General features: G+C 43.3%; 4 protein-coding genes across 7 annotated transcripts in view; 2 read left to right on the top strand and 2 right to left on the bottom strand.

Moving 5' to 3' along the window:
• LOC115604459 (high affinity choline transporter 1-like) overlaps positions 1-6286 on the bottom strand; it is a 7491-nt gene extending 1205 nt beyond the window's left edge. Inside the window, exons 1-6 of the mRNA XM_030477583.1 lie at positions 6109-6286; positions 4928-5041; positions 3238-3393; positions 2616-2764; positions 1976-2119; positions 839-992 (exon numbers count right to left, since the gene is read on the bottom strand). Of these exons, the coding sequence (XP_030333443.1) occupies positions 839-992; positions 1976-2119; positions 2616-2764; positions 3238-3393; positions 4928-5041; positions 6109-6286 (895 nt within the window). The remainder of the gene's footprint in view (positions 1-838; positions 993-1975; positions 2120-2615; positions 2765-3237; positions 3394-4927; positions 5042-6108) is intronic.
• A 5808-nt stretch (positions 6287-12094) lies between these two features.
• Positions 12095-26906, bottom strand: LOC115604183 (transmembrane 4 L6 family member 1-like). 2 transcript variants are annotated; one of them, XM_030477043.1, is made up of 6 exons: positions 26770-26906; positions 23075-23257; positions 19553-19618; positions 13927-14072; positions 12962-13148; positions 12095-12452 (listed from the first exon to the last, which is right to left on the bottom strand). In XM_030477043.1, exons 2-6 carry the CDS (start codon positions 23243-23245, stop codon positions 12432-12434), a joined length of 591 nt encoding a protein of 196 aa, XP_030332903.1. In that variant the 5' UTR covers positions 23246-23257; positions 26770-26906; the 3' UTR covers positions 12095-12431. The 2 variants fall into 2 exon arrangements, with proteins under 2 accessions (XP_030332903.1, XP_030332904.1); XM_030477044.1 differs by having other exon boundaries at positions 23075-23254.
• A 13986-nt stretch (positions 26907-40892) lies between these two features.
• Positions 40893-75078, top strand: HEPHL1 (hephaestin like 1). Its single transcript, XM_030476319.1, has 20 exons — positions 40893-41062; positions 51194-51438; positions 52222-52434; positions 54236-54415; positions 55400-55654; positions 56706-56874; positions 57603-57739; positions 57910-58041; positions 60710-60921; positions 61359-61509; positions 62848-63060; positions 64682-64895; positions 66541-66680; positions 67506-67646; positions 70740-70846; positions 71283-71505; positions 72255-72394; positions 73189-73348; positions 74662-74739; positions 74819-75078. The coding sequence occupies exons 1-20, from the start codon at positions 40893-40895 to the stop codon at positions 75019-75021; spliced, it is 3483 nt and encodes a 1160-aa protein (XP_030332179.1). The 3' UTR covers positions 75022-75078.
• Positions 75079-78584: 3506 nt separating this feature from the next.
• Positions 78585-106210, top strand: PANX1 (pannexin 1). 3 transcript variants are annotated; one of them, XM_030476983.1, is made up of 5 exons: positions 78585-79026; positions 89928-90067; positions 100119-100342; positions 101349-102019; positions 103911-106210. In XM_030476983.1, exons 1-5 carry the CDS (start codon positions 78846-78848, stop codon positions 103994-103996), a joined length of 1302 nt encoding a protein of 433 aa, XP_030332843.1. In that variant the 5' UTR covers positions 78585-78845; the 3' UTR covers positions 103997-106210. The 3 variants fall into 3 exon arrangements, with proteins under 3 accessions (XP_030332843.1, XP_030332842.1, XP_030332845.1); XM_030476982.1 differs by lacking the exon at positions 103911-106210 and having other exon boundaries at positions 101349-103904; XM_030476985.1 differs by lacking the exons at positions 101349-102019; positions 103911-106210 and adding an exon at positions 100852-101098 and having other exon boundaries at positions 78673-79026.
• Positions 106211-122745: the final 16535 nt, after the last annotated feature.

Below are 122745 nucleotides of genomic sequence, written 5' to 3'. Positions count from 1 at the left end.
GACATTTCTGCTGCCTTTCCACAGGGACCAGTCACTGCAGGGCTAAGGACTGAGACCCACTTGGTATTTTTAGGACTTGGATCAATTTTTTGGATTTTCTTATGATCTCCTGTGATTCCCCTTAGCATGCTGCAGCTCTCATTAGATCAAAGATTTTCTTTTTCCCCAGTAGCATCTATACAAATAGCTATGCTTCGTGTATTTCCAGAACTGGGACAGTTAAAGGTCAACCTGCTAGATCGTGCTCATGAGGAGAAGGGAGTTTCGCTCTAATGCCCTAAGTGATCGTGCGTTAATGAGTTCAACTGATTTCTTTACATATTCAGTGACCTGGCTGCTCTTTAACCCTTGCTCCCAGCTAACACAGGACTGATTCCCTGGGTGAAGGCTGTGGATTCACAGGACTGAACTTCTTGATTCCTTCAAACAGGTTTTCTTCAGAACCTTACTAACAGTCTGTAGTAATAATGCTGGATCTTACATCCAGAAGGAATTAACAGAAGCAAGCATAAGATTTCTCGGAAAATAGGATTATACAGGGATTTACAGGGTCTGCTTTCATCTTTCCTCAACTCAAGGTCCATGAAAAGCCATTTCATCATAATGAAATAGCTTTAAACAGGTCTTGAGGCTTTTTAAATGTCTCTAAGCAGTTGTGCACTGAACCTCAGAGGGCTCCACATTCCTGGTACAGATCATCTAGCTTGGTGGCCAGGGCTACGCTTTTAGGTACACAAGACTAGTCAATTTGAAGTCTAAATCAAGACTTCTTTGGATCCTGTTTCAATCACCTTTCACAAAAACATGTTCATTATTCAGAGACAAACAATTAGTTTACCTGTTGATGCTGCAACTGCACCAATGAGCACAGAGGGGATGGCCATTGAAAAGCACCCAAGTCCAGAGAGGTAGGAGATGAGTTCTGCCTGTCCTGGTGAGGCAGTGGAGAGCACTCTTTGGAAGTAAGTTTGCCATGGGATGCTCCCAAGCACCTGAAACATTCAGATGTTACCAGTGGTACCCACCAGACTGCTGGTTGCTGTAGGGCATCATCCATCCATTCAGATAGATGATAATCTTTACTGTTATAAAACTCTCATTTAAAATGCATAAATGTTGCCCAGCTTTAATTACCAAGGATGATATTTCTGACAGTTGAGGATGTCCTTTTCCTTTGTTTCCATTGTGCTGGATGTGAAATTTTGATCAAAACATGTTAATGTTTTGGCATGCTGAGAAAGCTAAAGAACAGGTTGCTTGGCATAGTGAAACAGGCACAGACGAAGGAAAAGAGAAGTTTTTGTAAAAAATCCACCCACGCTCAGCTAGAACATAGTCTAAGATTAAAAATAAAATCAACATTTTCACATTCTTAGCAGGCAAATTTCATCAGAGAAAATCTGAAGAGTCTGTCCTCACCAAATAAGCTCAAACTTCTGTGTGTCCCTGTTACCAGTCTAGCAAGAGCATAACAACCTCCTGTAGTCTTGGCTATACTGGTAGCTCAAAATGTGAGTTGTGCAATGGAGCCAATGGCACCGTGCCTGCTGATGACCTGCAGTCATGTCATTTTAGGGTTTTTTTTTTGTTTCGAATAGAGGGGATTTTACATAATTATGTTAAAAGCACACTACTGAGGCTGCAAGACCAACCTCTCAAAAGGCCTCATCTAGGTGCCAGGAGTGGAACCAGCTGCCTGGATGGTCTTACTCAAGAGGTACATTCCTTCCCATGGGTAAAGGAGTGTCCCTACTGGGTAAACAAGTGTCCCTACTGCTTCTTTCTTTCCCTTCCCTGAGCCCTGGATCTCCTCAGTCCATTCAGTGTGGTGCAGAGTGGAAGAGCAAAGGTTTTGCACATCATCCTGCCAACTGTGCAATGTAGGGCTCCTGGCTGGAAGAACAACAAGTTTTCCAGACAGAAAGTCCTGACACAATCCCTTCTCCCAACCACCTTTCCAAGAAATGCTCCATACCAGGTAGAAGAAGTCATCCAGCCACCTTCCAAGGTACTGTTTTTCTATCTTCCCAATCCAAGGGTCTTGGTAAGACTGATGAGTTGCAGTGTAATAAATACTTTCTGTTGCAGAGTTCATCAGGGCAAAGGGGATACAGACCCACTAGGATAGAAATGGAAATAGTTGACCATTTCCCCTCTTCTTGGACAATGTATTTAGATATTGAAATTATGGTAAATGTGGAACATAAAGTTACATAAGGTTAAATCCAGACTAAGAGTTTCCCTTTCTCCCCCTTCCTTACTCTAAATCTACATGTTTCTGGTTCACAGCATCATCAAGAACATGACTCTTTTGGTCAATTGGTGCCTTCAGTAGATAGATCCTTTTCCTTTCCAGCCATGATTGCTTTGCACAGGTTCTGCAGAACTTACTTGTGAGCAGCCATGTCTGCCCAGCAAGGCCAATAGCTTGTGTGAGCACTGCCTGAAATTCATAAGGGCTGTAAGATGTTTCAGGAGACCTGTTCTCCTGAAGAGGAACTGTAGGGCAAGGACCAGTATTGGAGTTTGTTTTGGCCTGAGACACACTCAAAAGAAGTGCAGGTTTTCTTTGCCTTAGTTAGGAATATGGTTACTAAGAAATGCACAGGACTTGCCAGGCTGAGGGCAATGAAAACCAGCTGGATGACATCTGTGTATGCAACCGAGTAGAGGCCTCCCAGTAGAGTGTAGAGTATGACAGTGCATGCTGAGACGACGATAGCCAAAGAGCTGCCAATACTCAAGATGACCCTCATTGTTGCTCCTGCAGACAAGGACAGCAGTCAGACATTTTAAGACAGATTTCATATGTGCAGAATATGGAATAAATAAGAATATGTTGTCCCCTTGATGCCAGCACACCACAATGAATGAGAAGTGCATGGTCTACAGAGAGTGGGCAGAGTGAAGACTCAGGAGAGCCCATGTTGCCTTTCTGCTCTTATGCTACCTTGCTGAATGGCCTTTGCCAAGGCATTTCACCCTTTTGCACCTGTTCTCCCACAGGCAAGAGGAAGGTTCTAACTCGTATTACCAGAACTCTCTACTATAATATCATTTGTTTTAAACCTAAAAACACATTTTCCCCAAATGAGAAATGCTTGTGTTCCTCTCACAAAAGGAGACAGGAAGCACACATTTCCACAGTTTCCTCCAACACAATTCCCGAATGTGTGTTATACTCTGCTAGTTGTGTCACATGCCTTTAACAAATACAACAGAAAAGTAGGCATTTACCCAGGGATGCCAGGATAGCTGCAAACCAGAACACCTCTCCTAGCAGTGGTGGAATGAAGAGTAAGCTTCCCATCACGTTCCCATAAGTTTCTTGAAGGGGATCCATCACTGTCACATAATTCTTGGATCTCATTGGATTTGCAAAGAAGAAACCACCTGTCAGAAGTGATGACATTTTGGTAGAATTTTGCATATACTGTGGTATTTGACTATCAGACCTGTATAGTGATGTGGTTATTTGTGCATAATGGATCCTAGAGAATGATGCAGCCAACCAGACACGAGGACCTCAATTTACTTGCCTAAATGTGGGGCTTCATCCATCTGAGAGGTCCCAGGTTCTAAAAGACATCTGCTTACAGCTGGCAGATATGAGTCTCCCCTTTTGGCAGACATACCTATTTCCAGAGTGGCTATTGGAGGCCAGATAAGACCCCGTAGGGCACCCCAAATGGCATAAGATACCTGTGAGACTGTAATAGGAATTCAGCTTAAAGGACAACCACATGTAGTCTCCTTTCCATCTTCAATGACCTACCAGCCTGAGACACAATGTTTTCTGAAATGTTTCCTGTGGAAAATGTCAGTAGACAGAATGAGGCACCGAAGACTCCTGTTTGGTTAAAAAAGAATCAAACATTTGTCCTTGACCATGTGGTGCAACCTGCTGATATACGTTCCTTTTCTGGTTATATTTTCATTTTGGTGGCTTCATTGTCTCTTCCCAGAACAATATTGTTTTAATCTGCGTGTTGAGCTGAGTCCCACCCTCCTTCATCTAAATATTAGACTTCAGATGTACAGCTGTCTCATTAAAACCAAAGAATACGTATTGTGCCTAACCCTGAAGCCAACAGGACTGCTTGTCTGGGCACTACTGACCTGAGTAAAGATTGCAGGATCAGACCTGCACTCCCCAATTTCATTAGTAAGAATTACTCACATAAGAAATGCTGGCAGTTTATTTCCAAGCCTGATTCATATTCACGTCAGTTGGACTCTTTTCTCTGACTTGAGAATAAAGGTTATTGTTCCTTTAGAAATTCCTGTGTAAGGTCTGCACAGTTCTTGCTTTAATCATCCCTTGTCCCTAAAGAGTTATGGTATAACTCAGTGGAAGAAACTGTGGTTTTGGCAAGACAGCTGAACCTCAGCGTGAGTCCATTAATTCTTGGAGTTAGATATGGTGACTTAGGTGTAGCACACTGCAAACCTAGCTCAGTTTCAACCAAATAATGACCAGCTGTAAAGTGGGATAAGCTGGTCATCCTGAGATGAGACTGCTTAAAAGAATGCATTTTAGTGGAAAGATCAAGACAGTATTATTTCATCACACAGAAATTTTGAAGAAAAATTAAAACTATACCAACACTCTCAATAGTGAGTATGAGTAAGAGACCATGATAAAAAAACAATATGCACACAGCCACATGCTTCTAAAGTCCTCAGATAAGATTTTTGTCCTATAAATTGCTCCAAGCAGTCAATACTCTACACTAGCTCCAAGCTACCCTAATTTCTTAGGTTTCAGTTTAGAGGACAGCATTATAAATGCTTATTCTGGATCTATGGGACACTGAAGAAACAAAATCACCTTTAAAATCTACTCTGTACTCTGTGACACATCTTAATATACTCATATGATTACTTTTTTTAAAGCTTATGTGTCCTTATTATGTGAATTATTTACCAATAACAAGGGAGAAGGCAAATCCCACGGGTGCCTGGACCCACAATAGTCCTTTTGAAGGCAGGTAGACAATTTCAGCTGTGCCATTGATATAGGCTCCTCCAACCCAGGTGGCTGTAAACATGCAAGATGGAAAAGTAAGGATAGCAATACATATTCTCAATTAGTCTTGTAGAACACTTTGAGACCTTATAAACCTTTTTATCATACAAATATTTAATCACACTTTCATTTTCTTTACAAAGTTCTCTCCCATAGTGAGATATGGTACAGGTAACAGTACCAAGCAGGCAATACTCTACACTAGCTCTGGTACAGCTGCTGGGTACAGGTAACAGTATTAGAATTGCAGCCTAAATAGTTTCCCAGGTTCAAGAATGAATATCAATGAGTGCATGGAAAAGCTCAGTGTTTCAACATTTAGAGGCAATCTGAATATACTAATTTCATTTTCTCAGTGGAAGACTTCTGCTAGAGCCAGCAGAATTGCCTCTGTTATTCTGTAATGACTGAAAGACCATCCTTCATGAGCATCACTGACACAACCTAAGAAAATAGACATTAGGAAAAAAGATGCAAGCAGACATTGCAGTCAGAATCCACACCTGTAACAAGGCTTAAGTGCCTTTGCCAGGCAAATACCACTCAGGGAAACCTTCACAAACAAGGGTCAGAGAAGCTAATTTCAGATGATGCCAGGCAGCAAGGAGAGAAAAGGGAAGTGGAGGGCAGCATTTAGTGGGGAAACATTTTCCCTTTAGAAGACAGCCCAATGCAGCAATTTATTCCACACAGAGCTGGATTGTTCCAAGAGTAAAATTATTCAGTCATGCTGGATAACAAAAACTGGTTAAGATTAAGACCACAGCCCTCCTTAATGAAAAGTGTCATATTCTTCAGTCGCTCTTAAATTAAACTCTTTAACACTTAACTAAACTCTGAAATTAATCTCTTTAATTTAAAAGAATCTACATAAACATTAAGTTCTGCTCAGTGTGAAGAAGTTTAGAAGAATCCATCCCTAAAAATGATTCATGAAACCATACTCCTTTAAAGCCACACTTAGGTAAAATCTGCCCTGACATTAAAGGAGTTCACTTGCTTTGAAAGCAAAGTCCCCCAGATCTATTTAATGCACATCTTTTAAAAAGAATTTTTGAAAGTCTTTTAAGAAAACTTACCTGTTGCAGTAAACAATCCAATGAAAAAGTTTATATTCCTACCTCCAACTATGGCCATTTCACTTGGATTTCTATTCTGCTGATCCCTTTTACTTTTCCAAGAAGCCCAAATTCCAATAGCTAAAGTTAACATAAAAAACATACTCAAAGATACTAAGCCTGGTATATTTAGAGCCATTTTCAGTTGCTTAATTTAGATCTCAGAGACGAATAATGACTTGATGATAATATTCTTTGATCAAGTCCACAATCAGAAAAAAAAAGAAGAATAAAAAAAAAAAAGAAAATCAGAAAAAATAGTGCTGCCTTGTAAAGAAACTGCTAATTATTACTTTGCTGTACTTTGCAAGGAAAGATGCAGTGCAAAACACTTCCATACACCAAAAGTCTTGTGAACTCGATGCAGAGTCTCTGTCTTTGGAGGACTACTGGAAATTCTTTAGTCTTTCCCCTTCTTCAGAAGATAACCAATCTTCTTTTTCAAGATAGCAGAGATTAAGAGGGTAGGAATTAGTGTTGATAGCAGCAGTGGAGTAATGATTTGAGAGGTAATACTAGCTTGGCTTAAAGGAGGGGAAATGTTATGTTTTGTCTGATATGCAGTGGTATGAAAATGATTTGTATTTCTCCAGGTTCTAGGCACAAGGCTAACACAGATGGCAGAGCTAAGACTTTTTCTGTTTAAAGTTGACTGAACTAAACCCAGAATAATCTTCAAAACAAACCTAGGAAACAGTGAAAGAATTTTTAACGCAAAAAGGGGCACTGTCCATTATAAAGGAACATTCTCTGGTTGGTAATTTGTAACACTCTCACCTTAAATGTACCCACTACAAAGTCATAGAAACTGCAGCTGCTGGTGGCAATGGAGCCACTGCTTTCTCTGGGTTGCCTTCCTTGCTCAAAACTGGATGTTTCAAAAACATTTTAAATGCAGTTTACACACAAACACACACTAAGCTTTTTTCTATAAGCAAATGTTTGGCAGTGTATTTCCTAGGCAGGAACAGCATAGGGAAAGGTGCATGGGACTGACAGTACATGCAGTCAAGTCTCAGTGCACTCTGCAGCCAGGCAATCCTGGGATGAAACACCTAGTATTGCATCCTTCATGCGGGGGTCAAATTCAACGCGTTCAAAGAAAGACTTGAATTTGTTCTTCAATATCTGCAGAGAATGTCTGGACTAACTCTGCTTTTTATCATCTTGAAAAACAAACCACTAAAAAGTGGCAGGCACGAAAATCTGCAGGGAAATTTCATTTAAAAATCCAGAAGAATGTAGGGCAGATGTGGTGGGGCAAAATGTAAATGAAAAACATAGTTAATCTGAAGGTGGATGATGATATACCGTGCATGGAAGAAGGATTGTAAAAGCATGAGATGATACCAAGAAGACCAATTCCTCTCTGAAACTCTTGTGCTCTTTTGCCATTTGAGGACTCTCAGCTAATACATCTATTTTGCAAAATATTAAAGAAATCTCAGTAATGAAGAGATATTTGAGGTGGCTTCACCTCCCTGACGGAGGGCTGCAGCTTCGGGTGTCAGCTGCTGTGCTGCTCACTTCAAGCTCTCTGTGTAACCCGTGGGGACAAATATGCAATTTTAGGAGGTGATTCACTGACCTATTTTTGGTCCTGTGAGGCAGGACAGGGTGAAGGCAGATCTCAGTCTGCTGAATTCAGACTTTTAGGAGCAGTGTCACTATACCCAGTAGACGTTTCAGGGCTTGTTTTGGATGCTCACAGAGATGGCTGGTGCCACCTGAGATACAATAAAGCTTCTGAGATGTCCACATGGTCAAGCAGATATTAGAGCCCCTCTTGGAGACACATGCCCTTCTGGAGCAGCAGCCGGGATATTCTGGTGTATCATAGAATCATAGAATGATTCTGACTATCTACCTGGGGGATACTAAGGTTTGCTTTTATTCTCTCCTTATCACTTGACCTTGATGGAACAAGTTCTAAGAGCTGGTTGAGAAAAATAGAGGAGTGCCTGGAAGAAAGTGAGGAATGCTGTGTACCAGGGAAGTTATCTGTCTATGCTGGGAACGATCTGCACTTTAGTGAGATCTGCACTTACAGCTACTCAGCTTTGAAGCTAACCCACAGAAAGAAATAAAGATGGACAAAATAGTGGCATCTGTGCCTAAGTTAAAGCTGTTGCCCTGCTTTTCTGGGTTAAATGTGCTACATTATTGATGACGAGCTTTAGTGGCCCTCTGTGCCACATGGGTTCATGACTAAAGGGGTGGAAGAGGTCCTGCAGGGAAGGGTCTTCAGAAGCGTGGCTGTCCCCTATCACTCCTCTGGAAAAAGATAAGCCCAACAACCTGGTGAAATAAACTACTCTGAGAATCTGTAATTTTTATTATATTTTATTTTATTTTATTTTGTTTTGTTATGTTTTGTTTTGTTTGTTTTGTTTTGTTTTGTTTTATTTTTTTAAATATATTTCCTTTGGTTTTTAAGTTGTTGTTTGCAAAGAAGTGGCTGTGATGAGCTTACTGGGAGGCGGGACATGGGGCTGGAGCTGGGGCAGTAGAGCAGAGGCCCTGGCACAGGGAGGGCTGCAGGGACCAACCTCTCACTGGTTTGCTTTGCTCTTTGTGCCAAGAAAAACCCAGCACTGGGCCTGAGGCGTCTGAGCCATTTGCATCAAAATGATCTGACAGTTCCTCTTGAAATGAGATGGTATGAACAAGTCTGTGGTTTCCAACCCAGGTATTTGAATCATGTCCTTGAAGCCTGGAAACTGAAACACTGGGCCATTGGTCTCCAAACATTTACAGTTTCTCAGATGGTGTTCTGAAGTTTTATTCCTGTCCCAAGTCAACCCCGGGAACAGTTTTTTCTCTTCCGATCAACACAGATTTGCATGTGGCTGATCTACATGAGTTTCAAATGTGGAAGATAGATAGAGGGATAATTTGATTAGAAAGTAACATATTTTTACTCCTTCTGTGAGAGCCTGTGTGGTGAGACTGCAGAACAATCAATATAAAAATTCGACAAATGTTTTGTCATTATGCCTGTGTGAGTTTCTGACCATTAATTATTTAAGATTGATAGATATAGAGAAGAGACTGATAAGAAGGAAGGAAGGAAGGAAGGAAGGAAGGAAGGAAGGAAGGAAGGAAGGAAGGAAGGAAGAGGAAGGAAGAGAAAGAAAGAAAGAAAAAGAAAGAAAGAAAGAAAAGAAACAAAGAAACAAAGAAAGAGTACTAGAGATTAAAGATAGATATAGAAAAATATTACGAGTTCCTTAGTTTTACTAAATTCTTCATGTATACAATATATAAAACATTTCCGAGACAAAATGCCTCTTCCTTTTTTAGGATATTTCCCTGAAATAATTACTTCCATTTTGGAAAAAAAAAGACCACATAAACAACAACAACAAAACCCCTTAAAATCTGTAGTAATCCCAATTCTGAAACATGTTATCTTTATTCCACCCAGCTCTGTTCAAATCAAATTTATTATTAGTGGTATTATGTAGCCATTTTCTTCTGAAGCCTTGCCCACCAGAAAAGCCTGAGTTTGCAGGTATCCTCACAGCGCTTGATGTGAGGAGCTGCTTCTGTTGCAATGTGCTGGCCGGATCCCAGAGAAAGCTCTTGTGATACTTCTGAGAGGACAGCCTTTGACTCGTGTAAAAGGTGAATAAGATGATCCAAAAAACACGAGCTGAAAGATTTAATCAAATTTTAGCCACCTTTATGCATCTTGGCTAGGTGAATTTTTAGCTCCCTTGTGTTTGCAAGAGACAGGCATTTGCCTCGGTCGCCCAGACCAAGTTGGCAGCTCCAGCTGACGTACTTGGATCTCTAGACATCTGCAAGTGGCTCTCAGGTGTGACAGAAGACATGTAGCACCTTGCATTTGGAGGCTGGGCAGGATGCTTTTCTGCATTTCAAATGGCACCAAACGCTCCTGTCTAGGGTAGACACTGGATCTTCGTAGAATCATATAATGGTTTGAGTTGGAAAGGACCATAAGATGACCTAGTTCCAACTCCCAAATCCAATTCTGATCTTGCCCAGAAAGGCAATGCCTCCCAGCTTGCCATAGACATCTCTTTCAGTGTGGGCTGGGGGAAGGCTGCCTCTCTCTATGGACTATGTAGCTTGATGCCTGTCCCAGGAAAGACTGCTTTTTGGTGGTTCGAATTAGCTGCTTTACTTTCTGTGTTATTCTGTGTCTCTTCCTACTGGAGCTAATTTGAAGTCACAAGTCCTTTAGGTCACATAAATCAAGACAGAAAATAGCTTCAGAATAACAATATTTAATATTTACACGTATCAGTGAGGCCAGTGATTGCACAGTTGGCAGGACAGAGGGTGTCCCTGTAAGCACGCAGATGTGACACTAAACATCCTCAGGGCAGGACAGATTGGAGAAAGCAGATGGCAGCAGTATGGTCCATGTACTGTTTAGTGCTGGAGGTGGTGTGTGCCAGTGGGTACTGCTCCCTCTCCCAATGCTGGCACAGCCCAGACTGGCTCTAACATTAAGATGAGAGTCAAGGAGGCAAAACTAAAGGATGAGGGCAGGGCTGGTGTTTAGGGACCATGAAGAGCTCATAGAGCCCCTCTGCTGATGAAGGAGTCTCTCTCTGCCTGACTACATGATGAATATCCTCACTTCTAGCTATCTCCTTGAGTCTTTTCCTGGTTGAATCAGTTGGCTTTATTTTGATGTCTGCTTTATGTCGTAGCACTGCCCAGGCTTCACTGCTGACAATGGACATGAGCTATTTAAGCCACCTGGCAGGTTTGGATGCTCCTAGCTATGATTGCAAACTTTGACAAGTCTTATGCTTTTTTTTTTTTCCCCAGAATGTACTTTTATGATTTATAGGTCAAATTTCCTGCTTTAGGGGTGAAGCGATGCTCCAAGGAAGTATACCTGTGCTCCTCATCTAATGTAGCTGACATTTTCTTCCTTATTTTATGTAAAGGGGACACTTATACAAAACATTTTGTGTGCTGCATTAGAGGGCAGCACAAACAGCCATGTGTGTCTGCACTAACTGTGCTCAAATAACTTGCTCCCATGCTACAATGCAGAAACATCAACTTTGGACTGAGAAAACATCAGTGTTTGTCTTTGAAAAATAGACTCCAAGTGCTTTAAATATATTTGGATTTTCACAACTGCGTACGTGCATTCAGGGTGGATAAAGATTATCTTACAGTTTGGCTGACTCAGGGAAGTCAGTGGCATGTCCAAGAATTAACCTTTGAGGAAGTCACTGAAATGATGAGGTTTCTGAAATTTGCCAGTCATGGACTTTAGCATCAAGGGCTTGATCTTGAGTGATGATGGGGAATTACACAGTTCCCGGTTGGGATTACTGTTGCTGTAACACCAAGACTGATGCAATTTGTTGCCTTTCAGATTGTATCTCTTATTTGCAACCAAGCTGCACATAATTACTACCTTTATCGATTTAATGTTTATCTTTACCAGTTAATTGCTTTGCCCATGTGATCTATTCTAGAACAGCCCTACTGACCTTTGTGGAAATTAGTGAAGTTCCTATGCAGTCTCCTGTGGGCAAAATTGGTGGTGAGGTTCTCCACTGTTTCATTAAGCCAGACATTTCTAAACTCTTGCTACAAACCCTATTGTCTATATAGACTCAAATGCCACATCTCTCAGATGCTCCCGAAGAGCTGATTTAGAAGTGCGCTGGACTTTATCAATCAAACATGTCAGCAAGCTACTGAATAAGCACAAGGGGATTTGGCTCCAGAGTGGCTGAAAACTGTGCTTCAGTTGCCTCTGTGGTGTCACATATGCCACCCAACATATTCCATGCACGTCCTAATTTAAATCTGGAAGTGCCCAGTTAGCACATTAATAGTAACAGACAGGTGAGCGCATGGTGGGATTTGGGGAGGACGGGAGGTTATTTACATCCAGCTAGAGAGCTCCTGGTGCAGCTGATAAAAGTGTACATTAACAACAGATCAATTTCCTATATACACAAGAGGGCAAGTGGTGAGATTTATTTGGGGACTGTTGTGTTTTATGTGCAAGTATGGCAGTCAGGACCAGACAGATTGGTGGTTTTGCCAATACCTACTGAGATCTAGTAGATATATTTAGAGAGATGAAAAGCTGGAGTCTCAGATCTAAGCGATCCAGACCTTTTCCACCCTGACTTCTTTATAAAAAATTCATTTTCCCCCATGAAACTTTTGACATTTTAGGCTTTCTTTGTTGTCTCCCTATAAATACAGCACAGCACTATCCTTATTGTATGTAAATCAGCAGCTTGCTGCTTGTCTTGTCATTCTCTGTAGGTCGTTCACATTCCGGAAATGTTTGTCTGAAAGGCAATGAATGAAAGATGATTAATCAATATTAAAGGGGGATATCAGACTTACTGCAAGCATGTTGTACAATGAAAATAGACAGTGAAAAGGAAGCAGCGGTGATAAATGAAACTTACAGAAATTTTCTTCCATTTTGTAAATGACATTTTTACTACTGTTGACCAATTAAAACCCCCTCTACTTCTCATCCCTCTCACTTACAGATGCCGGGGGTCATTACCCATCATCAAAAAGGCTTCTTGAATGGGACACAACCATGCAACCAAGTATGTCAACACAACACACTGCTCTGCTGTTTTGAAGTATCTGAGGACCAGGTTACCCCTGATTACAATGTGATGGAGAATGACAATGTGCAAGTGCATCTGTACTACCTCAGCTCCCTGGAGGAGCTCATTTGGGGACTGTGCTGATCCCTCTGGTCATGTGCCATTACCAGAGCCTGAAAACCAAAAAGTGGTAAAAACATAAAGTACTCTGGTATCTTTTCCTGCATACCAACCTTTCTTTTCCTCATACATGTGCCACATATGAAGCCAGTGAGACCGTTGATGACTTGAATAAAACAAAGAATAGCTTCAATCACACCAATGGCCAGGAGAATAGAGAAAAGGATGATATTCCAAAGGATGATGTTTTCAGGTTCTTTGCAAATACTCCATGTTGTCTGATTGAACAAATAATTGCCCCTGTGATAGAGAAAAATAATTGGCAATGTATTAGAAAAGAAAAATTGAGAATGCTTTCTGTGTTTTCTGGCTTTACACTTTCTGAACTTGATTGCACAAAGTGAGTCTCAAATTCTACTAAGTGGTAAAAGCTGGTGATTCTCTTCAGAATTCCATTTGCAGAGGTGCAATTGATGACTAGGTAAGTGAGACACATCTGTACTTTGTTACATGCACAAGAATCTCCCTTTTGTTTCATGGCAGTGTCAGTAACTAAAGGGAAAAGACCATAATAATTTTAAAACATGTCTTCATATTCTCCATTTTGTGCCGTGCTATCTCAGCCCAGTCTATCCATAACCTGTACCTCTGGCTTGAAGAGCATGGTTGCCAAGGTTAGCTTTAAAGATTCAGAGAATATTTTTGCTTTGCTTTTCAGAATTTGTTAGAGTAGCCTCAATTCATGATGATTTAACAGATTAATGTGACGTACCTATCGAACATTTCCTTTTGACTCCAATGGGAGTCACAGCTCAGCAGCCTTTTGAAAGTCTGGTGCAACTTGCACAAGGAGCTGCTGACAAGTACAATAGAAGAAACTCAGGCAGCTTTCCCAGAGATGATTCCTTGGTCAAAGAGGTGACCAGCTGGAACATGCTACTCAGAGAAATGTGAATTTAGGTGTAGACAGGGTGGACCACCAGTTCATGTTGGAAAAATCCTAATTTGATATAGAAAGATGTGGGGGGAGTTAGGGAAGGCAAAGTTGGAGGAGTTAAGTTTAGCAAGTCATACTCACTCCAGAGTGTCATTCCTGAAAGGATAGAGGTATTCTCCATCACCTGTGTCACACAGAGGGCCCCCAATCAGCCCCAGTGTGGAGATGACCACACAATATGCTCCTCCGGCAAATCCCAGCACAGCCAGGACCACTGACAGCAGCATCTGAAAGGGAAAAGACCTTCAGCATCACATGCACAGAGGCTTGAGTAGCATGGAAAGCTTACACTGAATGAGAAGGAATTATCTTTATCTGTTTCTTGCTGTATGCTGAAACTCATAGTAATAGCGTGATATTTGTGAGAATAAAAATCAGTTGACTTTATTGGACTGTGCAGCTATCCTAGATGTTAAAGGATTTCAGACTGTATTTGCTTTGCTTTTAAATGTGGCTAAGGCCAGAGCTTTACTTGTTCAGAGATTTATGTTTGACCCATTAATTATGAAAAATTTGGTGGGACTTCTTTCAAAAAGCCAGTAAGAAGTCAGTACTGACTTGAGATGGTCCATATGATGTGCCTTGGCACTTCCATCTCTTGACCAAGAGCACCTTTCTCAGCCCTTGTACCAACAGAAACTAGAAAGCAGCTACTGAACCAGGTATGAAAGCGACAGAAGATACATTAATCGTTTTTGTTAATTGATGAGGAATGCAAAAAAAGCCTTTTTCATTGCTGCTTTTTTAATTTTGCAACGGCCTGACGTGGTTACCACTGCTCATGTTGAGAAATCTAATTGCGCTGCATATGTAATGCACCTATACTTTTTACATTGGCCACTCCCACGGAAACGTTACTTTTACTCAGTTTTGGGGTAGTTTTCTATTAATTGATGGGTTGTACCCCATTGCTGTTTGTATATAGCAACAACAATATCAGGAGGGTACTACTGTGGTGTATTTGGAACAGGCTTCCCAGTAGTCTTGTTGAGAGTCATTGCTTGTGGTTGTTCACAACTCTGCCAAGAAGAAGAGAGGAGAAACCCTGGAGGAGACTGACAGAGACAGGGCAAGGCTTGGGCTAGGGCAAGGCAGTGAGACTGCCTCAGAGACAGGGCAGAGGCACAGCTGAGGAAGTGCATGGGAAACACTCCCGTCCATGACTTGGGTTTGAAGCCAAATACCACAGGCCTCACATTTCCCTGTTGCCAGCAAATACCAGTGGAATCTAACAGCCCACAAGGAAGGTAAAAACCTTCCCCTAATGCCAGCTGGAGCTCTGGACTAGAGAGTCAAATGGAAATGTCCACCATCCATGTTGGAGATTTGTGACATAGCCTTGAAAACTATTCACTGTCTAATCATGTTCAAGCTAGTGAATGCAGTTTCCAACTTGCCAGCTGGTGACTGCTTTCTGTAAAACTTTGTATGCTGTTGGTATGTGAATTGACTCATTTTGTGTGTTGTTTTGCCTCTAAAGCAATCCTTGAGTTAGAAGTTGCTGGGATTTCTCATTAGATTTATTTAATCATTACTGATTAATAACTCAGTCTTTTTTTTTGCAAAGGTGGATACTCTTTCTGTCTTTATCAGTGTGCTGGCTGAGTTGCCGCTTAGCAGAGCTTCATTGTCAGCAAATGTAGGGAATTTAGTATATAGTCCTGGACCAAAGCAGTGCCTGGGTTGTAGCTGATGCACTGTTTCTCATAATAAGATCACCAGCCATCCCTTGCGGTGAAGGTGAGTGAGATACTCTGAAACTCCTACCTATGCTGAATCCCTTCTCCTCATCTGTTTTCTCATTTATTTCAGTTGTGCATTCTGCATCTTGGTTGAAGGATCTAAATTATGCTAACAACTAGTTATAGCACAGCATAGCAGTACGGGGCACCCCAAAGGTAATTATGATAGTAAAAGTCAAATGGTCTTTTGCTATTACTATGTTTTATGGCAGTGATTAGTACTAGTAGTACTCATCAGTGTTATCTTTGATGACTGTTCTCTGACACATGATCTTCTCCTCTGAAATCTGTTTGCTGTATGACTAACTTCATCTCATCTATTTCCTTTACTGTGCACACAGTCATATAGACAAGGACTTTACTGTAGCTGTTAGATTGCCTTTGCTCTGCATTTTCTAGACATGCAGTGGTATTTTCCAGACATGCAGTGGTATTTCCCCATTATATCTACTGTTCTGAGAATTTTCTGGAGGCTTGCCCCATAATCTGTGAAAATACAATAATTTTATTAACTATCCCATCATCTCAACCTTGCAGCATTTTCCCTAGTTGTGCTTTCTTTTTTTTCTTTATTTTTTTATTTCCTCACCTGTGTCCTCAGTTGCAACATAAGGTTTAAGATGGGATGCTTGAGTTTGTTGAAATTAGTTTCCCATGATGTTGGCCTGTTCTCTACCTCTTGCAAAGGTTTTGTTGACAATTTTGGCTGATCTTCTTTTAGTGTTTTCCCTGCTTTATCCTTCACACAATTGGATTGTCTCTGGTGAGATGAGGAAGACTTTTAGCATTTATTCTTTGAGCATTTGCATCAGCTGCTTTGGTGAAGTTACCAAGTTCCTCCTGTCCCAGCTTGTGCTACTCTTTATTGCCCTGGTTCTTGTTTCACGCACATTTCTTCTCTGTTTCTTTCTCTGTAGGTGTTCGTTTTGGTTTAGGTTTTTGGGTTTTTTTAAATTAATATTCTGTCTGGTTATCCAGATATCTCTGCTTATTCAGGTTTCTTTGTCTGGAAAACTGCTATGGCTATGCTTTTCTACTAGTAACTCTTAAGGAAGGCTTAAAGAGAAATATTGGAGTATGTTTGCAGATGCAGCGACAGAAGCTGCATTTTGGGGGACCTTTTGTCCTCATTGTGCCAGTGCAGTGGATGCTTTCAGATGTGTTCATCCTAAGCTGCAAGACATGGAAGCTTTGTAAATCTGTTACTTTCCAAAGTCATTACTTGCATTATGCAAGGACAAGAAGCCATCTAGGTATGTTGGCAGGCAACAATTTGAAATGGATTAATGAAAAAACTTGCTCAATGCAGCACATAATCACTGGGAACTGGAGAACTCAATAAAGAGAATAAAAAGAATGAGAAATACAGTAATTATTATTACTGTTGTTGATACTTCAGCAGAAGGTAAGAGCTTTGATGAAGTCTGAAACTATTAAACCAGGAATTGTGCAAAATATAATAGGATTGAGTCCCTACCCTGAGGAAAATGGTAATGTTGTGGTTGAATAATAGTTCTAATCAGTATTAGTTCTTTAGCCCTTTTTTCTTTTCCCCTATGAAAAGCAATGCTGAGTATTCAGTATAAATGATCATTTTATACCTGAGTTCCCCAAAGCAGAAAGGTGGCCAAACAAGCCTTTGGATTACAGAGGCTCCCGAGTAGCTCCAGTGTGGGCTAGTTCCTTGACAATAGGCGGAAGTTGGTGGACACACCACCAAGAGCCTGGTGACTCACACCATACATACCCTGCCTTGGGTATACAGCCTATAGTCAGGGCATCTGAGCAACTCGTCTGTGGGTGTCTGTACATTTCCTCCCACTATCCCCAAAGCAAAGTTTCCTGAGGTTTCTTCTCTTGAAGAAGCATATCATTGGCCTTCAGATCTCCCTGCAATACTCACCTCTTTTGCATGCTTGGAAATCACTTTTCCCCAGGAGCTGTGCAGGGGAAACTATTGTTTTTAATGCCATTCATAGCCACTTGCTCTTTGCTCATGTCCCCGTCTCATCTCTACTTCGAGCCACATTCTGTTTAAAACAGGGTGACTTGTAAAGCTTCATCCCTTTCCACCTCAAAGAGGTGGGAAATTCCCACAGTCCCAGAAGACAGCATTTTCAAAGATGTGCTGTCCACGCTGAGCCTATTCTCTAGTAGTACTACTCTATTCTTGAGTATTAGTAGCTACTCTATTCTTGAGTAGCTTCATCACTTGGCCATCAGCTAACTCGCTTTCTACAAATATCGTAGCACATAATCCTAGAATCACAGAGTGGTTTGGGTTGGAAGGGACCGTAAAGATCATCTACCTCCATCCCCCCTGCCATGGGCAGGGACACCTTCCACTAGACCAGGTTGGTCAAAGCCTCATCCAATAATCAAACTACCTTCTCAACAATGCCTATTGTATTCCTCTATAACAGCAAATAAGGAAGAGGAGGAACAGCTTGTAAGTAACTGATCAGTGATGGGAAGGTGCAGACAGGATACCTGGTATCTGAGTGCTGCTCCCAGGAATGGCTTAGACAGTGAAAGGGTGGTGGAGGGGAATGGAGGAGAGTGGGGGTTCTGTGGATGTGGGCTGCTGGGTGGCACTGTGCTACCACCTGCATTAGTGGGCCGGGCGAGTGAACCCAGCCAGTATGGGGAAGTTTGACTATTGGCTCTGTGATATTTAGTGCTGGCATGAAGGGCAGAGAAGGAAGACCTGAGATGCTGTGTGAACTGAGCCCAGTTTAGCTGGATTTCGCCTTGTGATTTGCCGCGTTCAGCGGTGTGGGAACACCCACAGTATGCCTGTTTTCACCATAGTATGGCTGTCTTCACCACCTAGCTTGGAATGAGGAGAAGCAGCTGGCTCAGGCACTGGGTTCAAGGTGCCTAGACTCAACCCCAGCTCTGCAACTGCCAAGTTGGCTGTTTTTAGCACCCTCTTTGTGCATGTGACATTGGGTAAAATCAATGTAAGGGCATGTCCTTGGGATGTACTTGTTGACATTAATGAAAAATGTTATTTTGGCATTATGAATAATCAATTACGTAAGTGAAACATCTTGAAGAGGTAAAGGTCTTCTCATGGATGAAACTAAACATTAATTGAAGAGTACAGAAGAGACATGCTTTGTTGTATGGAATCTCTCATTCCAGGCTGCTTCTGGGAAGGATGCAGACTAAAAAAAAAAAACATTTCTAAATCAATTTATTTTTGCTAATAGTGATAGCCACATACAAGCTTCTGCCAAGGGCACGAGGATTAATGGAGATTCCTGTGTATAACATGTTGCTTTATAATATTCTTAATGATCAAGGAAAAAAGTCTTTCTGACTTTTCTCTGGATGGCAGAAAGCCCAGATTGCATTTGCACCTTTCATGTGCATTATGCTCGGAAAAAAGTGTGCTACAGGTCAGAGCTGCAGGAACCAGCACTGGCTCCTTGGTGCCAGCCACAGCAGCTCAGGCTTTTAGCATGGCCCTGCAAAGTAGGGGACCTATCTGCCCCTACAGAGGTATAAGCAGGGATGACCCTGTGGAAAAGCAAATTGCCATGGAAGAGTATGGAGGAAACAGGATCAGTTGGAAGCAGAAAGAACAGGCAGCTGTTTGAATCTTTAAGTGTGCTTTGAGCAGGAGGAAGCTGGAGCCAGATTTCACTTAATATGGGGTGAAGTAAAGTAGCTTTGTACCCCTCTGCCCTCAGTGTTGTGCCTAAATACTCCAGCACCTGCCCCAGCTGAGTATGATTTCCGTCCTATCAGTGGCTATCATAACATTCTCGTTGGCTAACTGAGCTCTCAGCCCCAGCCCAGGGACGCTGTAGATCAAGCTCCTCTTCTGCATTTCCCTGACATGGCTGTTGATGGTGGTGCCATGGTTTGTCATTGTACATTTCCACCTGCTGAGCAGCCATTTAAGAGCTATTGCACAAACCCTATAGTGCTATTTCAACACTTAAACATCCACTTACCCCACATCTGTTAGCGCAACATCCTGCTCCGCCTGCTCCCAGCATCATGAATGCTGGTAAAATAACCTGTGAGAAAAGAACAAGCTGAATTGCTGTACAGTACTTCTGCTGGGATGGGTTTTAAAGTATAGGAGCTGGGGCATCATGTTCCTCAAATGCAGACCACCTTCTGCCTCTTCTCTGTGAGTTACACTTGCTCAGACATTGGTGCTTGCTGAAGAGAAACTGTAACCTTCATCTAGAGCTGGCTAGCAAGTTTCTGGTACAGTGATTCTGATTGCTGAAGCTATATCGCTTCTTTTCAGTAGCGTTTTGTTTTGTTGTTTTTTGGTTTTTTTTGTTTTTTTCCAGGAATAAATGTGTCTCGAAAATTCTCCAAAATGAAATTTCTATTTGGAAAAGATACATCAGTGAAGTAAGTTTAAATTTTCTGAGCATCCTGCTCTGGATTACAATTGGGAAATCAGTCTTAAACTTCCTGAAACACATCTGACTTTGGATCTTTGTGCTAAGCTTCTGGAAAACCTACAAAATGGACTTCTTTAAACAGGGAACTCCCAGTTAACATCAGCTTTCTCCATGGTAATTATCAGGTGGAGCTGGACTGATATAATGAAGTCAGTAACCATCTGTGTCTCAGGATATAATGTCACCTTACAGAAGCACTCTGGAGATGGGAAAAGCTGCATTTAGTTTGGTAGCTAGAGGGCAAGAAAACTTTTGTGGGTCTAACTGTGCAGCCAGAGCGTTCCTGCTGCCTTGCCTCTGCCCATCACTGCTTGTGTAGACATCCCAAAGAGCGATGCAAGACAATGTGTATTTGAGAAAGTAGGAAATGGTCCCTATAAAGTTAATGAAAGAAGAAAATACCCCCCTCAACCAAACAAATGAACAAAAAAAGGTAAAAGCTGTAAAAACGTCTCTCTCTCCAACTACATGTTGGAGAGAAGTTGTCACATCTAGGGCAGGGAGAGCACAATGTCCACGGTGAATGAAGCCCAGGGCATTTATGCGTGTAGTGACTATCTCTGCTAGTCTCTGTAGTACAGGGCTATGAAACCTGCTTAGAATTGTAGACCCCATAATTTCTTTCAAAGGATTTGGTCTCCATTGACTTTTATGCATAACGCAGAGGCAGCCTCCAGCACCTGCAGTGGTTGCTGGACCACAGCTGGAGGCTGCAGATGTAAAGCATTGAGGTCGAAAAGACATTCCTCTTCCTGGAAAGAAATGAGCTCCAAAATGCCACAGGTGGCCCCCAAGGCAGCCTCAGCTCCAGCATGTCACTGTCTGGCACTGAGAAGGAGAGCTAATATCTCTGCCCATCAAACCAACACTCCCTATCCTCCAGGGCTATCTTTCTTCTTTGGAGGTTTCCCATCTAAGCTGCGAACACCTTTATATCATCTATTAGCCTGGCTCAGGATGAAGGGTTTGTTTGGAAGTCTGATTATAAACTCCTGCCTTTAGATATGGGAATGAGAATTTGCTAGATTTGTCTGTTAGTAAAATGAGGGCTGTGCATGAGACGTTGCTCAGTCAGGCATTTTCCAGTGTTGTGCATAAGCTTCCCATCAGGAAAAGTGCTCCTATGACACACAGAGCCAGTCTTTACGCCCTGAATTTTTGAAATAAGGAAATGGAGAGGTTTTCACGTCATACAAATTTCCATTAGGAAAGCAGCAGAGGAGGAGGAAAGGGTGGGGCTGGCTGCTCAGCCAAAAAGTGAGCTGATCATCTAGGATCTATCAGTCTGCAGATGAAGCTCCGATGTGGAGGCAGGTTTTCTCACTCACTGAGCCAGGCCAGGCTGTTATGAAGTTTCCTCCACAGCCCTGGCTCTGGAGGCTGTGTCCTGGTTATAGGGAGATTCTCCAAAGTTGGGCAACCTGTTGGCATGACTTTCTGAGTTTCCTCTGGGGAGAAGCTGGGTGCACGAAGGAGAACATTGCAGTCTGGTCTGTCCAAATTGTGGAGTCAGGATACAGACCAGGTTCCAGTCATGGAGCCTTGCTTAGCTCCCTAGGAGGCCTGGAAGCCAATCTTCATATTTCCATGCTTCCGGCCCCTGGAAAATGGAGCTGATTATAATGCTTTCTTTCCCCTTCTCTTCACCTGTGGGCATTTGTCATGCTGTTTTCTGGAAAACACGCACACTCAACAGCATTGTTTGTGGATCAATAATTACTCCTCATGCTGTGTTTTGAAGGTCAATGCAAATTTTTCCTCCCCTCTCACTTGCTGTTCTCATTTTTGATGTATGAGGTGGTGGCCACAGGCAAGTTTGTGTGAAAGCCTTAAAAGAAGGCACATTTTCAATGAGCCTGTGATGCTCTCATGCCTAACATTTGCCTTTCCTTTCATTGAACGCCAATGACTCCTGGGCTTGCAGTGATATGAATTTTCCACAGGTCTCTCCTGTAGTTCCACTTCTTCCTTTAGACTTCCTTCACAAACTCATGCTTACATTCAAGCTCAGCATGAGTAATAGGCCCAAGTGGTAGCTGGAAGATGAAGCAGGCAAGCTGCTGGTGGAGAACAACTTATTGAATGATCTTATACCATGTTTCTGCTTTGGGAAATACGACTCTGAACCACAGCCAATGTAGCTTTTACATAGACCTAGGTGGTAGCTGCATAATAGCCTGACTGTGAATGAGATTTCCCTTTTTCTAAGCTAATTATTCTGAAATTCATTTTTATGATGAGCAGGTAGCCAGCTCTGTGCCAGTGTACCATCTGCCTGGGCTGCATAACAGCCAGCACTTGTCATAGGCATGTTACTCGCTCAGCTTTTTATCTGCATTTGGGTGGGTAATTGGAAGAGCATAAAGGGAGCAGGCATTCTAATGAACTGGAAAAATCAGTATTCCCAAACATGTTCCCTTCTAGTTATGGATATTCACATAAAAACCATCTCTCCTAAGTGGTGGGGTGGAGAACTGGTTACAGAAGAGCATAAACAAACCAGATCAAACCGAAAAGGAGGTAAGTGGGTGTGTGGGAACACAGGAGGCATTTGGGATTTAAGGCATTTGCAGCTCCACATTTATCGTGTTGACTGGGTCTCTAACAAAAGCCTCCTGAAACATCAGTTTTGTCCTTAATGGGTTTTTTGTGAATTAAGTGAGCATAGAATCAGCTAGAGGAGTAATGAGAGGTGCAGACAATAGTTAAAACTCCCTACCTGCAGCTGAGCTTAGGACCTCAGTTTTGCTTTGACTCATGGAGGATGAACACGGATGTCACCCTTCTTCACAGTGAGAAGTAAATCCTATTGCTTCCTGTCTTGGAGTCTTCATATTTATTTCAGGAATACCTTGTATCCCTGTGATTAGGGACTTTTTCAGTCTTGAATGAACTTTGCCAGTCCTGTACCAAACTTCCCAGTTAAGCTGGTCACGTTTATACAAAACACATTTCTATGACTTATTGTTAACAGAGGTTTTCTTAGCTTTAAATTTAAAACAAAATAAAACAAAGCCAAACCCATAAGAAACAGTAACAACGATTCTCTCTTACCAGTATCCCAGCTCCCAGAATGCCATGGAAAAACCAGACCAGATCGGTTATCTCACTGAGTTGCAGAACTTGTCCATTGGGGAAGTACAGGAGGATGTTGCAGACTATGGCACACACTGCCAGTGGGAACAGGGTGATCCCAATACACTTTGAACACTTCCCTGTGCACATGGTAGCTCTCTGCTGAGGAAAGATGCAGGGAGGTTTGGGTTACTGCAGCACAGAGAACACAGGATTTCAGCAGTTTCTTCTTTAATGAAAGAAAGATCAGTTTTGAAGCAAGAAATGTTCCAGTTAAGACACAGATAATCGTTCTCTACTGAGCCTGTTCCCTTCGGACATTTTATTTAAAATGGAATTATTAAAACCTGGAATGTTTAACTGAATTTTTTTATATTTGCTAGGACTAAACATGTGTTGATATGAAATGAATGGAGTTTCATTTTAGTTGTTAATGGACAATTGCCTGTCCGTTGGGAGAATCAGTAACAAAACCATGGCTGCACAAACTGATGCCCTGGCTAGGAGACTTCATGGTGGGGCTAAGGCTGGAAGGGCATGTGAATGCACCAACTTGTCTAGGACCACTGCCTTGGGAAGCTGAGTTGGTATCTCCTGCACTGAAGGTCTAGAAGAGCAGGAAATGACTGCCAGGAACGCCATAAAAATGTTCAGCCTTGCCTTACTGCTGGAGCAGGCGGGAGGAGCTTCACCAGGGCTCTGCCAGCTGCATTTTCTCTATTTCAGTTGAAAATACACTGTCAGCAAGACGTGGAGAAACATTCATTACTGTTTCCTGTGGCATGCTTGTTCTGTGGCATGCTAGTAGGGTAGGTAAGACTGTCGATTACGGGCATGTTTGGGACCCACCCTCAAATATCTGAAAAACTGGAAACGTGTCTAATCCTATTTGCTAAGGGCAGGTCACAAAGACATCCCACCTCATTTTCAGAGATCTGCCACAATGTGTGAAGCAGCAGGTTATTGCTTCACAGCGTAAGGTTCTTTTAGAATCAAAGAATCATCATAGAATCGTAGAATCATAGAATAATAAGGGTTGGAAAGGACCTTAAGATCATCTAGTTCCAACCCCCCTGCCATGGGCAGGGACACCTCACACTAAACCATGTGGTCCAAGGCTCTGTCCAACCTGGTCTTCAACACTTCCAGGGATGCAGCATTCACAACCTCCCTGGGCAACCCATTCCAGTGCTTCACCACTCTCACTGTAAAGAACTTCTTCCTTAGATCTAATCTAAACTTCCCCTGGTTAAGTCTGAACCCATTACCCCTTGTCCTACCACTACAGTCCCTAAGGAAGAGTCCCTCCCCAGCATCCTTACAGACCCCCTTCAGATACTGGAAGGCTGCTATGAGGTCTCCATGCAGCCTTCTCTTCTCCAGGATGAACAGCCCCAACTCTCTCAGCCTGTCTTCATACGGGAGGTGCTCCAGCCCTCTTATCATCCCCGTGGCCCTCCTCTGGACTCGCTCCAACAGCTCCATGTCCTTTTTATGTTGAGGACACCAGAACTGTACACAGTACTCCAAGTGAGGTCTCATAAATCATAAGTAAGAAATCATTGAAAGAGGTCTCTGCAGGTCTCCAACCCTATCTCCTGCTGAAAGCAGGACTACTACCAACACTAGGTCACTGTGCCAGCCATGGCTTTGTGTAGCTGAGCTTTGAAACCCCCAAAGATGGAGTTATTACTACCTATCAGGGCGATCTGTTGCAGAGCTGCCTCAACTTCCTGGTGAAAAAGTGTTTCCTCATGTCCAATTTGATCTCCCAAGCTGTAAACACGGCTGTTGTTCCCAAGCTCTCCCACCACTCCATCATATTTGTCACTCCCTTCCAATTTGTTGTAGGCTGCTATTACAACCCTCTTCACCAAAGTGAGCAACCTCAGCTCATACTGCAACCACACTGTGACCTATAGCCGAAGAGAAAAAGCTGATGAGTACAGAAGTGGATCCACAGATATTTCTTCATTTCAGGTTGGAAATTTCAGACTGCTGGGTCAGAGATTATTGAACTTTCAGACTGACATTAACTTTATGTCACAAACTGATCACAACTTCTTCATGATGTTTTGTCATAGTAAAAACATCACTCCAGCTCAAGGCTTTCAAATGCATAAAAATGCAAAATATCAATGTGTGTTTCTGTCCTCATAGAAAACTGTCATTATGTGACATAGAGGCTTTACTCTCCTGTGAGCAAGTTAGTTACAAAATATAAGAGAAGGAAGATGATCTGCACGCACACCTTTTCAGTACACACGTGTTACATACATACACATGCAGCCACGCACGCACACGTGCCTACGTTTGCTACATGCAAATAGTTTTTGTAATAACCAAGGCAGTAAACAGTGAAATGTTCCTCAATTTAATCATGTGCATTGGCTAATCCTGAAAGATGTGTGACAGAAGTTGGTGTTGGAAAGGTATTAAGCAGGCAAGGAGTACAGAAATCAAGCAAGGTTGGGTTCCCAAGCAAAAAAGCCCAGGTGAAAGACAGTATGAAGACATTTGAGAAAGCCAAAGGCAGGCTGAAACTGGCTTCATTGACAGAACAAAGACAGCAAAAGGTGTGGTAAGTCATGAAGACAGACCATTTTCCTCAGACCTTTGTAACTCAAAGAGAAAACAGAAAGACTTTACGGGATGCCGTATATTGTTGTAAAGTAGCTGAGACTGCCAGAGACTTCTGTGTTTGCCTTTCTATAGCAAAAAATTTGCATTGTTCTCTGCTGCTACAAGTTTAATAACAGCACTGTGCTTATATGCCTTTTTTTCTGAGCACTTTACAATCACATTATGCCTTTTAATCCAGCTTTCAAACAAGTTAACTGGCATGAAACTATTCCAGAAGGGAACATTTTTAACAGAGATGCTTCTTAATTTATGGTCATTACCTATTGTTTATATAGTGCTCAAAATTGGGCAGGGCATTTTGCAAGCCACTGGAAAAAGCCCCAGATCAAACAGATAATCTAAGCAGACCAACAATGTGCAATTGAAAGATGAAGCAGGGAAGGAGTGGAGTGGAAATGGAAAGAATATTGGATATTTCACCCATCTTTCTCTCACTTTTACACTGACTTTTGCCTGTCTGCTTTCCTGTCTCATTCCAGCTTTTGTTTTTCCATGTGCTTGCCCAATCTCACCTACTTCCCCTCCCCAGAGAGAAGCAAACAAGCACAGGCACAGCCTGGCCTCCTTCTATAAAAGCTAACTCTTGTAAGCGAGTTGTAAACTCTCTTCTGCATCTTTCATACATAGCCAGAGGGCCTGGTTCTCGCCTGGTGCAAAGCAACATGACGCTACTTTGGCTGGAAGAACAGGGGTTTACAGTCCATTCTCTCTGACCTATCTCAATACCACTTCAAACTGCAAGGAGAACTTACCTAAACATCAATCACCAAACCTAGTGAGAGCCTCTACCACCACAATCAATGCTGCTTTGCTACCTGTGTACATCAGAGGATCCGACAGTGTTATTACAGCTTAGAAAAACACTCTGGATTGCCACAAGCGCTCAAAGCACTTTATTAATTCAGCAAACAAAAGCACTTTCTGCAGCTTCTTTAAGCAAAGTGCCTAGAGAAAGCTTCTAATTTTTAATCAGACTTTTAGAAAGTTTTGCTTTTCAGTGCTGAGGGAAGCATGTAAATATCTTTGCTTACCTTCTACAAGGGTCTAAGTTGGCCTCCAAATTCCAGAGTTCCCGGCAGCTGGCTTCAGGCTTTCCAGCTCTTCTCTCCTGAAGCGTGGCAGTCTGAGGGAGACACAGCAATGTTTTCGAGTGATGGCCTCCTTTAAACAAATAGCTGTTGCTCTTCAGAGAATTAGGAAATACCTCAAGTTATCCCTGGTTGGCTAGCTGGAGGTTGGCGTGTCACCCAGTGTTATCGATTACTTTCAGGCAGTGTTCCAGTGGTCAATGCCTTGGCCTCCCGGAACACACAGCTTGGAGCAGTGGAGGCCTTTTTACTGCTGCAATCATTTCAGCCATGCAGTTTGGCAGAAGAGGAAAGGCAGGAGATGGTAGTGGTGTAAGTGGTTGAAGCATGAATCCTGCCCCTCTACTCTGCTCTTGTGAGACCTCACGTGGAGTACTGTGTACAGTTCTGGTGTCCTCAACATAAAAAGGACATGGAGCTGTTGGAGCGAGTCCAGAGGAGGGCCACGAGGATGATAAGAGGGCTGGAGCACCTCCTGTATGAAGACAGGCTGAGAGAGTTGGGGCTGTTCATCCTGGAGAAGAGAAGGCTGCGTGGTGACCTCATAGCAGCCTTCCAGTATCTGAAGGGGGTCTATAAGGATGCTGGGGAGGGACTCTTCCTTAGGGACTGTAGTGGTAGGACAAGGGGTAATGGGTTCAGACTTAACCAGGGGAAGTTTAGATTAGATCTAAGGAAGAAGTTCTTTACAGTGAGGGTGGTGAAGCACTGGAATGGGTTGCCCAGGGAAGTTGTGGATGCTGCATCCCTGGAAGTGTTGAAGGCCAGGTTGGACAGAGCCTTGGACCATATGGTTTAGTGTGAGGTGTCCCTGCCCATGACAGGGGGGTTGGAATTAGATGATCTTGAGGTCCTTTCCAACCCTTACTATTCTATGATTCTATGATTCTATGATTCTATGATTCTATGATTCTATGATTCTATGATTCTATGAAGTGCTGGCACAAAGTCTGGCCATCGGTGTGGCACCATCTTCTGCACAATGGGGTTGTGGCTGTTAAAATTCAGCCCTGAGTTTGCTGCAAAGCATTGGAGCAGTGGGTGAAGAGAGTGGGGATGGGAAGGGAAGGAAAGAAAATTCTCAGTAAGACAGTGGAGAAAAGAGAGAGAATGGCAGAATAGCTGGATAGAAGGGAGAGGTATGACCAAGGGAGGAAGCAAGGAAAGAAAAACACAGCTCCAAGGAGGAAGATGGAAGGGAAATGAAGATTTGCTCTGGCAGAGGAGAAGAGAAAGATAGAAGAGACACTAGGGATAGGCCAAGAAATTAAAAACACAATGAAGAGTATGAAGAAACATTAAAATTAAACTGAGAGTTGACTCATACTGAGGAAAAAGGGACTTTTGTAGAAAATATGATAGTAATAATCGTTGAAATATGTCCAAACACAAAACTATATAAACATATCTATTAGTTGGTAGGTTAGATTTGGCTCCAGTCATGCTGGGAATATGCTCAGATCCCTGTCTTCAACTGAAAACATAAACAGCCCCCTGTGGAAGGCATCTGCTGTTGCCTTGTTCTCAACATCCAGAAGGATGGATGACTTGACCACAAAAACATTAATGAAAGGGGCACATGAGTGAAAGCAAAGATGCAAAATATTCCACTCTCCACCATGCCATGTCTCATTTTCATTCTCTAATGACATTACAAAAGATTGGTTGTATAGTCATGTATACATGACTTAGGATGTCCATGAGGTACATGTAACCTTAGGTTGCATTTATTCATAGTGAAACAGAAACTTTATTAGTGTTGGTATTAGTATTAAACACAATTCTCTTACTGCTTCTAGAATATCTTGCTCTTTACTGAGTACGATCTATATTCAGTCTTTGATGAGATCTGAACTAAAAACTGCTTATTGTGAGGTACAGAAGGAATGCCGAAAAGAAGAGTCTGTGTTAACACCATAGGGCCTGACAACCACTTGTTTTCCTGAAGTGATAGACACATCCTAAAGAAATTGAAAAAAAACCAAAACCCCAAGCTCTAAAACACTTAGAAAAACTGATTTTTTTCTGTGAAGTATTTAGTGGCTAAGCTGAAAGTATATGATCGTGTACATCTATTATTCCCCCTGCAGTATTGACCTTGAAGGCAATGAAAGCATTTTGTGTTCCACTGATCAATGCCTCCTGATTGTATTCACTTACTGTACATCAGTTCTGGTCCTCCATTTATCTCTATCCTTTTAGCCATAAACTCTTTATTAATTTTCCAGTTACACATAGTAGCAGGGGTACTGGGAGTGGAAATGTAAATATGTGAAAAATCCTGTTCATCGTGCTAGAAATGAAAACTATTCCAGCCCTACAATTTCCCTGGGTAGTGCAATATGTGAGTTAGAAACTGAAGAATTAGAGCCCCGTGCACGATTTTGAAGGGCATATCTGACTGCTCACTTACTCTATTAATGGATCTGCCCCATTTGGAGTGCAGCTGCAGTACACTAAGAAGGAAATGCCCTTTTTGCTGTTGGTATGCTGTGTAAAAGGAGCCAGGCAGCTCTGCTCTCATTTATAATAGTACAAATCTTAAGTGGTTTCACTGAAGTCAAAACTTTACTCCAAATACACAGTGACACTCCACCTGATTTAATTTATTCCATGCTGGCACTGTGACACGAATTACCTCTTGCTGCTGTTTCCTGTGACGCTTTCCTGTTAATGTTTTCTTCAGCTGAGAGGAACAGAGGTTGATTCTCCTGAGGAAGAATCAGGAAGCAAACTGCTGTTAGGAGGCTTTTTCTGAGATGGGCTGGCTCTGGGAAGGTTCACGAGCATGGGCATTGCAGACAACGTGCCCTGGAGCCCCAGAGGCCCTCCCTGCTCTTGCAGCAGGTACCCAGGTTAACATGCCTGCCTGTATCCAAGAGTGTGCAGATGCCTTGTCAAGGTACAAACATCGAGGTCGAAATGGTAGTAGCAGTGTTATTCGGGTTTTCCTTTACCCACATAATGCCAGCCAACAGAGAGCTGATTGCAAGGCAAGAGCTCCCGGGAAGATGATGAGCAGCTCAGGGCAAATCAGACTTGATTCAGATCAGAGACAGACATAAAAAATAACATTGAATAATTGAGTGGTGCAGGTTATGGTGCTTATATGAAGAATACATATGAGCCTGAAGAGGTGTAATGGAAGTTGTACTGGACTTCACTTAAAATGGCTCTGCAGTCTTTGGGAGTATATTCACTGCGTGGTAGCATCACACGCAGGTGGCTCTAACACACAGAATATGCTGATATGCACTTCACAGCTTAAATGTCACATGGATGGATCCTTCCTTCTCTTAAATTTTATCTATATTTCCAATTTTTTTTCCTTCTTTCTTTTCCCTTGTCTCTCCTATTGATGCGTAACTCACTTTCCTAGATACACAGACTCTCTGTCCTCACTGAGATGACATCCTGCTGAGCACAGGTTTCCCCCTCTGATAGCAGCACACACATGATTGCCTCTGGGGACACTAGTGCCACTACCAGGGGATACCCCTTTGGGAATAAACCCTGTGGTTATCAGTGACTCCATGAGCCTGGAGTACTCCAAGGCTGCACAGCCAATGCTTTGCAAAATCACCTTCTGGGATGAGGGGGAATGGTGTTGAAAGAACACCCAGTGAGCTCTGCCCATCCAGCAAAGTATTACACATTGCTTGTATGCATCTATGTTCACCTAATTTATCACAAAGCTCATTTTATTTCATTACCTGTTTTGTCCGGGGATAGCACTGTGCCAATGCCACTGTTTTTTAAGATGTCAGTGAACCATGACCTGTGGCCAAAGGTTGTTTGTGTTCCCAACACAGAACACTGTCACTATCCAATATTAAAATAATTAGAGGTTTGTGCTTTCATTTTGTTGGTTTCATGCAACACTTCTTTCTGGTTTTGGCTGAAAGGCATTTCTCATCCGTGGATTTTGTCACTGGGGTTTGTCCAAGTATGTGCTCAGGGTGCAGGTGAATTAGGAGCTGACAACAGTACCCACTGGAAAATGCCTCTGCTTACCCGACCAAAAGGGAGAATTGTTACTTCTTCTGATGCTCCTTCTGCTCCCTTCTTAACCTGCCCTGAAGTGCCTGGGTCTCTCAGGAAGCCTTCAGTAATGAAAAGCAGATATTGGAAACATACTGAAAAACACAGGTTTCATCAAAAATGGCTCATTGCATTTTTTAGAGCTGTTTGACACTGTCAGGAGGGAAGGTTTTTGTAGTCCATGGTGGTGGTTTTGGTCAGACTGGGAGATGCGTGGCTTGGCCAGATGGACTGTGAGAGATTAAAAACTTCTGTGCAAGGTTGAGGCACCTGGAGCAGTGACTCCCATCAGGATGAAAGAAGAGGGCAAGAGCTGAGAGGTTAGAAACGATCATTGTGTTCTTTTATTGCAGGGGGCACTGTCCTCTCATTAACCATCCCCAGATGGATCTGTGCCAGAAGAAAAACAAAAGGAAAATCAATACTAGTTGTATGTGCGTAGATGTCATGTTCCAAACATGTACATAAGGCCAGGTTTGTAGCCAGAATTATTGCTTGCTAGTGAAAGTACTTCCTACTTGCTTTGCCTGTGTCAGAGAAACTGATATACGTGGAAAAATTGGATAAGTCTTTGAAAATACATCTAGTCTTCAGATCCTAAGTTTTTTTACTAGCTGGTCCTGTCTGGTTGAAGAAAGGATAATCTATCCCCTTGCTGACCCTGAAGTTGTTAGTTTGAGCGCACTGTGGGACAGAACAGTGTTATAAATCTCCACATATCTTATGTAGCAGAAGCACCCAAGGCAATTAGGGCAATATTTCCCACTGTGGGAAGTGCCTTTGGAAATTTCTTAGCACTGCTTGGGTTTCTGAAAGGGAATGTCTGTGCAATTGCACACACAAGCACATCACCAAGTTTTCCCAGAAATGAAGCAATCTCCTTCTTCAAACTGTTTATACTTTTTTGTTCCTAGGTCCTAGGCATTTTCAAGGCTTTTTCTGAGTTTGAGGGGATGCTGGGGAGGGTGGACTGCAGGTATTTTTGTTTGTTGTCTAAAATTAGGTACCAAAAGGAGACATAATTAAAGGTCCTTGCTGAAAAGGTGTGAACTGCCTGTCTCCATGCTTGGAGATATATCATGTCCATCCTTGCAAATACTCAAAAGCCATCCAGGCATGGTCCTGGGCAGCCTTCTTCAGGTGGAGCAAGGTAGTTGGACCAGATGACCTCCAGAGGTTGAGTGGCTCTGTGAAGGACTGTGGTTCATTAGAGAGGGACAGCAGCACAGCACTGGTGGGGATCAGGGCATCTGTGTTGCCCTTTGCACTGAGCACTGTGGTCATATTTGCAGCGGCGGCTGCCGTGGGGTTTGTTCCCTGCTTCCAGTAGCAGAGCTGGCTTGAGTCTACAGCTCCTCCACATCTGGTATGAGGAAGACATCAAAAAGCTAGGCTTAAAAAGACAAACAAACTGTCCAGCATACGCTGCTGCCATTCCTTGCTGTTGTAATCCATTCCTTATGTTAGGGTGTGGGCATAAACTGAGCTAAGGGCAGGACGTGCATTAACTCTGCGATGACACCAGGTCTCCAGAGGCTGAAAGAAAGGCAAGAACCGGGGGAAGTGTTAAGAGGGAAGATACTGGGTGGAGACAGGATCATAAAGGAGCGAGGTGAGAGATGAGCCCGCACACATCAAATAAATAGAAACCTGGAGGGCGTCCTCTGTGCACCGCTGGGGCTTTGTGCCTGTCGTGTGCCCTGCCGGCAGCACAGGGAGGCAATGAAACATGTCTGTGGCCATTAGAGGGAGCAAGGATGAAAGACGTGTCTGGTGGTAGCTTGCATCAGGCAACCTCATCCCACTGTAAGCTCACAAAAAAAAATACAGTTGATGTTCACATCTGGTATTAAATGAACTGGATGTTATTCCTTGGGAAAAAACAAACAAGAAAGCCAAGGTTTCATACAGCAGTCAGAGGAAGGTTCAGTGGTTGCTGGATTCATCCAGGACACTGCAGATCTAGCTACAACCTCCTTCCACTGATGAGCTGAAACTGTCCCTGAAGGAGGTGAGGGATGCAGATGCCTGACTGTTTGCTAGCCTGGTACTCGCTGGCCCTGGATTAGCTTCTGTGAACCTTCACTCTCTGAAGATGTGAGTTGTGGCGAAGATGTGCTGATTGGCACATGTCACCCTATAGCACTCCAGCCCCGCTACACTGCTGGCTGTGGTCATGCTTCCCACCCCTTCTACTGAGCCAGCACCAGCCCTTTTGCAGCCACACATGAGATGCTTCAGCATCTGGCTGGGAGCCACTTGGTTTTCTTACTCCTCTATCCATCTGCCTGTCTAGCCAGGCGTTAGATAAAGGAAGATTACTGCAGAGCATCTCATCACTGCATGTAAACTCCTCTGAGGTGTGCACCCAGCCCCTGCACCCTGGGGAGAATGAGAACTAATTGTGAGACACTCACTGGGTGCCTGGGAGGGAAGAGGGATGAGCTACCACCAAGCCCATGCTCATCTTCCTGCTGAGCAGCTGATTGACAGCGACCTGTTACTGCCAGGAGTTTGTCTCACATATCCAAATACTTCAACACTTGTTCTTTGAGAACTTCGACTTTTTATCAACGAGTGAAACATTTTCAGTCCTTGTGGCTGCAGAGAAAAAGTTCGGAGCTTGATCTACTCAGAAATCAGAGGCTAAATAAGGAGAATTCGTATTTACTACCTTTGGTAAAAAACTTCCTTTTTTTGAGAGCCTGACCTGTGATTTTTAAATACCTCAGAATAGTGATATTGTGGCTTTTGTCTACCAAGGCACTTTTTAAAAGCGGCTGTTGCAAAAATAAACCCAAACCTGTGTGTGGTAAGTGACTACATGCTTTGCTTTTCTCTGGGTTTGTGCTCCTTTCTTCTCTTTTTGTCTGGTTTATCTGGCTGGTAAGATTAGGATCACTGCAGGGCAGGGTGGGTCCCTGTCTGTGTATTTGCACTGTGTCTTGCCACTTGTAAAGGAAGCGAGTAATCATCACCCTTGCTCCTTTCATGTCTACTTGCACAATAGAAATAATTAATAGTAATAGCAATGCTTTGCCTATCTGCAGCTCCTTTCATCTGAAGACATTGAAGTGCTTGACAAGCATTAGCTAAATTAGCTTCCAAATACCTGAAGAAGGAGTCAGGTATAATGATCCCCACTTTGCAGATGAGCACACACGAGGAGAAGCAAAGGCTAACTGAGTGCTTACAGTTAGTCAGCTGAAACCATATTTCCTTCATTGGAGGCTGCTCAGCACTTCTGAGGCTCAGGCTGTTTTCTCAGGTGCCCAAAGGTGGGGTCTGATGTCCACTTTTTACTTCCAAAACATACAGACTGTGGACCTGTGTGATCTGCCCAAATCCTGCAGAAGTCAGAGGAAGCATTTCAGGCACTGTGATTCATGAAGTTTCCTGTTCAAACTGCTAACCTGGCCTGGGAAAGGAGGAAGCTCTGCTGATCGCATGTTGGCATCACTGTGAGCAGGCAAAGCAGGGTGACTTAGTCCTCGTTTCAGAAGTGCAAGTGGGCTCCAGTGCAGAAACACTCCAGCTCGGACCCAAGAGTAGTGCAGCCACATTTGCATCATGCTGCCTTTTACTTCATAACCCTTTTGAAGGGGGATCTGCATCTGAGTCTTGTATGATGGTGTGGGCTTACCACCAGGCTAGATACCTGCCACCGTGTTCACAAGCCATTACTTGTAAAGAAAGATGCCAAGAGCCCTGACCCATCTCTGAGGTCTTACACTTATCTTGTCTCCTGCATGTCTGTGTTAAACCAAAGATGCTCCGCACCTCCCAGGATTGTACCTAGCAAAGGAAAGGAGAGACTGGACAAGAGCTGGGCTAGGGACTATATATGATTCAGTACAAACTCAGAATGATAGAATAAAGGCAAATTATGTTTTGGAAGACCACAGCAAGCTCTTAAAATGATAAGTGGGTTGATAAAAGGGAGAGGGTTTTTTCCATAGACTATGGAATTTCTAATTCTGTGGAAATCATTTTCCTTTTTAATACCAGACCTGAAAGGTTTCCATTCTATGAATGGCACTCTGGCTGTAACACAAGCTTTCTCAATTAGGAAGCAACAAAGTCACTTAAGAGCGGTAGGGCTGCTCTTTATTGCAAAGCTTCATAGACACAGATGAAAGACACTGGAAGTGTTGGCAGTCATCTGCAGATCCCATAAATCACACCATTTCACTGTAGGCAATCATCCAGGCTTCCACAAGGTCATGACATTTTCCCCACTTTCTCCTTTTCAGGCAGCGAAACTGGACAGAAGGTGACTTCTGGACAGCAGGTAACTTCTGTTATCTCCTGCACTGCCCACAATACCCTCCTATTAAGTCAGCAGACCCCAAGCAAAGTGTCACATGCTTGCTGGGAATTTGCAGGTTTATAACACTCTTGGGTCTGGCTTGCCTGATAGAGGAGAGTTTGTAGCGCTTTGGAAGCTACCTGTGCAGATACAATCACATCACTTTGTTTTCTTCCTGCAATGCTCCATACCTTCCCTTCTGCTACCTGCTTTAAATAGTCCTGGTTAGTTTTCCAGTGCTGGGATTTCTTACAACTCCCCTATTTACCCATAGAGAAAACACGGCAATGATCTCATAAGGAGGAAAGCAAAAAGGCCACGTTTCCTCTAGAGTAAGTAAATAGGTCAGTGCCGCGAGACATGATGGAAGAGGATCCCATGATGCCTATAGGGCAGCTGAAGGAGGCTCGGCAGGCAGTAGAGCTGCTCAGAGGAGAGCTGAGGTAGATCTTAGCACTGGTCTTCCTGCTAGCAGGCAGCAAAAGTGGGTGTAAAAGGGTTTTGCCAGGCAACTGGGTCACAGCATCACTCCCACAAAGCAAAACTCCATTGAGACCTTGGTATCCACCACTCTCATGCTCAGAAGGGAGGTGGCAGGGTAGGAGGGCTGTTGCCTTGCTTCCAGCTCTGGATGGGGAGCCAGGAGACCAGGCTGCGTTACTGTGAGAGCACTTGGGCATTACCTAGCCTTCCTCTTTCCTTATTTGTGTAATAGGGTTAATGAACACACTCTGCCCCATAGGGATGATGTAATGTTAGGCTCTTTCATGTTTGTTAGGTACTACAATGGGCAGCAACACTGAAACCCATAAATAATGTACCTTGAAGTTCTGTTGAGGTATTAGCCTTGTTTTAACAGGGCAGATATTACATGAGTTACCACACGCAAGCTTCTCCTCTTAATTAGGATCAAAACTTCCCTTTTTTTAGCTTCACTTTAATGGCTTTTGTGGCTGAACACATTTCACTTGCCCAGCCTATTTGGCAATTTAGTATAATCTCTTCAAACTTGCAGTTCCTTTCAGTACACTGTTAAATGCCTTCCTTCTCATTATGTACAATCTTTGAATTTAAGTGTCTTTATTTTCCAATGTATAATTAGTTTCTCTAAAGTCTGAATTCAGCTACAGTATTGTCCTTTGTGTTGGTGTGGCATATAGGATTTTGGCTCAAACCCATGATGGAAAAGAAAGGATCTGTGGGATGCTTTTGTTATCACAGGATCCCTCTTTTCCGTTTCACACTTTGATTCAAGATTTGTCCACAAGTGGTCATGTACCAAAGTAGCTGTTCTGCGAGGAGAGTGTCTGCACAAAGATGTGCAGAGAAAATTCTTCTGCTGTAATGATCTCCAGGCAACCATTGTGGTAAATGCCCAATTGTGACCCTGAGCTTGGTGCATGTATTGAGCTCAAATGGCTGGAAGGCAATGGTGGGGAGCCATGTGGGCTCTGACGTGGGAGTCTGGAGGGCTGGGTTCAGTCTCCATCCTGCCACAAAGACTTCTGGGCAGATGTGAGTCAGTTCCACACCGGGCCACCTGTAATATGGGCTGCAGCTACCCTTCAATATCCTTCTGGGTTGCAGATAGTTGTTATTCTTGGCATTATAGTAGCTTTTTTGTCTTTCTGTCTCCAACAGTTTCAGTGCTCAGACTTGGACTGCTCCTGGGAAGTGCTGTGTATGCCAAGGAAGCCTTTCTCATCAAAGTCCTATCCAGAATTGCAAATGGAAGTGGCAGATGTCTTGGAGAGCACCTGTTTTTTGAGATTTCCAACCTACCAGTGTGAACTCACAAGATCAAAGTAGTTCAGATACACCTTGTGTGACTATCCAATTATAACATGAGGTTTACTTTCTGCTCAGAAAATTATTAGAAAATGCAATAGAAATTGTTCTTCACAAATGTACTATGAGGCTTTCGTGTTTAATATGTGTTTGTGGTTGAAGAATGTGGGAAACTGATGGAGGAAGAGTATGGCTTGGTTAAAAGACTGGTGTGAAATTTATGAGGGTGTAACTCAGTTCCCAGGTTTACCACAGGCACTCTTTGTCACCTTGGGATGGTCGCTGCAGACACAGCTCCGTATTGGTGGCAACACCAGCTAAGGGTAATCTTATGCTGGAAACAGGCAGACTAATTGCCCAACTTGGATTGCGATGAACACATAAACCAGCATAGCAGAGGGACCAGGAAGGAATGTCTATGAATGGGATCTCTACTGCTATCAAGAAGAAGCAGAGGGAACAGTGTAGTCAATCTTCTTGAACATCAGCTCATGGTCTGCTCAATGGAGAATGCAAGCTGGGTTTCAGTAGTAGGCTGTCTGAATAAAGTGTGTACCTGTGAACTCATGTCACCCAATTTCAAGGAACTGTAGAAGAACAGCACATCCAGCATCTGTCTTCACTACCTTATGACCAACACAAGGTTAACTTAGGTATTCTAGTTAACTGACTAACATTAGTTGGCCCAAGTCTGGGCTTAGTGGATTAATTTAAGATAATTATTGCAATCATTCCTGATGTACTTAAAAAGAAAGCTCCACTGGTGATGTTTCAGGGCTCATTTACAAACTGGTATTCAAGATGTTCGCTGTTAAGACCTATGAACATGGCTTCTCATTACAAAACTTCAAAACCCAACCATGCACTAATTTTAGCTTTCAGAGGGACAGAAAGTCTCAGAGGAGCCAGTATCTAACTCTTTTTCTGAAAGGATCCTGAACAGAGTGACAGACTTAATCCCATTACCTCACTGCTGGAGGGGAGCTTCCCAGAAATTTTCCTTATGCAAGGGCAAAAGAGCTGTTCTTTCATCTTTTTCTGAGTCATGCCCACAGCACCTCTCCGGAATGTGAATGTGCCTACCTTAAATGATGTGACAAGGTAATTAAGTGTTAATGTGTGGATGCAAAGGGTATATAAGTTGCCAGATCTAGTAAATGCTGAAGCCAAGCTAAGGCGTTTACCAGACTTACAACACATTGCTGATATAGGGTGCTAATGCCCACACATTATTCCTGTTACACAAATAATTTTTACAGTGATAGACAAAGAAATTAACTTCATATTTGAATTTTGAATAGTTATTCTAGCAAGAAAGCAACCAGGATCCAACCCTGGGCACAAGAGAAGCAATAGAAAAACTAGGACATAGCACTATTATTATTTAAATGACTATAGTGCAGTCAGGTGCCAGCTCAGAATTGGACACTCCCCCTTCCTATTCCCCATTAGCTCAATGCACTTGAGTTATGTGAGTCCATGTATATATCTATTTATGTTTAACATATAACAGAATTCTTTAGTCACAAAAAAGCAAAACAGGCAGAAGGTCATAGCAAAACTGTCTGGATGAAACTTGCCCTGTGCCTGGTTTTTAAATATCTCTAATGCTATGCAAATGGCTGATTTAGTGACTGAACTCTATATAATTTCATTCAAAGTGCATGTTACCTTCTAAATAAGCATATTTCCTATTCAAATGCAAAATCTTTACTACTTTATGACAATGAATATTTGCATAACAGGCACCCAGTTCTGTAAACTCGGGTGCTTGAGTGACAGATGAAGTCTGTAGCTCACCTGAGCTCGGGACAGATATTCTGGGCAACAGAAGTATTCACTGCAGGAGGCTGCAGGGTCCCAGTGAGGATCTGTTAACCTCCAAGTGTCACCTTGGCCTTTCCATGGCTTCATAACCCACCAGTTGGCCTATCGGTCCCACCACAGTTTCATGTTTGGTAGCTGTGCCACTGGCTGGCAGAGTCTCTGCCTGTCCTGCAGTCACTGTCTTTCTTTTTGCTTTCTAATTATGCCTTTTAGAATCACAGTACTTTTAGTTGGCATTGTTTGAGTAACCAAATGACACAACAAAGCAATGGAAAAAGAAGATGATATTTAAATATTGGTATTTTGGAAGAAAGGATATAGACAGACATGAGAGGTTGAGATGCTGGGCAGCATGTGGTTTGTGAAGTAAAATGAAGAGATGAGCAAGGTCTTCAAGGGTATCAGGAAGTCTGTGGGTGCTGCTTCTGAGGATCAGGATCTCTGTACATTTGTATTGTCCTATCACTTCTCTTTCTCAATGTTAATCAGTTAACAGACTTGAGGTAATGAACAATGACATGTACAGAGAGAATCTTACAGCTGAAGGACTCTTACTTTACAGCTATGTTAAGTCGACCATTTGCAATTGTCTGACCGTATCCTTACCCATGTATACTGGGCTTTCAGTCCTCATAGCTAAAGAGATGCAAAGCATAGTCTAAAGAAACCAAAAGCTTCTTTAGTGAGATACCTTTTGTGTCTGTGTGCCTTGTCTCTTAATTCAGATGAGATCTACCATAGCCCAGGCAGCTGGAAGCTGGGCTGCTGTGAATCTCACCTGCTTTTTGAGTTACTCTCTCTGTGACTTCAGACACCCGCACATAGTGATGGAGAGAAGCGTTCAGCACAGCTGATTGATTGTACATGTAGTTGTTGCTGTCACTTGTTAGAGGGTGAACCTCATGCAACTGCTACATAAAACCACATTCACATCACTGAGGTCTTCACTGACGGCATTAAAACTGTGGCTACCAAATTCTTTTCTGAAGCCTCTTACGTCCCTAGCCATGAGTAACCATTAGTTTCAACAGGAAGAGGTCAGATGGTTCTGGAGCTGAAAGGGGAATTTCACAACTGTTGAAGCTTGCAATGAGTCTCAAGAGTAATGCTGTATTCCAGAACTGCAACTTCTTATGTCTTTAGTTGGTTAAACATTAGTAAGAGTGCAGTAGGATTTTGCAAAGTGTCTTGCTACCTCGGTGATTTCTTTGGGGATGTTTCCTAAGTGGTTTAGAATATGCTATCAGGTCATACTCGTATAGGTTTACGCTTGGCTTTGCCAAAATGGTAATAGAGATGTCCTCTTTGAGGAAGTTAAGCTGTAAAGGGAGGGACTGATTTTCTAGAGAGCTACGTGGGCACACTAATTACCAAGGTTAATAAAAGGGTGATCTTTGTGTGCCTCAATTCCTAAGTGTCCAAATGGAAAGACTTTACAAGGACTCTAATTTCCAGAAATGTTTGTGAAGAGCGGCCTCATTTTGGGCACTTGAAAACTGAATATGTTCAGATCACTTGCAGTGTTAATAAATGGGTCAGAAAATCCTCCTTGGAAAGGTACTGGCAATTTCTTTCTCTCTCTCTGATAATGCTGGATTATAAGATTGTGTTATGTCATTAAAACAACCCCAATGAAGGCAGCAAGATGCTAGCTTTAGAAATATCAGATGTAATAAAAGAGTTACAATAAAAATTAAAAGAAGGGTTTTGGCAGGAATGGCAAAAATACAAAAAAATCCTACAACCAACCAACCCAACCCTGCCCCAGTATGTCATACCACCTAGTCTGGAAAAAGAATAATAAAAAAGCATCCAAACTTCCAAAAACCACCAACTGGCTCTAGCCTGACAGGTAAGTGAGCAATTTATGCATTCACCAAGGGATTGGCAAAGGTCCTGCCATGACAGCAACCTCCTCCCTAGCCCTGCTCTGCATAGCTGGGCTCTCTACCTATCCCAGTCTTAACCTGCTGGAAAGGAGGAGCTTTGCTCTGTCCATTCCTTATTTATAACTTGTCGAGAGCTGGGAGGGAGGGGTGAGCTCTCTGTGGTGCATCCTGCTGCTGCTTGCCCGCTGCCAGCCTCGCAATCACAACTACAAATGCCTCCCGCCCAGCGTGGTGGCTGCCTTTGTGCTCTTGGATTCCTCTGCCTCTTTGCGGTGGTGGAAACAAAGACCAGAACTTACTACCTTGGGATTGTGGAAGAGTACTGGGACTATGCACCATCTGGGAAAAATCTGATCACAGGAGAAAACCTCTTGGAGGACAAGTAAGTCACTGGGGGCTTTGATAAATTGAAGATGCATCAATAGCTGCAAAGAAAATTGACTGATGTGGTTAATGTTGCTGTAAATGTCTTAAGATGGTGTTTTTCTTGGTTTTCTTCAGATGATGTTGTCATAGGCGAGATTTCAGCTTCAAGGCAAGAGTAGACTGGTTGACTTCTCTTCCATCATGGTTGATTAAACAAGATGATTGTGTGTATTCGAAAGCGACGTTAAGGAACTGATATTTGTCAGAAAAAAGTCAGATAGTGGGCTCTGTGCGTTTCATGGAGATGCAGGTGGTTTTGGGACTTACTGTCCATAGGCAAATTGCAACTTTGCCATAATCAAGCACAGCTCTTTTCAATAAAACATAGAAGTCTGTTCAAGTGGCAAAAGAAATTTTAGGTTTTCTCCCTGTGAGATGATAAAAGCTGGGGATTTGGTATAACTTTGTAAAATTCAGATGTGTGTAGTACCTATGAATGAGATGCAGGTAGAGGTCCATGTGTCCCTGCAATGTATGCAGCTGTGGAGATCTCCATTTAGGGAATCTATTCAGATAAGTGCTTGAATATACAAGAGGGAATGGTCATACGGAAGTCCCAGCAATCAGCTGTGCTGAAACTGCAGTGCATAGGTAAGCACAGTGATGAACTGTGTCTTGACCAGTGGAAAACAGGCATCTATTCTCGTGCTTGCACTGCTGGGGTTGGTGGCATGTCCCTCACACACCAGGAGAGCTGGCCTGGACATTGGATGGGGATGTCACAGACCCTTGGTGCTACTCTACAGCATCAGCTTCAAACACGTATAGGCGTATCTTTAAGATTTCATTGATATCCTTGACATACTAGAGATAGTTTGGGGGTACTTCCTCTGAGTCTCGGCTTGGGGTTGGGGTGGGAGCTGTGAGAGAGCGAGGAGGTCCTGGTGTCCACAGCAAGTCTGGAGGCACGCTGGGAGCTGCATGCTGTGTCCCGGGAGTTAGAAGTGGAAATGTCCTTTCTCATTTTTCAGGAAATCCCAGGCAATGCCAGACTTTTCTCTGGTGACCAGTAATTTCAGAATTGTCCTCAGTTGGACTTCATAAAGGAGATTATTTTGCCACAAGTGGGAGGCAAGAAAGAGTTTTATTTTTCAACACACATTTATGCTTATGGTTTTAACAAGTAGATGTCCCAGATAGATAACATCTAAGTCAATAGGTGTTACATTTATAGGTAGAATTCAGGCTAATAATTGTTCCTGGCCTATGAAAACAAGCTTTGCTGGAAAGGTTGTTCTTCAGTTGTGTTAAACACTTGAATTTATCATTTCCCTACTTTTTTTAGCAGAGGATTTATTTTTGCATTCCCTAAACAGAGAGGGAAGTTTCTCACTAAACTAGTGAGAGGGAAGACCTCTCACCAAACATAGCTCAACTTTAAGTGAAGAGCAGCTGCTTGTAAATCCACCCCAATATTACAGAGAGCTTGGAATCTGTTCTGTAAATTGTACTTTAAAAGCTGTCTGCACTCTGATTTACCTTAAAGTTTGTGACATAAATGTGATGCCTTTTACATGGCATGACAGGGAGCGAAGATAGTTTATGTCTTCAGTCATAGTTGTAATGTAGTAATTACAGAATGTTAATTCCAAAGGGTTTACCCACAGAGGATTTTAATGTGGACTCTACATTCAAAGCTGGAGAGCTCTTTGCAATGAGCTCCCTAAATGCAGAATAATAAAATGATTCTTGTAACTAGTTTAGTCCATTTCCAAACTGTATTGAGCTGAGCCAGAATAAAGTGCTATATTCTGGAATAACAATGTGTCTGTATAAACATGAGGACTAAATAGTGAACTGGTAATAGCTATTTTGACTTAGCTCTTTAGGATAACCTCTAATGTGAATTTAAAGCATTATACTAATGGGTTACTTTTCAGCTAATTAATTGGTTTATATGGATATTCTCAAAAACATAGTTCCATAAACAAACTTAAGGATCAGTTCCTGGGTAGGGACAGGAATGCATTTTGAGCCAGCTGTGTTCTGCAGGCAGCCACGCTCATGCTCGGTGAACCTAGCACTTCTCACCTTGTGATGCATCCTCACAGCACCCATCTGATGGGGCACTATCCCAGTTCTATCAATAGGGAAGTGAAGATAAAGAGGTTGCAGACAAACTGTTCATCTTTAAAAGAGTCAGTGCATACACATAAAAGAATGCTCCCTTTGATTCCAGCTAGTCCACAGAGATATAATCGAAACCACTTATTCTTCAGCACTTAATAGAAATGCTGAATTAGCAAGTGTGATGGAAAGTGTTACGTTACCTGGATCAGATAGTGAGGTTTAAGAGATAATTTTCAATGGTGCTGTGCCAAAGTCAATAATATCTTCCTCAGCCTATTAAAACCTATAGTTTTTAGCAGTAAAGAGGAGAAAGGAGACTTCGGTAGCTGAGGCATGGGGCTGGAAATCAGGTGAGCTGGTTCTGGTACCAGGCAGAGCTACACTGCTCAGTTCTTGCTGTGCTGGTGCTGAGTGAGCTGCCTCCAGAGCCAGGAGCCGTAGAGCTGCATCAGCACCTTCCTGGGTGTGAGCTGAAAAGGCTGCCTCTTGTCAGAGCTGATTAATGCAGCTCTTTGTTAACACAACTATTCTGCTTGGATGCTAATTTTTATTAGTCCTGGTGTTGCTGCTGTGCTCAAGGGCCAGCCTGCTGCTTGCACAGAGTTAGTATCTTGCTGGGCATTGGTGATTCTTATGTAAAGAGAGTAATGACTCTGTTCACCTTTGCCATTTGTCTTGTCTACTTGAAGCCTCAAGCTGTTCCACTAGTGCTCGTAATTTGGAGTGTTATGAGTGAAACCAAAGAATTTCACTATCGGTTCTTCCTTCAGAAATTCAACTGACATTCTCTGTAGCACACAGGACTTTGGAAATCACAGATCTAAATTACAGCCACTGAGCCCAGGTGAAATGGGAAGGTGTTCAGCATGCCCTCCCACCTGATAGAACTGGCGAAAGAGTTGACATGATTAAAGCGTGGTGGACTGGACACACAGGGTGCAAGGTGCTGTCAGTGCTGCTGAGCTTGCTGCAGATTCCAGTGAGATTTTGTGGGTTAGGGCATGAATATTGCTGCAGTAGGAGGGTGAGCTCAGACATTGCCTGCTCCCTTTAATGGTCACATTGGCAATGGCCTTTCAAGAGAAAAGTACACCTAGGTTTGTGGCTTGACATACAGCAGTCTTTCTCTCCCTGCTGTGGCTTGGCCCTCAGGATTAGGGTTTGATCGATAATCCGTTTAAATCAATTTGCTACTAGTGAGAGGACAAGGGATGATGGGTTCAAACTAAAACAGGGGAAGTTCAGGTTGGATATAAGGAAGAAGTTCTTTACTGTGAGGGTGATGAGGCACTGGAACAGGCTGCACAAAGACGTAGTAAATGCTCCATCCCTGGCAGTGTTCAAGGCCAGGTTGGACAGAGCCTTGGGCAACATGGTCTAGTGTGAGATGTCCCTGCCCATGGCAGGGGAGTTGGAACTAGATGATCTTAAGGTCCTTCCCAACCCAAACCATTCTATGATTCTATGATTCTACGATGTAACAGCTCATTCCTTTTCATTAGACCACCAATGCTGCATTTATCCGGGCCAAGTCTTGCATCCACCAACAGTAACAGGTGGGTTTTGTTACCACAGCATCAAACACAGTTTGTGCTATTTGCCTATGAGGAGATCCCACCCAGATAAATGACAGTGAAACTGTCGTCACAGGTGCTAAACTAATGGCCAAGTCATCACGCGGCCAAACGACCCAATTGCATCAGCAGAGATGAGCATTGTGGGAAGGGTCAACATCAAAAAGAAATTGAAGGTAAAATCCTGCTCTAAGGAAGCCTGAGAGGAGTTTTGTTACTGACTTCAGGGGAAGCAGAAGTTTATTCTGGGAGAGAAACCATTATAGCCACACTTAACTGGCGACACCTCAGAGCTTTACCTAAGGTTTTATGGGTTTGATTGACGTCTTCCATGGCTCATGTGGGTCAGAAATGGCCTAAAACACCCTTTGAGGACATCGCATCTCTTTTTTTCAAGGACAGACAACTTACTTTGTTGTTTGATGCTCTGTGGTCAGGGCACCATCTGCAAGTGTGAGTTGACACCACTGGTTCCCCTCCACTGGCCATTGCTCTAGCACAGACATTGGTCATCACAGGAGTCATGGTTTGGCAGAAGGTTACCCTGAACAGCCTACATGACCCAGGGTTAAAATGACTGGGGCAGCCTGGAGCCATGGGTGCAGTTCTGGCTTGCTCCAGCCACTGGAAAAATGGGGAACTTTGAAGAAAAAACCTTGATATAAACCCAGCCATAAAGTATGGTTGGGTGAGAGGCTCCCCCACTGTGCCCATGGCAGGGGGGTTGCAACTAGATGATCTTAAGGGCCTTTCCAACCCAAACCATTCTATGATTCTATGTGAAGAGGGTAGAGCATAAGGAAGGTTTCACCACTAACAGATTTGAGGGAACAAACCCAGAAAGAAAGTTCTTTAAATGGTTGTCTGTATAAAATCTATGGCATTTTAGTAGAACAATGGTAATAAAAGAAAGTTTGCATTTGCCTACAGTTGCACCCAGGAGCATACAGTGACTATTGGGCATGTTAACCGCAGGAGAAAATTTGGGACTCCACATCTGGTAGTTATTTGAAGTACTTTTCATGGTGATTACAGTGGCAAACAAACTCAGCAGGCTTTGAAATGGTACTGGTGAGAGATCTGGCTCCATTCTACTGAAGAGTTTGGCCATGCGTAATGTATAGCTCTTTCCATTTCTTACCATACATTACTACGGTAGTTACTACTACTCTTAACATAGTACTCGTGTAAGCACCTCTTGAAAAAATAATCTCTATTAGGCTGTAGCTCTGTTTCTTAAGATCAAAGGCAACACTAACATGGTTAAAATGTTGGCAAAATACTTTTCCTGTGTGATAAAAGAAATATGTGTAGAAATTACACTTAGCTCATGGTCCTACCCTGAGATGGCAAATTATCTGCATGTCCAGTCTTGATGTGAAGTAGAATCTACAAGACACTCTTGTTTTACTCTCTCTCATTTGAAAGAGTCGTAGTGTTCATCATTGCAGGGACATGAATGTCTGTAATTATGTTTGTACTTATTTTAAGGAATTAGAGTTAATTCCCTATTAACAGCTCTCTGACCCACTCATGTACACTGCCAACTTTTCTTGGGTCTTAAGAACGGCTGAGAATGGTCAACTGGAAAAATGAGATCAGGCATAGAAATAAAAGCCAGGATTTGCGTGGCTTTCTTTGATCAAGAATTTTTATGCCCTGATTCACAGCCTGCATACCTCTATATGTAACCTCAAGACTGGCTTGACTAGAGGAGATGGAGGGAATTCAGGAAGCTTGCATGGTACAGCTCCAGAGGATGGATTATTCCCTTTTCCTATAAGAAGTGGGACTGGCTGATCATCATAACTTTCTGTACATGAAGTGAAGGCTGACAACTGAGTTGGAGGGAAATAGTCAAGACTTAGGAGAGCAGCTTTTACGTCTGCACCATACCAAAAAGATGGAAAAGGTTCAGGCAGCAATATCACAAAGTCATCAGGAAGATGAAGCAGTTTGAAGTGAGCGGGGGAGGATGGAGAAGCAGACAGAAAGTTTGTCTTCTTGTGACAAGAGTGAAATGACAGATAAAAGATGTTTTGGCAGGGATTGTCCAGTAGAATAGGCCCATTGTGACCACTGGAAGAAAGAGGCAAAGGCAGATTCAGAGAACTGGATGTGTTTAACCATTACAGCAGCTGGAGAAACCACTACTGCAGCAACATATCGGAAAGCCAGTGGGTGGGAAAGAATGAAACAGGAGATGCAGTTGAAGGGGATGTTTAACTCAGTGATTGAGAATGTGAAGTGTTTCCCAAGGAAGTAGACAGCATCAAAAGAAGACAGGGAATGGTGTTTGAGAGCTGTTGTCAAAGACAGGAGATGAAAGGTCAGTAGGACACTATCCTGAAGACAAGAAAATCTCCAGGGGACTCAGGAGATGGGTGGAAGGAACTGTGGGATGAGTGATGCACTGGTATGAATGGCACTGGCAGCAGAGACTTCATGGAGCACTGAGAAAAAGCTCTTATTGAAAGACAGAAGAGGGACAGGGGGGAAACGCTCTGTGGTCCACTGATGGAGCAGCAGGGGCTGTGGCACTGGGCCTGTGCCAGTTCCCTTCAACACATCTCTGGCTGCACTGTGGCGGTGAGGAGACATAGCAGCCCCACAGTGTGGCTACACGCTCATGATCCAGGCATCTCGGAGTGTAGAGGAGAGATCACTCTTACCCACGCATTCTTTCTACTCTGTTCTGGTGAGACCCCCACCTGGAGTGCTGTCCCCAGCCCTGGAGTCCTCAGTACAGGAGAGATAATGGACCTGTTGGAAAGGGTCCAGAGAGGGGCACAAAAGTGATCAGGGGGATGGAACATCTCTCCTATGAGGAAAGGTGAGAGAGTTGGGTTTGTTCAGCCTGAAGAAGAGAAGGCTCCAAGGAGACCTTATTTCAGCCTTTCAGTTCTAAAAAGGGGCCTATAAAAAAAATGGGGAGAGACTTTTTAGCAGGGCCTGTTGTGATAGGATGAGGGGAGATGGTTTTAAACTAAAAGAGGGGAGATTCAGGCTGGATGCAAGGAAAACATTCTTTACAATGAGGGATGGTAAAACGCTGGCACAGGTTGCCCAGAGAGATGGTGAATGCAAAATCTGTGGAGACACTTAAGGCCAGGCTGGATGTGGTTCTGGGCAACCTGATCTAGTTGAAGATGTCCCTGGTCATTGCAGGGGGGTTGGAACTAGATGGCTTTTGAAGGTTCCTTACAACCCAAACTATTCTGTGATTCTGTGAGCTCCTGGGGCTGATATCATTAGCTCCAACGTGGGCAGTCTTTCTGCCAAGGACTTTAATTGCAAAGCACTGCAATGTGCAGCACAACTACACTTGTAAAGAGGCAAAGAGCTACCACCTACTTGCAAGGCTGTGTTGGGCACCCAAAAGTCTTCCTGGATGAAATGGGGCAGTCTGGACACCTAGAGTAGGACTCACAACAACCAGTATGCTCTGTTACTGGGTACTGAGGGCAACCTAAAGGACGTGCCGAAAATACATGTCTGTGTAGCTAAAGGAACTGGGCTGTACCCCTTCTAGACAGAAGGAGTGAGACTGAAGTGTCTGCAACCCAAGAAACTCCCAAACATCAGGGTGTTTTGGGTAGGAAACTCTTCTGTCCTTTGAAGAGTGTGGATATAGAAGGAACGGAAGTTATGAAAGAGCCTGAGTCTGTAACACAACAGCAAGGGCATCAGTGGCATGTATGATTTCTCTCCAAGTGTTCATTGATTGTTTTCTTTTGGACAATGATTAAACAAAACCCATAATTAACCAGGGCTAAGAGGCCAGGTTGCTCCTTTCATGCTGTGACCCATTTCTGGCTTCATGACTCTTGTGTTTCTTGATGCCCTGCACAGAAGAGCATCGCCTACATTGTGGCTGGCTTAAGCTGATATACCCATTCCTCTGACAGCGGGCTCTGCAGCTCTGAATGAGTGGAGGATTTGAATGGACTTCCTTTCAGAAAGCTGGCACTAAAAAGACTTCTTTTCTTGACTCCTAGATGGCTTCAAGTATGAGACAGGCACAGTTCTAAACAACAGAGATGCTACAGCATGACTTTAGGCAATGAGAAGGTCTCTGGTGCCTAAAACTACAGGGTTCTTTTCAGTGTGATTTCTTGAACTTCAAAACCTAACTGGATTTTATAATCCCTAATCAATGCATTTAAAGAAGTTAGACTCATGTCAAGCATTTGACAAACCCTAATCAAGAAGTGTATTTTTCTGGGATACAATTCTCCTGCAGGAGAGCCTGTATCCCAAAGGTGTAAAGTTGTGGGAGAGTGTGCAATGTTGTCTGGCCAGAAAGCCAAGGGCATAAGGGCACTGTTGTCATGGGGAAAACATGGTGCCACTGCAGCACCTCATTTACAATACTTGGTGGCTGATGAAATGGGAAAGATTCTGCTGAGAACATATCTCCTGAGAATAAGTACTTTCTGGGGGAAAAGAAATCTATTTGATTTTTTTTTCCTAGGGAAAATTTCTTTTAAAACATTTTAAAAGTCAATTTCTAATTTGAATTAGGGCATAGCCACATGAATGCATTGCCATGAGGTAAGGAAGCATGTGCATTTACACTGCGCTACTACTGACACCACCTACTACTCTGTGGTAGAACTCTTGTAGTAGCTCTTCTCCCTAGGCATTGGAAGGTATCTTCTTTCGGTGAGCATGGTGTGACTCGCCAGGTCTTGCTATGTATGCAGACAGTTACCAAAGACCTGCTAATTCACTGAAACTCCAGACTTCTTGGCAACTCCTTCCTTAACCATGCTTTTCAGGTGTATTTATCTGACATACGTTATTCTGTGAAGAAGCAGACTGAGAATCTCCTGTCGTTTGCCCTCCATCCTAGCCAACTTATTCTGCTCCAGCAGTATCATTGGCAATGTTTCCATTTGTGCCAAAAGAGATCTTGCCTTATTATGAAGCACATTTTTCAATGAAAAAGCATTCTTTTTGGAGGCTTTTGTATCTGGATCACTTCAGGGACTGGCTTAAACAGTGGTCATGGAGGTCACAGATGGGGAACGTTGTGAGTTGTGGCGTCACACAGAGATGGCTCGAAAAGGGGGAGTAGTGGATTTTATGGTGAAGAAATTATAGCAAATCGTACTTTTCATCTCATGTGACATCCAGCACCTAGGTTGCTGGCACTGCACGAAAGCACCTAAATAAAACGGGTCCAAGCAGGTGAAATGGCCAGTCAGATAAACTCACTATAAACACAAAATTGCTGTATTTCCGCCTGTGATACTTCAGAAAAATTTTAGCTCAGCTTTTTTATGAGTTTATTGGGAAGCATGAAAGTTCAACCAGTCTTCAGGGGATGCAGAAACTCATGGACCAGTCAACTATGGTGAAATTTATCATACAGTCCACTGCTGGTTGTGTAGCAAAAAGGGATTCATTTCCACTTTCTTTGTGGAACGAAGGGCATGAAGAACATGTATCATACTTGTCAGCTGTAACTTGGAGAGAAGTAAAAAAAGATTTATACCATAACAGAAGGGATGAGCATGGCTTGCCAGTGCTATGTTATAGTTAAAAGACAAAAACTAATTTCCATCAGTGGAAGAAATATTTACTGGGAGCACCTCTGCCTTTAGTTGGAATATTACTCGCCTATTGTGTGGAGCTCTTGTGTTCAGACTTTAAAAGATATAGATAAATAATGGAAGACTTTCAGAAAAGAGTTTCAGGAAAGATCTGTGGCATGAAGAATGTCAGTGTACTTGGTCTGTGCAGAAGAAGGGTAGAAAGCAATTTAGTCAATTAATTAAAACTTATGCAAGTGCCTGCATAGAAAAGAAGTTCTTGATGGTACGTGGTTTCTTTGATCTGAGAGAGGGCTTGATGGGAACCAGCGGTTGAAGTGTGGAGCTAGATGATATTAGACTACAAATGCAATTCAGGATTTGAAGGGAACAGGTATTTAATAGCTATAATATGTCAACCACTGACCTTATAGTGGGTTCTCCATCACTTGGAGTTGTTATAAACAGACCCTGGAATGTAGAAATGATGTATCTAATGCAAAATACTTCCTGCCACTCCTCTGGGGTGTCAAACTGGTTGCCTAGAATTGCTCTTATTTGGTTTTCTTTTCCTTCTGAACAGTCATGCCTTCAGATGTGAGGTTTCAAACCTTCAAAACAGGGAGAATCTCCTAAAACTGTATAGAAAGGCCTGAGTGGCTGGTCCTCAAGTGAGGACTTGTAGTAACCATGCTAAAGACCAGACCTGCAAGTAGGATGACTGTTACTGCACAGAAAGGGACTTGGACCCTGCCTAGCACTCTCCAGGTTTATTCCTCAGGTTTTATTCCACCAGCTGTGTGATACACCCCAGGGAACTATTTATATGCACTGCAAGCACCAGTTATTTGATCAGCTCTTAAAGGAATTTTTTGGTCTCTAAATTATTTTGCCTTCCCACACTAGGTTTGCAAGCGTGTATGCGACAAGAGGAGCCAACCGGATAGGACGTGTATACAAAAAGGCTGTTTTTAGGCAATTCACAGATGACACTTACTCCCAGGAGATCCCCAAAGCAGCATGGCTGGGGTTTCTCGGGCCAGTCCTGAAAGCAGAAGAAGAGGATGTCTTTATCGTCCATCTAAAAAACTTTGGTTCCCGCCCATACTCTGTGCATCCGCATGGGGTCTTCTATGACAAGGACTCCGAAGGTAAAAGCTGGTTTGCCTTTTCCTCTCCTTTGCCCCTGGAGTAGCTAATATCTCAGCTAAAAGTTGGTACAACTATTTATTGTTCTGCCCATTGACATCAGAGGACTTTAGATCACCCTCTCATAAACTCCTCAGTAATTGCAGGTGATGACTAAAACCAGGAACAGCCTCGTCTCTTAAAACTTTTTGCCACAAACCTTCAACGCCTGGGATAAATCCAGTGTTGGAACAGGTTAGGTGGGTCTTTTTTCCTGAATTATTTTCCTGAATTATAAGTCACCGAAGCACCTTTCCTCCTTCCTTCTACTTCTAGCCTGTTTGAATAGATGGAGTTCTTGTAAGTAAATGTTTTCCTACCAGTGGGGCTGTAACAGGCATGATTTAATTTTCAGATTTTCAAACCTATGCATGTCTATTTTGGTTCAAGGACTGTATGGATTTGCTTACATTCCTTACTCGCATCAGTTTCTGTGAAAAGATATACAATATTAGCTGACAAAATCTGTAGATGACTGATGACAGTAAAGAATCAAATAAGAAAAAATTAGAGACTCTTACTGTATTTCTAGAGTTTTGTCTACTGACAAATAATAGATTTTAATTCTCAACATTTTTTGATGGTATTACAAGAACTTCTGATTTTTTTCACAATTTCTCAGTGTTTCTGTTTGTGAGTGCTGTTATTTTACAAATCTGTGACAAAATAGAAGAAATTACACATTTATTTAAGGAAAACAGTTAAGGGGGGGCCTAAAAGCTTCCTTTTTCCTTTTAATCTATTAGGAGCACTTTACCCTGATGGAACCGGTGGTAAAAGCAAAGAGGACGACTTTGTTGTTCCCGGTGGAAATTACACGTACACATGGCCTGTAAGGAAAGATTATTCCCCAACTTTGGCAGACTCAAACTGCTTGACTTGGATTTACCATTCTCACATTGACACACCAAGAGATATTGCATCTGGTTTAATTGGGCCACTGCTGGTTTGTAAAAAAGGTACTGAGCTAGAAACAGTGACAAAGCAAGCCCCTCTGCCAAGCTTGGCATCTTAACAGTCATTTTTGCTTACAGGTATAAACCTGATGGTCTAGAGTCTATCCCTACATAGCCCATAAAAAGGGGCAAGGAATAGCTGGGCCATTCCAGGAGCATCCCAGGGTAGGTATTGTAGCTCTGGGACAACCCCCTTCCTGCTCCCCTTTGGCTTCACGAGAGATTTGCCTCAGCTGGTGGAGGGACTGCAGCATGCTCTGTGGCCAGCCAGTCATGGCTGAGACCAAAAATAAATGGTCCCAAACTGAGATCATTTCAGGACAAGCAAAGGACTCATTGTCCAGGAAATGAAAATAGGGCTGGGCGGGTGACTTTGGCATTGGCATTTGCATATTTGAAACCCCAATGTTCTCTGTCATTTTTCCCCCGTACGGATTTTATATCTATTTTTGCTCACAAGTTGTTTATCACAACCATATGGGGATGTGCGCTGAACTGCTGAGGTGGCAGCCTGTCCCATATACTTTATAGCCTGATGATTTTGTGCTGGAGCCAATAGGGACTATGTACTACCTCTCTCCCCTCTATCAGCTGAGCCATCCCCTTCTCCCCCTGGGCATGTGTAACTCTGCCACCTCTTTTCAGTACTTCCTACAGTACAAAATCAGCCCTGATTTTATATGCAGAACATGTAAGTGAAGCGGGTTTTGTACATGAAAAAGAGAAATACTTCAACATAGGAAGGATAGGCCTGGTCTCCAGCTTAACTCACACAATTAAAATCTCAGACTTACATTCTCCCAGAGAGCTTTTGAGTTCTGCAGAACTGCCTGAATATATGAAACTGAGCCAATGACTATGCAATAATAAATGAAGCCGGGAGATAGCACATTCGGAACAGTCCTAGCCTGAAAGGCCAGGTTATCTGCATGTTTGGTCTTGAATTCATCAAGGTGGATATCTTCATGATGCTACTGCTGTAGTCCTCTCTCCAGTGGTGGTGTGTGGCTCCTTACAGGCCTGACAGCAAGGCTCTGGGGCTCCCTTCAGTGGGAGACAGGGGAAGCAAAGGTTTTCTTGGGTTCAGAAGTAGACTGGATGATCGAATGAAGTCTAAACCTGCCAATGAGTATTAATAGCCTGATCAGTATTGCCACTCCTATAGTCTCAGGTTGTTCCCCAAATGGTCACTGAGATAATGATACTGAACTTCGCCTGGACAGATTATTTTCATTCTGCCTTCAGCCTTCTTAAATTTGACTATCTACTCCTAGATAATTGTTGAGGCTCTGTTGTTAGCCAATCGAGGGTAAGCCACATTTATTTATTTATTATTTATTCTGAGGGTATGGTTCACCAGTCACTTCAATGCAACAGAAATGCAACAAAACTTGCCCCTCCTCAATTACTGGTCAAAATAAAAAGTCACTGGTTTCTGGCTCTATCAATCAGGAGCATGACCTGGCTTGCTGTGTAGACACTGACTAAAGGGCTGGGTTGGGTGCAGTGGGCCACAGATGTGGAAAATGGGACCACAGATGCTGGCAGATACTTGTGCTTATGTCAAATTAAAGTGATCCTGAAATATTAGCTTAACTTAGGCAAGATGAACTGCCTTCTGGAGGCACTCATCTGTTCAAAGTCTGTTGGAGGGGGGGCAAAATTAGGTGAGATTCAAAATGAGGTGCCTATAGATCGTGGGAAGAGCATTGTATTTCCTCAAGTGCTCCAAAATTATCGTCACTTTTAAATTCAATCCCTTCCAAGGCTTTTTTTATCACTTTCCTTTTCGTTTGTGATTTAGGAACTGCAGATGAGACCTCAATAGAAGGGACTGGTGCTGCTAACACTTTTGCCCTGATGTTTAGCATTGTAGATGAAAACTTCAGCTGGTATCTTGATGAGAATATAAACACGTTCTGCTTAGAACCAGCCACAGTTGATAAAGAGGATGAAGGTTTCCAGACCAGCAACCGAATGCATGGTGAGCAGGACTCTTGAGCAAATGGTGACCTACAGCAGTGACCAGGCTCTTTCCATTTCAGTAGGACTGTCTGTCCCTTGTGATGCCTCTCCTTTACCTGTATCAGCAAGGAATGGGGTCAGGATGTGGAAGCAGTGCTGATAAAAAGCCTCTGCATAAATACAGCACAACACACTGATTTGCAGAAAGGAGATTTGGCTTTCGTGCCCAGCTCTGCCATTTGTTTAGCATTTTATCTTGGGCAACAGATTTAAGCCATTTGGTCACTGATCAGCTGTGAAAAGAGAAAAGCAAGCTGCAGAGCACTTGGAGATGTGTGTATTGGAAGAGCCCAGCATTTCTCAAAGGGCCCTGTGGATGGTGAGCTGGCTGGTACAACCACTCCTTAGGTATCCATTGGCCTATAGTACGTTGTGCCATTTGGAAATCTGGTGTAAGAAGTTAAATCCAGACATTTCTTTATGTTTTGGCTGTTCAGGAGCCTAGGAGTTAAAACATTTTGCAAACATGAGTCTTATTCTCCTAGTGTCCTGGTACGCTGTCAGGTGTGGAAGCTGAGGAAGAGACAGCTGACTAGACTGATTTGACTGATATCATAATTTTCAAATCTAAATTGCTTAAGCCTGGCGTATAATGGCATATTTATGAGTCAGAATAAGAGGAAACAGATTTTAGACATGTTAAATAGCTGCAGAACAAGTTGACTTCATTATCAGGCCTTTTTGGTGATGACTTGGCCTTTGTAAATCTTGATATCACCCAGGAAGTTTTTCACAGATCCAACCAGAGAATTTGGGCCATTTGATCACCCAGAGCTGTAAGCTGTATGTCCAAAATGATCAAGGAGCCTGTGAGGGCCTTGTCAGTGTGGACATTGAGACAGTTTCTTTCCTGGGCCAGGAAAGGATCATCCTTACAAATGGGGTCAGAGGGACTTGGCACTTCTCTTTCACCTCTCATAAAGTCTCATACTTTTGTTTTTAGCTGTTAATGGTTATATTTATGGCAATCTCCCCGGCTTGGAGATGTGTGCTGACACTTCCATGTCCTGGCACTTGTTTGGCATGGGAAGCGAGATAGATATCCACGCTGCATATTTCTATGGCCACACGTTCATCAGCAGAGGCCAGAGGGCAGATGTCATTGGTCTGTTCCCAGCAACGTTCGTCACAGTGGAAATGACTCCTGGGAACCCGGGGAGGTGGCTGATAACGTGCCAGGTTAACGAGCACTTACGAGGTATGTTGCTATAGATCTCCCTGATCCTTCCAGAAGTTCCAGCCTTTATTATGCTTGGAAAAGAAAACTGAGGGATGTTTCCAGGGGAAGCAGGATTTCACACCTTTTTTTTGTGACTAACTGAACACTTTGGAAGTCCTTCACCAGATAAACATCATGAATATGAGTTTAGTCGCCAGTGGAAATTACACATGTTGGGCCAAATCTTCAGCTAGTATGAATAGCTTAGCTGTGCAATTCACATGAAGAAGGCTTGCTAGACCCGTGCTGACGCTATGCTTTCTATGAGTCTTCATCATAATTTTTTGTTGTAAATAAGAACAACATAAAGAAACACATAAAAATAAAAGAGAAACACCACCACATAAAAACACATAAAGAAAATCATGGCAGCTGAACACTTCATAGCTTTTTCCTTTACAGAAATCAGACAAAAATGGGCAGGGTTTTCAGAAACCTTTACATGAAGGAATTTGATGATGATGTGATATTTGTGTGGTGCGATAGCCTAAAAGCACATATCATAAACTAGGTCTTACGACAGCAGGCAATATATAATTATCATATCAGAGATGAGTTGGGAGAATTTTTGCTTCTGAGAACTTGCACATTGGTTTCAGTGGGATTTTCATTAGGCAAAACAGACTTGATTTGGCAACCAACAGATCATTTCAGTGTGGTAATAACCAGCCTCTATTTCAGTGAAAGTCAAGGGGAGATGATGCCATTTTGTATACTTCATGAGGCACTCTGACTCCCAAAATTATTCTACCATCCTTACCCAGATTAAAGAATTGACTAGATAAGCCCACTAAAGACTGTCATTGATGTCAGTGGGTTTCACCTATGGCATAAAGTACCACCTTGCAAGAGAAGGGTGCTAGCATCTGTCCCAGTGTAGGCAGAGGATGTCTTTAAAAATAGAAGTTTACCCTAGTAGTTTTTTCCAATCCATGTAGCTTCTAGAGAGTTTTGAATGCGCATTTGTACCCATGAGATTGCTGACTCCACAGCTGGCCAAGGACAGAGTCCAGACTCTTTCTCTTCCCAGGTGGCATGGAGGCATTGTACGATGTTCAGATCTGCCAGAAAAACATGTCTCGACCCTCACCACTCAGTCACAAGAGAAGATATTATATCGCTGCTGAAGAGGTGCTCTGGAATTATGGACCTGACGGTTATGATAAATTCACTGGGCAGGGTTTAAACGCCACTGGCAGGTAAGCTTTCCAGTCCTCTCCAGTTGTGCTTTAATTTCAGGAGTCAGGGTGAGACTTCCCCAGTGATTCACCAGGGCTAGGTCCTGCACTGTTATTAACTTTAATTGAAAGGGGTAGGGAGGAATGGATTTCAACAACCTTACCGGGAAGTTAGATTTGTAACTGCAGTGCTTGGAGTTGCCTTCTGGAAGCACTTATCTTGATCCATTAAGTCTATGGAGAAAGTGAGCCCTTTGCGCCTTTGTGAGGTACGCAAAGTTCAACAGAGTTAATGAGTGTACATCGAAACTCCTTAGACAGTTTTCACACTTACACTTGCTGTATCTCTGGAGGTGCCATAATGGCAGATTTTGCCCCCTTTTACTACTAATGAAGATATTTGTATTACAGTATCTCCCAGGAAAGCTGACAAGGATTAGAACCATATTGTGCACAGTTAATGGCACAGGTCTTGCCCTAAGGTAGTTAGAGGTAAACTAACATAGACATCTCCCTAAGTAAACTGGGGTTCAACACATTAAAGTCTCATGCACAATAAATGTACTTTTGTCAACTAATTTAGAATTGTAATTCAAATCAGTAATATCTCCGTTCGCTAAAAGAGTGTATGCTAACTAGCAGCTTGGGGGGGTCATTTGTCTTATGTCTGGAGTTACAACTTTATCTGAAATTAAGGCGTCTGCCTGAACCTCAGATTATTTAACCAATACGATTTGTTAATTCCACAGTGAATCTGCAATATATTTCACACAAGGGACTGACAGAATAGGAGGGCAATACTGGAAAGTTCGCTATGTGGAATATACTGATGCAACGTTCAGTAAGAAGATTTGGTCAGACGACATGAAGCACCTGGGAATACTTGGTACAGTGAATATTTTCCCCTTCTGTTATTACACTAGGTTTGAATGCAGCTCCACTTAAATCTAGAGGGGAATTTCATGCGTGCAGCTGCCAATCACCCCTCTCTTGTTTAGATGGAAACATATTAGAGGGTAGTTCTTCTAACACCTTATCTCACTCTTGTCTTTTAAGGCCCTGTTATAAAAGCTGAAGTGGGAGATACAGTGCTGGTTACTTTTGCCAACAAAGCCAGAAGAAGCTATAGCATTATGGCCCATGGTGTAAGCTTCAGTAAGCTGTCAGAAGGAGCTCCATATGTAGATGGTAAGTTTTGACTGTACAGCTCTATCATCACATCTGAAATACCTGAGTCTAAAGATCTTCTCTTGCTCTTCAGGTTTGCCCTTTTAGTAGATGCTAAGGCACAGAAGGGGTGATCTGATTAATTTGTATCTACCCTACGTGTCACAATTCATGTGACTTCCCAGTCTGTCAATGTGCTGGTTCTTCCCCCTGGACATATGCCAGAAAGGAGTCTAAAATTAGATGAGGTCCATGTTAAGCGAAAGTCACAGGTAGAATCCAATTGATATTAATTCTAATCTAGTGTCACTCAGGTGCAGTCAGTGGATCTCCTCTGGACATGCTCCAGAATTATGAAGCTTAAGATCTAGCCCCTGCTGAGTCTTTGGATACAGCCATCCAAGTCTTCTGGGTTGCTTTACTCCTGATTCTCTAATCCAGGCTGGGCATTGCCCTGGCTTCACTGTCAGGATAGTCAGTGTTGGAGTCAGCTTTAACCTGATTGACCTAGAATGTGAAGCAACGATAATCCTTATTAATCCTCATAAATATGTAAACACTGAAATAGAGCATTTACCAAAGGCTTCCTCTCATTTTGTACAAGGATAGGATCTTCATCAAAATGTTAAACGTCATGTTTGATTGGTAGGCACCTTTTTCAGTCAGAAACAAACCCTTTAGAGGATGAGAAGTCCCGTTTACTTTGAACACATAGGTCATCCTCTGGAGATGTGTTCTGTCACCACCAACTATAAAAGAAACCTAGAGTCTGGGTGAGGAACTAAGATTTAGATGGCTCAAGTCAGGTGAGCTGAATCCCACCCATAGTGCTACAGAGATAATATTGTGGCCTCTGAAAAAGTTTTTGCTGAATTTGTAGCACTGAAAAGAAAGGTAGGTCTCCTGTTGCCTAAATTGCTTTGTTTCCACTATAACACATCAGAAAGAAACTCATGGGGCATAATCCCTCTTTGAGAACTGAGCTAAGATAATTGGGTCAACATGTAAGACTCATAACATCATACAATAAAATCAATACAAAAGGCTTTATTAAATTTATTGTCTCCAGTTGCTGACCTTGCAACACAACAGATTTGCCAGCAGGCCCCAATGCATCATGAAGTTGGTTTTTGTCAAGCCTTGAAGTTATCCACACATATCCTAATGTCACCTGTGTCAGACGTAGCTCCCTGGTGGAAGCGCATCTTCCCTCTGCTTGCAATCCTGTCGTACTTTCATTTAACACTCCCCAGTAAATAGCACCCATCAGCACTGCACGTTTTTGGGTGGAGCAAAATCAAACCAAATCCTACAGTTCAACAGCACTGAGCACTGCACATCTCTGGGTCTTTAGAGAGGAACCCGACTCCAGATTCATCAACAATCTTCTGACCCTTCTTCTCTCCTTGTAACCCTTGTGTCCTGGATTTCATATACATTCATATACATATTTCATTGTATACATGTAGAGACCCTACAAGGGCTGTAGGTTTACACTGAAGGCAAATGATTTTTCAAAGGCTGTGCATTGACTGAGTGAGCTTATTCATGTGAAAATACTGCACATAAATGTACTTACTGACATCTACAGATATTTGCAGACATCTTTTTTTAACTGTGCTCTCAGAAAATACTCTTCTATACTGTTGGAAATACTGTTGCATTTGACACTTGTCCAATCTCTGAGGTCTTTTAACTCCAAATCAATGCTCTCCTTATTGAGCAGTGTTGCAGGATGAATCCAGTAGTATCAGACATCGTCGAAGCAATACTCTTCTTTGTATTGTGTTTTTCAGCAAATAGTATGTGTTCATATGTAATACTGTTATTTTCATTCATGGGTATGTTTTCAAGAGGATTCTCTTAGAATATTAGAGATGAGTATTAGATCGGTAAATGCGGCTGATGCTAGACACATCTGACTGTGCTGAGAAAATCCAGCCAATGGATGCCTAAGCATTAAACAAAATTCCCGATCTGATCTCCCTCATAGCAAAGACCAGAAAGGTGATTTGGCACTTCTTTTTCTACAAAGGGTGCAGGGCTGACCCCTTTTCTTAATTTTCCTTTCAAGTCCCTTTTGTAAAAGTCCTCTCTGAGTGGATGCTGACACTCTTTTACAGTGGCTAGATTACATGAATGGTGCTAAATCCACCCTGTGCATGGCAACTGACAATGGCCCAAATCCTTTAACAGTAGCTTCCAAAAAAAGTAATAGCAACCGCCCTGTGAAGACTCTGACAGAGGTTTGTGTGTACTGCTACAAACTCAAAAAGAAACAATTACCAGGGTCAGATTTTATTTGAATTTCCAAAAAGCCACAGTTGCAGCTCTGCTCACTGATGCAGTTGCTTTGCTGGTGCTTAATGAAAAGCCAGCGTCTGTGTTTGTGCCACAGATGGACCTCACAACAGGGCAGGTAAGCTGCAAACTTTAGAGGAAGCCAGATAGCATTAGAAGGTGTCTGTGTGAAGCAGCTAAACTTGTTCTACAGGTAAATGGGCTTGGTTGTCCCCATGGCACAGGACTCCAGTGAGATGTCCCCAAGGCATAAGGGCCCAGAGTAAGGAATGGTGCCTGAGTAGTGGCTGCAAGGGGGAGCTTGTCCACATAAATCAGCAGCTATGTCTGACTCCCAGCTAATGCTTGTATTCAGGAAGACAAAACCTTCTCAATTTTCTCTCTGCAGGCTATATGAAGCCAGGAGCCCACGTTAAGCCAGGTGAAACTTTCACATACAAATGGAGGGTGCCTGAAAATGGAGGTCCAACAGAGAGTGACCCCCCGTGCCTGACCTATCTGTACTACTCAGCAACCGATGCTGTCAAGGACACCAACTCTGGCCTCGTGGGGCCTTTGCTGGTCTGTCGGAAGAACACGCTGAATCCTGATGGGACACAGGTGCCCAACATGGACATCTGCTTGTCCCTAAAAGCAGGGTGGTGCGCTGGAGTGGGGGGGGAGGGTCCCATATGGGCCAATTTGCCCAGCTCGGTTTTAAGAGATTAAACAAATGGCATTCCCCAGGGTAAAAGCTGACCTAAGGAGATGGTTAGGAGGAGGAAACTGTAATTCCCCAGTATTCTGGCTCATCCTTAGCTTTTCCATCTTTTCTATGCACTGATTGGCAATGAAAGCATCTTTCCACCCTAAGTAAGTAATGGACACTTTATTTATCCTTCCGGCTGATGGAAGAGTGTCAATCCCTGTCTCTACAAGAACATAGTAAGAAGGTGGCTGCAATTTTGGGGGGAAAGAAAGCTTTGTTAAAAAAAGAATTACTTGGGTAATTCTGCGCAGATTGATTTTTAATGTCTTGGCTTCCTTCTTGGCTACAGAAAGGAATAGACAAAGAATTTTACCTCCTCTTTTCAATCTTCGATGAAAATGACAGCTGGTATCTGAACAAGAATATCGAAGCATTTACTGGAGACCCTTCAAAAGTAGATGAAAATGATGCAGACTTCAGGGAATCCAACAAAATGCATGGTATGAAATATCTCATGTCTGTTAATGACACCTTTTCTTCAGTCATACTAGGAAGATGAGTTGGCAGGTTTTACCATCATTCACAGCCAACTGCGGTGCACTGGAGGGTGAGGTGGAAAGCTGTCAGTCGGCTTATGGCCAGCTCTTGGAGTGCATCCTGAAACCCCAGTCACATTAGCAATGAATGCATCCACCTACCAACTACACTGCAGAAAGAGAACAGTGTACTTTTAGATACAACACTTGGGTCTATAAAAAGAAGTAATGCCAGAGTCGGGCATCAGCTGCAGAAGAGGCCAACGTTCACTAGTGCTTTGAATTTCACTGCTGGCCTCGACACTGACTTGGACAATGAAGGTCCACCTGCTCTGCTGTGCCAGCTCCCACTTGGGTACTGACCACATTTGGAAGAGGGGAATGGCCAATAGTATTTTAAAACATCACTTCTGGATGTAATAATTTGACTTCAGGATGGACCACCTCTAAGTTATTCCTAATACAACAGATTTCAACAAATCACATATAACCTCTCTTTGCTTTAGTTTTCTGAAGAGCACTGAGAATATATATTGTTAGAGAACCTCTGGGCTTTCTGCACCCACCTATTTTATTCTTCTGTTATTATGTAATATCTCATACCAAAGTTTTGTTCTGCCATAGTATCTTTTACACAGTGATCGCGGAGAGCATTTGAGGATTAGGGAGTTTAGCCTTTCTTGTGAAAGAAAGAGGTACATTTTGGAAGTAAAAGTGGAAATGAAAGGTCAAAATCACATAAAAATGTTCCATCAGGACTGAATTTGTAATGTGGACTCTTTATGGCCTACTCCATGGCCTTAATGATTTGGTTATACATTCTCCAGGCTGAAAGGAGGTACCTAATTTATACACTTCATTGTGTGTGTGAGGCACTCTCAAAAGCTTGGAGGAGAAGTGTTACATCACTGCAAATGGCTATTACGAGGTTTTACAGGCTGAAAAAAAAAGGTAGAAGTTCAGAGTTTATAGAATTATCATTATGAGATTATTTTGGTGTCATTCAGTGCTACCTTTGCTTCACAAAATGCCCCCTTAATTAATGCTGTGACTTGCTGAGCCATGAAGTGAATCATGATCCCTGGATGTGTTCAAAAACCATGTAGAGGAGGCCCTTAGTGGCGTGGTCTAGTGGTGATCTTGGCAGTCCTGGAGGAATGGTTGAACTTGACGATCTTAAAGGTCTTTTCCAACCTGGGGGATTCTATGATTCTATGAGTCTCTTGTCAGGAAGGTGGTAGGAGGCTCTGTGATGAGTTTCCATAGACCTGCTCCCAACCAGGCTCTTTCCTTCTCCTCCAGCTGTCAATGGCTACCTGTTTGGTAACCTGCCAGGTCTGACCATGTGCAAGGACGACAAGGTCTCCTGGCACCTCATTGGGCTGGGCAGCCACTATGACATGCATGGGGTTCAGTTTCAAGGAAACACCATTGATCTGAGAGGGACGACGAGGGACGGGCTGGCCTTGTTTCCTCATTTATCATGGACAGCGCTGATGCAGCCGGACCGTGTGGGTATGTTTATGAGCTTATCTTGGTAGTGTGGCATGTGTAGAAATCAGGCAGCCGAAAGAACAGTCAGCAGGATGCTCTGCTTTGCACAAGGGAGCCTGAACGCATGGAGACCATGGGGACCTGGCGTAGCTGAGAGTTCAGGCTGGGCTGCTTTTCTGGGAAAGTGCCGTAAATCAAATATGTATATGCACCAAAGAGTGCAGGCTTTGATGACCTTGGGATAGGCAGAGCAGCAGGCAGAGAGATAGTTAACGATATGTTCACAGAATTTCCATAACTGTTGAAACAGGCTTTTTTAGCAAATATAAAATTCACTACAGTGTAGCTGGGGATTTAAGGGATTTTAGGACTTCAATAATAGTTTTTCAATAATATTCTTTAGGAGCTCCTTCAGAAGCATATACATTAAAGAGACTTGTAATGCTCATGTATATATGATATTTTCTTCAACCTCACAGGTAACCATCAGATAAGCTTCATGACAAAGATTGAAATACTACTTTTCTTTACGTTAGTGCAACTCTGTTTAAATCAACAGTCATCACTGTTGCACAAGGCTGAGCCAAGGACCATCCTTGGCCAGAACACCTGATAGTTATATCTGCATTGTGTACGTGCCAGGTTAGACCTCTGGCACTGGTGTCTTTTTCATGTGCATATCCCATACATTTCCCCTATCTGTCAAGTAACTGCACTGCAGAAGTCCCACCAAACACTATATTTTAGGAGATTTTTACATTTTGCCAACTAGCCTTCTATACGCAGTAATGGAAATTGAGAATTATTAGATCTTGACAATCATCAACATGTGATTTTCTCTAACTGCATGTTATTTTACCTTTTCCATCACTTTTGCCCTAGAAGCATAAAGAAGGCCAATGGCATCCTGGCTGGTAATAGAAACAGTGTGGCCAGCAGGGCCAGGGCGGTGATTGTCCCCTTGTACTGGGCACTGGTGAGGCCGCACCTTGAACACTGAGTTCAGTTTTGGGCCCCTCACTACGAGAGAGACATTGAGGTGCTGGAGCAGGTCCAGAGAAGAGTAGCAAAGCTGATGGAGGTTCTAGAGCACAAGTCTGATGAGGAATGGCTGAGGGAACTGAGAGCGTTTAGTCCCGAGAAGACATTACTCAGGGGAGACCTTATTGCTACCTGAAAGGAGGTCGTAGGGAGGCGAATATCCTTTTCTTCCAAGTAATAAGTGATAGAACGAGAGGAAACAGCCTTAAGTTGCACCAGGGGAGATTTGGGTGGATATTAGGAGCAATTTCTTCACAAAAAGGGTTGTCAATCTTTGGAACAGGCTGCCCGGGAAAGTGGTGCAGTTACCATCCCTGGAGGTATTCAAAAGACATGTAGATGTGGTGTACAGGAACATGGTTTGGTGGTGGACTTGACAGTGTTGGGTTAACAGTTGGACTTGATGATCTTAAAGGTCTTTTCCAACATAAACAATCCTATGATTCTGTATAAGCATCCCCATGCTTGACTTTCCATACAGCATCACAGATGCAGTTTGTCTGAGGACAGATCAGAGATGTACAAGGCGCAGGAACTAATTTGCCAAGATGCTTTTTAAAGTGTTTTAAATCACCTAACTTTCATGTGCTTTCCTTTCCAGGTACATTCAAAGTGGTTTGCAGGACTTTTGATCACTTTGTTGGTGGGATGAAACATCTCTACGAGGTCAGCAGCTGCCGTAACACCACCCAAGCCCAGCAGCAGAGTGGAACCATGAGGATCTACTATGTCGCTGCAGAAGAGGTGGAGTGGGACTATGCCTCAAATAAGAGCTCAGAACCGAATATTTACAACATCAGCAGCAATGAGGAAAGGTACTCAAACCAAAAATTGCTTGTGGGCATGGGGCAAACTCATAACGGAGAGGAAACTTGGAAGCATCCTTTCATGAAGCCAGCCTTGTACTTTTTAGGAGGCAGTCTTTGCTGAACAAATAAGGGAAAAAGTATTTGTAAAGTGACAACCTTTCAGACTAGACTAGTTCATAGGCAGCATTTTCAAATGTTTTCATCTCAGCGTGCCTTGTAATGCTGTTGAACCTAAGAAGGCTTCCAAGTACCTAAATCCATGTGTGTTTTCCAGCCCTGTCTCAACCCTACAATGATGCCACCCAAGTCCCTCACTTTCCTCACTCTCCCCATCCCAGTGCTCTGGTTTTTGTAGGGAAGAAACCCAGGTACCCATCCCAGATGTGAGCCCCTGCAAGAACTTCAGATGCATTAGGGAGGTGCTGAGCCTGCTTCACTGCAGTGTGGTAGCCCCTGGAAAAACTTCTGGAAAAATCAGAACATAGTAACTACTGCAGGTGAATCACCTCTACACTGCACTGTGCTAAGGAATACTAAGCATGTGCAGAAGATACACATTCCAGGTCATACTGCATATGGAGGTCTCCGAGACCACTTTGGTGAAAACATAAAGGAACAAAGAACATATTTCAAAACTAGACCTTAGGAAAGTGGCTGGTAAACTGCACCCTGTAAAGAGGAAGAGTATGGTGAGTGGTAGAAAATGTAAGTCACAGGTGATGAAGTGTGCTTAAAGAAAGTATTAACTCTAGTACTGTCAAAGGCTGCTGTTTCACACACAGTTAATTACTACAGTGAGCACTTAGTACAGTAAGCAGTGTTCCTGGGGCATTCTTGTGCTTTTATTTAGTATGTTGTGAGCCAGCCTCGCAGCTCCCCTGGCAGGGGCACCCTGGAGATGAGCTGCCAGGAGACAGAGCTGCTCTCAGGAGAAGGTGAACACTCTCCTCCACAGCTGGTGGTGAGTGTCCTCTGCTGGCAAGTCAGCTCTCTGGGATCCCATGGGAGCAGCAACAACCCGTGGGTGACTGCTCAAACCTGGAGGGCACAACAAAGCACCTCCTGCCAGCTGCAGAAGGGAAACTACCTTTTTCACTATATCTTCATGCTGGGAAAGCATCCAGCCCTCCGCAGTGCATACCAGAACGGGACAGGGGAAAGCAGCCTCCTCTTAGATGATGGCATTTGCTTTCGCAAGGTTAGGCTGCAGTTATCATATTCCTGTGGCTGACTAATAGCCAAGATAGTGAAAGCAGCCACTGTGATAAGAGGATTCAATTTTGCAGGGACAGGTGGTATCTTTTATTGGAGCAGAGGATGCAGCTGGAGAGAGTTGCCAAAACCTCTCTTAGCTTGAAATTCATCTCTGCTCTGAAAGCTCTGGTGAAGGATTTGTGTTCCCAAAAGTTTGTGGTGAGTGCAATGTGTCCTCAGCTTTACCTGTTTGAAGAGGTAAAGAGGTGTTTAGTAAGGATTATCACTGTTATTATTTGCTGTTTAAACTCTCTTGCAGCACCCAGGGCTTCACATCAATCAGCACACTGGATCAAGCCATATATTCTTATTGAATCTATTGTGAATAACAGAGCAGTTACTAGCCTTTAGATATGTAAGGTTTAATGAGTTTAATTTTTGACTTTTGATTTTGCAGCTATGGGCATATTTTCTTGAATCAAGCAGAAGATCAGATCGGTTCAAAATACAAGAAGGTGGTTTACAGGGAGTACACAAACGGCAACTTCACACAACGCAAAGTGAGGACAGAGGAGGAGGAACACTTGGAAATCCTGGGCAAGTAGCTCTCATGGCTCACAGGCTGAGCCTGATAAGTGAGAGGATTGCTTTCCAAAAACTAAGTTTTTCCAGCTTTGTTTACGTGGGAAACAAGGAACACTGATGCCTATCCAGGTTATCAGTGATTTTACACCCAGTTTGTATAATTGCTGAGTGTAAAGATTCTTTCCAAATTAGAGAGTTCATTCTCAAACATGAATAAAGAGTTTCCTAAGGAGTACTAACAGGGAGGATGTCAAGACAGCAATTCCAGGATTCACCTTAACTTTAGAACTCCTGTAGGCAGATTACGTCAATACTAAGAGGCTGGATTTGTATCTGAAATTGGGCAAGAAAAAATTTTACATATGTCATAAAATAACCATCAGCTCATGTTTTTTATGGGGTGAGAAGTGGGCAACAAATGGCCATAAAGTAGCCAACACCCTCTAGAAATGTGTTTGACATTTCCCGTTTTGAGGTACAAAACTAAAAACATAGTTTCAAAAAAAAAAAAAAACAACCTGTTAACAGCGGAAGAAATAAAATTTTGAAAGATACAAAAAACATCCACAAGAGTTTTCCTTAAAAACAAGGTATCCAAAGACCTGTCTCCAGAGTAAACAATTCTTCTCATTGACCAGAACGAAGGAAAGACTGTTTGTATATATGGAGCTTTTCATCACCTAGAATAATAGACAGGTTTTGATGGTTTTGCTGAAAGAATAGAAGAGCCCGAGGGTTTTGGGAAAGACCTTGGCTCCTCTCCTAGGCCAAGCTATGGGAAGTTTGCTACATTCAGAAAAGAACCATTAATCACTAGCATCTTCTGGTTTAATTTAGGGCCGTTACTCCATGCTGAGGTTGGTGACTCTGTATTGGTTGTATTTAAGAACAAAGCCAGCAGGCCTTATTCAATAACTGCACATGGAATAGAAGAGGTGGGTTGTGAAGAGCAACCTGAGACACCAATTACACTCCCTGGTAAGGCTGCTCTTTTTTTTCCTTTGAGCTATGAAATTGTACATAAAAGTGTTTTAACACATGAATGATTATCCCTCTTTCACGCTTACGCATACCTATATGCTCTTCCAGACATAACACACTAGCTTTTATTCAGATATGATTCTGTATTGTTATTCATGTAGCCTCTTGATCAAGTGAGCATGTCCAGGCAGAGAATGAACCTTTGTTCCCATCAGCTGGAATGTAATATCACTGGGCAACCTCCAAAAAAAGGCAGAAGCAGGCCCATAATCATGGCAAAAGAAGCATAAGCCAGTGGTGCATTTGGCTCCAGACTGACACTCTAATAGTGTTTTGAAAACTGAGAAGCTGGGTGGCAGAGTTGCAGTTGGCAATACAAACTCTGCTTCTCTCTTGATCTACACAGAATCAGCATTTGCTTTGAGAGCTGATGCATAAAATGCAAAACGTAGCTGTCATGTGAATTAAAAGTCTTTGAAAAAGTGTATCAAATATGCTTCAGTTTCCAGTAAGGAAAATGGTAGAAACTAGTTCTCACGGCATTGAAATCTTTCATATTGAAAAGTACCTCTTAAAAAGTTTGTACTTCAATTTTTATTTTGGGTTTTATATCCTAGTAGGAAGTCAGACTCAAACCCAGGCATCAGAGTCAAGCCAAAATGTACACACCTTTGCTTTCCATCACTCACACATTTATTTTTCTCAGTATTTGTGAGCTTCAGTGTGAAATTAAATGAAAAGAAACTCTGATGTACTAAGCCTCTTTGCAAGCTGAAATTTCTTTCCTGTAAACAGCTGTATTTATGGAGTACAATCACACAGAAATTCATGAGCCAACATCTGCCTTACTGGAGTTTGATGAATGAATACTTGGGGTTAATATATGCGGGCAAAAAAGAAAGAAAAGGAGCTGATTTATATGATTCCCTTGCTTTATTATGTGACCCATGATGTTGTAGATGTTTTATTGACAGTTGAGGTATAACACGAGGAACACTACTGTCGTGTCTCCTATGTCCACATGGGAGCAGGCTTGGGATAAATTAGTTTGAGGGAAGATGTCTGCGTCTGACGGTAAGCCAAAGGAAAGGACTCCTCAGCAAGATCTAAGGACAGACTTTTCCTTAGGAGTTTGAAAGCAGCTGTTAACACGGAAAGCAAGTCCCTCAAAACAAGAGTAATTCCCGAGAACTGCAGTCCCCACCACCATCATCTATAAATCCTCACTGTCTGTCTCTCTAGGCCAGGCTGGACTGCTCACCCTAAGCTTCCCAGAGCCCATCTAGTTCTAGTAAATCTTGAAGCAGTCGTCAGTCAGATTTATGTCCTGCTAATCTGTGCTCCCAAGAGCACTTCCAGGTCCTAGACAGATTGTGAGTGGCATGGTGGAGATGAAGAGAGCAGATCCATAGCAGCCAAAACAGCTCTCAGCTGCCACAGCTTTGTCTCTCCCTGTCCATTCCTCCATTTATGCAGCAGCAAAAAGGGAGAAAACCTCAATTTTCCTCTTGTTTATCAGTCTTTTCAGGGATTATGCTTCATTTGAACTTCAAAGACAGGTCTCTGATGCCATCTGAAGTGCCTCAGGTTTTAAGCAGAATGGAGATTTTTCTGTCTACAATGTCCAAATGTCCTGAAGTGAGGAGTAAAAAGCAAGGAAGTGGTAAAGGACCATGGGCAGGCTATCTTCTCACATCATTCCCTCTGAAAAGGGATGATGACATAGAGGTTAGATACAGGTGGAGGACAAACTCTTCCCTAGTGTGTCTCCATGGCACGAATATCTCTGAGACTGAGGGTTTCTGTCCTATTAGTGTAGTGTTGTCTCTTGAAAGCCTTTCTAATCTCCACTGAGTGTATAAACCAATGCTGTAATGAACAGAAGGTGCTTGTCCTGTAAGATTAAATGGTATTGCAACATTTACATGAGACTCATCTCATATAGTACGATAATTGAGAGTCACCATTTCTTTTTTTGTAGTTATTGCTGTACAATAAACCCCACTACTGCATGACCCATCAAAACCGGCTCAGTGACACAAAATCAGGCTCAGTCACTTCGCAACCATTTAAGCTCGAAAATTCTCCTTTGACCTGATGCCTATAGCTGTTGGCAGCTGTTGGGTTATGGCTGTACTAAGGTCATGGCCAAGAGTTCTGTGATTTTTTTGTTTTTCCCTGACTCATAGCATGTGCCTGTCTGTTCTTGGCTTTTTTCACCCTGGAAGACTTTTGTGCCAGAGACTGCCTGGTTCAACATTTCTACACCACTTAAAAGAGCAAGGTGTTGACCAGATCTTGGTCTCCTATCCTTCCGGCAGTACCACCAAAAAACCAGCAGGGAAACACAAGCACAGGCAGCTTATCCCAACATAGATGTGTTCAGTGTAGAGAACTGATCCTCAACCAAATGGATCATTGCCCCATCAGATTGTTCCAGGGTGTTTTTAAATCAGAGGTCAGGGAACCTCTGCTCAGGGAGGACATGGCAGGGGTGATGGCTTTTGGGAAGGGACAGGGGTTCTCTGGTGATTGATGGAGAGCAGGGGCTTAGCTGGAGGAGGAAAGGACCCCTTCGTGTGTCCCAGTCAGTAGGTTGGTACATACTCAGCTCTCCCCTCCTGGCCCAGAGCTGATACACTGCTGCAGCACCATCTGCAAAATCCCAGTGGCAACTGCCATATCTTTGTGTCCTTTTCAGCTGAGAAGCTCCAACAATCATTTTCCAGAGCTTGGCTCCAACATCTTCAACTGACCTTAAGCATCAGCAAGATCATTGATCTGCTACAAGTTTTGACTAAGGAGAAAGATGAAGAGTCCTATTTCCAGACTTCCCTCTGTGGAGTGCCACTGTTGCCAGAATCATTTGCACCTCTCCTTTTCTGGAGCTATCTGACTTCCTTTACACCACTGGAATGTCAATGGCCTCCTGGAAGGCAGCATCACATCCATATCCCATTGCTGCATGCTTCCATAGATAGTTTTGATTCAGATCATGTTTTGAGGAGGCGGGTAGCAGATCTCAGTTACATACTATTCAAAGCTTCTAATACCCAGCTGCTTGTGGTAAAATTGTTCTCTCTGTTTCAGGGGAAATAAATACCTACAGGTGGAACGTCCCAGAACGATCTGGCCCTGGTAAAACAGATCCAAACTGTATCACTTGGGTTTATTATTCAACAGTGAATTTTGTAAAGGTAACCAAGAAATGGTCATTAAGATTACATTCCTTTGGTTAAAGCATCCTGCCTTGCATAATGTTTCTGAAAGGATCCTGCTTCACATTTGTGCAAGGACCACAGGCTAGAGGAATGATTTACAGAGATACATGCTTTGTCTTCTTTGATAACAGTTGCACATGCTTGGGTAACTTAATCCATGGAAATCCCCAGGCATACACCAATGTAATGTGATTCCCTCTTTAAAGAATAGTTGAAGGGATGTTGGGTGAAGGCAAAACATAACTTGGGTACATTAATACAAAAAAGGTATCTCTAATCAGGGTAAGAAATTATTTTTTCTCATCTGATATAAAAATGGAATTTCATCTTTATTTAATCTGTAGTTAATCTGTGTCTATTTCATAACTGGATGAACTGGAAATCTATAATGCATGTATTTATTGTATTTCAGGACACATACAGCGGTCTGATTGGGCCTCTTGTAGTTTGCAGAAAAGGAATTCTAGATGAAAGAGGTCTAAGGAAAGACATTGATCGTGAATTTACTCTTCTGTTTATGGTGTTTGATGAAAATGAATCCTGGTATTTGAAAGACAATATTGAAACATACCTTCATAAGAATCCTGATGGTTTTAATGCCACTAAGAACTTTGTAGAAGGCAACAGCAAGCATGGTATGTAGGACTCGGTGGCAGCAGCCAAAAGGCATAGGTTTCTTTTTCACAGCCCTTTTAGGAAGACATTTGACTAAGCCTGCGCTTACCCAACCATGTCACAACTTCAGAAACTGCAACTCTGGAAACAAAAAGATTTCATGGGGCCCAGCCGACATATTTTTCTAACAAGCAAGATAATTTAATCTTATACTCTTGCGAAAAGGCTGCCCTTCCAGAATTCCCTTGTCACTTGGGAGCTGTGTTCCTTGCAGGCTTGACCTGTAGGAGCATAAGGATGACATTTTAAAGCTGTGGCTGTAGCAGCAACCAGCTCAGCAGCCAGGCAGAACAGACTGGACAGGGTCAGAAACAGCCCTGGCAAAGAAGATTTCTCTGTCTACAGATGGTACCCATTTTAGGCAACAACTCTGTTCCCTCTTTTCCCATGTAGCTTCTCAGCACAAATCCTGTTTGTTCAGGAGTTCAATCTCACCCAGTGAAAAACCTGTTCAATGCTTCTCCAGACAGAAAAATAGTTGCTGCTGTGCACTTAGATGATCTGGAAACTGGAACAAAAACTGTGACTGTCTCCCTGCCATGGCAGAAGTCACCATGGAGAGCGCTTGCGATGGTCACACATGCCTGTCCCCTCTCTGCCTGGGTACCCCATCTCCCCAGAGATAAAGCTCAAAGGGTGCTGAAGTGGAGGTTATCATCACCCATACCATGGCCAGTTATTAACCAGTCCTATTTTGTCATTCTTCTAGCCATCAATGGGAAGATTTATAACAGTCTTCTGGGTCTAACAATGAATGAAGGTGACAGGACAAACTGGTACTTGATAGGAATGGGTGATGAAGTGGATATACATACAGTTCACTTCCACGCACAGACCTTCATCTTCAAGGTTGGTAAAATTCATCAAAGTAAAACCTTTATAGTGGGATGGGAAATTTCTGAAAAAAAAAAGTCCAGGTTCTAGCCTGGTTTTGTAGCTTGGGTGCAGAGTCCCTGGGCTGGTGCTGAGGTCAGAAAAAGTTTTGCATGTTAACGAAATACAAAATGAATAAGATCCTTGCAAAGCTTCTATTAGTCCAAGCCTGTTATGAAACATGAATAAATGTCGCTGTTAGAGGACATGGTTAGATGAGTTGAAACATGTGTTTACTCATGGGCATAAGGAAGATACAGGGGGGAAATTAGTTATGCCTGCTTAGAGAACAGTTTTATGTTGTGACAGCTTGCCACTGGCAGGTCTATCTAAAAAACTCCTCAAAGTCCTCTGGGGGGGGTCTTATGTTGTTAATTATGTATTAAGAATAATACATAGGCTTATTATAATATATTAATCCATAGCTTAGTATATATTAATATATTACTTATTAACGCATTATCAATATATTAATAATATATAGCTGTATTATAATGTATTAACATATTATAGTAATATATTATGTAATATATAAATAGTAATTAATTTATTAGTAGTAGTAGTAGTGTTAGTATTAGTAGTATTATTAGTATTATTAAAAATAAGAGGCGTCTACAGACCTCAGTTTCCCTGGATGAGGCTCACTAGAAATACATAACAAGAACCATTTGATCTGCCCTGAGGAGCTGAAAGTCTAACTGGAATATTTCAATGCCTGTGGGGGGTATTTGAGGCACGACTCTCACGATGCCTGTTTTGCCTTGCCACAGACAGATAAGGACCACAGAGGAGACGTATATGACCTTTTTCCTGGGACTTTCCAGACAATTGATCTTGTAGCAGAAAACCCTGGAACATGGCTTCTGCACTGCCACGTAGCCGACCATATCCACGCTGGCATGGAGACAACCTACACCATCAATAAATCAGGTGCAGTGCCAGAAATGTGTCCCACAACTCAGAGGAGGTATCGCAGAAGATCTTACAGAAGGCAGGGAGGAAATGAGAGCTGATGTCACTGCTGCACCCTGTGCACCAGTACATTACTGCCGTGGCCAGTTAGCATCATCTAGGGACAGGACAAACACCCCTAATGACATGGCAAAATCTTTGCTGCACTCTGCAACTTAAAAACAGTTGATTCTTCACTTAGAGCCCTTCTAAGACAGTGGCAGCCTGCTTAGTCATCCACAGCTGGTGCAGAAAACAACTGCAAAGCTATTTTTCAGCCCTGCTGCCACGTGCCGTGCAGGAGGGCCTGCAGGCTGGCGTGAGACTGGTTCCTCCCTGCAATAACTGCTGTCTCCCAGAGCTATTTGAGTTCCTTCCTGCATGCGCAGAGATCATCTGAGATACAAGATGCTCCAGAACATGATTTGTCATCCTGTTCAAGAGATAGGAGTTGTTTTGACTAACAGAAGTTGGCAAATTTTTGAGCGGTGCTGATCCATTCCACCACTTCTGAGTGAAGCCAAAAGTGCTCTGTGAGCCTCTCCACATTACATAATTTCACTAAACATCTGGATCCAGCATCTCCTGCCTGGGTCCCCACTGTGCTTGCTACACTTCTCTGCAGGGATTGCAACAGTGCCAGGTGGCACATCTTGTACCCGTAACCCTGTAGCAGCAGGATAACAAATGTAATGCCAAATGTAACCAAGATATTCCTTCCTTGGATAAGGTGAATTTATTCTATACCACGTATTCATGCAGGCTGTGAGACTTCAAATGAATAAGCAAAAGCAGAACTGAAATACAGAGTCATGGAATGGTTTGGGTTGGAAAGGACCTTAAAGAGCATTTGGTTCGATCCCCCTGCCACGGGCAGGGACACCTCACACTAGACCAGGTTGCTCCAAGCCCCTGTGTCCAACCTGGCCTTGAACACTGCCAGGGATGGGGCAGCAACAGCTTCTCTGGGCACCCTGTGCCAGCGCCTCAGCACCCTCACAGGGAAGAGTTCTTCCTTTAATTCTTCCTTTAATCTAAATCTATCCTTTTTCAGTTTAAATCCATTATCCCTTGTCCCATCACTACAGTAAGTAAGTAGTGAAGTAACAGAGATGCCTATAGAGAAGGGGGACATTGCCCATGGAGCTGCAATAGCTGTGCTGACCTAATCACAATTTCTGTACAGATCAACAATGTAGAAATAATTAAATAAAATCAGCACCACTTTTACAAACGAGAACAAAGTATATATTAAGATTTTCAACTTAACTATCCTTTCTCTCTCTGCACAGAGAGGAAGGCTCCTTCAGAAGAACTCACAACTGGAGCATACGATACAACTACTGCGAAAAATAGAACCACTGCAGAAGGTAAGGATTTCTTTAAATGTCATTTAAAACTTTACAGATTTGTGCATAGGTTTCTCATCAACTAATTCTCTTTTAACAGATTATGACAGCAAAGGGGGTAATTTTTTTGGCAAAACCCTGAGTCCTGGAGAAGCCAGCCTGATCCTCGCAGCCTTTTTCTTCATTGGACTTATTCTGCTGTCAACAGCATTAATTGTCTTCTGCCTCATCAGCCGTCAAGGAAGCAGGATCCATTACACAGCTCTGCATGACAAAAGTGCATATCTAACAGATTCCCTGTAAATCCCCGCTTTTAGCATCATTCACAGAGCTGCACTGGATTTCATGACATGCTGCTAATAGAACTGGAGCAAGACACATGCTGATAGTCCTACCCCATCACCAGCGCTCTTAAGAGTGAACATGATGGTTCAGCTCCAAGACCCACATACCACCTACCACCATTCCACTCCTCTGGAGCTCAGCTGAGCTTTGCCCAAGATCAGATTTGGCAGCCGAGCAGAGCAGCACAAATCTTGGCATCCACACTGGCTGCACAGGATTTCCATGGGAGTCAGGAGCGGGCAGCATGGCATCCATGTGCTCTGTGCAGAAACATGGGGTTCACGCTAGGGAATAAATACCACCAAGGACTGTTTTAAGTGTGCTGGCTTCTGACAGAGCAGGCACAGTGTTAATCTGGAAGGGCCAGTGGTTTCCCAAAGTCTGGCTCAATGAATTCACCAACATTTAAGCGATTCTCCATTTTTTCCCCTGTTAAAGAAGGAAACTGTGCACTGGGGGCAGATTTTTAGAGGCATTTAGGGACCTACTGATATATTTTAGCACTTGATGCCATTCAGCAGTGTCCCTGCTGTTAGTTTCTAATAGCTTTTGTTAATGTCTTTAAAAATCTAGCCCTGAGAAACTTTTGAGAAAGTAGTTGACTTTGTAATTGCTGCTCATTGTGGTCCTGATTCTGCACCTCTTCTTTGCACTGAGTAGCTCCTCATTCCCTACCTGCAGTGAAGCCATCAGGAGGCTGACCTTTGTGCTCTGCGAGGAAGACAGGCAAAACCAGGCCATGTTTAGTGATACTTGAATGTTTATAACTCATTTTTAGTTAGATAGTGCTCATCCTTGCCTACTCACATCAGCTACCGCTCTTGCTGAGGAACTCCAGAACAAACACGTCTGGGAAGCTGTTCATCCAAATTTGATTTTGAACGTAAGTTCAAGTTGCTGATTTGGAGTTTTTTTTTAAATTTTATTTTATTTTTCCACTTCTGTATTTTGAAGTATTGTTCAAATGTAGGAAACTTTACTGACCATCACTCTCATTGCAGCTTAATGGTCTCCTGGATTGATGTCCAGTTAACCAATATGTTGAAGTCTCATGGATGTTTCTCAGTTATTTCTTGATTCTTTGTTTTCCCTGGTCATTTAAGAGCACACACATGAGGTAGAACTGCAGGACTGAGCCTGAATAGAAGTTACACCATAGCAATAAACACTTCCAGATTCCTCCTCTAAATCTTCTCTTTCAGCTGACAAAAACAGGTACTCTAAACCCTTTCATCTTTTTGTTTTGTAAGCATTAAAATTGAGGTCTCCTGTTCTGCGCAAAACCAGTCTGTCTGTGCAGAACATTTGTTCTCTGTAGACATACAAAATTAAAAAGTCTTTCACTTAAAAAGTACACTGTTAATAAAGGAGATTATTTGGTACTTTTCTTTCAGAGTAGCTAATGCGTCTGATGTTTTAGAAACAGAATCATAAGTATCTTTTGATCATAAAAGCCAGCCAGCCAAAATGAGTACAACGATGACAAAATCACAGTTATTTGTAGGAACCTTCTGGCACAGTTCATTTAATCTGACATGTTTCTCAGCTGGGCGGTGGTTGTGAAACAAGAATGAAGAGTCCAAAGGTCCTCAGGGCCTCAGGACGCCACTGCTGCTTGCCCAGGTAACACAGCCTGCCACAGAGAGCCTGAAGCATCAGGGAAAGCATAAAGCATTGAGTTCACCATTGCCTGCCTGGTGCAGGCAGCCCACGGCCAGCTGTGCCCCAACACCTGCACTGAGGGACAGCATCTGTGTGGGGCTGAAGCACTGGCAGAAACAGAGTAAAGCATCAAAAGGACAAACCAAACAAGTCACCAGGGCAGGCAGCTCTCCACAGAGTGTAACAGGCTCTCAAGTACGAAAAATCTGGATTGGGAACTTGGGTTGCAGTAGGAAACTGTCCTAGCACCAAATGGAAGATGACCAATGCAAGATTAGCATTTAAAAACATTCCAGAAGGAAAATCAGCTCTGATGCCTGCACAACGCAGATGGCTGAAACCATTCCAAAAAAAGAACAGAAAAGTGGTCAAAGGAACAAAACAGATCATGTAAGAACTAATACTTCCTATTTTCTTAAAGAAAATTGTGCCTCCATGAAGTTTTTGAAGGTCTCAAGGTACAGAAAGAAACGTGGGTGAATGTAGCCTGCTCACATTTCATAGAATCATAGAATCACAGAATAGTTTGGGTTGGAAAGGACCTTAAGATCATCCAGTTCCACCCCCCTGTCGTGGGCAGGGATGAACACTGCCAGGGATGGAGCATTTACTACGTCTTTGGGCAGCCTGTTCTAGTGCCTCATCACCCTCACAGTAAAGAACCTCTTCCTTAGATCTAACCTGAACTTCCCCTGTTTAAGTTTGAACCCATGACCCCTTGTCCTATTGCTACAGCCCTGATGAAGACTCCTGCTCCGACATCCAAGACATAAGACATTTGAGAAGTTCCTTAGTAAAAGCTTCTTAAGGAAATGAAATCACCTTGGGATGAGAGGAAGGGTGCATGGAGGTTAAACAACTGGTTAAAAACCAGGAAAAAGTGGCCAGATTTCATGTTGGAAGTCACTCATGGGGTGCTGCAAGGACCCTTGCTCTTCACCATTTTCTGTAAGTGGTGTGAAAATGGGTGACTAGGATGAGTGACAATCATAAGTACGTGTAGCATGAAAAATGTGTGAAAAAAAAGATAAAATTGGTACTGATACATTTACAGTAGTACTTGTGGAAAGAAACAATCCTGTCCCTCTGCATCATACTGTCTAAGCATCTCAGAAATGGAGTTTTATTTCAAATAGTTTAATGACAATGTTAGCCCCAGTGCTTTTTAGTGGGCAGAAAGACAACTGAATACTAGGAATCAGTAGGAATTAAGAACAGAACAAACCAGAAAACAGCTTAGTACCATTACATACATGTCTGGGGCACAAGCCCTGGCCCCATCCAGGAGAGGACACAGGAGCACAAGAGCAGCACAGAAAGAAGGATGGGAATCAGTGTTGCAGAACAGTTTCCATATGAGGAATTATTTCCTTGGATTACGGCTTGGAAAAATAGAAAGGACAATTGAAAGCAGATAGAATGTGGTTTTACAAAGGGAGAGTTGAGTAAAGAAGGGAACAATTTGTCCCCTTTGGTAGAGGTAGCATGAGCCAGGGGAGTGCAACATGCAAAGCAGAGCGCAGGAGGTGGCTCTTTCCGTGGTGGGCAGCCAAGTCCTACTGTGAGGGGGATAAGGATGCACCGAGCCTAAAGAGGTTCAGTAAGCAACTGGAAACATGTAAAGGGGGCAAATGAATTAAGGGTTATTAAAGGTGAAGGCACCCCATAAAAAGTGACTTGTGATGTGGCTGTGGTGACTGAACACTCTGGGTGGGGAAAATGCGGCAGCATGGGGTGCTAGGCAGGGTGAGGGCTTGGAGCATCTGTCAGAGGGAGAGCAGGGGCTGTTCAGTCTGGAGAAGAGGCGGCTCGGGGGGATCTGCCGGTGGAGTGCAGTGCAGACGGAGCCGGGCTCTTCCCAGCGGCGCCCAGCGGAGGCGGTGGGCGCAAAGTGCAGTACGAGAAGCCTCCATTCATGGGGACCCGCTCAACTCCCCCATCCCGCTCCGGTCCAGGCGGTGCGGCCCAACCCCGGGTACAGCCCCTCCGCAGGGCGGGGCGGAGCCGCGCCGGGAGGAGCCGAGTCTTGCGGGGAGGAGCCGAGCGGCGCCGGGCGGAACCGAAGCGTGTCGGGCCGTGCATGGCCGTACCGGGCCGATCCGATCCGTGCCGTGCCCGCCATGGCCATCGCGCACATCGCCACCGAGTACGTCTTCTCCGACTTCTTGCTGAAGGAGCCGCCGGAGACGCGCTACAAGGGGCTGCGGCTGGAGCTGGCGCTGGACAAGATCGTCACCTGCATCGCCGTGGGGCTGCCGCTGCTCCTTATCTCTCTCGCCTTCGCCCAGGAGATCTCCATCGGTAACCGGCCTCCCCGACAGCCCCTCCGCGGTGGACAAAGGGCTCGGCGGGGCGGGGAGCGGGGCAGCGCTCCGGGGGGTCGGCTGCCTGGGGGGCTCTTCTCCTCATGGGTAGGGCACAAGGCGGCTTTGGGCCGTGGGGAGCGGGCCATGGGCAGACCAGCTGCCCTGGAGAGCATCCCTGGGAGCGGTGTCTCACCCTCTCCCTGTACCTGGGCATCCCGGCTGGCTTTTCCCGCCGTGCCCATGCCCGCCTCCTCCTTGGCGCATTCTCTGATCGCTGTGATTCCCTCCTGGGTGAGGCTCCCGCGGCTGTGCTGTGCGGGGAGCGATGGAGCCGGGCCGCCCTTTGTTCCCCAGCGCTGCTCAGCCTGCCGAGCCCAGCCGTGCCGAGCAGTGCCGTGCCCTGGGTCTGCCCCTGAGCTGCGGTGCTGTAAGATCTCGCCGTCATTCAGCAGCTGTCATGGACGGGTGACAGGGAGAAGCGGTCTCGGACCTCGGTGTTTGGAATGCGGGTGGCTCCACTGTGTGTACCAGTGGTTCCAGTGTACCGAGGCTGTGCGCCGGGTCCGGCGCAGGGTGGGCACTGGAAGTGCTCTCCGAGGCTTTCCCCTGCTCTGCTGTGCTTCTGCCACTGTTCCAGCTCAACATCAGTAGATGAAGCTGTGCTTTACAGGCGAAGGGACAACTTTCCTCATTATTTTCCTATCTTCGCCCTCTCATCTCCTTTCAGCAGCCGAGTAGCCAGCGCTTTCCTGAGTGTGAAGTGATGAGGAGACTTTTAAATCCAAATGTCAAGCACTCGGAACTTAGAATAATAGAATCACAGAATAGTTTGGGTTGGAAGGGACCTTCGAAGGTCATCTAGTTCCAGCCCCCCCGCAATGAGCGGGGGCATCTTCTAGATGATCAACTAGATCAGGTTGCTCAGAACCACATCCAGCCTGGCCTGGAATGTCGCCAGGGATGGGGCATCCACCACCTCTCTGGACAACCTGTGCCAGTGTTATATCAACTTCATTGTAAGGAATTTTTTCCTCACATCCAGCCTGAATCTCCCTTCTGTTAGTTTAAAACCATCGCCTCTTAACCTGTTGCAACAGGCCCTGCTGAAAAGTCTTTCCCCATTTTTCTTATTGGGCCCTTTTAGGTACTGAAAGGCCACAATAAGGTCTCACTGGAGTCTTCTCTTGAGTGCTCGCTTATAAAATCTATTTGTTTATAAGAATAGCTCAGCATTTAAATAGTATTATATGAATGAAGATTTTAAAGGTTAATAAGCAGTACTGACCATTTTGATACAGGGTGAATCGCAGGATTTCCACCCATTCAGAAATAGTTTGATTTACTGCATGTACCAGTTTATTGGCATTCAGGGTTGTATATCTGAGGTACGCCATCTATAGGTTTGAGCCAAGCTAATGTCAAGAGACTGGAAGCTGGAAAGGGACTGTGAACTAGTGGTGAATCTGTGCAAAAGCATCATGAATAGCATTAATCAGATATCAGGCTGCTTAAGAGTTAAGATGCCCCAAACTGCTGTATTTACATCTAGCTACACACCTATCACAACAGATGTGGGTTTGACCCAAAGCACTGTGGCCTGCAATAGCTGCACAGAGGAGTCAAAGACAACCAGGCTGGGAATGCCAAGACCAGATCCAAGCCCTGTGACAGCTCTGGTCAGCCAGAGACAGGATAGATGCAGAATTATTTCTGTAATCTGACCTACTGCTTTTAGTTTTAGATCTGCTACTGATACCTGCACATTTCTTCCTCTTAAAGCATTAAAGTAATGAAAGAGGTTTGCATTTCCTTATACTAGCTTGTATATGGGCCCCATAGTTCTTCTTTCTCCTGCTTCACCTCTGAAAGTGCTGGATCCAGTTTGAAACAGTGTCTGTGTATCCAGATCTCTTTTATGAGCTCTACAGAAGTATTTATCTCATTTTCCTTCCTTACGTAAAGCTCCAACACGCAGCTGAATTGCAGAGTTTGGTGAAGTGTACCTTTCTTTCAGATGAGCAAAGTTCTCATCTGCACTAATCAAACATTTGGGCCTCAGTGCATGCTATATATAACGTATTTCCATATCAAACTAATTGAATTGAAAATGTGTTCTACATCTTGCATGTGCTTTATTTTGCTTATAGCCCTGGGAACCCATTAGAAGGGTTTAAAACTGAGCTCTTCTATTTGAAAGGTAAATATGAAAATAAGGAAATATGCCAGGCCCACGGCGTGAGTGAAACTGCACCACGTGGTTTCCATACAGAAAGTGATACTATATCAGCTGTGCTGTGCTGTTATTATGGCTGTCACCTATTTCATACACAGTCCTTGCAGCTTAGCAGGCTGGCTGCTTATGGGAGATCCCAAAGCTGTGATTCTTGCGGCTTTTTGCGGAGGATACAGAGGCTCTTGGGGGCTGGATATGCTCAGTTCTGTGCGCACTAGTGTTCAGCCAGGGCTAAAATAGAAAGTAAGGATTTGTTTCAAATACTTCCTGATGTAATCGCACTTTGAAGAAGCTCAGGAGTGCTAAACTGAGAGAAAATGGTAGGGTCCATTTTAGGTTTGAAGAAGAGCAACTCAGAATCCAAAGCGATTCTGGAAGTGGTATGGGAGTGCATGGGCATATTTCTGCCTCCAGGTACAAAAACTGAACACCCTTTCCAAAAATGAATGTTCAGATCCTATTTCTGTTGGGATAATTACATTCTTCCCACCTAAAATTCTCTTGGCACCTTGAGCTGTCACCTTCCCTTCCCACTTGCTTTCCTGTTTTGTTGCGGTGCCGTGTCAGATAACTGCAATTTTCCTCCTACATGTGGTTGCTGTTAATTGTGCAAAATCGTTAAAATGTTTACAAAGGCCACAGGGGTTTCCTGAAACCACCAAGTAACTTTTAGCTTTGACAAAAGTTTTGGGAAAGAAATGAGATTCCAGTTGGGAATCACAGAGGATTTCTTTTCTGGAGGCATGGAAAACCCAGCTGCTGTGCTCAGCCAGCAAGCTGAAAGTCCTGGGGTGCCAGCACCATAGAATCACAGAATGGTTTGGGTTGGAAAGGACCTTAAGATCATCTAGTTCCACCCCCCTGCCATGGGCAGGGACACCTCACACTAGACCATGTCACCCGAGGCTCTGTCCAACCTGGCCTTGAACACTGCCAGGGATGGAGCATCCACAACTTCCTTGGGCAGCCTGTCCCAGTGCCTCACCACCCTCACAGTAAAAAACTTCTTCCTTAGATCTAATCTAAACTTCCCCTGTTAAAGTTTGAACCTGTTACCTCTTGTCCTGTCGCTATAGTCCCTGATGAAGAATCCCTCTCTGGCATCCTTGTAGCCCCCTTCAGATACTGGAAGGCTGCTATGAGGTCTCCACGCAGCCTTCTCTTCTCCAGGCTGAACAGCCCCAACTCTCTCAGCCTGTCTTCATACGGGAGGTGTTCCAGCCCCCTTTTCATCCTCGTGGCCTTCTCTGGACTTGCTCCAACAGCTCCATGTCCTTTTTATGTTGAGGACAGCAGAACTGTACACAGTACCATGCTTCAGCATCCTTCAGGGGCAGGAGGAGAACTGATCTAAGTTTATTCCTGATTATATTTTAGAAACCCATGGTCAGCTGCAGGTTTGTGATGATTTTAAGCTGGTTCTGGCAGTCTTTAGCTGTGATGGAGCTGTTTTCTGCCAGCCCTGGAAAGCTTAGCTGTTTGAAAGCCTGCACCTGTTACCTCTTTACAGCTAGAGCTTGTTTTATACAATTCTATATAATTATATGTAATTTTATACTGGGAACTTGAAAATAACAATCGGATTGTGAGGGTTGTGTTGTGTATGCTTGTTATGTATGGCCTGGTATTTCCTTATATTATTTGGCAGTTCTTAGGGTGAATATACTACAGATGATCAGTTAGTCTGGTAAGAGAAACCATAGAAATGTGGCTAAATCACCCATTCCTCTTAAAAAGGAAAAAATAAATAAAGATAAGGGCACCCTCAGAAATGGATGAGCCACAAATTAATATAATTTTGTCTGTGTAATTTTTCCGTGACTGTGCTTTTCACAGAATCAGAAAATCATAGAATGGTTTGGGTTGGAAGGGACCTTAAAGCTCATCCAGTTCCAACCCCCTGCCATGGGCAGGGACACCTTCCACAAGACCAGGTTACTCCAAGCCCCTGTGTCCAACCTGGCCTTGAACACTGGCAGGGATGGGGCAGCCACAGCTTCTCTGGGCACCCTGTGCCAGTGCCTCAGCACCCTCACAGGGAAGAACTTCTGCCTAATATTTAGTCTTACCCTCTTTCAACTTCAAGCCATTCCGCCTTGTCCTGTCACTACATGTCCTTGTAGAAATGTTTTTAGTGAGGGCAGCTTTGAGCCAGGATTGAGATTCCAGTTTTTAAGCTCTGTGTGTGTATATTGTGGGATATGCTTTCTTACTGTTAACAACTTAGCTGAAAACAGAGATCTTTATTACCAAGGCACTGCCTGTAGCAGGATACTGCAGCCGTAAGCAGGTACAGTCAGTTGAGCAGAGAGGAAATTGAAACAAGCTGCATAATTTTGGCAGAGGCTTGTTTCCAAGTTAGTTCTGGGAAAAATATTAATGGCTGGCTTGGGTTGCAGCCAAAAGAAAAGCAGATGTGAGAGCTGTCCATTTGACATCAAATATTTGCATCTTTTCCTGTAAGAAAGCAATTGGGAATTGCTCAGATGTGCTTAAGCCCAGCAGCTGCTTGTCACCAAACGATGTTGTTTGGCTTTCTGCATACAGCAGCCTGTGCTGGCTGCGTTCCCCACAGCTTCACATGGGAGGGGATGGCTGGGAAGGGAGATGAGGAAGCGAGGAGAGAGCTAGACAGGGGAAGAAAAGGGAATCTTGTGGTGGCCACCAGCAGTTCTTACTACATGTTCAGTTTGGGTGTTGGTTGTGCATGGCTCATACATAGCTTGTATGAATAATCCTCTTGATTTAGCATCTCTGTTTTAAAATACAAGAAATCCCCTTGGAAGCCTTCCCAGGGCACAGAAACCATCATGTGTTGTGTAAAGACACCAAAGAAACTTGGGTACAATCAGCATGAGCGCCTGGGTAGTGCTGCTGGCTTGTCAGCTGTGGCAGGATGCTGGGTTAGGAAGCGCCTGGCCAAGGTCCAACCCACAGCATCTGCATGAATCAAAATGAACATTTGCTGCACTAAAAAGTTTTATTTCCTTCTGATGTTCTCTGATGCATCTCATCATGTTGGAGGGTGCTTAAACGTAGGAAAGTGGAGTCTTGCCCTATACTGTATGCACCATGGGGTTAATGTCCCCATTGACCACTTTGAGCTTTCTCAGTGGTGACAATCCTTGCTTGCCCTGCTCAATTTCCACCCAGTTTCTGGGAAGCTTTTTTCCCTTAATTTGTTTGATTTCGGTCCCATCTCCCCAGTTGGCTGCCTGTGGGATTTGAGGTGCTCTGGCCAGCAGAAAGCACATGGTGAGGGTTGTTAGTGGGAACTCGGTGCTGCATCCCAACAGCTTCTCTGGGTGCCACAGGCACGGGAGCGCCCATCTGCAGCGTCCTTTATTGCATGTCCAGCTGAGCCTGTATCACTATACAGGTTAATCAGCTTTCTCAGTCAGTCATGAGAATCAAATATATAGGAAGGAAGAAATAAAAGCAACCCAATTGTGAGACTAAATCACAAAAATACACAAAAAGTAGTCCCAACTCTTGAATTTGGCTCCTTCCCCCTCCTACTACCTCCTTGCTGGCCCTTCCCGCTGATGTCCCTCTCCCTTCACGTTCACAAGTTGCTGGGGAGGCTTTTGGGAAACAATCCTATCTTGTGACTTCCGCAAGAGCTGGGAGCTAAAGTTAAGTTGGGTGCAATTAGGCCAAAGACTATTACTATGGCAGCTGTTGGCTGAGAGCTTGCAAAACATCTCCAAGTGCTGCGGAAGCAGGCTGTATGCTAATAGTTGGCATTTGCACACCTTGCATTTAGTTCAGCAGGATGCTCTGAAGCCTGGGGCATTAATGACAGAACTGAGTCAACAAGTGTGTGAATAGCATCAGTCTGGAGCTGCCAGAAAAAATGAACTCCAAAGCATCTTCCATCAGAGGTGCAGACCCCAGAGAACAGCAGCATATGCTTTTGCCGCTCTTTGGCATACAAGGAGTGCTCAGTAAAGAGAAGTCACCAGCATCAGGGACAGGCCTGCCTGGGAGCCAGGACAAGCTTGTAAAAACATTTACTTTAATGTCAAGTCTAAATTGTCTTTCGGTGAACATCTTCAGCTGTTGGTGAGGAGACTCTTTTCTGTTAAACTTCTATAGAGCCAGGTTTATATTTCCTATGGAAGTGATGGTAAGCTGCTTTTGATGTCTGAATTAACTTGAAAAGCATCATGGCCCTCTGATGTTGCCTGTGATTTGGGGTACCACCAGTGTTGGCAGTGGAGCCAGATGGTCAGCCCCATGGAGAAGGAAAGATACTTGCTGGCTCCTCTGACCCCCTTCTCTTAAACACTGCATCACCTGAGCTTTATGTTCTGCTACTACTCTATTGCCAAAGCAAAGCTCAGGGAACAGGTTCTTTTCTCAAGTGCACCCATTTGTGTCTCTCCATACTTCCTTCTTAAACATAGCGTCTGTTCTCATCTTCCTCCAACCTCCCCTTTGGTCCATGAGAAGCATCTGTAAATCTAATAAAATCATTCCTTCTGGTCTGCTTTTAATGCTTGTGTGTACACCACACATACATTTGCTGCTTCTTTGGCATGCACTGGGACATCTTCTTTCATATTTTGAGATGTTTTTGATGTTGGGGTGGAGGGTGTGTGTTGGATGGTGCCTGGCAGTCTGTATGTTGTGGATGCGTCCCTCGATTTTCTTGTTTGTGGGGTTTACTTTAGTGGCTGCTAAAGTGTGTCATTCTTGCTAGATAACATCAGGTGTTTGGTTATCATGTCTGGTTCATTTTGCCTTGTGGAAAATTGTGGCAGTAATTAATGGCTAGGTTTTCATCCAAGCTTATGCAAATCTTTTTCCAGTGATTGCAGTGTATTAGAAATCAAATCACTACTTAGTGAAGGTTGTAGCCGTCAACTACAACCACCTGATCCTGATTCAGGAAAAGTATTTCAGCATATGATTAACATTGATTCTTGGAAGTACTCTCTGTTAGTTGTAGTTTCTTAATTAGATGCTTAAATCAGAAGGGGGTGTTGAGCCACTGGGGAGGAAACCAGTCCAGCTTGCTGGGTTTGCTCTCTTTGGCAAGGGATGCAGGCAGAAGATGCTGATCCCTCTGCACCCCAGAAAAGCAGTGGGGCACTGAACAGGAACTCTTCTTCAGATCTGAGATTTCCCTTGGGATTCTGAGAGTTTCTTTTTGTGGGTATTTTCTTTTGGAAGACATCTACAGGGGCAGCAGGGTGGGAATCACAGAAATGACTGTATACTGCTCATTTAGCATCGATAGCAAAATTTCCCCCTCCATTTAGGCAAAAGGAGCTGGAGGAGGCCCGCTGCTTGCATCTCAACTCTGAGAAGTCCCAACTGGGATTGGGACATCATTAAACACCTGGTGACAGATCCTTCCCAAATGAGCTTGCAAGACTTAGGCAAAGGGAATGAAAAGGTGTTAGCAGGGCCAGGATCTCTACTGTAGGCAGCCCCATGCTGGCTTTCACAGTGCTGCAGAGGAGCCAGTTGCAGAAGAAAAGGGTTCTCCTGGTGCGGACACGGAGGAAATGGCGGGTGCTTGCTGGCAGAGCACCCACGAAGACGTGCCATGGCTGGGTGGGGTGACAGCTCAGCCTTGCTGCCTGCTGGCTGCGGTGGCTCAGGCTCGTACTCTGCTCTCTGTTACATGCCTGCAAGTAATTCCTGCTGTCAGCAACCAGCTCCAACTGATAATCTCAGCACACTTGTAAAAGTGACATCTTATCAGACATGTCCGCACACCTCTTGCTGCCTTAAGTTCCTGCAGCTCTTTTGCGTGGTCTCTCTTTAGGGCCACCATGAAGTGGCATTTTTAATCTTCATTTATTTGCAAAAGTGTAAGTCAAATCCCATCACTCCCTCTCCAAAGTTGATTTAGTACCAAGGAATGCTTACAAAAGAAGTGTGTTGCCAAGTGTAATGGTAACTTGGCCAAAGACTGTTGTGGCAACTGCTTAACAAATGCAGTCATTTATTATCCCTCATCCTTCTCCCTGGGTGTTTTATCTCCCTGTTGCTGTTATGGGCTTGGCTGCTGCTTTTCTTTTCCCCCTTCTATTACTTGTGGGAGTGAAGGACAGGGAATGGCTTTGTTGTCACCAAGCCAGGAGGCTGTTCCTTTGATAGCAGAGGTCTATTAAATGCCTTTCATAAACTAGCCCTGAGCAAGCACGTGTGCACAGTGGAAGATGTTTGGCCCTTTTCCTAATTTCTTCTCTAATAAAAACTATAGATTTTCACTTCCTCCAGAATAGCCCAACATGAAGTAAATTATCTTCATAGATTTATTGCTATTACTCCTTTGGAGGGGAAAAGAAAGGAAAAAAAAATGGGAAATTGTGACCGTTTTCAGAGGCATTTAATGTTCTGTGTAGATTATGCACAAAAACAAACACTGTGTAAGTCTTAACATTACCACTGTTAATGCAAAGTTGTAATTTACACTGACAAGTGTTTACAACCAAGACTGCAATAAGTTAATTAAAAGCCAGCGCAATAAGCAGAGTGTCCCCAGCTTTTGCTTGGTGTCGAGCTCTATCTGCTTGGCTCCCAAGTCAAGTTGCCAAAGGTTTCCAGTGTCCCTGCTGAAACCCTAGGGATGAGAAGTGTGAGGCTCACTGCTCTGCTGAGCACTGGCATCCCTATAGTTATTCTAGTATGAAGTTGTGCACAGCTCTTTGGAGAAGAAGGCTGGCCGCCTTTTTCCTCACTAATTTAGACACTCCGTCATTTTCAGTGGTTTCCCACCTGCTAATGGGAATGAACACATGCAATATGTTTCTTGTTGCAGAAATACAAGACGTGAATAAGACAAAGCATCTTTCTGAACACTCATCGCTCGCCCTTTGAAAGGGTCACTTGTTTGCTGCTTCAGAGGGGGCACAGCCAGCAGCAGGAGGTTGAAGTGATGAGAACAGAGAATGAATGGTCCCTATCAGTGCAGAACAGACACTCCAATTATCATAGAATCATAGAATGGTTTGGGTTGGAAAGGACCTTAAGATCATCTAGTTCCAACTCCCCTGCTTCTCTTTTTTTTTTTTCCCCTTTGTCTGAAGTGTATTATTTCTTGAGCTTCCACAGCTAATGGAAATCCTCTGGAAAGCAGAAACTCCCAAAGCTCTGGGAGAGGGCAAGTGCTTGTCTGGTGCCAACTAGACTAAATCACATGAGCTCTGCTCTGATAAACAGTAACTTGTTTTCCGTAAGGGAGGCTTGTGACGGGTCAAACCATGTCCTTATGATACTGCAGCCTTAGAAATAATTATAACAGTGACTTATAAGGAAAGGCTTTTATTCATAATGCTCCTTGGCTAATACTACATTGTAAGGAGGCTGTACAAGTTACAAGGCAAATGCAGTCAGCTCCTGTTAAAAAAGTTCTTACTCTCTAAAAGCTAAACTAGCAAAAAGGCGCAACGAATGATACAATCTTACATGAAATACTTATTCCCATAAAGCACACAACAGTGCCATCAGCACTAACTTTGATGAATATATTAAGGGGAAAAAAAGGAGCAATACTCCTTCCTATTGGTCTTTTGATATTGGTGGGAGGAAGCATTTGCGGTTGCTCTTGGAAGAGGGATGTTCATGGAAGAGCCATCTCCACTTTGCTTAATTGGTGAAATGGTTATCCTGTTTCAACATTTATTGAAGCCTGCTGGAAATGTGTAGGGTGGTTTGCTTTCACTGTCAAAGCTTCCTTAAGAAAATCATAACCCTTATCCTGTTTTACTAGCTTTATCTGAGGAGCCACTGATACTCGCATGTCCAATAACCACTCTTCCTCATTGAGATATGCTGTGGGAAGATTCAGTTGGGGCCTGTGGCTGGTCTGAGCAGAGTTTGTCCCTAAGGCTGAGGCTGGCTACATAGCTGCTGTTGCTGTCAGTTAGTGCCCTGATCTTAATTTGAAGCTCCCAAGCAGCTGGAGATGCACTGGGAATGGGTGGAGATGATGGTGGTGTGGCTGATCCTGGGCACAGCATGTCACTGTGCTGGTGAGCAAGGGTCTGGTGCCCTTTGGAGGTGTCTGGGGCCACTGCTGCTCTGCCAGCAGTTACAAGAGGAAATCCTTGTTTTCACATGGACAACCTGAACCCCTCAAAACTCATGTGCAGCCTCAGAGGCAGAAGAAGTGGCAGCAGCTTGGGCCAAACTTGCTCTTGCATCACTGCAGGGGCTGCCAGACTGTGAGAATGGTGTTTGAGGTCTTGTTTCAATAAATGTGTAAGCTGCGGGTTGTGCATTTGGGAAGTACAGTGGCATGATGGTATGTGATGGTTTTGTCAGTAAACCAGCCTCATCTGGTGACTCTTTATATCTGCTGGTTTCCCCTTGATGCACCTAAGTCAAGTGCAAGTGAAACAGGTTTTGGAGGTCACATTCCCCCCAAAACTTATGAAAATAAGCCTAAAAGACATGTGCTTCTAATATGCAGCCTCAAACCTTAGGAGACATCAGAGAGTCCCTGTGGGAGTTTAACCCTTTGGGTGCTGTGGGAACTCAGTGACTCTCCTCCCTGCACAGCTGCTGTGTTTCATTCAATCACTTAATGTAATAGCTTTGCATACCATGAAATCTTGAGTTTGAGCTTTTCTTCTTAAACTTGATTTCTTTTTCTTTATTTTTAACCTTCTGAGGCTGTGATAACTTCTGCTTTGTTTTCCCAGGTGCTCAGATAAGCTGCTTTGCTCCCAGCTCCTTCTCCTGGCGACAGGCTGCTTACGTGGACTCCTACTGCTGGGCAGCTGTGCAGCAGAAGCAACCGTCCCAGAACAGCTTAGAAAACATCCCCCTGTGGCTGCATAAAGTATGTACAGATCTCCTTCTGGAAAAGTTGTCCCTGCTTAGAAACCTGCCTTTGCCTCACTTTTCTTGCTCCTCTGCTCTGCTATAGTGCTTGGCTTTGACTTGACTCTATTTTTAGAGAGAATGTTTTCTTTCCCTTACTTCCAAAGAGGGTAGTACTAGAGAAGGTTTTTTCTGCTTTTAAATAAAGGGTCACCAGTTATCTGACACAAGAGTAATGTTAGTGTTGCTCTGTTGCCCTGGAGCTGAGTTCGTCACCTGGCTTTAGCCAGGAACTATTTAAAAAACAGGATAAAAGACAAAACAACTGCCCTAATGCTTTTATCGAAAGCTTGTTTTATGAAAACAGGGTATTAAAAACATACTATATTTTTATTGTGTTACTCTTGGCCAGTTGTTCATGGAGAGAAACTTATGGCAGAGAGAAATTTTGGGAGAGATAAAACTCACCACTGGTACCAACAGGTTTAAGACGTGTCTTCAGTATGCTATTCTGCACTTCTTCAGGCTGTTCCCTTACAATCCATGAGCTTTGGCTTTCACTGTTCCAGGTAAAGCAACATCATACTGAATGCACAGTAAGAGACTTATTTTATGGGTAAAAAGTGCAGTAGATACTAAGATACTTGAGTGAGCACAAAGCAGTTAGCTGATCTTTGGCAGGAGTTACAAACTAAGTGCCATGCCAACGTCTGGAGCTGACTCAACTCGAGAGGCAGCATTGCCCTGCTTGGGCAGTGCTGATGCCAGAGTAAGAAATGCTTTTGGAGCTCTGCAGATGCAGGGTGTTGTGCCTGCCCTCCCCAGCCCTTTTATTACTTGCCCCAGCAAATAACCCTCCTGGCACCTGGGAGCAGAGATGTTAGAGGGATCTCAAGTCTGGGACCTGCAGCACCTGTATTTCTAGGTTTTGCTGGTGCATCCCGTACCTCAGCTTTTATTATCCAGTCAGCTCGGCTGAAAGACTATTCAGAACTGTATCCGATTCATTTCCTGACTCAAATCACTAACTGTAAGGATTTACTACTACCTTCTCCAGTTAGCTCTACTCACAGCCTTGACTGAATGGTCTTGTGTTTCATGAATATTAAAGCCAGACTTGTTGGCATCTAGCCTTCTCCAGTGCTCCACTTCAGCCAGACCTTCTACAGAGGCCACTCGAAGCTGCTGGGACATGTCACAGTGCATGGGTGGAAACTCCACTTGCAAACCTGGATACATTGCTGCCCCTTTCTCTTGAGGGAATGAGTTCTTGTTACCCCATTTCTTTATCTTGACTTTTATGCCATAGTCACCTGCTGATAGCTGAAGTCTCCTCATTTGCCAGCCGTGACTAACAGCTTAAGCGGTCATACTTTTATGATGCAACCCATGTTAATTTGCTGACTAGCAAATCTCAGGAATTGATGCAGGGCCATTCTTCCCACAGTTCCTCTGTGATAGCTTAATGGTGTGTGATGTTTCCTGGTAAATACCCTGCAGGCTGGCTGCAACAAACATGTCTGAACAGCTGAGTCAGAGGCTGGGTGCCTCGTCTTAACCTCCTAAATCCATGCTTAGCCACCTACCCTTCTGAGCCAGTCACTGGGAGCTGCAGATGCTGTTTGGTGGCCAGTATTAATTAATATCCTTTTACTGGTTGTTCATCAACTTCTAGAAGTTTCCCAGGAAGGAGCAGTGTTACAGCTATTAACACTGATGTTTGGTTCCCATTGTGGTATCTGAAGGTGTTTGGCTGTTGTTTGCATGCAGGGCCAGCAGCTGCCTGCTGCACTGCTGGGAGGCTGCTGTGGGGCTGATAACTCCTGCAGGAAGACAGGGCTGGGGTTGTCTCCCCAGCCTCGCACTACAAGGGATGCACAAGCTCATTGCTCTGCAGATTTTGGCTAGAAAAACATGTTAAAAATGGGCAGAGCACATCTGTGGGAGCACAGTGATGTTGATGGGAAAAGGAAGCCTTCCTAAGCTTGGGTGAGAGGAGACTTGACTCTGCAGTGCAAGGGCAGGGATGCACATACAGGGACAGAGGGATAATTAGACCCAGTTTTAATTAAGACAAAAGAGCTTTTTTTCTGCTTTCTGGGCAGCAGGGCAAAGCATCTCAGGTTCTTTCCAATACTCTGACTCATTTATCATCTCACTGCATTGGCATGCTGGAAGGCTCCATAAAAAACAGTTAAGGGGCACTATATTACAGTCTGGGGGGAATGAGGTTGTAGGCCCCAATTTCTCATTGAAATGGATGGATTTCTTTCTGGCACACTCTCTGTGCTGTCAGAAGCACTGTCAAAGGTTTGCGTCCTAGGACAGCGCTCAGTATGGTATAGAGAGAAGGTAGGACCCTGTAGCTCTTTGGTGAAGAAGCCAACTTGCAGCAACGTGCACTGCTTTTGTTCTAGGCATCTGGGTGCTTTGAAGGATTATTAAAACCAGGCTGCATTACAGAAAAATTGAAACCTTCCAATTTCCTTCCTATTTCAGAGTACAAGTTTGCACTGTATTCTTGATCACTAGAATGTATGCTTCAATTTTGGGCAATCCCTGAAGCTTGGGCACCTTTACTTGCTGTACCTTCTGCTCTGAGAGATCTCTCCCAACACTTGAATTTATCAGTTTGGAAACTTGTTTTGGAGTGGAGGAGCATACTACAACTTCCTGGGTTGCCTTACCCTAGTGCACTGCTGGAGGGTGCCCAGGGCCTCTCCTTGGAGAACAGGAGTTCTGAAATTTCCAGTGATCCTGAAATAACTTCACACTGGACAATCCTTAGCAGAAAGTAAAGTGAGTTGTGTACTCATTTGTGTACCATTATGTTGTGTACTCAATTGCACAATTCAAGAAACAGACTACCTACAGGTACATAAGTGGAAAAAAGAGATTATGGTATGTCCTTTTCTATATTCTTAGTTTAATGCTAAGGTTTCCTCCTCTTCATCAGTGAAGAAGCTGACAAAATTCTCTGTAGAAGTGCAGGGCAAGCGCTGCAGGACCTGTTCAAAGCATTGCATACAAAGAGTGGGTCTGAAGTCTTTGTGTGCATGAAGTTAAAATTATCTTGTTGAAAATACTCACTTTTTGTAACAGAAATAAGATTTAGCATGTGGGTTGTTCTTTGAATTGCTTGTCTGGAAATACACCAACCCCTGCCCTGCCCATGAGGTTCTCCATTATGTTGTTGGTATGGCTATAATCATGATTGTTATCTGGTTCTTGTTACTCACTGTTTGTGATTTAAACAACTTATTTTACTGAGGGTTCCTCATGTTTCACCTAGAAAGCCCATCCTGTAGGGATTAAGGGCTGGCAGATCAAGGAAACCTGAATACAGATGCATTTGTAAACCATTCTTTGAGTGTAGCATTAGAGCTACTTCAGTCACGTTAGTCTTACTAATTGAAACTGGAGAAATACAGCTTTTAAGCTGTATTGAAACAGAAAGTAAGTAACAGGTAGGGTAAAAATGGTCATGTATAGTTTGAGATTCACTTGAGATTCTGATTGTATCTCAACCAGAATGATGAGTCATTCATAGCTCATGTTTCTGCCCTGAACACCAGTGAAACATCTCCCATTGACTCAAACAGGAATGAGGTCATACCCAGAGGGAGCTTAATTCCTTTGCTTCTGGAAACATGTCATTGCTGACATAAGCCTGTTTGGGGGCTGGTGCCTTTGCTTAGGCTCTTTCTGGTGGCAAATAGAAATGTGAAAGTGAAGAAACAGACACCTCACCAGGATCTTATATTTTAATGAGAAATATTTTGATCTGAAGTGAGTGAAGGCGCTTCAGTGCTTCCTTCTTTGTTGAGTACTGTATGCCAGGGAATTTTCTCAATGCTGTAATTCAGACCTGTGCAGTTTAACAGCTTTGTGCTATTGGACTTTAAGTCACTGTTTCACCATTATTAGGTATGGTAGAAGTCAGAACGCTTGCAGACACTTTAATAGTGTTCGCCCAGAGGAAATAAGGACTGAAGGTTAGAAAACTGTTATTTTCTAAATGACACTAAAGTGATTCTCGTCTTCTACCAGCCATCTTTATCCAGACCGTGGCAAGCTTTCTGTAGATTGGGTCCTTGAAAAAGCTTTTTGCGCCACACCACTCTTAGTAGCTATATGTTCTTTGGGTGTTAAAAGCATATTTGAGCTTATAAATAAGTTTTTTTAAATGCCCTCTTAACTTACTTGCTGTGTATTTACTCTATCTTAGGGCAGATGAAGCTGGGGATGTTATATATAGACTATTTTGCGGTTTAGTCTGACTTTTCCTTTCACCTTCAGGAAAGTGTGATGCTAATGCATCTTCAGAAGACAGCTTCATGATTCCAGTGTCTTATGTGCTTATGCAAAAAGATTACTCAAACCCTTCTTGTATACACATGCATATGTTCTGGTTGAACAGTTAGCTGATTTCTAACAAATTAAATGGGCTGAGGTCTTCAAAGCTTATTTCCCTCTGGCTTTCCAATAGAAGGTGAAAAAAATCATGCTATGAAAATACTAGAAATTCACTTTTAGTATTTGTAATGTTAACATTGTATGTGCCTTTATCAGTGAAAGGCTATGCATGTGTACTGAAATGTAGTGAAGACGGTTCATGTCTTTCTGAATATTTATCTGAATGTAGATAATTCTGGTAAGACAGAGTTGTTTGGGAAAATATACATTGAGTTTGTGTAGATGATCTTCATGAGAGGAGCAGATGCAGGCACTTGAATAAATGGTCATGACTTTAGAAGAGTTCAGTGTGTTAAATAGATACAAGATTTCTAGAATTCAGATTGTAGGTTGTTTTTCTTCTCCATTCATAGTATTTATTGATTTAAATTTGCCCAACCTGCTTATGGTCAGTGATGTAAGGAAACAGCACACATCTATGATGTGTGAGCATTTTGATGTGCATAAATTGTTCGCTTTGATGGTAACCTTTATAGCGGCTTTTGCAAGTGTAGAAGCCACAAGTGGAAACAATGTGCTGTGTGGAGATGGGGGATCAGGGCTCTGCATCACAACACTACTGGACATCCTATTTCCTAAGCCCTCACTATCCAGAAAGGTCACTCTTTCTCTATTGCAGGGCTTGGTGGAGTGTTATGCCATAGGCTACTGAATAGCCAGTGTCAGATCTGGTCCTCTTTGTGTCTTTGACTGCCCTGTGGGATGTGTTACTCTCAGAATACAGCCATGGGATAGAGAGGCACTAATTCTGCAGCTCCCATTTCAGTTAATTGTTGCAAAGCAGTGATGTTGAGCACACGTCTTCTTTAGCCTGGGGGGAGGAATCCTTCTCTGCAGAGATATCTGCTCAGATAAGGCTGGGATTTCAGTGCCTCACCAGTGCTGGTTAACACAGGTTTTGGGGATTTCTGGTGCTGAGTTGTCAGATGTATCCTGCCGAGGTATGAGATGCTCTTGGCTTTCAGGAGGAGTGAGGATATAGCCTGTAATATATACAGAGCTCAAAGGTTTGTCAAGTTAAAGGAACTGCATCAGCACAGGATGAGGGGCAGTTGACCTCGTGGCTTCCTAGTGCTCTGCTTCCTTGGGAGCTTGCTGTCCCACCGTGTGCCATCACACTAAGGGACAAGTAGGGCAGGTAAACCTGCTCCCATCACTTTAGCTTGAAGGAGCTCAGCAGTTCTTAGCAGAAAACATACAGGGGACTCTAGTTTGAGTCCATAGTGCATGTGCTACTCATTTTGTCTATCTCATGCTGAATATTAATCACACTGTACCCATGCCTAGTACCTTCCAGAAACTTGGATTAGCCTAGCTGAAACTCTGCTACTCTGTGTTTGAGTGCCAAACTCAGTGGGCTTTTGCCTGTCCTTTTCTCCTGCAGCTGGGAGGAAAGGAAGACTCAGGGCATTCAGGTTGGAGCACAGTGTTGTAGCCCTCAATGCATTTTCACTAATGAAGTTCAGAAAGGATCATTTTGAATTATAGGATATTTTATCTATTATAATGTATTTGTTCTAATCTCTTTCAGAGGATCTTTCTTCAGTTACACAGTCTCATACTGTCTTACATCCAACGTTGTGAGCTTGCCATTGAAAAGGGACTTGATAACTAGACAGCAAAGGAAAAACTTGAGTTTTATTTTTAGGCAAATATCTTTCTCTGGCGTTTGTTTGACCATACAGTTCTTGAGGTTGGTGACACTTCCAATGTAACTTAAACTACAAACTATCGAAGACTGAAGTAGCATTTCCTCCTTGTGTATTTGGCGCCTTGAATGTAAATACATAAACCGTAAAAGATAAGACATATGGCACATGCTCATCTGTGTGTGAACATCAGAGTCCTCTTCTTAAAAGTGGAAGTCATTCTGCGTGACTGTAAAACGTAGTCAGATGAGTTGGTTAATCCAAATGTGTTGGTCTGAAGCCTAGGACTCATGCCAGATGACTCTGCATTTTCACTTCTGCCTGTCGGTTCAAGGCCTTAGATTTTAATGATTCAAAGCAATTTGCCAGTGATCTAAGCCTGCAGTTAACAAATAGAACAGGCATACCTTTCATTTTTAAAACAGCCAGAATCCGAGAAGGTTGGAGTCATGCAGCAAGTGCTGTGGAAGGGCTGACAAACAGGGGCTTTTGTTTCCAAACAAAATGAGCTGGACTAGTGGTCACGCTGCTGCTCTGGTTTTGAGATCATTCAGAAAAGAGCTACATAGTGTTTTCTCATGCTGCCATGCACTACAGCTGTGGGAGTGATGAGAGTCCAGTGAGGGAAAGCCCAGTAAACGTGTCAAATCTGCCTTTGTCCCAGTGGTGTGATGCTTCTGGGAGAAGAGGCAGTGGTGAAGGAGTCAGGGAGAGGAGGAGAAGGAAAGGAAGATGGTTTTTGAAAGACAACAATCTGTAATGAGGCAGGGGAGATGGGGGGCATTGGAAGAGGTCTGGGCCAGAGCAACAGGGCTGATACCAATGTGCTGCACAAGCGCAGCATGTGCCCAGAGTCTTTTTCTAGTAGGAATAAAGGAAGAGGTAGGGACTGGGACAATGGAGGTTTTGGGCTGTGACTTCAGTGTGTCAACTGTCTTGTCTCTTGCTGCACATCTTGTAGGCCTCAGGGTAAAGAGATCACAAGGATTAATCGGATACTGTTGGTTGCTTTTCCAGTTTTGAGGGTCAGAAAGGGAATTTTGAGGGTCAGGGAATCCCCTGGCACCTGTAAAATTCCAATAGAGTGAGTAGTAAAGCCAAGTGATATAAATCAATGTAAGAAGCTTTGGTTGCTCTTTACGAAATCAGATGTTTCTTTATTTATTCTTTTCCCAGCTGGCACCAGGTGCTAAAGTGTGTATGACACAGAAGTGAAGACAAACAGGCTTTGCAGCAATCTTATACAAGCTGGCATTTGTTAAAGGTATGGAAAAGATGTTGCAGCAGCGTAGAGGAGCTTAGATAAGTTTAAGCTGTGTTTGTAGATGGATTATTTCTATTTCTACTTATACATAATACAGAATTTAGAGGACTGAAAGAGCTTGGGTATGAAACCATAAAGCTTTGGTTATACCAAGGCATCCAGGACTTAGACCTGTGAGACTTAGTGGTATTGTCCACCATATGCTCTTCCATAAGAAGGGCAGAATCTTGAGCTGTTGGGTTTGAGTTGACATGATGTCTACAAAAACAAATTGGACATGCCAGAGCTTTACATCTCAATTGGGAAGGATATACCTCGAAAAAAAGCAGATGATCTGAGGTAATCTGCTGTGTGCAAAGAGGAAAGAGAGGAGTTAGTGAGGGCAGAGCTCTGTGCAGTTCCTATGAGCTACTGGGGGTAGAGGAAGGATCATGCAAGTGTTGGGAAAGGATCGTGAAAGTAGAGCTGAGAGGCAACAGCAATAAGGACATGATTTTGAGAGGCAACTTGCTCAGTTTGGCTGAAAGCAGTTAGCAGTTCAAAAAGAAGAGCAGCACCCACACCCAAGGGCTGCTGGCACAGGTCAGAGCTCTGGAGGGAAGAAATTCCTGGTGGTAACCATAGACAATCTGTTTGGTGAGCGTGGTTTAGTGGTGCAGATGATAGCATGGGTTCAGTGGGAGTACTGGGCAGATTAGCAGTCCCCTGCAATTTCAGTGTGTCAGAAGGAATGCCCTAAGTCCCTCTGGCTGGTGAGGTGAGAGGGGACAGACCACAGTTTATGATACAGCAGTACAGGATTCATGCTTGTTCCTTGCTGGTGAGGAATAGCTACCTCTAGTGGGATGTACCGTGTAATTACAGTCAACTCTGCTTGAAACAACCTTGTCACTGGGTTACCCCATACCTGCAGGGTTTCTGTTTCGGTTTTAGAGGAGAGCCTTTCTTGAAGTTTTCTTCCTCAAGTGCTTACCTAGAGACTGAAGTAGCAATTTTTTTCCAAGTTCAATTATTTTGCTACTGAGTAGAAACAGTTGAAGTATGGGTTCATAGGGGTTGCAAGGGAGAGCTGAGCTTTAAATACAGCATCCTCCATTTGCTGTGGCTATTTTGAGCTTTTCATGGCTTTGTCTTACTGTGTGTCACAAATTTCCGATCTGACTGCTGTGGAGAGAACGCGTATATCCAGAATGACAGTTCATATTATAAATACAGTTGCTGATGCAGTATCTTTAAGAAGTCAGGTTTTATTTAAGTGCTAATACGTTTTATGCATTCCTAGTGTTAATAGTAACGTTGGATTTTGCTTTAATGGTAGCTGATATTAAAAGTAGCTTTCCTGGATAAAGTCTTCAATAACATCAAATTACGTATTTTATGCATACAGAACTTTAATCTCTCTTGATCAATGCAAACATAAGTTAACTATTAGGTCCAGATTCTCATCTTGTTAAATATTTACATATGTAAGTGGAGCTGCTCCACTTGCACTGATTAATGACTACAGTCCAGGTTTCCTCTAGAATTCTGCACTGGCTCTTTCAATGTATGTGCATGTGTGCATGGCTGTAACACTTAAGATGCCTCAAATCTATTTCAAATTTGTTCACCATAACTAATTTAAAATTCCTTAGGAACTGATGCCGGATTTGAGTTAAGTCTGCTTATCAAAAGTTGAATGTAATAAATTAGAGATTGGCCAAGTTTGCAGTATATTTTGTTAAGTAACTGCTTGTCTAACTACATCTTACATCATGTCTCTGTAAGGGTAATATTATGTATGAAAGTACACCTTGAATATAACATCATGGCAGATAGATAGAAAATAAAATACCATCTATCCAGCACCTGGAGGGAATTAGAGATTAAATCTCATGGTGAAAAGCTCCTACTTGTTGATGACTACAAGAAAGATGGAAAGATTTCAAGTTGTCTTTTATACCTGCTTCAACCCCTTCCCTAAGCAATGGGGACTGTGTAAGGGCTGACTTCTCAGCGCTGCATTAGCACCAGACCATTCTAATACCACGTGTTGGTTTCCATTTAGCAGTTACCTAAAAATATTTAAATGCCCTTAAATATTACAACTGCACTTACATCTTTTACAGCCACGGTCTGTCATGTGCTCTGAACAGACAGACGTGTGTGTTTGCAGGCAGATACAGCACTATAAAGGGTCTGTTCATTAACCTCCTGACAGCTAATGGAGAGCAGGAGAGATTTTGCGGGTGGCTGGAGCATTTTATTTGCTACGAACAGTGGTGACAGGTCTGGGGGGGAGAGTTATGTGACACTATCCTCTTCTTCCTGTCAGCCTCTCTGACAGCTGCTTTGGCTGCCTTTGCTATTTATTGTTCCTTAGGTTAATGCTGCCGCTCAATTTCAGGCTCCGGCAGTGCGGTTCTGAATATGCAATCCAAATGTTATCAGGATCATGGTAACTTTATTTTGCCTTTTTTGTTTTTTTTAGGCAAAGCTCTAAGCAGCAGCAAGGTTACCGGAGATGTCTGAAAAGAGATTTTGCTTCCCTGCATATCCCAAATAACCACAAAAGTGGGTTTTACTAAAAGCATTTAAATAAAATTATAGGGAATTTAATAGACTTACAGGGAATGATGGTGACTGGCCGACTTCTTTTGGGCACAGGTTGAGCCTAATCTGATGTTTTTTCCTTCCTTCAGTTCTTCCCATACATCCTTCTGCTCGTCGCTATCCTGCTGTATCTCCCATGTTTGTTCTGGCGCTTCACCGCAGCACCTCACCTTTCTTCAGACCTGAAATTCATTATGGAAGAACTTGACAAAGCCTATAACAGGGCAATCAAAGCTGCTAATAGCATCCGCAGCGGAGATCCCAGGGACCCCGCTGACTTGGTTCCAGCTGTTAATGAGAACTTCACACAGAGGTAAGGTGCTGGGGCTTGGCTTTCTTTGCTCTTTTCCTGAAGCTCTTAACAGATGTGACACTTGCACTCGCTTAGAAATTTATCGAAAGGTTTGAATGGTGACCTGACACCCTTTTAATCTTGGTTACAAAAAGAAGATGTCTGAAATCATTATTTAGTTTGAGCACTTGGAGCTGGAACTTGCAACTTTCTGTTTCTAAAGAAATATTTGATGAGCTCTTCAGATCATGTCCTGGTTTCTTCAGTTGTAGTAGGTGTTAATTGCTTTTACCCACAACAGCATAAGAAAATGGGGATGGCTGCAGTCCTCAGTTCTCAGTGATCCTGACAGTCCCTTGCACGCTGTGAGCAAAGCCTGTTAATTGCCATCTCCTGTCCTTTCACATCTGGGTCTGCAAAGCTTCAAAATAATAGAAAGCCCCAACACCAAACCCAACAAAAGGAAAACCCCCCTCTCTGGTCACACTGGTGCACAGTTCTAACCAGGTCCGGTTTCTGCTTTATCCTAGGTCACAGTACCTGTTTCTCTTTGCATGTGCAAAGCAGTACGAAGCAGGGGCACAACCAGTGCAATGGGGACTTAGGTCTGTTCTTTAAAATGTGAAGTCCTGACAAGTAAAAAGTCTTCCAGTGTGCTATTATCAAACAAGTGCTTGGGAAGTCTGCTTTGCCTCGTGCTTTTGCTTCTATACCTGTTTTGTATTGGAAAAGAATAAAAATATTTTTTTGCTTCAAGGGAAGTAATTTTTTCCATTTTCCAGTGTTTGAGCTCTTTTGTCTCTTAATTGTCTTTTCTGCATTAGAGTGCTACTTTTCTATATTTTGTGTCATTTATCTGCTCTTCTGTTGGTTTTTTATTGACTTCAGTAAAATTACCCTTAATGTACCCAGTAATAGGTATTCCAATCTTGTGTCTATTTTAGAGTACCAGGTTTCTTAGAAATTTGAGGTGGGTGAATGCTGCAGCATCTGATCTACGTGATTTGGTTTCTTTTTCTTCTTTCAGTTTGTGGGAAATATCTGAAAGCCACTTTAAATACCCGATTGTGGAGCAGTACCTGAAAACAAAGAAGAATTCCAAGTGCTTAATAATTAAATACATTATCTGCCGTTTACTCACTCTAATAATTATCTTCATTGCATGCCTCTACCTGGGCTATTACATTAGCCTCTCCTCTTTGAGTGATGAGTTTCTCTGCACTATCAAAACTGGGATCTTAAAGAATGACACAGCTGTTCCAGAAGTGGTTCAGTGCAAGCTTATTGCTGTTGGTGTCTTCAAGGTACTCAGCTATATTAACCTGATAATCTATCTCCTAGTGATGCCACTGGTAGTGTATGCAATGTTTGTTCCGTGGAGGTGGAATTCAGGTGTTCTCAAAGTGTATGAAATCCTGCCAACTTTCGATGTTCTGAAGCTGAAGTCAAAGTGTTTCGATGACTTAAGCCTTTACCTCCTCTTTCTTGAGGAGAACGTGAGTGAACTTAAATCGTTTAAATGCCTCAAAGTGCTGGAGAACATTGCAGTTTCTGAGAAGTTTGATGTCATGCAACTTTTGGTAAACCTTGGCACTATTAAGACAGATACCATAGATGGGAAGCCAGGGACAGCTGTGTTGGAGAAGCCTGAAGGAACAACTACAGAAGAGCTGGAAAAAAATGCAACAGAGCTACAAGGTAAGGTGCCCTGCTCTTCTTCCTTCAAAAAGAAAAACCAAAGAAAGAAACACCACAAAAACACCACATCCAAACCTGCTGGAACCAAAAGTTAAATCATGCAAAACAAAGCAGGTTTCATCTAGATGTGTATTCCTACCGAAACCATTTTAATATATTCTGTGAGAAAATGGACCTGCTTAGACCTTACTGTGTTGTCTGCAGTATAAATGCTACAACTTCATGTAAGTGCCAGAAGATTGGGGTGTTGCAAGTCAGTGGCACAGGCTAGATGCTGAAGTGTCTGTTAAGTTGGTGGTCCTTGCTGTCATCTCTGCTCTAGCAGTAAGAGGCTTCAGCTGTCTGAACTTGACCTCCTTGAGATCACCTGCACAGTAGAAGAGCACTAGATTGGTCACAGTAGGTCACGCTTGAAGAAGCTCCAGTGGTAAAACTGGTAGTTTCAGGACATTTGTTTTTCAGACATTAGCTCAAAAGAGTAGTAACTGCTGCTTCTGCTTTTCTGAATGGCTTTGGCAGAAATCACAGCTTAATATAAAATAAAGCTGATGCTCAGAAATGCTGCTGGAGGAGGAACAGAAAATGGCAAAAGAAAGGAAGTGGGACTGTGGCCAATGAATATGCTCCCCTTCCTTCTTACAAAGATTGACTGTGAAGTGGGTTTTGCCAAAATAGTCTGAGTCAGTCTGGGTTGGTGTTCTCTGAATATTCCCACCAGTTCCCAGACATGAAAGGCTCTGAGCAATCACTCCTTTGTGAGATGTAGTCTTAGATTTCCCACTAAAAATGTGGCGTTTCTTAAATGTGATTCCAGTTCCTCCAAGCACAGAATTAGAGAAGCCAGATATCCAGGGAAGAGGCATAAGGGGATAGTAGAGCTTTCTTCCCATTCAATGTGAGCATGGGCGCTGTTGTAGCACTCCCCACAAGAAGCAGCTGCAACATCCTCTGAATGAAGTAGTTCAGACTCTGTGGGCTGCCTCTTCACAACGTCTGTCACTCGCTGAAGTGAAGATGCTTTAAAACATTCAGCACCAGACCTGAGCAGGTGAGCAGAGTGCTGAGGGCAAGTTAAGGAACTGTTTCAAAGGCAGGAAAAATTAAATCTACTTTCTATTCAGAAAGCTATGCCTTGTGCTTGATAAAAGGAAGCAGCAGCACCCAGAGGGCTACTGTTCCTCCATACTTTGGTCAAGCAGTTCTGGCAGGTGTTTGGACGAGAAGGCAATTTATAAAACAGGGTAATTCAGGATGAGCAAGCAGAATTATTTTCAAACCAGAAGAACTTCTGGCAATAAGCTCTAGTACAGCAATTTGGAGAAACTGACAGAAAGTAGTTTTCATTCTAAATATGACCCTTTTTAAAATGACAGATGGGTGGGTTTTCGTAGGAGGTTTTAAGAGCTCAAGGTGGGCATCTCTGCTCAAAGAGCTGAAAAAGCTCGTAGAAAATCTGACTCATTTTTGTCTGAAAGCAGAACTTTTGAGACTGTTTTCATCTCACAAAAACACTTCAGAAACTTGTTTTCGTTCACAGCAGGACAAATTCATGCTTGAAGCTCTCCTAAAATGCATTGCAGAAAGAATCTGCTATTTCATGGCCGGCTCTGGCTGGTGCAGCCCTCTCCTTCTGCCTTCCAGCTGTCTGGGTACAGCTGCAGACTTCATCACCTATCAGAAAACCCTTACCTGTGGCTCATTGTCTTTTCTTCTGTCATTAGTGGTATCAGCATGGTTTAATTAGTAATAGTATTAACAAACCAGTGCTCTGCAGCTCCAGCGCAGTGCAGGACAGCTCGTGACACTGTCCTGGTGATAGTTTGTTTGTAAACAAGGATATATTGAGTGGTTTGATGGCCTTTTCACTTCTAAAGGTTCACTTTCTCTCTAGTTTTGACAGACCATGATGCAAGTGGCAACACCAGTCCGAGAGAAGGTAAAAAAGTTCGCCAAAGGCTTTTAGACTCTTCATGCTGATGCTTCCCTGCCACAGCAGGCAGGAGCTTTGTGCTGCAGGAGGGCTTCTCCTCCACCTCCGCTGCGCTGAACACAAAGTGCTGCTCTTTGGATGCAACTGTCTCCCTGGCCTGACAATCCAGAGAGGCCAAACTGGTTTACAGACTACTTGTGTAATAATCAGCAATCATGTACCTGAAAAAGCACGGTGTGGACTTTCATTATTTATTAAAAGAAACCAACTGCAAAATACACAAGGAGCAGCAAGAACAAGAAATGTCTATCATGAGTAACAAGCATTGAATGCAATTGAAGCTGGCAGCAGGAAAGAGCTAGCACTATACTGTAAGGGAATGGGAAACATAACACTGTAGGTAACAACGTGAGATGGCCACTTTGCATTCTGAAGAGTTGCTCTGCTGGGAGCAGCCATCTCAATTCTGGGGTGTAAGTGAAGCATCTTCAGGTGCTCTGCCCTGGAAAAGGGGTTTCTTTGTTGGCTTTTAATGAGTCTGGTTAATGTGTAGCAGGTGGTGGCTGGCCACTGATACTGGCCGTGTCCTCATAGGAAAAATAGACATTGCTCTGTTCAGCCTGAGATGTCTTGGTTAGCCAGCTCAACAGTGATGTCTGGGATTAATTACTTGGCACTGATGAGAAAGAAACTACAACCAGGCTTAGTACAAGGGGGCACTGTAAATGTTGGTGATTTTGAATTTTTTATGGATTCATAAATTAATAATGTCTTAACACTATTTTTTACAAAATGTAATAATACATAAGTTAAATGTTTCGTTTCTATTTCTCAGTTGTTTTGATCTTAGTGCCTAAAAAAATCCGCCTTGGAGTTTGGACTGAAGATCAGTGAAATTGGTTCCATTTTTGTGATGGTTTGTAGAAGTTTTGTAACATTTGTATGTGTAGAATTTGTTTAGATGTGTTTTTAGTATCAAATGCAATATTAGCTTGCTGTTTTCCAAACCCCACTTGAGAAGACAGTCTTATTTGTATTACAATAGCATCTGAGTGCCTCAGCAGAGCCAAAGTGAGGAAGATGTAAGTATGACAAAAGGTTGACTTGATTTTAGTTAAAGATAAGATACTGAAGTGGATTGAAACAGACAATAGGAAGGAAAGTGTTTGTGCATTGGAAAACTGTCCTTGTTTGTTGTTGGACAGTTTTGGGAGAGCAGCATTCAGTTTTAATGTCTTCCCCCTGCCCAGGACCTCCACCTTCAATGAACATTAAAATTACCTTTGTCTTGAATTTTGGATACAAGGTGAGGTGGGAGGGGGTTTAAGCACCACAGTGGCAGTGTGTATACTTCCACAAATGTTATATGGTCACTTGTTTTTCTGTATTGTCCATGTAACTGAAGTGTTTTGCCTGATCTCTTCAGAGTTGTCTTTTTAGACAAAGTAGCACCTCTTTTATAGCTAGGTAGGAGTTCCATTTTCTGGTTCATCTGTGTCACTCGCTGTTCTGTTCTCGACTGTCAGCATCCTCCATATGGCTGAGGATGAGGGGGGAAAAAAGAAGTAATTGGTGTTACCATCTCTGCACAGAACCATTTATGTGCTGCAGCAGATTTCAGAGAGATAGTGTACCTACCTGGATTTGGCAGCTGTTGTTAAAGTGGATCCCAAAGTGCTGTCATACTATAGTTTGGGTGAGTATTACAAGAACTCTTCAGTTATTATATGGCTTTCAGCTAAGACAAGCCTTACCTAAAAGAAAGTCTTAAAAGCCATAGTATTATGCTACCTCCGCATAGGACAGTAGCAGAGCTGCAGTCCTAATGTCTGTTGCATTACCAGCAAGAAACAGGGCTTGTGCCGGGCACTGATGACCCAAAGTGCTCAATTTTACTGCTATACTTCTCCCAGCAAAGCTACAACCCCTCTGACCTTCTCTAGATTGTTTCTGCCTGGCTGTGCTGTGTTGCTGATGGTCTTGTATATGTGGGTAATGCAGATGCATGTTGTGCACTGTGTGTTTTGAACAAGGAGCTATAGTAAAATAGGGTTTGTGATGTGGATGTGTTAGAACTGTTTGATGTAAGTAGAGTTCTCAGTCTTTAAAACTCAAAACTCCTGAAAGCAGCGTGTTCAACTTTCATGTTGGATATGAACCTAACTTTTTACTAATCCCCCTTTTGTATTTAAAAATATGACTTGCTGCAGTGAATCCCTTGTTATCTTGTAAAGTGCTCAATAAAATACGTGTCCATTCTTCGTGGTTACTTAAATAAAATCAATTTTGTGAACTACAGCAGTGTGAGTGACTGAAGGTTCCAAGAACAGTTGCATGTTGCTATCTGAAACCCCATAGTGCAATACCTGTGATCTGATGCTAAACCCTGAGCAGACTTTTTGAACAGTATTTATAATTGTGTTCTTTTAATTTTTGCTCTCATAAAATTGTCAGAGCAACATGAATTGGTTCAAAATCTATTCAACCTTTAAAAACTGTTCAGAAAACATCAGCACGTGATAAATAGGCAATCATCTAGTGTGTGAGTTACTATCTATAAATAGGCCACAGTCTCAGCACATTTGAGCTTTTCAGCCATATCTTGCTGGTTTAAGATGTGTTTCTGCACCTGCCCAGCTCAGTTCTACTTAGGTTTTAGTGGCATTGCTCCTAAACCTAGAGCCCCATTGAATGACCCTGCAAGTGAAGGATGTCCTGGCTGCTCTGAGAACATGAAGATAGAGATCAGGTCATGAGTGGATTTCTGAAGGCAGAGGTGTGTCATGTTAAAAGCGGAGGGGGTCCTCAAACCTTTTATATTTGATCAGCCTGTCAGTGCCCCAGGGAAGACAAGACCCTTGTGTCCAACCAGCCTGTCTGTGTTCCATTGTGGGGACCCTACTGCACAGCCCACTGTAGCAGAGGGTGACTAACCTATTCAGCCTGGGGAAACATGGTGTAGTAGCTTCCACGCATGCCAACTGTCTTGGAAGTAGCAGCTGTGTTTCACCCTGGAAAGGTTTCCTTAATACCACAACTTCTGTTAGGCCCCAGTTTTCTCTAATTTCCCCTTCCCCCCAGTGATTTTCCCACAGAGGTGGGAAAACTTCCATGCTCATGATATGATATGATTTCTTCCCTGCCCAACTTATACTCCTCAAGCTTCAAAACCTGAATTGTCCATATCCTTGTCAGGGATCCAAAGGAACCATGTATCATATATTCTAATAATAATGATGTTAAATCTCTGCACTGTGCATAAAAAGCAGATGTCTCCATTGAATGGCTTCTGCTATCATGGAAATGCAGTATCTGCTAAGGTACTGAAGGAAATTAGGAGTAGTTTGGACTTTACGTTTCTTCTGCACCAAGGCTTGTACTGTAGACTTGCTTTCACAGGAATAGCCTTGTTTCTAACCTGTGGATCAAATCGATTATTATATTTTAAAAGGTAGGTGAAGTATTCTGTCTGTCTTAAGGAAGTTTGCAATTCCACTTTAATGAAGTTTAGACTATATTCACCTCAGTGGGTGGCTGTCATTGCTGCACAGGTGTTTTCATGCTGCTGTGACATTGCTCCGAGAGCTGGATTGGTGCAAACAGAACAAGAGCAGATGAAACAACTCAGTTTTAAGTGCTTCTAATGTCTGTGCTGTACTTAAGGCCTCCACTAAAGCTTATATTGATGTCTGTGATGTTTATTCCTGGAATAAAAGTTAACATGCCAGGAGTACAAGGTAACCCTCACACTGACTATGAAGTGCACCAAAAAATTAGACTCATATTCAGGAGTATTCTTTGTACTCAAGAGGTCTGAAAAAGTCTAGGATTTGTGGGTTTTTTCTGGTAGTACCAAAAAGATGAGGAAACAAATGAGCATAGCTTCCTGCTCAGTACCACGAAACACTACGGAAGGGACCTGCCAGATGAACACACCAAAACCACTTCTTAGCTTGTAAAAAGATTGTAAAGAGTTATCTGTCTGAAGATTTTATTGGTCAATGGCCAGCTCAGGAGACTTCTTGCCCCAGGGAGGTGTGGGGTAAGGTCACCTAGATGATGAATAAGGGAAAATCCTGGTGGAAATCAGTCGGGTGATGGCTGAGGCAACAGAAGTGCCCTGGCAAGGACAACACTGGGGCAGAGAAGACAGAGCTTTTGTCTGCAATAGGCAGTATGTCCTACATATGTGCAATTAGCAAAAGCCCTGGTCTATCAAATGGCCTAGGACAGAATAAAACATGAAGATACTGTTATTCAGAAGTGCAACCAGCAAGAAGTAAATATCTGCATTAAGATCAAGGCCAACAACACCTCCATGGTGCTCCTCATTCACCACTAAACACTCTTTTTCCCCATGGACCCAACACAGTCTTTCAGAACAACATGCCCTTAACTGAGCCATTTCCAGATGCAGTGGGACCCTCAGATAGAAACTACTTCCAGAAGAGTCTCATGTGAGCACTTTTACCAACCACAGTTCTTACAGCCATGTTCCAGCAAACAGGTCTTACAGAAGATACCCTAAGGACAGTCAGGTTGAAAATCCATCTATCCTGGTATCTTGTCTTTTAGAGTGGTCAACAGTAGCTACCCAGGGGACAATTATAGGTATAGGTCAAGCAGTAGTAGCTAATGGCCGAGCATATAGCCATGCTTTCCCAGAATAATGTCACCACTAAGGAACTCCTGAAACAGAGGCTGTTGTTAAACCTTTCTATATGATAATTGCTGGTAGGTTTTACTTTCAGAAATTTCTCTAGTTGCTTTGGAAAACCATGAAAACTTTCAAAACCCATAATTCCTAAAAGCAAGGAACTCCACAGCTGGATTAAATGTCATGCAAAGAACTAGTTCCTTTGGTGTTTTCAGACTAGTTATCACCATGCTGGCCTGAACTAAAATTACTCAACTCCAATTTCTACCAATTTAAATCAGTAGCACCAAGAAAATCAGCTGAGGTGACCCTTTCCTCATACTTTAGTGTCCCAGAACATGCTATTCAGACACTGCAGATACTTCCCACCAATAAGAGTCGCTTACACCTTTACTAAGCCCACCCAACACCAGTCTGCTAGCTGAGCTGTTCCCAGCTGAGAAATAGGTTCTTTCTTTGTGGAGGTTTATTTAAAACTCACTGGAACTCCCTCAGCAGGAACTTATAATAATTCAAAGTCAATATTTCTGCAGCAGTGTTACTAAACATATTAATCTAATTTTATGGAAGATCCACCTGTTTCCAAAGACTGTTAAATTAAAGCTGAGGTTAAAAAGATGGTTTGTACTTCATTCTAGCCAGCAGAGAAATGTGGTCAGAAATCAGAGCCTTGCAGTGCTCTTTTAGCTCGAAGTCCTGTGAATGCTCACACTGCAATGCCAGCCTTCTCTGAAAACAATGTGGATTTCATTACTACTTGGAGAGGAACTCTGTTTCACTAGTAGGCTTGGTTTCATTTATTAACTCTTCAGGGCTCCTCAGAACAACTGTCACAGTCATAACAGTATGAGCCACAAAGAAGAACGGGACAAGTTCTTTTGCTCAGACTGAAGTTCCTCTACCATACACAGCATCCTCCAGAGACAAGTTCTTTAAGAGAGAGATTTCCCTCCTTCCTCTGGAGGAAAGGTCTTTCTCGAGAGGAGAAAGAATATCTCCCTTCTTTCATACCTTGGGATTGAGCTGCATCTCAGCATGAATTTCTAGGCCCTGCCTGGGCTCTTGGGAGTGATGAAAAGCTGAAATCCGGACACACTGTCTAACACCCCACTCCCATAGCAGCAGCAACACATTTCCAGCTTTAGATACTTCCTTAGACAACCCACTTCCTGTTAAAGCACATCTCCTCACATGCTGTTACTACATACAAAGACAGACGAGCTCTGACTTCTCAGAGCTGCTGCCCACATCAGCAGTTCTGACCTCTTCCTCTTCACACATCAGACAGTGAACTGCCACAAAAATGGGCTTCCCCCATTCAAGGGAAGGAGCGCTGTTCCCATATTCTGAATGAAATATTTGTGTCTTTAGAACTGCACCAAAAGGTGGGGAGAAAGGAAATGTAAAAGGGATGTGCCAGGGATGCTATCTGGCATTGCAATCAAAGTAGTTGTCCTGAGCTGCATCACTATGCTGTTTAGGGTTTCAGTACAGATCAGTTTTGAATTCAAGGATAAGGTATGAAATGTCCTGAAACACCTTCATTGAAATATCAACCTGTTTCTTTCCTCCTCCTCTTCCTCCCCACTACACCTTCTCCTCTCCCAAAGCCTGCTGCAGGAGGCTGAGTGGTGGATGGCCACTGATGTCCTTTCAGACCTCAGCAGCCTCCCAGGCTTCAGGCATTATCTCTGTGCTGTCAAGACTGTTCAGAGAAGCCAATGATAAGACAGCCATGATCTCACAGCGCTTTGACTTAGCACCGAGTGCCTCAGGGGGTAGGGAAGAGTACCTTCTCCTGGTTCTCAGGTAGCGTAACAGCAAAGCAAGAGGTGGAGGTTGTTGGACCATTGCTGGTAACAGGTTTGCTGAAGGTAATGAAGACAAACTCCTCAGAGTTTTCTTCCAAGAGCTTCATATGACCTTGCAGCTCACAAATGACATATTTGAAGTGACAGCAGGCCAGAGACAGCAGGATGTCGTTAGAAGCTCATCTTAATTATTCCACTACAACCTAAAAAGAGCCATGAAAGAAAACGACAAGCAGGAAAAAGCCTGAGGCAACAGGTCAAGCGTAACCAACCATCAGTGACTGCTTGACTTCAGCTCTTCATAGATCAGTTAAAAGTGAGAACAGCCTCATCTCTCCTGAGAGACCTACCAGTTCCAAATACCCCTGAGCTGCTCAGCTGTCAGTACCTTGACCCCTCATGAAGGTAGGCGGTTCAGTAGTCATTAAATCACCAATTAATTTGCTTTATTCGTGGTCCTGTGGTGTGCTCTTCCAAGAAGGTTCAACTAACAAGCCCTTTCCAGAGGAGAGATCAGCTGGGACACATGGTGCAGCAGGGGAGGGACTGGCAGGTTACAGGCAGGTAAAAAAACTCCCAGGCAATGTAGCACAATTGTCTGTCATTTAGGAGCAGCTGAAGCTCCTTCCCCCTGCATGGGCCTCGAAAGCCCTTCGAGGACGTGTTCACTGCAGAACCCTTGAGCCTGCTTGTCCCTGTTGGAGCTGCACATGCCTTGGGAGGCTGAGGGTCACCCATGGCCAGGCACATCCTCCACAGTGATGTGCCTGCCTTGACCTTGGTTGAAATTGGTTTCAGGTGGCTGCTTGTTCCTTATCTGTTCACAGCAGCTGAGCTTGGCTCAATTGTACATCTCACAGTGAGCTCACCAGGATTGCAAACAAGCTTGGAGACAGTCAGCTTAAAATATGGTCTCCCACAGCACCCCGTGGCTCAAAGATTGTTGTGTCTTTGTCTGTGGTGGTGAAACAGGAGGGAAAATAGTTAAGCATGGGAAAAAGCATCATCTATACAATCTTTACAACTGAGGTGTTAGGTTTAAGCCTGTTCTGCTAACAGGCAGGGCACACCACAGAACGGCCACAAGCTACATTTTATTAAACAAGCACACTAAAGCACATAAGCACACTAACGCAAATCAAGTATATTTCTCTCTATATATAGTAAATAAGCACAACAAAGCAAATCAGCTATATATATAAGTACAGTACAGAGGAAAATGAGCAATGAATCAAATCATTACTGCATAGAGAGAACAGAGATTAAGAAGAAATACAGCACCAATTTGGGTGACATGGGTTACTGTGTGGTGTCCCTGCCCATGGCAGCAGGGGTGGAACTAGATGATCTTAAGGTCCTTTCCAACCCAAACCATTCTATGATTCTATGAGCCTGCACAAGAACTGTGCAGGCCTTTCCTACAAGGAGGAAGCTCCGCTGAGGAGCAGTGACAGCAGGATCTGGGAGCCAACATCAGCTCTTAATGCTCCAGAGAAACCTTTGAAGACATTTTGTATTTCACAAAAAAACCCACCCCAAACCAGGGCTTTCTTAATCCAAAGATCACCCGGACTGTTCTCTTGCCCCTCAAGGTTAGTGCTATTAAGGTACTTACATAAGCAACTTCTTTAGGGAGATGAAAACCATTTCGGGAACAATAAAGGAAGAGGTCTGGGAGATATTCTGGCACATTTCTATTTGAAAAGCTCAAATCGTTCTCCCCATTACATTGAAGATTAAATTTTGTATAGGCTCAGTAAAGGGCTTTGTGGAAGGGCTGGGTTTTAAGCCTTTCAAAAAGATTACACTTCTTTTGTGTGCAGGAAGGTCGGGGAATCAGCGGAAAAGATTTTAAGGGGAAAACCATCCTTTTCTGGATTAGGGCAATGTGATTGCAGTAAAGAGTTAGAGGAATGGAGAACTGGCTTGGAATGAGAAGCCAAACTTTGGGAGGAGAAAATGCTTGCAGAGGAAGATAGAAAAGGTGTGACCCACTCCAAGTACTGGGAGAGTCCTAAGTCTCATCATTCGTCTGCTGTTACCAAACATTCAAATCCATAGGCAAAACTTGCCAGTTTGCCCTGGTTTTTAGCTACATATAAAGGACATCATCCTACCGATGTCAGATCAATGGATTAGAAGAGGGGATTATAATGAATCAATGGTTCCAGCCTTTCTGAGAATATACCCAGGCAGCAATAAAATGACACACAAAAGAATTGTCACTTGTTTCTGTGCCTGCTTTTGACCCCCGTTGCTCTCGGACTCTCAGTTCCAGGTATCCTCAATACAAGATGCTCTTCTCTCTCTGTCTCAGTTCCTGTTTTATACAATAGGGGTGATAACACCACTTCATCAAATGGGGCATCCTGAAAACATGTGAGATGTCAGAATGTGCAAATGTTTCCTCAGTGTCAGTAAATGCTGCAAAAACAACCCTGAGTAAAGTGCTCTGAAGAAATTAATTCCTTATTCAGAGCAGGGTTTGAGGAGGATACATACCCGTGGTCGATCGATAGAGAGGAGAAAGAAAATATTGAATAACTGATTTTGATCACTATTGTCCTGTAAACCAGATGAGGTAGACCATCATTGAAAACTAACATGTAATTCCATAACTGAAAGTTGTGTCATTCATGTACACAATAGGAAGCAAAATTGGGAGTGAAATGGTAGTTTCACTCTGCAATATTACTGTTCTTTTAAAAGCTGTGTTCATGATACTGGCCCGCCAGTCAGCATGGGCTATGAAGTGCTGCAGGCACAGGCACACAGGCACAGAAAAGTGAATAAAAAGGTTATGAAGTAATTAAAGCTAATATTTTACTGATTTTATTCCCACTTTGTTTAATGCTACACACATCTCCTTTCTCCAGCTTGTCAGTTTGGGGATTTACAAGCTGCATTGCTAACAGCTGCACAAGGCAATATTGTGGGTTTGGAGGAGGGAAACACTGTGTATGTGCTAGTGGTGACAAGCAGACCTCTTCCCATGCAGTCTGGCTCTCCTGCAGGACAGTTGCCCTGGAATCATGGTGCTGAGGCTACCCAAAGCAAAGGAAAGAAAAGGGCTGGGCGCAGACCATTCAGAACAGTACCTCAGCCCTCCAGATGTGCTTTCCCTCCTGCAGCCGGATGCTTCTGGGGAGCATTGGTCTGCTCTAAGCTGCTTAAAATAACATAGTGAAGCATAAACTCGGTCTGTGGTTCCTCCGGGAACATATGCAACATCAAGGTTTTCACATGGCAGGTAAATCCATGGCATTTAACTGTTATTTCCTAAGGGATTTCTTGACGTGTTGTGAGGATTGTTATCCTTGCACAAAAATGGTTTCCGTATTGTTTTATCATTGTTCTGTGAAGTGACTAACACTTCATCACCTCTCAGGAGATTGACTGGTTTGGCAAGTGTGCAGCCCATAGGATTATTTGATCCAGCTAGTACAATGAGAAAGTACCGAGACTATAACATCTGAAATTGCAATTGCTGGTTGTAAAGCTGTCCAAAGAGTAGTTACTTGTCTCAGATTTCCTTTAGAGGCAGATGCTCTTTGGGAAAGAATTGAACAGGTTTGGGGGTAAGGTAGAATTTGGGAAAAAAAATGCAGTCTTTAGAGAAATATCACAGTGAATATGATACTAGATAGCCTGAGGAAGCAGATATTTTCTGGACATCATTGCAATTGAAAGGCAGCCACATCACAGCCATCTGAGAGAAGATCGGAATTTGGGTGTTTTTATTTCATATTGGAATATTTGATTGACTATACTAAACTACCAGGATAATTTTTAAAAGTAACAGCTCTATTAAACTCTAAAAAAATATATTTCTGAAGTGACACAATGTAATGAAAATAATAGATCTTTATGGCTTTGTGTTGTTAAATATTCACACATTCATTTACTTCAAAACGTTTTCATGTCATCAACCCTCCCCTGAAGGGTTGTGAGACAGAACTCGCATTGTAACACTTGATTTACTTTTTAAGTAGTAAAATTTGCTTCCTCTCTTGTTTCTTCAGATTTTTCGGTGTGCGTTGCCTCACCTGTTTACAGACTCTTTATATCACTGAGATTAACCAGACCTTCATGCAAACAAAATTCTTGCCTGTGAATGAACTCCCACCCAACACAGGTCCCTGCTGAATTAGTCCTCTAAAGTCAGAGCCTTGCTTTCCCACATAGTCCAGAGAAAGTGGTAGGTGCTTTTGGAGGCATTTGAATGGGTCATCAGTCCAGGGATGAAAATCGGCTGAGTTTCATGTTCACCGTGTTCATGTTACATTTTTAATTGCTTTGGCTCTTGCACACTTTAAAAATTAAAGTTTCTCAACCAGCAACAAAAGAACTGAGTTTCCTTCTGTTTGCTTTTCCCCTCTTACTTGTGCTAAATTGGGATGAGAGGATTACGTGATGCTGCACTGTTCAGAGCAACACCTCTGTACTGGGAGTCTGAGACACAGGATGAGAAACAGACCCAGAGGCTACTTGTCTCTTTGGCATCTAGGAATGTGTTTGCACTGCCAAACAGGAGTGCCAGGGATCCAGCTGAAGGGTTTGGTCCCTGCTGTCCTCATTGTTCAAATGTGAGCTCACTCCTGAGCCCTGTCTCGGACCTTTTCCAAGATGAATTCTGGGCAAGCCTCTGTTGACTTCAAGAGCAGCTTCCAAAAGGCAGCAGGGATGAGACTGTACCAGTCTGGTTCCCACCACCCTAAAAGTCCGTCCAACATATCACATCAAGTTTGTCACCTTCAGAGACTCTGATGGCATGCTTTAGGACATCCAATACATGTCCTTAGCTTTGTGTTATTAAAAACTGTTCTGATGGCCTCTGGCAAACCCATCACACTATAGTGCTTTCAACTGAAGAGCATCCCAAAAAAGGTAATTATGTCTTAATATCCCCATATCCCTGTGACCCTAGGATCTCAGAGTCAAGGACTGTGTACCATGACATAGCTGGTCTGCTCTGGATAGAGCTACATACTATGGAAACAAGTGAGTTGACACCTTAGAGCCAGGAATCATTTGTAGATCTTCAGCTATTTAGTTGGATGGGCACACCTGCCTCATCCTAAAAAGCCTTGTCTGCCATATAAGATGTGACTCAGAGACTGATCTGGAGGAGGTGGAGATCTCCATGCAATTGTTTTGGAGATAAAGTCGATTTTTTTTCTGGTCAGGATATTGTGGTGATGACTGGGTTCATCCTTCCCTAAGTATCTTTGAAAGGCTTAGAGTATAAAGGGTGGGAGGTCTGACCTCACTGACTCATAGTGGCTCACAGAAACCCCTTCAAGCCAGGATGTTGGGGACATGGTTCCTAGAAGAAGAAAGGATAGGCCAAAGAATTTCCCCGTTTCTGTTTCTCTAATGCCAGTCAAAATCTGCTCCCCAACCCACTGTGTCAACCCTGGGAATGAGTCAACAGCCCTTCTTCTGGGCTGTGCAATGGGGAAAGCAGGGGAGAATCCCATCCTCATCCCTTTTGGTGGTATAAGGAAGATGAGGAAACAAGAGAGCAAGCCACACAGCCATGTGCCAGACACAGAGGCTGTGGAAGGCATGAGAATCCTCGGCCAAGCCTCTAAGAGCTGTTGCATGCAGGAGCCGCATGGGCACAGACAGCCACAGCCTGGTGGCTTCAACACAAGGCCATCAGACTGCAGCAGCAGCAGCACGGGCTATGCTCTCCCCCCAGCATCCAAGAGATCTGTGAACAAGGCTGTCATGAATAATAGTTATTCTCAGTCTCCTGGGAAACTGCCATGCTAAAGCTCTGCCTCTGCATCCATATCCAGTCCTTAGGTCAGTCTGTTTAGAGGGCCAAGACATCCCTGAAGCTCTTGAAACACTTTTCTGTTGCTTGACACTTCAGAGTAGCTGTTCTTTGCTTCTTTTTAAAAGTCCTTGAAGGTCTAATTTTAGTGGGAATGCCTGGCCCATGGCCCTGTGATGGTTGTGCTTGCAGCACAGAAGTACAGAAAGCAGAGCTGAGACTCAGCTCTAAGCCTGCACAGCTCAGCACTATGTGGATGAACCTACTCATGTACAGCTTTATCCAACTGTTGCTGAGGTCAGTGTGAGCTCCCAGCTCAGTAGCTTCACTGCGCAAATGTAGCCTGCACTTGGGGAGTCTGCTTTCACAGAACAGACAAGTCTGTAGCTAGCAAAGATGTTAGGATACCGTACTGTGGTCCACTGATGATTTCTATGCAGGACATAGCCAGGCTGGTTTGATCATGGTCTACCCAAAATACATCAAAAAAACACCTTGAAGTTTCACATTCAATATGCAAATGTTTAAAACTCAGTAACTGAATGATGGGGTGAGTAACTGCTCTCTCCTTGTGGTACCAAAATGTAGACAATGGTACCAACCTTTGTTAAGCACTTTGAGCTCCAGAGAAAAAAAGTCACATTTGTATTAGCTAGTAGTGCCTAGTTAAATACGTTCATCAAGGAAATTAGGAGGAGGTTTATACTTATCAGAGAGCTGTGATTTTGAAATCTCTGGAACCTCACAGCAAGAAGTGAAAGAAAGTTATTTTGGAGATTGTGCCTGGTACACTTGAAAAATGCCTGTGAGAGACTGACATTCAAATTCCTGAAGTTCCAGGAAATTGCTTTATTTTTAGTAGCCTTCTTCTCAACTTCACTAACTAAGAGGAGAAGGTATTCATCCCAAGCTGTCAGGAGAAGGGGTAGGCTGCCCTGTAGTCAGAGACAACACCAGCCAAACCTGAGGTTTAATTCTTCTATGCAGGAGAAATCTGTCATCTTTTCCTTGGGTGATGATCTTACCATGCTTCAAGGATTCTTGGCTTACTTTTACCTATTATACAGCAAGAGGCTTTGACTGTGCTATGTGCTGTCAGTTTTGCCTTTACTCTTTGAAATGTCTCTCTAATGGGTGCAGGTACAATGCTTCATCTGTGTGTTGCTTGTGAAGAGAAAACCTCCATTTATCTCCACTAAGGAGCTGGCCCTGGCCTTTTTTTTGGTCTGCAGCATAAATTCCTCTGTCACGAAACCCCCCAGGCAGTGGGATAAAGAAAGTTGTCGATGTTTCCTGCCGAGCACGGCAACGTCTGATGGCAGTGGCAGCTCGTGCTTTATTGCTAAAGACTTTGACAGTGACACAGAACTGGCCTGTTTCCCATCTGGCTATTGTTAGTGCCCATTAAATGCTATGATGAAGAGTCTGAAGAAGGTTTGAATTGAAGGGTTTAACTGGGAAGACACTGTGCAGGGGGCCCTGCAGGTTTGCTCTGTTCAGTCCTGATGTAAATGATGGAATATGGAGCACAAGTCATTTGAGAGGTGGCCTGAACTCAAGTAGGTGAAGTTATATAAAGACAAATGCAAAATAACCTCTACACTTAGGAGGGAGAAACTAAATGGTGAATAGTCAGCTGGGCATTAGGAGGAGATTTAAACCCACAAGTTATCTGTGATGCTTTTGCAATAAAACCTCCCAACTCCCCTATCTAAATCCCCCCATCTCTCTGGACTGCCACAGGAGGAATACCAGGTGTAAGGCACAGGAGATGGCTCTCTTGTTCCATTTGAGGTGGGGCAGGGATTACCTAAAATGTGCTGGTTTGGGCATCACTTTCCAGGAAAAATGAGTGCAGAAAGTAGAATCACAGTATCAGGGAATGGTTTGGGTTGGAAGGGACCTTAAAGCTCATCTATTTTATTTGCAAAAGTGATGATTGAATTTGAATGCTTAGAAAAAGCTTTAATTGCAAAGCTGCGAAGCCCTGGGCTGAGGCTGCATTTTATCTTCACAGCACTGATCTAGAAAGTGTCACAGTACCAGTAGTGGTGCCATGGACCACAGACCTAGGGACAAGAGCCTTGAGGGTGGGAAAGAGGGAGTGAATGAAAGATGGAAGTTAAAAACCTCATCTGACATCAACAAGTGCAAGAATCATAGAAAGGCTTCAAGGATTTGTTCTCTTCTGAATGTTCTTCAGAATAGCACAAGCTGCTGACTACAGCCTGGCATCATCTTTGTCCCCTTTCAAGGTCTGCTTAATTCTACATGGAGAAAATAGAAAAACCACTAGGAACATTGCTAGAAACACAGAACATTCATTATTTTCTAGAACTTGGAAGTTAATTTTCATAGACCTGTTACAATATTTTCCAAGGAAACAGAAAAAAAAGAAACCAGTGTTGTCCATACAAATAATTTCACTTTTGAATAGAAAAACCAGCACACTTTAAATCATACAGGTTGCAGAGCCAACCACTCAAGGTTTTGGAGATGCCAGTATTAACTTCAGCTATGTGACCTTACTTGAGTGCCCTTATTCATATGCCAGATGATGCATTTTCTAAATGCAATTCATTGTTCCACCAAGCTCCTGAGCTCAGGTTATGTGGATCTCCTGCAAATAGCACCTGCTCAGTGCCTGCACACTCTTTGCTATCCAGTAGACTGTGCTCACAGTCTACTCCAGGGGCACATGTGTGAATCCTCCACAGGAAACAACTGAGCCAGTTTTGAAGGAATGACCTACATTGATAACAGGGACGTGACTGGTAGCAGTCAAACCGGGGATCTCTGGGGAACACAGTGCCACGGGGTAAAGCTGTGAGCAGAAGACCTGTGCTGTGGTGAGAGGAGGATGGCCACAAGACCACAGCACATCAACTTGGTATCGTTGCTCTTCCTTCACTCCAACAGGAGGACAGTCTGTATCTATAAACACACTGAAAAGGAGGAACAAAACCCCAGCAATCCTTGACTAAGATTTATGGAAGCAGAAGCAGGCAAGATTTTGAAGGAAAAGATGACAATAATAATTGTTGACTCTAAGAGTATAAAACACCCATCCAAAATCTAGTTCATTGTTGTCAACAAAAAGGAACCCAAGAGGCATAACAAGGAGTCAGTAGCCAGCATCCCTTGGGCTCTGTGTCACATAGCCTGGCTGGACACACACACATGGGTCTTGGTGCTTCTGAGGATGTGGGTATGAGGGTGGGAGTGGGGAGAGCCAAATAAAACAAAATAACCCTTTTCATAATGCCTCATATTTACCTCTGATTCATTCTGCTCCCAGAGGGGAAAGAAAAGCCTCCCAACAGCATGATCCTTACCACGCTCCAGAGCAACCAGGCCCTTCTCACACCAAAGGCCCCCCCAGGCTTGTTCTTGCAGATCTGTGTTTCTAAGGCTAGCTACTAAACCAACTGTTCCAAAGCACTGCACAAGACCAAAACTCCAAAGGTAGCAAAAAATTCAGCTGCAACAGGCAAACACACACATAAGGGAAAATGGAAGATAATCTCCACTCTGCACATGTGTCTCATTTTATCATCACTCAGACCACGCCTTGGCACTGTCTGAGGTGGCACCTGATTGCAGTTTATGCTCCAGTGGCTGTATTCACATTTTAAAAAGACTCCCTGGTCTGCAGCAGAGCTGGGGTATAATATAAAAATACCTGTGGAGCCTGGATGCCCAATTTAAACTGCCCAAGACATGAATTTGGGGGAAGAGTTTGCGTCATACTGCTCTGTGTGTCCTCAGAGCACAGCCCCCACTGATTGCAGTGAGTGCAAAACGGTTCTTCAGAATCCCAAATCACATCTGTAGAAAATGAAAAACAGCTAATTAGGAAATGCTCATCAGACATTGCCCTGTGCCATGGCACATGCTTTGTAACACACTGAATTTCATACAGTTTTCAAGGACACCGTTTCTAGTGCTTTAACCATGTCCTTCTCTTGCATGCTTCTGTCCTGTTGCCTTTAGGACATGCCTGTCCTAAAACTTGTACCTCTGCTGGCCACTGGCCACGAGTTCATCCCTGGACAGGCTGTTAAGGCTCACTGTCCAACCTGCCTCTTCTTTTCTTTGTACCAGGTCCATCTCCTCTGTTCTCTGTAATTAAAGTACAGGCTTCAGCACTTCTAACACCCCCTTTGTGCCCAGGATCAGGGAGAGCCTGGAGGAGGAAGGTTTTCCACCCAGTACAGGGGTGCAGGATCCAGAGCTGTAACTGCAGAAGCCTTGCACAGACCCACCAGGAGCATTTGAATCAGGCATTTGAGGATTTGAGAGCATTGGAGTTACAAGAAGGTTCTACATGTGTAGCTGTTCTAAGGATGGTAACTGTGCCCAAAGATGGAGAATCTTAAGATGTTACCTTTAGCTTCAGAAACAACATCTTACTTGTAACATACGTATGTGCTTGAAAACGTTCACTGAAAGGGAAAAAAAAGACCTCTGACGTAAAGTATGGCCCAGTCCAAATGGCTCTGGTTTGCAAAGCTGTATCTAAGCTTTGGGTAGACAGAGCATCACCTCTCGTGAGGCTTACCTCTGATGTCAGTCAGTCCATCAACTCCGATTGATCATCAACCTGCAACCTCTCTCACACCAAAAGCTCCCTCAGATAGAGCTCCCGGTACCTCTGCCAGTCACAGTGATTTCCCAGGAATCCCCAGAATGGTGGGATGACAGTAGATGCAAGAGCTGTCATGGCAGCATGTCCTTCTCCAGCAGGGAAGCTGAGAGACTTTGATCTCAAAGTTTTAGGCCCTTTGATGCCTGATCTGTCTTGTGCCTGAGGGATCAGAGTGCAAACTCCTGCCTGTGTCTGATGAATATCACAAATCAAAGACACCATTCAGCCAAAACTCTGAAAATGCTCTGAAATCAATGATTTATGGGCAGGAAAGAAACTTTGAACATCTAACACAACTGAGCCGTCACCAGACAGCAAGCAGAATAATCACAACGGAAGCAAGTATTTGTTCTTGAGTATTCTAAGCTACAGCCACACAGGAAAAAAAAGAAAAGAAGACAGGAAAAGGTAAAGCATTAAACATAAAAAGATGAATTCAGAATGAAAAGGAATTTTTTCCCCTCTCCTCTTTGGTAAGACTGACAACAGCAGAATCATGCTTTGAAGATGCCTTGCTTTAGTTTCCTGAGGAGAGTGGCCCAGCTGGTGGGTGATGCTGACAGGACAGAGCCACGGCAGTGTTGGCCTGGCAGAAGCCACGAGAGATGTGTGGCCATGCACAGGAGTGGAGATGCTCTGAAGGATCAGAGCCGAAGGCCAAGCTGCCAGCAAAATCTAACTTTCAGAAGTAGATTTCTGGTCAGACTTCCCCTCTCCAGTCGTTTGTTACCAAACAGAGAAAGAATCCTGCAAAATACTGGATGTTATAAGAAGATTTGAAACATTGCATGTCCCTAAGGGCAGACTCTTAAAAAAAACCCCCAAACTTGAATAGACAAAGTTTTTAATTCCTGAAGCCAGGTGACTCAATAGGTAAACGCAACCATAGCCTTGATCATTTGCTCCCCTGAGTGAAGCAAAGATGCTTTTGGGAAGCGTTTCTTGATCTGCTCTCACTCTCCTCCTTTTGTCCCACACAGGGAAGCTCTTCTGTCCATACTAGCTTAAGCTGAGTAAAGCCATTCCTGAAATCCCAGTAAAGGATTTATTAATGAATACAAAATACCACATGTGCAGCCTTCAAAATGGTTTTGTTCAACATTTACAAAACCTGTGATGAAATTAAGGTGGGAAGAAGACGGCATTGGCTCCCTGTATCTCCTTTCTTCATGCTATCCCCTCACTTTGCCTCTTATCTCTTGAGTCTCTTCTTCCTCCTGCTGCCATCGCACACTCCCTCCCTTCTCAGCTTCCTCCTCACCGCTTTTCTCCCTCCTCTTTGCTACCAGTGGGCAAACACTTGCTGCTAGAAACCACACGTAAACCCAAAGCATTTTTCTTTTGACTGAGGGAACCAAATGTAGCATCTAATTTGTTGCTTTATAACTTACCCATATGTGCACATACACATTTTTCCTCTCCTAGCGAAATATTTTAGTGTTTAAGTAATGTTTTAATGTTTAAATAATTAAAAAGTGATAAGGATGACTACAAGGGGTTATGAGGGACTCTGAATTTGAGATGGAACTGTGTAATTACAAGGAAGGAAGATGCAAAGGGAAAAACGAAAGGATAATGTCCACTGAACAGACCTTGGGAGGGAAGGGCTAGCTTCCCAAACTCGCATGAAGAGGGTTTTCCAACACTACCTCTCTCTCTCTCTCGTAGAGAAAAAACAGGCTGAGATCCATGCTTCTCTCACATGCTTTGGCATCTTGATTTAGATCTTCTTATACAGAACATTAATGTCAGATCTTGTGCGACTGAAATCAGGGAATGGGTCTGATTTACTCTGAATGGGTTCAGAATATGTCCCAGGTTACTGTGGCCCTCAAAACACCCCATCACCACTTCCCTCTTTTAAGTGCATAGTATTAGATTTTTAGGTATTCATCATT

The sequence above is a fragment of the Strigops habroptila genome, chromosome 2 (genome assembly GCF_004027225.2).
Source record: "Strigops habroptila isolate Jane chromosome 2, bStrHab1.2.pri, whole genome shotgun sequence".
Lineage (NCBI taxonomy): Eukaryota > Metazoa > Chordata > Aves > Psittaciformes > Psittacidae > Strigops > Strigops habroptila.
This window is presented reverse-complemented; position numbering and strand designations above follow the sequence as displayed.

Coding starts and splice junctions, on each gene's coding strand:
- LOC115604183 (XM_030477043.1), bottom strand. CDS start 23,245: ATGTGCACAGGGAAGTGTTCAAAGTGTATTGGGATCACCCTGTTCCCA. Junction 19,619..23,074: donor TTCTGGGAGCTGGGATACTG/GTAAGAGAGAAT, acceptor CTTTTCTCACAG/GTTATTTTACCAGCATTCAT. Junction 13,149..13,926: donor TTCAGGAATGACACTCTGGA/GTGAGTATGACT, acceptor TCTCTATCACAG/GGGCAATTATTTGTTCAATC.
- HEPHL1 (XM_030476319.1), top strand. CDS start 40,893: ATGCCTCCCGCCCAGCGTGGTGGCTGCCTTTGTGCTCTTGGATTCCTC. Junction 55,655..56,705: donor GGTTAACGAGCACTTACGAG/GTATGTTGCTAT, acceptor TTCTCTTCCCAG/GTGGCATGGAGGCATTGTAC. Junction 63,061..64,681: donor GATGCAGCCGGACCGTGTGG/GTATGTTTATGA, acceptor TTTCCTTTCCAG/GTACATTCAAAGTGGTTTGC.
- PANX1 (XM_030476982.1), top strand. CDS start 78,846: ATGGCCATCGCGCACATCGCCACCGAGTACGTCTTCTCCGACTTCTTG. Junction 90,068..100,118: donor TCCCCCTGTGGCTGCATAAA/GTATGTACAGAT, acceptor TCCTTCCTTCAG/TTCTTCCCATACATCCTTCT. Junction 100,343..101,348: donor AATGAGAACTTCACACAGAG/GTAAGGTGCTGG, acceptor TTCTTCTTTCAG/TTTGTGGGAAATATCTGAAA.